The sequence below is a fragment of the Plectrocnemia conspersa genome, unplaced genomic scaffold (assembly GCF_051122295.1).
Source record: "Plectrocnemia conspersa isolate PC_06_02 unplaced genomic scaffold, ASM5112229v1 ptg000001l, whole genome shotgun sequence".
Taxonomy (NCBI): Eukaryota; Metazoa; Arthropoda; class Insecta; order Trichoptera; family Polycentropodidae; genus Plectrocnemia; species Plectrocnemia conspersa.
In genome coordinates this window covers 30797363-30941541 of record NW_028277165.1, presented here as the reverse complement: position 1 = coordinate 30941541, position 144179 = coordinate 30797363, and the positions used below count along the sequence as shown (strand labels likewise).

The following is a 144179-nucleotide window of genomic DNA, read 5'->3' as shown; positions in this document are numbered from 1 at the left end:
GCAAACATCTGCATCTGCGATGCACCAGAGCTGTCTATACGCTTTATTTGCAGTTTTCTGTATAAGTGGTGATTTATATATTTTTTATAAAATAAACTGCTACTAGCTTTTCTAGCGTCTATTTGGCTGCTGCCTCCAAACCCAAAAATTTCTTTACATCTATTTGTTTATATGTATAAACATTTAGCATTATGTTAAGTTGAACCCTTATATCTGCGACTATAGGATTATGATCTAATGAATTATATGCACATATGTATATAGTATGTATCATAATATCATTATAATACATGCTAATGAGCAATGTGCGGATCATTAGTGTCTATAGGGCTCGTTATTAATTTTTTCTTCTTAATAGCGAACTTTCCCACACACGCAATTATCATAACAATGACACCATCGCCTCTTGCGAAATTCGCGATAACTAGAGTCAACGTCTGGATTGTTTTGCACTTCGATTGCACTGCAACGACCTCGATTTTCTTGAATTTGTACGACCCATTGTAATAATACAACCCACGTTTGGCACCTCTAGCTGGACCATGTCATAATGTAAAGCGCAACATAAAAACTGCCCAGTTGTGATTACAATTTCAAACGATTCTATTCGATTTGGATCAGAGATAAATCTCAAATTGACAAGTCGCGCAAGCTTTGATTCCATTTAAGCTCATAGAAAAGATACAAATTATATTCTACCATATTGAATTATTATTAATAGCTTAATGTCAACAATATTAATAGCTTAAACGTCATAGAGTAAAAATCAATGCCTATTTCATCAACGCTCTTCTCAGTAATTTTAAGAAATTACTATGACATCTCAAAACTAAATAATTTACATTTACCATCGATAATGTAAAAATGTTCAATATAATACATTGAACATAAATATGTATTGTAGCATTTTTAATGAGTTCGACACTAATTGAGAACCGTTAAACCTTGTGTGATATACCCACGTGAGAAACACACTTGTCGGCGCATTATGATAATAAATTTCGCATTTCAACTATATAAAATAAATGATTTATATAAACGTTAAGTCATGTTTAAAGTGAAAGGATTTTAGCCGTTGTCAAGACCGTAAATAAAGGCATAAAAAAAAGTTCGCAACATACATAAGATTTTTTACTTCTTACAATTTAAATCGAAATACATTAGCAATTATTAGATAAATTGTATTTTTAATGTTAAAATAAAAATAGTTTTAATTATAGAATACACTACATAAATTACGTATACTGCGTGCAAATATCTAATTTGCCAATTTTGGAGCCGAGCGGAATCCTTGTTGGGATAATAAATCTATATAAAACATACTTTTTAAATTAGACACTTTAATGGCATACTACTACTTCGTTTTCGATATAAAAGTTATATTTATCGATCGTTTTGCACGTAGCCGTGGGGCGATTATGGCAAAATTGGTCAATGAATTTTTCCCCATTAAAGTCGATTAAATGAAACAAAGTTCAAAGTGCCCTTGAAAAATACGCAATTAGAAGCTTTCAGAGCAATTAAACAGTTAAAAGTGTGCCAAGTTAATTTGTCAGTTAACTGACACTTTGATAATTTATGGCTATGCTCGTGTCAAAATAAATAGTTTATTATTACGTTTTTTAAGCTGAGAAGTTTTAATATATACAATTAGCTTAATTTTGCGTAATATATACCATTATAAACATACGCTTTTAATTAAAAAGCAATAATTCATTACAAACACTATGGAAAACGTTATTCTCTGATACACTTTAAGTAAAACTTGAGAAACCAGCAAGTGACTAAATACAGGTTTCTGAAGATATAGACCTATCCTTTTTAAGAAACTGTCCCTGTGATTTGTTGATGTTCATTGAAAATGGATAACATATATTCATTAGTAGTAATAAGAAATTATATATTGCCCTATGTATAATACTTGATTTTAATATTTTATAATAAGATCAACTAACGATTTTTGGCAATATGGACGAGAAGGATTCTCCATATGTTTTTATGTATAAATTTAATACAATGAATATCGTAACAGAAAAGTGAAAGGCTTGTTTGAGGTCAAAAAGAAGTTGAATTTCTCCCTTAATATTAACAGATTATTAAAAATACATTATACGCTTATAACGTCAAAAACTCTTAATTCTATAATCTCACATCAAAGAGAAGACTATGTCTTATTTAAACTTAGCAAAACTAATATGTATTTATGTAGTATATCCGCTAGAATCCTTGTGATGTAACAACGAATGCAGAAGAACTGGTTGTCAAGTTCATCTAGTAGTAGCGAAGATCGTTGATCCTTATAAATAATTCAAGCAGCTGTGTCCATTGACGCCTCTGATTCCACAGTAGACGAAGGTCGTCCAATTCTGACTCATCATAAAGATCTCGTTCTCGCAACGGTATCTTCCCACGTGATATAAAAATACTCAGCCTCCCGTTAAGAGCAGTCCGATTGACGCACGCGTGTGACGCAATTTCAGGGTTGGCAAGTGTGTTTTTTTTTACAAGATTACATTTGTCAAACAGCAAAACTTGTTAAAAAAATTGCAACGACCTTCGAGGACTTGCTTTTTATTTGATACGTAGTATTCATATAAAAACAATATGTTAATTGAAATATTCAGGATTTTGAATTGAAATTTTCATAAGAATCCATAAAAGTGTAGTTTATTTTCGATTTTTATAAACTATATAAACATATGTATATATAACATATTGATTAGGTTCAGTGGCGTAGCTATGGAGGGGCGGAGGAGGTGGGCCGTCCCGGGCGGCACTTGCTTGGAGGTGGCATATTCGCGATGAAATCGTCTAGTGTGGTTCTAAACCCTGAATAAACTAAAATTTATGTATATCTACGAATAGCAAGAGCTTAGCAATAATCAATTTATTATTTTAAGAAATGCAGATTTTATGACCCTGCAAAAAAATTATTGGGGGGAGGGCAGCAATTTTAAAGATTGCCCTGGGCGGCACATACCCTAGCTACGCCACTGATTAGGTTTTGGATACTTTAAGGGTTGATATATTTAATTTTTTTCATATTAAATAGTTTATTTTTACATTAACAAAATATTATTGATTCTATTTTTGTGATTTGTTATAATAAACAATATCGTATAGTATATTTTAAATATATTTTTGCCTTAGTTTTGAGGGCTTTTAAATTAATTATTATTTTTTTTTAATAATATATTTTTATAAAAATCATTTTCGCTTAATAATTTTTTCACATTTATTTTCTCAGTATTTTTCACAAACGATGTATGTTTACTGTAGTATTAATACATATTAATATTTTTTCATCATTGAAAGTTTTATATATATATAATTTTAGTATAAAAATAAAATAAAAAATAAAGTTATAAAGTGAATAATAAAATACCATCAATAATATTTTGTAGTTAGAGCATATTTGTTGTTAATGTAAAATAAATCAAAGTTTACTTTTGAAAGATTTCATCATTTTTGTATATTATGTTGCAGGTTTATCCTGAAAAGGATAATTGGAGAATGTTGCATTTATTGATATATTTTATAAGAATATGTTATTACTAGAAAACTTGTTTTATATGTAATAGTTTTCTTCTTATACTTTGTCACCATTTATGAAACTATTTAAACATTTATTATTACCAACGATTCTCAGGATACACATACAAGTAACACATGATTAAAGGTGTGGATATGTATTGAAGTTGAACTAGTTATAAAACTCGACCTCGGCATATTTTGACCAGTTTTTTTACACAATAAGTAACTCAAAAGTGATTATTTACAATAATTTTCTATGTCAAACAAGATCGACCTAGAATATTATTATTTATTTTCCCTAAAATATATACATACACTTTGCGGTTTTACAATAAAATTCTAAGCAGAACAACCACAGAATAGTACATAATAATTCGTCTTAAATTCTTAACTGGGTCAATCGGTCTAGTGCAAGACATCAGTAAAGGCGTCCAACAGTAATATTGGTGCCTCAGGTAAAAGAATCCGGTTAGATTACATGCGACGGATATTTGGTAACACTTGTTAAAGAAATTGCGCAACCATCCCAGACAGATGACAGTGCCAGCCCTGCTATTCGAAATATTTCGCTCGATTGGTCGAGATAGACTACAAATGTCAACATCCAAGAATGGATGGCGCAACTTAGTGGAATCTGCCAGTAAAGATGTTCACCGTGAGATGGTTCAATGGCTCGGCCTTTTGGTGTATCGTTTGCAAGTTCAATGAGATCATAATGTATTGCATTATAGAAGTTCAAGTGCATTTTTGCTTTTAATTTATTAAATCATATTTTAAATATACTAAATTGGAATGAATTAATCTATATTATGGTAGTGTTAATCATAATCATCATAATTCCAGGTCCGTTTCCTTTTTCTACCTTGACTTAGATAATTTGTTTTTTATACCCTTAACTTTTTTTTATATATTCTTATATAAAATTAGTTATCTTTTTCATTGCTGCTCTTATACTCAAGTATCGTTATCTTTTGTTCTATATACTGTCTCTACATCTTTCTAGACATTCTGCTAGACATTTGATTCAATTAAAGAGTCGATTTGCTCAATCGATATCGAGATCTTCCGCTTCATTTGTATGCTTTCACATTTCCAGCGATAACCAGCCACTCTAAATTATTGATTTTTTATTACTAGAATTACAGTATTTAGTCGAGCATATTTTCGACAGTCTGTCCTCGATTTTAATCTCTTCGATCATTGTAATTGTCTGAAGTATTCGGACCATTCTTATCCAATATCCAATGTTTCTCCTTTTGAATATATTTTTGTATGTGTTGTTGTATTCATATAGATATAATGTTAACGGTATTTATAATTATAATTAAAACTGCTCTATAAAATCAATTCCAAAACAATTTCGAAACTTTCCCAGTGCTACATTGATACGTTGATTGATGCCTCGACAGTTTTGAATGAAAACTGGAACTCTGCTCAGTGGCTAATCGTAGTTTCGTGCTGTCAAAGACACGTTGCACCAGAGTTTTGACGAATTTGCATCGGAATGCAAAAAGCACAGGGTCCGTGTTATAATTTCACAAGAGCCTTGCACACCATTAACCCGATCTTTATGGTAATCGGTGTCCATGCGTGACCGACATGCTCTTTGATATCTAGCCGATAGTTATAGCCACAGCTTCTCGCTGAACATGTGTTATCTCTATTTATACGATTTTTTTCGGTAGCACCATTAGATTTCAACACGGCTGGGAAAAAATATATTTGTGTAGGTCATAAATTGCATTCGCTACGTGTAATGTTTGTCATTACGCGCCGACTGGTAAAATTGATCGTTATCGATTCTCAAGTATGTGTAAAATTAATCTATGAGGTTAAATAAATAATTCATAAATTTCGATCTTGGTCTACTAGGTGCAATGATATTTGCCTTAAAGGTGAGATTATGTTAATTAAATGAGTACAAACATATATGTCACTGTTCTTAATGTACATTAAAATTAAATTGTGTTAAATAAAAGTATCTTAAATTAAAACAAATAAATGGACCACTTGTATCTATGCGTATATTAATAATATGTTAAATGAAAAAGTACATATATAATATTATTGTTCATTTTATAAATAATATTTACTTAGAAAAAAATATGATCTATCATATTAAATTAAATTCTAAATCTTGTTCTTCATCCTTGATATTTTTATTGTTCTATTATTAATGGAGTAATAAATATATATAATATAATTTTATAAATATAACTACGGAATAATTAAATAAATATAGCAGTAATTCACTGAAACCACTGAATCATACAGTCGTATTATTCATGGTGCATCCTTACTTCCATCGCTAAAAAATATTTGTTATTAATTAAAATGAAGAAGAAAACTATATTGAATATACAGCAATTGATAATTTATTATGAACAAATATTTATGGTTCTGGGTGATAATGTAGTGTGCATTCCTAGAGACATTATTTCTTTATCTTAACATTACAATCTGTCTACTTTTTAAAACTATCTTTCACTCTTATAAAAAATATTTTAATAATATAAAATATCACTACTGAAAATTTATATGAATATAAGTAAAAATGCTACACACAAAAATAACAATCGAAAATTAGCAAAAAAAAAAATAGAAACGCAACGGTCACGACAAAGTTTTTATTTATTATTTGCGAACACGTTTATAAAAACTAAACTTTTTATGGCACCAAAACGGCAGCGTCAAATAATATCATACCTCATTAACACGCCCGTTAACCGCTCATCGTGACCAGAAAAACTACCATTTTGTGCATAAAGAATGCAATAGACAATGCGTCTTCCCATCGTAAAAACCGATCGATCCTGAAATTTTGTCAATATCTACTTTGCCAAGCTTTGCAGAGAAATAATGCATATACATGTACACCAAAACCAGCTTTCTTAATTTACGTCGCAATAGTTCAATCATACTTAACGTCGGCTGATAACATGTATGAATTTTATTACAAATAAAATCAAGGCTATGCTTAAATATAAAACGCTCTTATATAACGATATTATAGGATTAAATTTTTCTTTAAGTTTCGATTAGTACCATATGTAACAATAATAAACCAAAATGCCATTACTATTCACTTTGCGTACGATAATAGTCGATAATTTACAATGTAGTTATATCACGAACATAACAATCTATATAAGGCGCCGTTCAACAGCAGGAATTTGCCATAGTTTACATAAGCCACTGAACCATATGTTCTTTTAGTTAACCTTGCACCGATAAACATAGTTCTAACCAAACCAAAATGGGAAATTGAGGAAAGTTGAGGCGATAATGAGGACCTTTAATGGATATTTTCGCACCTTTTTGAACGTTTCCGACAGCAGGGGGCACTTCCGATATAGGAATTAAAGGCATCCGGCAAAGTTGCGAAATATCACAAACAAGGGCTTCATTAAGCCCACAATATGCGGTGAACGCCTAACCGAGATCCTACCGTTCACTAGCTCATGTGATGTAAGGTTAATTAATGGTGTAATTCAATTATAAGCGAACATGTTTAGCCTTAAACCGTGTAACAATTTATAATATCATAAAGTGCAAATGCGCTTTAATATTCAGACAGTCAAAACACTACATTGGAATACCATATTTATAGATAGTTTATGTCGGAATTTGTTGTTGTTGATGAAAATATTGCATTCATAGTTGACGCGAAAATTAAATCACGATTTAATCTGGGTCTAAACGTATCTATAATTTCAATACAGAAATGTATGAAATAGTATGAAAAAAGACATAATAAATATAAGATTAAATATATTTTAAATTATAGCTATGGTAATTCTTATATATGTTATAAATTGTATGTTGGTATTTTGCGGGTCGCTGATGAATGCTGCGATTGTGAAGATTTTAAGGAGTCTTATGCTTGCACTACACTCTCTGTAAGTTGTCCGAACCGAAGTTCAACTGAAGTCTGCCAAGGTCGCCGACTTCCAAGTAGCGGCCACACTGCCACAAATTTCATATGCCGTCCGGACGGCGGCCGTGAATGACGTCCGCACGGTGGCTGCTGTCACGTACAGCTGGCATATTTGCGCGCGATCGAAAAATGTGCCAATTGTGCCAAATTGCATTTTTTAAATTGTCTTAACAAAATCAATTAGGACTAATTATTTTTTAATTATTTAATTTTATATGAAAACAAAATATAATAACGATATCTGTTCGAAGAATATACTTTTAAAAATATAATTAATCCCTTTTGGTGCCCTAAAATATTCAGAGATGTCAGTAAGAGTCTGTTGAAGTCCCTGATAAGCATGTGGTATTATAACTTGAGCACGTGACCACGATGCAGCGCTCGCCATGCGTGTTGACTATAGGACGCCTACGCACATACTGAAATGGAACCGAGCTACTCGTTCTATCTCGGTTTGCGAAAAACCTTATTATTATCTCTCTCACTCTCGTCACTTAACGAAACACTACGTTTGCATTAATTTTTTATTCAAAATATGATTCATTATCTATAAATGTGAAAAATGATTAATATAAAATTAATTGATACAAAAAAAGATTTGTTTATCAATTTATTTAGCTAATATAGCTAATTGTTAATACACTAAGCATAGTGTGACCAAAAAGTAAGCTTTCTTTAGTATGTAACAAGTCTGTTATAGTTGTGTATATAAATTTAATAGGATATTGCCACAACAGATTAGAATTTTTTATGCATCATATAAAATTAGATTGAAACTTTATAAAATAAGTAGGAGTTTTATATAAAAAAGCGTCAAAATATAAAATAAAATAAAAACGGTACATAAATCCCATTAAGCAATATTTTCATAGAGGTTTCTCGTTGCCTTCTACACTATAAAATAATTCACAAATACAAATGCACTGATTATATAATCAACTGCGATTTTTCCCCCATAAAAATCGATCCATAGTAACGCATGGTTAATAATTGCAGTACTATGAATAAAACATTAATAATAATATCGTAGTTAACAGATAAGAGTTATTTAATTGATTTTTTGTTCCCATTTATTAAACATATTTATTTACTACATAAACTAATATATTATTATTTGTATTATTTGATTGAACAGCACTTACCAAATATAAATATTTGGTAGTTAATGATCCGTGTTATGACCATGAAATTTAACCGGTGAAATAATATCGCGGTTAGTATTATATATTAAAATGGCAAATTCGCATACAAATGTTGAATCGAAGCGAGTTTACGCATAATATTACCTTAATTGACATTGATATATAATATAGTTTTAGTCCCTTTGTCCCTTCAATCATTCGGTTTACTGATTTATTATAAATCGAGCATATCGCCGTTTAAATTTGATAAACGACATGATCTAACATTACGTTACGGAATATTGTCAACCGGTTAAAATTAACAGCGTCGATTCATAACTATGTTGCGTTGTCTACTTTTTTAATGTAATAAATAAATAAACTATAAACCTGTAAGCCGAATAGATAAATGAACGTTTTATCGTTTTATTTTTTTAATTAATATATTATAATAAACGTAAAAACACGACTGTTCATAAGATTATAATCACGAGACAAGTAGTTAGCCTTGAAACGTAAACTAGAGCGTTCCGAATCCTGCTTTCTGTATCGTGTAGCATATCCTATTTTGTCGTGTGTGCACACAAATCATGGATAGAATTTTAAGTAAAAATCATGCATTTTTATGTATGTTTTAATAAAATTGTATTTATTTATCGAATATCGCCGGAATTGAACCATCGATCAACGTCAACGATTGCCGTTCATTTACGGCGTCATAAACCGCGAAATAATCGTTAAAGGCGATAAATTGGATTAATTGCCTTTTAAATTACGAATGTATTCTATAATGAGTTAAAAATAATTCGCGAAAGGCAAAATAAATAATTCAGAAGAACCACTAAAGTGATGTAATGTCTAATGGATGAGCATTGTATAACAATTGTGTGAAGAATTTATTTATAAATATGAAAAAATAATTTATCATTGTGCGGTTCATAATTCATAATGCATACATTATTATAAAATTCTCGTGTAAAAAATATGTACTAAAACATAAACAAAAACTATAACAATGCAGAGCGTTGCTAAATTACTTTAGACAATATAATGTATTGTATAAAAAATTGATAAAATATTTTTTATATAGACCTTGAAATTAATTTAAACATTTTTTATTACACGTCATATAACGTAAAAACATTGTATGTACTATAAACAATTTATCAATTTAAATATTAAATATAAAAAATAGCAAATTAAGAGCAATGTGAGTAGCAAATTATCGTACGATATTTTCGTAAGGCGTTGCCATATAAATACATAGGCTAATAATTTATATGCGGGAGACGATAATCTTAGATTCGTGGCGTTTATCGGTTAAAAGCGGGAGATAAGGACGAAATATTTTTTTCCTGCGATGTTGAAATTTCGGGCATCTGCATCTGTCATAATATTTTTTACTATTTAAAGCAAGTCGAATAACATACATCTAGTGATAAAATGCCGCATTTTTATTATGATAAGGTTTTGAATTTATTGCTATTTTTTGCAAATTATTTTACGGCCAAAAGTAAATAATTTAAAATAAAATATCTACTAAAAAAATGTATATTAAATATTGACCCACAATATATTTATTTACAATTTTAATATTTTATAAGGTTCTAATTTTTTTATTACAGGTCAAAATAAATTTCTTACTAAATTTTCTTCGTATAAACAAAATAAATTTTAAGTTGACAATATCTGTTTTTCAATAACCTCACAAAATATAAAATAAAAAATTGATCCACGAATTTGATAGACAGTCAATTTATTTTTCAAATAATTGAATTATTGTTTTTTAAATAAAAGTTAAATAACTTTTTTGAGTAAAATTAATGGTTAATATTCTTTGTGTTTCTAATATATTTTTTTTAAATAATATAAATTTGGTGTACAAAAGCTAATGATTTATTTTATATATTTATTAAATTGCAACGTTTTTTATAATTCTAAAATATAGAAAAATAGGTTCAATTTTAAAAAAAATTACAAAATTAAAAATTAAATTACATCAATGGTTTCGTTTTAGGCTCTTTCTATTGATATATTTTACTTTTAAAAAAAAGCTCACGAACTTATTTCAAGAATAGTCTATCATTAAAACTTATTTTAGCTTTATTTATAAAAGAAGGATTCATAAAAACAGTTTATGGTTTTATACAATCTTAAGTGTAGATCATTTTTTCTACAACAATTAGAAATTGTGGCGGTCGACATGTGTCACATAGATAGAAAAAAAAATTGCAATGCTCCCAGTGTTAAGATAGGAATCAATAAAAATTATAAATGCCAGCAATAATAAATCAGAAATAATCCTCTCTCCGCCAAAAAAATATTTCTCCTGAATTATTATTACTATAATTGCTTTTTTGAGCTAATATCTTTCATAAATACGTTAATGCTAAAATATTTAATTTTAATAATCATTTTACAATCTCAAGGCATGCGCCGCATCTATCGCATGTATTGACCATACGCCACTGATATATATTTAATTATTTACGTATATAAGTAAAGAAATATTTTTTTAATTTAATCTAATGTAAATTATTTTTATAAAAAATAATAGCAATATATTCAAGAGTACCGAATAAATAAACATAACAAAAACATAAAAAAATATTAAGAGCCTTTTATTTAATATAAAAAATCCATAAAAACCGAATAATATGTAAAATAAATTTACGAAATTTAATACATATTAAAATAATAATAAATAAATAACAATAGAAATGTTGTAAAAATACGTAAAATTAACTAACATTCAGGCATATATGCACTAACAAATTTATAAATGTGTATAAATTAACTCACTACTTAAAGGGTTAATAACCATTATTTCATGTCAGATTTACTTTCAAGTTTGTGCAAAATATATAACAACGTATGTATTATTGTACAAGTAGTTAGAATATTAAATAAAAAAATTCAATGGCTTGCGTGGGTTGAGAATCTCAGTTTAAATATATACTATAATGTATATATCGATATTTTAAGTACAACTTAAAAATGTAACACATACTATAATAATAAATAAGTTTGACTTAAATAAATTTGTAATGCCTTAAGGAACTAGCTATATAATCAAATCAAACGCACAGTTATAAGGAACAGTCGTAAAGTTTTATTTTTTCTTGTGTAATTTTTATTTGAAAAACTATAAGTGACTCAAAATAATTGTTGACGTCATGTTCTTCACATCCGGAGATGAAATTTACAACATCATTGAACATTGATAGTTGCATAAATTATCATCATAGTCTATTTTATAAAATGATTAAATAAATTATCGATAAATACGTCCGCGGGTCACACTTGTGGGTTGATCCGAAAGCTTGCTCATTGTCGTGTTATAATTAAACCCACACTTCCTTCTTTCACGTCGCGAATCGAACGTGTTATTGCTCCAATTCGGACAGTTGTATAACCGTAGTGACCGTTGAATAATATAAGAGATTGTATAGAATTTGCAACGGTCGAAAAAATCAATAGTCTCGAGGCGAACGGGGATAAAAAGTGGCAGAGAAAGAAAGCAATGAGAAAAGACGGAGTGGACGGTTAAGGATCTCGGATTATACAACTGTCACTCTTTTGAAAAAATGTATTGCACAACGTATTACTATATATGTACTTGTATCGTTAAAAAATAATTAACCAATGTGAAAATATTGAAAAATAAATTAAGAAAAAAATGGCACGCAATCGAGACACGTAAAAATATTTTATATTAACTATAATAATAAAAATCATTAAAGCATCGCTCAAATGAATTTAAGTGAATGCTCTGATGATTTTTAAATATATTTTTAGTAATTGATGTTATTTATTAGCATCACATAGCAATATGATTAATAGCTTATGAATTAAATGAAAAACTTCATTATTTATTTTTTAATAACTTTCGTCATGTAATGACGATGAGTGATAATTATAGCACATTTAGCTCTTATTCAATACAATATTCATGAGCATAAAGATGAATACAACACATAAAAAAATCAGAACGTAATAAGCAGCGTTTAGACATAATACACTGAAAGAAATTTGGACCATCTTAAAACAAGAATAAATAAACATGTATCGAGATTTCTATTATACATTTACTATAGATCAAAGGCGCAAATAAATAAAACAGTGATGTAAGTCAATTACTTATACCAAAATCTTACATGAACCCTAATATTTTAAGTGATTATTATAAATATAATTTCAATCAATCATCATGCAAATAAGAAAGTATAAATTTATAATTATTCTTTTATTGGAAATTTTTATTTTAATAATCATACACTTTTAAAAAAAAAAAAAATTTATATAAACACTTTAACCCTTTAAATAGTGAGTTAATTTATACATATTTGTTAATTTATTGGTATACACATGGGAATGAGTTATTTTACGTATTTTTCCATAATTATTTCTGTTATTATTTTATATTGTATTTATAGTAAATTATGTGTATTATTATGTTTTATTAAAAAAATAAGAACTTTTCTAATATCAAATCTCGTTAATTTATTTTACATATTTATTAAATATATATTGGTTAAAATGGAATTTTCTTACATCAATTCAGAAGCTCTCAAATTTTTTTATAAAATTAATATAGGAAATATCATAATATATTTAATTTAATTATTTTCTATAAAAATCATTTAAATTAAATCAATTAGAAAAAAATAATATAAAAATATAATTATTTTTTAGTATCTAGATAACTATCTGGGGTACCTCAAAACAGTGAAAGATCGACCACCGTACATGTACGGCGATACCACTGAAAGGGTTAAAGTGTAATAGAAAATCTTTTTTTAATAATGATATTTATTACATTTAATTTAAATAAATATTTAAAAAATATATGTTTGAAATACAGTCTGTAGATTTCTACCGCTTAAAGGGTTTATACATAATACAAATATTTTCAATGCCGTGAATACGTCGAATAAGACAATAGTGATAGTCGACCTAGAACATTAACCATTGATGAAAATATGAAGATAATTAAGTGCTAGATTATCGACGAATTGTTAAAAAGAAGTTATATCTTATACGGCTTATGTTCATTTTAAGTAACAGTCAATATTGTTCCAAAACTGTTCTAAAACAGAATCGTAAAGAAATTGTTATTGAATAATTTTTTATTACAATTATAAATTTATTAAAATTTAATTACATAGTATGAAAAAAAATAATATTGAATATTAAAATTAAATGATCCGGAACAGCTTATTAAGATGCTAGATAGTGACAGGAAGGCGAGTCGACTAGTGCAGATCAGGGCTTCCAAAAAATCATCCATCCATCCGGAAAAAAATGGATTTCGGTTTTATTACAAAGCAAAAGCCAGTCAACTAATTACTATCATGAGAAAATTAAATACATTACATATATTTTTTTTTACTTTTAGAGTCGATTGAGCAGGGCGTTAAGTTTTGGCAACTTTTGTTATAATTGTGGTGACAGGAAATTATCGAACACTAAGCGCGCGCTCTTATGAGTGAATGCACAATATAGCAACTCATAAAAGGCCGAGAGAGCAGATTTTACATCAATGCACTCGCCGACTCGTCTTTAGTCTATACAATTGGAAAAGTAAATTATTTAATGAATCAGAATTTACAACATTTTAAAACAACCATCTGCATACATTTTGATCGCTTACGTATTCCTCGTCATTTGCAATTCTGCGATTATTATTTATATTTAATTTTATCGATATGCTTATGTTTTTAATCTCATCGAAGAGATATGTCTCTCTTTTGAGAATCTTTTTTGAGATAAAGTGGACATTGAAAGAACATCGTTTTGTTACCATTGAGAAAATAATGACAAAATCGCTTAGTGAGCTTGAAGATTACACTAAATTATGCATTCTAAAAATGTTTTGTTGATTGGCGTTGATGTATTTAATTCGTTGAGAACTACTTTAAAAAGGACAATAATAGTATTAAATAATATAAAAATAAATTAAAAATATAATTTGCAATACTTTTTTTTTGATTGTGGTAAATTTGAGTTTATTTCCCATTTTCAAACATGTTTATATTACAATTCATGGCAAAATACTGCAATTAATTAAAAATTTGCTTTTTGGACTCATGGCAATCATGAAATTGTAAAACCATAACTTACGTCCGCCGTGTCTTATCAGGGCGTTACCGTCACGTAAGCCGTATCGAAATTCGCAACAATTTCAAAGTCTTTTGTGCTCGCGTTTTTTTAGTTAAAAATATTGCGCAATAATTATCACAATATAGCCGGAAGCAGTGCGACCTCGATATAATTTAAAACATTGTCCGAAAATATTTATAAATCACGTATGCGTCGTAACAATGCGATTACAGGTGCTAAAAATTAATTTTGGATTTTTTGTCGAGTTTACGATGCGTTATCTGGAATCTCGTAATGCGGCAGTAGAGGTGAAATCTGACCAATGCTTAATTAGAAAAGTTTTCAGCACCAGCACGCATCGCGATTTGTAGTGTTGTATAATATGATATGATTATGAGGTGTAATGAAAATGTAATTGGAACGGTGAAATGATAAGGAAATGATTAATCGTACTTTATGTTAGAAATAAAATCAAATTTTTAATTTAACAAAGCTTATAAGAAAATATTTAATTACCTGTTTTAAAGTTAATCAACAGTGACACTGTACATAAATATTTTTATCAGATAACTTATTTATTGTAAAGAGTACTTATATTATCACACAGAAAAATATAATATGAACCTTAAATTAAAATATTAAAATAATATTAAAATAAATGACATACAATAGAATTTAATATATTTTACAATTTTAGATAAAATTAATAAAATATCAGGTAATAGAAAGCTTTCAATTTTTCTAAAGATGTTGATATAAGCAATTAATTTTATTTATATTTAATTGTGTTGAATTGAATATTAACTAACTCGATTAGGTTTTATCACATCATTAAAATCTTAATAGCATAATATCACACCCCGAAAATATTTCTTAAATTGTTTTCGAAAGAGAAAGCAATTATTCCAGTAGTGTTCAATTAAATTTTATATATGCAATCACTATAATTTGAATACAATTTCCATGTTTAAATGAACTCTGATTAGGCGTATATGAAACATTTAAGCCAAAACTGTACGTTAATAATATATATAGTATGTATATATATATATATATAACATAATAAAAAGTAATGCATTAATAAACGTACCAACTGTCGGTACCTCACTGTCGTGAGATACCGAAGCTAGCGAGTGTGCGAATACCGGACCCTCAACTTTTTGGGTTTTAAATATTATTTTTGCTTCGTTCTGATTTTTCAAAATATATTTTTAATTTAATGGTTGAAATTAGACATTAAACCCATTGTTTAGCTGTGCCATTTACAATATAAATAGGAAGAGAGCGTCCGAGAGTTATGCGGTTGATCCTTGTGCATTTTTTAGTGTTACTGCGTTACTGCTTAAATTTGCGCACTACATAGACAAATATTTAGGATTTTCAATGATAGTCAAAATAGTTTAATCTATAAAAAAATATTTTCAAGATTTTAGATTATGCTAAGAAACTAAACTTCAACATTTTAAATAATTAAGCCACGATTTCGTTAACTAAACTTTTTATACTTCTGATGAAAATTATATACTTTTATATCTTAGTTAAAAATCTAGAATATTATGTAACTTTTTTGGCTCTGTTTTTTTATTATTAAGATTACATTCCGATTTTTTATCTGATGTGGTTATATTTGCACATTAAAACTGTTTGTTTAGAATTATAATTTCAATTTCGTGGTTATACCATAAGATATAAATAAGTTTAAAATTGATATGTGTGGTTTTAAATATACATAATCGAACGTTAATTGTGACATTATATCAGTATGTTATGTAAATACTTTATATAAGTTATTTAATATAAGACTTTAAAACAATTATTTGTTCTGCTGAATATATGACCATTAACTAAAAACTTATGCAGTCAATGGCTTGCATATCTAATCAATTATAGGTCATATTAAAACTAACAACAAACGCTTGCAATTTATTGATGCAATAAATGCAACAGGTGCTCAGATATAATTTATTAACGAGCGCACAAAAACTGACCGAATAGAATCAAATTGAAACATTTTGCAACGAGTTTAATATGAATTTCTGATTAGCAAAAAGTTACAATTCAACCATTAAATTAGAAATTATGATAATATTTTTTATCGTTTAAATGCAACTTAATTTTAAATGACATAATTGAAGAAATTGCTCCTATATATTTGCATACCACTGGATATCTTGCTATTTACCTATAACGTACAATTTTCAGGATTGGTGTACACATTCTTGATTCGATTGTATTGCACAATTAAATTCCACATTGAAAACCTAGTTTGTTTAGATTGAATCGATTAGATCACGTACAAATGTTGCGATAATTCGCTCGCTACAATATGAATAGCCATCAACCCGCGAATGAGTGACCCTTTATGAACTTTACAATGAGCTTTTTGATCCAAGGACTTTGAAATAGAAAGCTAACGCGTTTAAAATATGTTTCTTTATGAAGAGATGTCAAGTAGAAATTTTCTCTTTGACCGCGAAACGTCACGATTTTTAGCACCCAATTTCGTTTTGTGTCAAGAGCATTGTTCGCCAGAGTATTGTCAAGTTTGGCCCACATTTTCAATCACGATTAGTGATTTTTATCGCCATTTGTTCTAATTAATACAACATATGTGACGACAGAATAACGAGCGAAATTTACGATCATCATTAAGGTATTTCGCCTTGAAAACAGGATACTAGAAGGCATGACTTGACAACACGTCCAAAGAACCCGGCAATATAGATTAATTGTCTCATAAACTATCAGTGTGAGATTTATACTATAAGGATATTGAAAATGAATATTCAAGGAATCGATTATACAGACAAATTACTTAGAGTTTAAATTTCTAAAAAATACTGCAATACAATGAGGAAACTATTATAATTACTGAAAAATATGTATGTGTGAAATTGAATCACAATACATATATATGTATTTATTAAATTATTTATAAATAAATGAATATCATAAGTTCAACAATATTTGATTTTTTTTTCTTATTGCATAGTTCCAGATGTTTGGACCACTACCTGAAAAAAAAATTCACTCAAAAATGCAATGACAAAAGAACGAATGTTTCACTCTATCCTTGTAAATAATATTTAGTTAATTCTTCACTATTGTAATTCACACAACCCCAATGGTTCTTAACATGTTTTTAATCGCACGGAATTTATTACTTTGATATATGAAATACTAAATATATTTATGTATGTACAATACAAGTACTTACATATTTATATACTTGATATTTAGTTATAGTTGTTAATCGTATGATATTTTTCGAAGCAGTTTTTTATATAAAGACATGATTTTAAAAAACGTTTTTATTTTTCTTTCACCAGTTTATTTTACATAATATAGGAATTTATAAGCCACGCCTAGTCCATATCGTGACGATTTTTTTTTGTCCTTTGATGCAAATACTATAATAATATTGCTCGTTTATTTATATGTTACAACTTCTCCCTTGCATGTTCTTTTATTGCTTGTGTTATACTTAATTGTCCTAGTTAAATATAATTTTTGGAAAATTATTAACAGCAAGTGATATACTTGAAAGGGTGATCCAAATCGGGTTATATATATTGGCAGCATTGTAAATCAGACAGCTGTCAATAATCACGCGTGTTCAATATGTCAAATGCAGGTACGTTGTTTGAACTTTTTCCGGAGGTAAAATATTTAAATATTTTTTATTAAAAAATATGCATGTTCAAGTTCAATCTACGTCAAAAGCATTAAAATAGTGCCGTCACCCTTGCAGTGGAAATATTTGCTTATCTAGCGTTCATACTACGACTTTTACAATAATGGTACAATAAACCGAACTTTGACCAATAGGAGAGCGTAAAAAACAATTATCAGTTCTCAGAAGTCAAAAATCCACGTCAAAAGCAATAAAATCGTACCGTCTCCGTCGCAGTGAGAACGTTCAGTTATCAAGCGTGCATAATACGACTTTTTAAAATAATATTAAAAATTGAATGTAGAACATATAAACCAAATTTTGACCAATTGGAGAGCGCAAAAAACAATTATCTCTTCTCAGAAGTCAAAAATCCACGCCAAAAGCAATAAAACCGTGCCGTCGCCGTTGCAGTGGGAACGCTCGTTACCGAGCGTTCCCACTGCAACGGCGCCGACACGATTTTATTGCTTTTGACGTGAATTTTTGACTTCTGAGAAGTGATAATTGTTTTTGCGCTCTCCTATTGACCAAAATTCGGTTTGAATATACTTTGATTAATATTCTTATATAATAAATCCGTATCTGTAATGATCCTATTTTTAAAACATAGTGCAATATCGAAGTGCAGACTAACTATAGAGCAATATGTGAGATGCATCTTTCTGTATTTTTTGAAATAAATTGTCTTAATTTGTAATGAAAGTTCTAAGACTTTCATAAGGATAGGTTTGGGTTTGAACAACAAATAAACGTTTCGCGACTTGATTTTCAAATCAAATTGAGTTTGATATACATTTTAGAGCAGCATATAATTATATATTAAATTATATTTTCGCTAGTATACATATAAATCTACTAGTGAAAATATAATTTCACTAAAAAATATACATTGACTGTAGAATTTATACATCGCATGTAAATACATAATGATAAGTATGTAAATGTATATATTAGTACGAATAAAAAGGTTAGAATCATATAAAATTACTAGCACTTGCCAGATAAATTATAATTTTACTACTAAAAATATGTATCTACCGCTGGATATGATATCACTGAAATGATATATTTAAAAAAATAAAAAACTGTTCTTTTTAGATTTTATTTAAGGGAGATAAATAAATCTGATATTTCAGCTTTTTACAGAGTGGAGGGGGGGGGGGAAAGTTGCCCTGTCAGTGTTCGTTTTTTTCAATATTTCGATTTCTTTCATATCATAGTATTTAATTAAATAAATAAATGACATGCATTTTTTGACAAATTCAAAAGAGGGAGAAGCATGGATTTTTTCAAAATGGCGGCAAATTTAAAAACTTAGTATCGTAATTTAGTGTGATAAAATCATACAAAAAAGTGTGTCACAAAAAATCAGAAGCTAAATATGCATTGAAATAAAATATAAAAAAATAGTTCTTAGAATCTCATAGGTTAAATATAATAAATTGTTGATCAACATATTTATTGGGGTGCCTCATTAGTATGGCAAAGCATGTATATCTTAGATATTGCATCATTCCAATAAATTTACATACTGCATGGGCATACTATATACTTTTTTCTCATTCAAAACACAAACAGGAAAATTCTAAATTACGTCCATTCATAATCAATTTGTCATTTTCAACACAGAACCAAGTATAAATCATGCGTGCGAAAGGCGCTAATAAAAAACTTCATATTTATTTATTTATTTATGCATGTCGACACCAGTACTGTTCGGCTTAATATTTATTATCAAATTGCACACTTCAATATGTCAATTTTTTGTTAATTTTTAATTGCTCCAACGGACACACAAGAATGTTTCCCAACGGTACCCGTAAATGGCTGTCATCTGGTCAATTGAACCTTTTCCAATCATAGACGGAAACTGGACCGAATGCGCCGCTTGAAAAGTGCATAAAGCACACGATAACGTATCAACAATGATGTTTTTAGTTACTTTACCTAAGTTTCGAAACATCGGTGATCTAGTTGGCCCAGATATGCGAATCTAATAGTACTCGCGTGTTAACTTATCGACAAGACTCACCAATAAATTGCAGTTGTGCGAAATGGCCATTAAAACGTCAACGATCACACGGATGTGCGTCTGTGTATTTGTGTCTCATTGGTTTATTATAAGCTTATAATGTTCATTCGATACGACAAGTACCCTATATGTCGTTAACGTAGGTTTAAGACATACTAAGTATGAGGTGTATCGTTAAAATCTCTTATCTCAGATATGGAAGTGAAGTTATTACGCCATTGTCAGCCAAGAACTTTCGATGTAATTTCGTTTTATGTATTAATATACATTTAAGTTTAAACAGTCATAATTATTGTATATGCACTTAAAAACATACAAATAAAAGCAGTCCTTCTTAAAAAGATTTTATTCATTATTAAGATATAAAAAATATGCTCTATATTTTCATATATACATTTATTAAGTGTTAAAAATACAAAACTAATAGTGCAAACTGATTTAATAATTGTAATAAAAAAATATGCGCATTAAACACATACACTGTCTTGACCGAATATCAAGACAGTTTATGTTTTTATGTTATTACAGCAATATATAGAGCAATATCATATATGTTTTTAATAATATCTTAAATATATTGCTAATGAGAAATTCATCTTGATGAATGAGCAAAGAGATTATTACTTTTCAACCTTGTGTTAGATGTAAAAGTAAATCGTATAATGAAGGCAAAAAATATAGACCAAATAAAAATAATTTATTCCTAAAAATCAACTTTAAAGAAGCTTCTTCTTGCAATAGCATTGTTTATGTTGACGCTAAAGTTGCAGCTTAATCCGAGTGGTAGAGGTAGGTCGACGGTTTCGTGCCGTCCTCTCAAGATTTAATATCGAGCTGTCTTGAGTCAACATTAAGGAGAGGCTATGTCCATCTTAGCATAGTGGTCTATGAGGAGAGGCTGGATTAGCTGACTGAGGTCGGCCGACGAGAGTTCACTTGCTGGCCAGTTGTGGATTCTGTATATGTCCAATTCAATAGTGAAGTGTAACTTGAGGTCCATGAGTTACACTTCACTTTCGGTTCCTTCCTTGACCTTCCGGTTCGAGAGCCCTTGGATTAGTAAATTTGTATGGGGAAATACAAGTCCATATATAGCGGGCGTTCGTTTATAATATAGCACAATATTATTTTTCTTTTCACAGTTTTAGTACCCAAGTAGGTAGGTTATTTATATTTTCAATTTAAAGTTTTATTATGTTTTTGTTTCCCTTGCAAGGTGTAATATTCTATTGAGAAAAAAATACCATTTACATTTTTGCGTGATATTGTTGGTTTGAGATTAGTTTGCTTATTTATAAATCCATGAAGATGGTAAATTTTTATTGCTTTGTTTGCGCGAATAAGCAAAGGGTTACTATATGAGAAAATGTCTTATCCTCTGGTTTTAAAATTTTTGTTGAATGTTGTTTTAAAACAGTGATTAGTGCCGCTCCAAAATTCATGGCTCTTTATTTTATTTCAAAATGCGAGACAATAAGACGCTTTTTATTAACATAAAATGCTTTTATGCCTTCAAAAATATCTGTGAATGAAATGTTTATCGGTTGTGTATACTATGACTGAAATACGCAGAATTCGTTCGTTGACTGAAATCACGTTGCTTTAAAATAGTGGTTGTCAATCGTTTGTTCCGACAATAGTATCGATTCTGTGATGATTAAATTTTGCAGGACGCAAATACAACTATACAGAAAACTTTATTAAAATAAAAAAATCACATTGAACATACATATGTATATGCACAAAAAAAATATTGACGTAACACGTCACTAAAGACAATATCAGAGCACATTATCTAAAGGTCAAAACTTAGGTTTTTAATCAAATATTTGATTATTAGAATTATTCGTCAAATTTTCAACTATATGAATATTCGAATACTTGATCATACATTCGTAAAATATTCGTTTCTACTATCTCTAATGAAATTTATAAAATCTTAGAATGAAACAATTTGTAACAACTTCAGCAACATAAGTATTCGTTTTTTCTCTTAATATACACAAGTGATTAGTGCCGCTCTAAAATTATATTTTATAAATAAAAGTTAATCGGTTGCGTATACTATGACGGAAATACGCAGAATTCATTTGTTAAACATATCGCGGTTAATTTATTTCTAGTAATTTAATTTATATAAAAAACAGTACAAAAAACGCTAAAATAGATCTGATCGTAATGTATATATTTTTTTTTAACAATTTAATAACATCATGTATTTAAAATGTTCCATTAATTTTGCGTGAATCAACTCAAACACTTTCTTTCTGGCGCCCTCACTGATTAGTAATTCGCTTAAGATTATAAAGGTAATTCATAATTAATAAAAATAATTAACCACATGGCCTTACTCTCACTAATAAGCTAGAGGGGTTCCTAAAAATCTATTGATTTTTCTGGAGGTCTTTTTATGGTATGAGTCGCTATTAAATAATTTAGATGAGCACACTATATCCGCTTATAATATAATTATATTATAATAATTTATTAATGAATTATACCCTTCATATCCCACCAAATGCATTCAATGATCTTATTGGGGTGTTATCCTGTTCTTAGAATTAGAATTGGGGGTTAATTGCCATTTAACCACTGCTTTTTATGTCACGTGTTAAAGTAAAGGAGCCACTAATTATCTTCAGTGACGATTCAACTAAAAAATAAAGCAGTAAATATTGGCACATTGACATTCGCTGCGCAAGTTTTTCCCCAGATATTATATGAAATACCCATATTCTGAAAATTAACACATTTACTATTTTTTTAAAACGTTTGTGAATTAATTTAGGTGACATGTTGAGCTTTTGCGCTAGTTTCTGTATAGTTAATCTCAATCCTGCTTTGATGTCAGCCCTAATATACTCACTAACATCCCTTAAGTAGATATTAAATGTCAAAATTCCCGGAACAAAATTCATCAAATCACATTTAACACTTTCTAAATTTAATTGCATCCTTGATCGTTGCATTGCAGATGTTTTTAACTGATATTATCGCATTATGACCGAGTTAAGACTCATATAAGAATAATATAGCTCAATTGAGCTTTTTTTATATTTACTGCCATTGTTGATTTAGGGTTTAAAATATCGATAGAAAAAATATATCGTTACTAAATAGCATTATATATACGACTACTGTAAAAAAACACTTATCGTTAATTTATTAATTATTAAAAAAAAAAGCAAGGACTAATGGGACAACCTGATATATAAATAATTTTTCTTGTTATTCAGGAAAATCTTTATGCAAATAATATTTGCTCTAATGCTTAACGTAAAAACCCACCGTTTGGTTATTTACGTTTTGAAAAAATTGTATATTGATATCATGCTGTAAATAACAAACATGATATTTTTTTGCGAATACTCTGATGTCGAGATTTCTAGAATCAGGCCATACACATATGGAGGCAGACACCGTACATGCAGAAATATAAAAAAAGTCATGATAACGACAACATCTAATTTAATAAATAATATTTCTTTTACACATAAGTAACCATTTAAGGTAGTTTAATGACTCACGGATGGTACAATACTGAGATTTAACTCAAGAAATCATTCGATAAAATTATTATTTTTTGATCCAAGAACTGATTCATATACTATTTTTTTAATCAAAAACTTATACAGTCAAAATGTTTTTAATATCTATTTTATTATTAGGTTTAATTTAATTAATATTAGATAAATTATGTTATTATATGGTAATACAATTAAAATGATATAAACGCGTTTTAAAAATTAATTTACAAGGATTAGTTGCTTTTAACTATAAGCTACAGCATTTTTCGTGACTTTGTATTTTAAATAAAATTAAGTAATACTTGTTGTGGAATGCGTGTATCACACTAGCAAAAGAAATGAGATAATCACATTGACATCTGGTTGTGTTGTAGCTCCAAAAGACCATACTCAAACCTGATTACAGTACATTTTCCTTTTATAATGAGTAATAACGATTCTCAAAAGGATGTGGAGCTACTATACAAAGATAATACAGCAGTTGAATAATCTCCATGACATAATCAAAGACAAAGGAAGTACTATAATCGCATCGCCGTTTCCTTTTCTCATAACCCACTTTGTCTCTAGGTATCACAAAGAGCTTTTCAGGTGGCATTTGCTGGTCAGTTCGCTCGTGATCAGCTGGTATTCAGGTACTGTGTATAATACAATTCGAGCACCTTCGCTTCTGAGGATCACGACTTGTTACACAAGATGTCCATGCAGATTGTCCTGCGAGCGTGCGGACCTCCACTTTGGTATCCAATCTCTAATGGATATCTCTAAATTGCCACCTGCGAAATTGAAACCATCACATACTTTGGCCTAAGCACCCACTTCCCGTTTGCTATACTATATTACCGCTTTTATGCTCATAATCGATAATGGCGGTTGAATAGTTTGCGAGCTTTTTTGCTTCGCAGTAAACTTTTCGCAAAAAAGCTCTCCGGCCCGAAACTGGTTTTGCGAAACGTGACGCAGTTTACAAATTTACATTTCGTGATATACGTGTATATAGTACGTTGCATTCACCCACTTTCGTTGATATAGCCACAACATAATGGAACCACTGTCGGTGATACACAATGGTCCTTCTGGCCGTGGAAAGTATCTACTTTTTGCGAAATCTTGAAAAAATGCGCTTACGCTCACTTGGGTACACCCATGAATATGCAAAAAAATATAAAAAGTGAATTCGAATGTACAAACAGTAACATGTCTAACATGTCACGCAATATCAACCTGTGGCTATGTGGCTCTTTTATATACAAAATTGAATATATCTATTAATTAAAATAATAGAAAACGGCGAGAATATAATACTGCAAACATATAAATAAAAGAGTATGATTTCGAGTGTGTCAATAGATTTTAAATAGATAAGATTTTAAGTAACTAGCGTTTCTGATAATAACAAAGACATACAACTACCAAAAATATTTAATTAAATCATAATTATATTTTTTAGGTTGTATAAAAAAATTGCCTATTGTGGAAGTTCAATGCTTTAATGTGGCACATTTTTTTATACGCAATTATTGTAAAAAAAAATATAAAAACATATTACTTTTGCGGCACACTAGTTAATATTTATTTTTAGTTTGTACAAAAAATGATACTTAGATAGTTTCTATTATTGCAGTAACAAAAGAGTAAAAAATAGTAATGTAAGCAGGGTATATTTAATTGCTTATAGTGCGTCCTTTCCTAACAAAAGGTATTTTTTTAGGGTATTAAACAGGCATACAGAGAGGTTTACAATTTTAAGTATTTTGACTTTACATTCTTGTTGCATAAAAATAAATATATCATATGTACAGAGAGTATTTTATCTATGAAAGCAGGCCTGTCGAGAGGGAGGAAGGAGAAAGGTAAAATTCCCAGGGCCCGTTTTCCATGAGAGGCAGACTCTGCAAAAAATAATAGCAATAATATATTCATAAAAAGAGTAAGAAGCGATCTTAAATAATGAATCTGAACTAAACTAGATTTGTTTGAGATGTATGTGCTGATATAGTTCAAGTATAAATTCTATATATAATCTCAATAATTGATATAAGATATACGTGAAAGATTGACAAGCATAGTTCATGATATATATATTTCAAGAAAAAAAATACATGCTTTACATTGGTTGACTTATTATAATATAAACGTAATGAAAATATCTTAATCAATCACATGATTTATGCTCGCCTGATTAGGTTCACCTAGTTGTTTAACTATGTTTTAAAGCCGATAAGATTACTTTAAATGAAAAATAAAGTATAAATTACTGCAATCAAGGCTTTTCCCTATAAAGTAAGCGGTGTTTTTAAATCGTAACAATGAACTTAAATTAAGCTGTGTTTTTCGGACCTTATACAGACCAAAAAAAGACCTTGCTCGCTTTTAACACTGGATTAATCAAGCCAAATCTAACGAAAAAAGCTTAGAGCTGTTTAACCCTTAGAGTATGTTAATCGTTACACTTTTACTTTCTCAGAAATTTTTACATACACACACAAGGCTGCTTAGACGACCTCGTGCATTACAGTAGCATAATTGTAATTAATGAAAAAATGTATATCAGTAACAAATGATTGGTTAAATTAAACTAAACTGGTTCTCAACTAAACGACTCAGTTTAATTATTGAAAATTATCGACTATGCAAATCAAATCTATAAACATGAATTTTTGTTCGCTGAAAATAATATTACGTATAAATTCGTTATATAAATTTGCGAAACGTTTCACGTAAGTGCTTTGAAAATGTGTGATAATACTAATTTAACATAATTATAATTAATATGTGTAATGCATGTTTAATTAAAATAAAATAATGTTTTATATCTTAAGTAATTGTTATTATATAATATAAAAATAAATATTTTGTGAAGCAATCTCTACGATAATCACAAAAGTATTAATGATCACGATTGTGCAATTTCAAATGTGCATTGATTTGTGCAAGTTTTTTTGCTTAGGAACAAAACGTGAAATTAATGATTTTTTTAATAAAACAACATACATTTATAGCTAAATAATTTATTACAAACTTTATATAAATTTATGATGCAATTATCAATAATTAAGCCTCCAGTTCCTAATTAGTTCCTGTTCGTAAATCATCGAAATTAAATTCCTTAACCATTATGTTAAAATTTATTAAAGAGACATCTATAGCTATGTAGCTGTACTAAAATAAAATAAATACAAGGTTTACAACTTTGCTAAAATATTTTCATTTTCACTATTATCAAGAGATAGCGTAGAATTTTAACATTTTGTACAATCATTTCTTGATTTTCTACGCATATTAAAAAGGCCATCGGTATTTTTTGAGTAATTAAATAAATGTCATTACAAACAGATAAAGTTTAATTGCATTTAAATTCTACAATATAATATTTATCCGACAGTTACATTTAAATATTGCTTACATTTATATATTGTAGCTCTTGATAATTAAAAGACCTTATATGAAAAAGTGCTAATGACATTTAATTGTATATTTTTTGATGTTTCGATTAAAAGTGTTTTTGTTAATTATACTATTTAAAAACAGATATAACTTCTAAAGATTCCAAACATTAAACATTATTGCTGTACGTAGTAAATAGATATTTTTTTCTATTTATTTTGTAAATTACGACCCTCTGAATAAACGAATCACTTCTGTAATGGGTCCATTACTCAAAAATATTTATCTAATCAAATATGGAAATCAAATTTAAATGAATGATTGTTATGAAATGGCTGTCAACTGCTTTTTGCATCAAGAAACTTTTATACATATCCAGAAATATTTATTTTCATATGTTGTTTGCAACAGATCTGCATTCATATAACTTTAAAATATTATATATTTTTACTTAGCAAGGTTAAAAAGGTAGAAAAAATACTTAACTGTAACACAACATAACTTCGTAACGTAATATTTATTAGGTACATTCATTAATTTATTTTTAATAACTATGTTATATTCCAAATTAAGTGTTCGATTAAATTGATCAAAATCTAAATATCGTCGCGGGCCGGTTTGCCCACCACTGCTATAGATGAATGAAAAATAATATTACAGAATTTACATAACTCTATTATATAAAAAGTTAATAATATAAAATATTTAGGAGTAATTGTAGATATGAAATTAAATTTTAAGGAACATTGTAAATACATAATAAAAAAAAAATAGTAAAAAATAAGTATATTATCCAGAATGAAAAATATGTAAAGTATAAACACAAAAAAAAAATTACAATTGTATCATATTATCCCATTTTACTTATTGTGCCAAAATATTAGATATATTTAATAAATTAGAAAAACGAATGTTACAAAATAGGAAAATGAAAGTAGTCTTAAATAAAAATAGATTTACTAGTTGTAAAAGTATGATTGATAGATTAGAATGCTTAAATTTACAAGAAATATTGAAGATGAATGTTTTAGTATTTATATATAAGTTAGAAAATAATATCTTACCAGAGTATTTTAATTAGTATTTATCAAGAAATAAATATGTACTCAGATTTAATACTAGAAATAGAGAAAATTTAAGGATAGTTAAGTATAAAAATTATGTACGGATATGTGAATTTGTATAATATTATTTCAGGAAAATCCGAAAAAATTAAACTGTAATGGGTTTCCTAAATGGAATAAAAAAACCGGTCCTGTCTCGATTTTGAATCACAAAGTTTTATTGTTATATCACAAAAATGCACTTTTGCTGACGTGAATGAGTAATAAAATAAAATCTAAGATAGCTATCTGTAAGTTTATAAAGATATACCAGTGTTCCTCTCCTTTCAGAACAAACGTAACTTAGTATTGATCTATTTTTCTTCATCTTTTCCATCCAACTGGACGCGGTATTTCTCCTGTAGAATAAGGATATTTATTTTTAGTTTCAACGTAGTATAGACCTCTTCTGTAAAATAAAAAAATTATATATATTTATATATATATATATATATATATATATATATATATATATATATATATATATATATATATATATATATATATATATATATATATATATATATATATATATATATATATATATATATATATATATATATATATATATATATATATATATATATATATATATATATATATATATATATATATATATATATATATATATATATATATATATATATATATATATATATATATATATATATATATATATATATATATATATATATATATATATATATATATATATATATATATATATATTATATTCGCATATCAATTTTTTCTCGTGATATTTCGGCTAGATCAAACCAGCCATCTTCAAACGAATTTACTGCGCCGATTTTGGGTTTGTAGTCACAAGAAGTACAAACCCAAAATCGACTGTGACTGTACAAATTATGTGCTTACGAGTTTTCTAATGACAACAAATTACTCTATATTTACGAGTTTTCTTATGACAACGGCGATTACCTGAGAATGTTCACATAATATTATAATATTTACAGTTTTATAATCTATAGGAATTATTATAATTATTTTGAACACATTTGCTGGTAACTATTAAAACATTACTTTCACATGCTAAAGCATACATATACAAATTGCGTCATCTAAAGAATATATCTTTAGCTTACATATGTTTATATTACGGTAAATGTGAAAATAACTTACTCATTTAGCTTGGCGCTTAGTCCACCCATTTGCAAATAATACGCTGGGTCTTTTTCTATACAAATCTGATTTTTAATGGTACTAAAATCATTAGTACATTTGGTACCTATGAAATTTACACCGCTATGTTGATAATTTAAGATTGATTCTGCAATGTACTCGTAGGCCCTTGAATGGCTGCATGTGAGGGATAATATACAGCCTGGTTGTTTTAATCCATAATTTACATAGAAGTCAACATGGCCTGAAGGTATTTCCTTTCCGAAACAATTCGTATTAGTATGGATGACCTCTACATATTTTGCATCGTCCTTATTGACATTATCTTTATTCCAACATTGTTTTGCAGGATCCATTACTTAAATGGGAAAATTTATTTAGATATAATATAAGTAAATGTTTAAATATATTTTCATACTTGTAAAATATTTAAACTGTATTGGGCTATTCTTAAAGTTTCGACCGACTAAGCCAACAATTTGTCCTCCCAGACTGTGACCAAAAAAGTGGAAATCCGAAACTGAAACTCCTTGCTTAGATAATCCTAAAATAAAATACCTAATTTGGAGAGCTACATCATAACACGATTTCACGGCAGTTGTATAATGTGAGTTCGATGCATAGCTCCAATCAACCACGATAACATTGACATCAGTTTTACTATTAGCATACAAATCTAGAAACGCTGAAAAAAACATAGTATTATTTTATGAAATTTGTATTCTTAACATAAATTAAACGCACCATCTTTAATAAACTGTGGCATATTATCCTTAACACTATTCCTCCAACCATGTACAATTATTTTAGTGGACGCATTTGCTATAAATTCTGTCAATGAAATTGGTTGGTCAATTTTCATTTCAGTTTTTTCAGATTTACTATGAACAAAGAAATGATTTAAATATATAATACCAGCTTCTATAGCAATATGTGTTTACGCTTTTAATGTTTTTACTTCAATTTAAATTTGTCAATTTATTCTTGTAAACCCTGATTCTGGAGATTAGTGAGTAAATATGATCTCGCGTAGTATTTTTAAAATGATTATGTCAATGTTCTTCAATTGTTGGTATTAGAAATATACTATTAAGATTTTTGAATGTTTGTATTAAAATTCTTATTGCTATGTCTTAAATGACTTGAAATTTATGATATCTTTTTGAAATTTGAAAATTTTAAGTGTTAATCTACACTTTTCAAGCGTTATTACTTGTCTAAATAGCTATTTATATAATAAAATTTACTTTTTTTATTGTGAATATATGTTCTAGGGTCGCAATGACAGCAAATCGCTCTCCGCTTAATACAATTTTCTTGTTCACTTCTTTGAGGTGAAGGTAAGAATTGTTTGTGTGTTGTAAAAATTATATTTCAATTACCCATTTATTACAATAATCATTTCAATTATGTAAAGATTTTTGAAACCTTATTGCGATTGATTCATGACAGTGTGGTTTTTGAGGGCTATTTAATTAAAACGACCTTTTTGGAGAGGTGGTGTTAGACCGTAGTCAAGGCGAGAGAGAGGGGAAGAATGTATATTTAGCCAGTTGTTAAAAAACCACCCGCTTCACAAGTTGAGCGGTGGTGTGGCAACACTGGGAACTGTCAGAACGCCGCCACAAGGGCCCGAGAAAACTACCATGTGGTACTTCAGCTCATTATTTATTAAAAGTACATATTTTAGCCATATTAGATATTTAAATAATTTATAAATTAGGCCAGGAGCCTAATTGCTGTCTATTTTAAACTGGTCTACGAGCTAAGATTAAATTTTTTGCATTTTCTCTATTTATGAAATTTTGAGTATGCACTATGCACTATAACGAAACCGCCAACTGGCATGTTAAGGAGTTGCGAGCTTACTGTACGTGAACCTCCCATTGCTTTGTTTTACTGTGACGCGTCGCAGTTATATATAATATTTCACAGGGTCTTCAATGCCCTGTCCTTCGTTCTAATTTTATTATCCGTTAATATTCATCATGTTATTGTGAAAGCCATAAAAAATACACTAATGGTGTTTGAATGTTGTGACTAAAGCTGAGTTAAGTGTTAGACTAACACAAATAACCTAGAAATCGTTGCGATACAAATTAAAATGAACAATAAAATAATAATGATTGCCACTGGTTTTAATTGTTCAGGAGCGATCTCGATGCTATGTTTGCTCCGATCCGCAGGGCAGATAAGAGATAAGTTCGCAATTTAATTACCGTATTTTTTGAAAATAATTAATGTGCGTTTCTAAAACTCTTATTTGTATAAATATTTATCTCCTGATGATACTCAAGGACATCTTTGGCGAAATATTAAAAGACAATAAAAAAACAATATGTCACATACATACTTTTGAAACAAATAAAATTTCGCACCATCTTGCAACAACAATAACTCTCGAGTAGGGTTTGAACGTTTTTGCAAATGACTTGGTAGCAATTCCTTGAAATTTTCCTCCGGACATGAACTATTGCACGGCTGAGTATCCGCAACGCAAAATGGACATGATTCGTCTTCATTGGTCTGAAATACAAGCGTCGAAGCTATATTCAAGACGCGCAGAAAGGCCAACAGCTTCATATTGATATTCACGAGAACTATCTGATATTTCAATTGAACCTTGCTACTTATAAACGTTAATAATCACAATTACATGTAAAAATAAAAAAATATAAACGTTTTTAAATTGCTAATAAATTACTTTATTTTCACCAAAATAAGTGATATCTTATCTTAGTAAAAACACAACTTAATATATATTAATATCTTTTTGTTTTATAAATAACCACCACATCATTACATTGTATCGTGTTATAAAGGCCACATACATATGTCATATAATAATGGTATCACAAATATTTTAAAATGGCTTCTTAAATATATTATCGTATAAAATTATATTAAAACATGTATTACGCACATATTCATAGTCATCTAACAAAAGTATTTATAAGTAAATTTAAAATAAAATCACTTTATGTTATTCAAAATAGTGCTATACAAATTTGTTAAATTTGCCTTTCGATGCTTACAGGAAATATATATAAAAACTAAAATTTTGCCTATAACTATTTTACCAAAATATAATCTAATAACGGTAAGCAAAATAATTCAAATGAGAGAAAAGCGATTAAAAATACTAAATTAAAATTCAGATAACAGCTACATAATTATGGAATCAGATCTGCCGATGATTTTACACATCACTCAAGCATTTTCTATGAAGTTTGGCTTAAATTATCTAATATATAATTGTTCTAAGACGTCGCTTTTGCTTCTGGACGCGCTCAATTTAAAATGAAACACTCTTCGTTCAATTTTCTACTCTGTAAATCGTATCGTTTTGTATGAACAGTGTATATAATAATACACGTAAATAAAGAAAATATATTTAACTATAATAATAAAAATTAAAATTGAGTTTGCTCGATTGACTTGCGAGCCACCGGTAATGCATTCTGTAGTTTCAATCAATGAAAAATAAGCATATAAAACAAGGTGGCCGACATCAATGTGACAACACTTTCATTAATTTTGTCATTCATTAGTTTGTCATGTGCCTTGTTCGATTTGACTGAATATAAATACTCGGATTGCAAATTAACTAAGTGTGTTTTAACTATGAAAATTAAATATATACATAATGTGTGTGAGGATTAAAATAGCACATTAATTAAACTATATAAACAATAATAAAACAATCTTTGTGTTGAAATCTTCAAATTTTGAGTTCTGAGGCCGAAAAGTGGGTTTTTTTAATGAACACATTCGTTAGATTTGACCGAATATAATTACTTGAATTGTAAAGAAACCAGGTACGTTTTAAACGTGAACATGTAATATATACTTAGTACGTATGAAGATTAATGTTAATGTAGATCAAACCATATAAATATTGATAAAACGTATTTTTTTATCTATTGTAATTTGGAGATGCTATCTTTCACGACGATCTCGTGACAATAATTGTGATGCAGTCGGCTATTTAGCCGAATAAGTTTGGTTATATTTTTGTCAACGAGGGAACGTCTCCTCGCGCGTTCGAGAGAAATACTTATTAAACTCTGATAAATATGTAATATTACAGGGGGTAGATCCCGCTCACCCAGCCGTCAAAAGCTGGGTGCCCGCTCATTGGGTTGGACTCGTAGGGTCCAAGTACTGGTAACTGCAGTGGTTCACGCATGGATGCCAAAGTAGTACAATCAGTCATTTTATTGCTCGCTTGTGGCCTTTAAAATATAATTATAAACAATAAAAACTATGTACAATAATTAAAATATCTATAAAAATTTGTATTTGTATAACCCACTCTTAGATATTTTAAGAAACCAAAGGTTATCAAATTATTTGCCAAAAATATTGGGTAAAATTTTATAAATAATAATATATTATTAGATTATATTTAAACTCTAATTAACATTAATATATTTTTATTAAAAGTTTAAAAAAAGTTGTGGAATCTTATTAAATACATATAACAGTAAAGTGTTGTGGGTTTTTCTTGACTTTAACACTATGCCACATCATATCAGCATTTTTATATATCTTGCATTATAACCCCGTTTACTTCGTATTATTAAAATTAACACAAATATATTATTGATTTTTCGAATATTAACAAAATTAATAGAACGAATCATTATTAATTTCACTGTTTAAAATATTTTAAGTAAAAATATAATATATTACTAATCGACGGTAATAAATTGATAAAAGCGGTATTTTTTTTGGTTTTCCAAATGTTAGGGAAACACTTAAATTATATGATAAGTGTGCTTTAAAAAACTTTATTTACTTAGATAAATTATGCATATATAATATTTGCTTTTTATTATTATTAAAAATGTTTTTATAAAAATGTTATTAAAAATTTTTGCCCTACATAAAATAAATATAGCAATATGTCTGAAATAAAAAAGAGATCCCCTTTAAACAATCATTATAATTGATTAAATATAATATACAAAATAATTTCAGGAAACCAAACAAACGAGATAAATTGATGTACGTAGTTATGCTATATGCTCAAAAAATGCATAATACTACGTATATGTTATAAAGTTCATATTTTCATTAATATGAGGTTTATCATTTTATTCTTATAATTGAGGTATAAAAGTATATTAGGAACTATAATAATAATTAATAGAGTTTTATCACATAAAAATATGTTTTATTCTGCAATTTATTATTTTATATAAAATTACATTTAAATTATTATATATTATAAATATTAACAACTTTTTGTGATACAATCTTCATGATAACACAAAAAAATTATCAATAAAGATTTTTAAAACCTGAATGTGCATTTGTTAGATATTTGACATAATAATAATTTTCATTTTTTACTAAAGAGCAAAATATGAAAATTATGTTTTTTTAATTAGGAACATTTATAAAATTAAAATGGTAATAAAAATAATTTATTCTCCTGTCATGACTTCAAGGAACTCTGTAATATAAAAAAAATATTATTTAAATTATGAAGCGATTAGGTATATTTTATTTAATTATAAATACCCTCAAAGTCAACAGTGCCTGATCCATCAGAATCAATTTCCTCTATCATCATGTCAAGATCTTCCACTGTTATTTTATCGTCCAGTTCTTTAAAAATTTCCTTGAGGACATCTGTGGTTATGTATCCGTTACCTAATAATAAATATTAAAAAAGCACATGATTCAAAACTTAGCTTGAATAAAAAACTTTCAACGAATTCCGCTAGATTGTATTATAATCAAATACCTTCTTTATCGTACATCCTGAAAGCTTCCCTCAATTCTGTGACCATGGCTTCTTGATCTTCTTCCTCTTCTGTTAAGAACTTAGCAGCTAATTGACAAAACTCAGGAAACTCCAACTCACCGGAACCTTGAATTCAGTATTGTATATAATATGTAAGATATACAACATATTCTATGATCAATATTTTATATTCACCATCTTCATCAACTTCAGCAATAATTTCCTTTAAACTCTCAGCATCTAATTGATGGCCCAACATCTCCAAAATTGTGCCAATCATATCTGTGCTGATAATACCCCTCTTTTCTTGATCAAAAGCATCAAAGGCGTTCTTCAAAACTATTAAAAAAATATTTTTATTAATAATATAAATTATATTTAACATATTTTTAATTCAATACTCACGCGTAAGTTGTTCTTTGTCTAATTCATCCTAGAATTCAATATAATATTAATAAAGTATTTTATGTTAGCACTGTTCTTAATTGATTGCTACATACCATATTAGATTTGGTTTCTTGTTTTCACACAAACACGAATAAGACTCGAAAACCTGCGACTATAGCTCACACTAAAGCTTGACAGTTGACTGTGCATCTAAACTTTGATAGTAAGCCTTTATAAGTGAGATATGATGGATTGCCAATGTCGATCTTCGCGAGTCTGGAATATTCGGATAATCCGAGGTGCATACCGAATTTCGCCAATTAAAGTCCAGTGCCGGCTTCAGACAATAAATATTTTAATAAAATTATTTTTTAAAATAGTAATATTATTATTTTATTGAATATTAGGTTTCAATAAAAATATTAAGTTCTTTAAAATTATATTAAAATATGTTAAGCTTTATAAAATGAATTATTTTAAAGAAAAAAGAAACTCTACTGCTTTTAATACCAAAAGCTTAATACACTAATAAATAAGATTATTTATAAAAAAAATTAATTGATCCAATGTTGTATGATTTTAGGGATTATATTACGTTTTAATAATTTGAAAATAAATTTAAGCTTTCTTAATTTTATACAGTAGAATAAAATATTTTTTTAGGTTTTTTGCTAGTTGTGGAGTACCGCAGGGCAATTCGAGTATACTGCTTTTTAATTTTTTATTAATAAAATGTAATCTTGATAATTGCAACAAAGTCATCAACGCTCTAAAACGATTTACTTACATGAGTAATATAGCTTTCCAGACACAAAAATATTTCAGCGATAGCTACGAAGTGTTCGTACAATTTATTTGGAATTGTGAATTTTATAACTCTGCAAAGTGAAAATGTTTCTTTGTAGCAGAGTATTGGCTTTTAATTAAAAAATCGCTGTTGAGAGGCAAAAAGTTGTTATGATGGAATACTGTTATAATATAATATTATAATCTTTAACTCCAATTGTCTAGAGATGACTTCGATGTGTGTTTACTTGTTGCGGTAGATCGTTGCATATGCGCCTCTTGCTTAGTTACGGTTTTTGGTTGGTAAAAGCTATTGTATTAAAACATGAGTTCCTAAACCAGCTCTTCCGATTTAAAAAAATAAGTAAAATGGAAATTAAATATTTATAAATCTTATTTAATATATAAAATATAAATCTCGACCTAATACTTTTATCCTATATATAAAATTAAAATTGAAACTGTTCTCATGTACATAAAGCTCTACAATATCTTAATTTGATCTCATTTCCTTGTAAATGATATTATCGTGTCGTGAAATAAATATTTATTGTGATAAATAGATTGATGTATTTTAATTGTATATCTTAATTGGCTATAGACGTTGATTTATAATACACAATTAGTAGTTCGACTCTGACTTGGCTGTCGATCATTTCGATCGCAATGTCAATGTCGGTATCGCATGAATCTGATTTCGATAATCAGCGTCATCGATGATCAATATATAAATCGACAATCGACAGTATTTTTCTAGCTGTTTGGGATCTTGTAAATAGTAATAAATAACATATGTGTATATTAAAAAACACGAGCGACTTTTATCTTAATATGTGAAAAATGCATCAGTAAAATAAAGTATAAAAAAATCTTAATTTATGTTTTTAATTGATTTGAAAAAATATTCCTATTGTCTCTTCTTTTCGATGCGATTAATAGCTCTTTCGCTTTTCCAACTTGTTTACAATAAATTATTTGCGTTTTTTGCGTCACCACCTGCCAATGAATTGGTCGAGCTCGTTACAAGGTAAAAGTGCAATAAATATAGAATTCTGGTGTAATCTTATAGCAGTTTTCATCGAGCTTACAATAGGCGTCGTTCATGATTAAATTCTATATTCCTAGCAGAGGAAGTCAGAAATATTATATTTATACGTAGCCCGACGGCTATGTTCAAACTTTGCCAAGTTAACTTTGCGATTGATAAACGCAATAAGATTAGTTAATTTATACATATAATTCGGGACATTTAAATCTAGTTAATTTTTGTATTATTGATCAAATCGATTTAGGGATTAGAATTATGAGTTAAAAATTTTAAATGATGAGTCATTTTTTCAGCTAATTTTATCTAAATCATTCTTACAACTAACATAAAAATATAACTCTCATTTAAAAATTAAAATTTGTATTTAACAACACTAAAATAATAAATGGTATTAAATTAAACTATCATGTTTGTGTACTATAATTTGTCAGTGAGAATATGTGTTAGTGATTGAGAGATGTTGTGTTTCGTTTTTAGGTTTTGTTTAGATTAATGTATAAGAAAAATACGCAAGTAACATAATAAAAATCGCTACAACAATAAATAAAATAGTATTGATATATTCTTTTAATCATTAAATAAAATCGTATGTTTAACGAAAATATTTATTAATAATAAATACATAGATTTTTGTGTATTAAGAATTTTAATATTGTATAGAAAATTTACGCTTACATTTATTCTTAAAATAATTTATTTTTAACATATGTATGTATATAACGTAATGTTATTAATATTGATTACAGTTTAATAACAAAAAATGTATTTCATTGAGATTATTATCGAATATATATTGTTATGGTTATTGTCACTAAAAAATTATAATCAGTAGTATATTAAAAATACTATTTCTATGTCATCACTGCCTAAACTTCATGAATATATTAAATTAATATTTATTCTCATATATAATTTTGTTTCAATGTATTTTTATGGTTAATTAAAATTCATTATTTTTGTATTTAAATTTGTTTTAAATATAAATACCTAAATTATTTTGCGTTATTTTAACTTAAAAAATTTAAGAAATAGTATTTTTTTATATAATATATGTATATTTAATATAAATATAAAAATAGGAATTAAAATGTTGATCATATTATTTTTATTTGAAGTAAAAAAAAAAAATAATCACTTTAAGTTATGAACATATAAACGATGCAAAATTACTCAATTACGATGCATTATATTATTTAATTCATTAGTTATATTGTTACTTTTCCTAATTTGGTCGCGTAAAACTTCGTATGAGTGAACTTGTTGTCTCAAGTGATCAAGGCGGACTTGATGTGAACTCGATCCCAGCCATTGATTCAGAACTTTATTTATTTATTATATTTTTCCGCAACTAAGGCAAATAATAATAAATAACTACATGCAGTACTTAATGCATTGTACATTTTATAATGTTATATAGTAATTATTAAGATAAGTCACAAATACTTCATTGTATAATTGAGATAACAATCATGACTAGCACATTTAAATGAGAGAATTTGTTTATTTCCAGAATCCTAATACCTAATATATACACCTATTGACTTAGCATTTAGCTTTAAGTGATTTTAATTCTTAGTTCACATTGCCTACACAATGACAATAAGTAAGTTACAAGGGCAGTCACGGAATTTACTTAAGAATAATGCTTTTCTGTTAGTAGTATTAGAAGCGGATCGAAAAATTATTTATATATAAAAAAATATTGATTTTAATTTTATTTTCATTATTTTTAAACATGAATATAATACATACATTTTCGGGCAATTATTATTGTTTTTAATGATACGTTAACTGTCAAAGTTTTAATTATATCGACATGAAATAAGTTTTCGAAATAGAAGTTTAAATAACTTGGTTAAATTTGTGCAATTTTATTTAAAAAAAAATATAATTCAAAACAAATCCCAGAAAAAAATTATAAGGATTAAAAATTAACATAATTATTGTATAAAGTAATTAACACAATTATTATAGTTTTAATCTTATCGCCATAAAACTTTTGTTAAAAATATACTTCAAAAAAATTTTATGTTTAAAATTAACAATAAATAAAAAAATATACATTTTAATTTACAGAATTGAAAGGTCAAAAATATTTAATAATAAAAACAAGAATTAAAAGATTATTTTCAGACAAGAGTCATTTTTTGAGTACACGATAATTGTCGTGGTTTTAATCCTATTGCCATAAAACTTTTGTAGAAAGTAAACAAAAATAAAAATAAAAACTGTAACTCCATAAAAAATACTAAAACAAAAACTAAAAAGTAATAAAAACATTAAATTTTTAATATAAATATTAAAAGCTGTTTTTAACGGTTTTTGAGTATACGATAATTTTAATCCTATCGCCGTAAAACTCTTGTTAAAAATGCATTAAATATTTTTTTTATCTATTTATTTACAATCTTTCTATACATAAGCAATTAGTTTTTTTTTAAATAAGGTGTTAGCATGTTAAAAAAATATTTCATTTGCTGTCTTTAAATATGTTTTATTACAAAATCTAATTTATTTTATATAATTCTGAATAAATTTATTTTATATAATACAAAAAAACAAAAAATCTTTTGAAATAAAAATTACGTAAAAATAAAAAACTTGAATAAATATGAAATTTAAAAAGCAATGAATAAATTAATATACATTTTTAGCACAAGTTTAAATACTATATATATGTTTAAAATATTCTAATGAAAATTGTAATACACATTTGCAGCTTTGCAGCATGCCCTCTATTGAGATTCACTGTATTTATATAACATTAAAAATATTTCTTAGTAGATTAATTTTATTGTTGTTTACTAAAAAAAATACGAAAAATATTTTCTTGCATCATTTAATTAAAATATTGTATATTACTGGGTGTTTATAAGTTGTTATCAATATTAGATACAAAGTATTTATTTATAAAATAATAAAGTATTGTTTATTAAAAAAATGTTTTAACATTTGCTTCTTTATATAATTTTATAATAATTAAAAATTAGAATTATTACATCATTTATTAATTTACAATTTTTATAAAGGTAAAAAATAATACGTATTAAATTTACAATACATCTACCAAAATTTTTTTTTCGTATGTTTATGCCAATTTTATTGTTTACTAAAAAATCAGTTGTATATTTAAAAATACGTTTGTTATGTCACTATTGTCATAATGTACAAAGAAATATTTACACTTCATATATGATAATGTTTACATTTATTTTTATAGTCGATTATAAAATATTTTATATTTAATCTAAAAATATTTTATAACCAAATTTCTATTGTTTGACAGTTTTATATGTTTTTATAAGCTTAGCATATATTTAAAAAAACAATAAACTGTTCCGAGTTAAAATTGTGACCGCTTAACCTAATTAACGCACGTGTTCATTAATCTCATGCCAACTCTTCTCATTCCGATATAAACTTTTAATAAAACTTTAATCTAACATCTCACAACTAAAAAAATAAAATAAAACACACTTTAACGTTTCAAATTGGATGGAGTTTTTTTATTAACGTGAATTATCTATAACATCTACGCACAATAATAAAAATGTATTATGCATATCACATATAAATAATTGTATAATAATAATACAAAATAAATGTATATTTATTTAATAATTTAATATCACCGCACCATCGCATCATAAACGTCATCTTCTGATGATGAATCTCAGAAGAAGTGTTTCGCGATGATTTCGAGTTTTGATTGAGTTATTCAAAGTTGAAATTTAATCATCTCCGCCAGTCATGACTTCCATGAATTCTGTAAAATAAATAATACAATTAAATATTATAAATAAAGGTATATAAATATTTTAAATATATTTAAAATTACCATCGAAATCAACGGTTCCTGAACCATCAGAATCAATTTCTTCAATCATCATGTCAAGATCTTCAGCGGTGATTTTGTCGTCTAATTCTTTAAGAATTTCCCTAAGCACAGCGGTGGTGATGTATCCGTTACCTAAGATACATATACAAGAAAATCAGAGGAGTGATTCTATGAAAGATCTACTATGTATTCAATGGTACAATACCTTCTTTGTCGTACAATCTGAAGGCTTCCTTGAGTTCTGCTTGCATAGCTTCAGCATCTTCTTCAACCATGAACCTAGCAGCTAGAGTTACGAATTCATCAAACTCCAACTCACCGGATCCTGTTGTTATATAAAAATATTAATAATACTGTCATAGTAAATATTATAGATTAAAATGTTTTTAACTGTATTACTAACCATCTTCGTCAACTTCGGCTATGATATCAGCTAACATGCCTTCTGTTAAAGAGATACCCAACATTCCCAAGATGGTTCCAACCATCACGGTGCCAATGCATCCCTTCTTTTCCTGATCGAAGGCATCGAAGGCGTTCTTCAAGACTGCCAAGCAAGATTTGAATCATTTAATTTCAATTTCACAAAAAATAAACGTTTTAACTTTATCGATTATGATAGCACTCACGAGCGATTTGATCCTTGTCGAGTTCTTCCATTGCTGCTGATTTGGTTTAGAAAAACTGTGCGAACAGATACAGTAGTATTCCGAGGAAAGATAAAAACACAAGTACGTTCGCGGGAACGTTTTGCGTTATGAGAGCGAATCTCTCAGTTATGTGTGCCAGGGCACCTTTGTCACAACCAAACGGCGGTACTCTGATGTTGGACCACCGACTTGCCTAGTTCTTATAACCCAATCGTAGCCAGACTGTCCCCGAGGAACTCCGGTTGGGAGGAGGTGGTCAGGAGGCGAGGGGAGGGGGCCGTCTACCCCGTTGGGTTATTTGCTATGCAAGGTGTATTTCCGCCAAAGTCCGATTCCCGGGCTGGGAAGCTGCCATTACGCGCTTTTGTGGGACAAGATCGGCGGCAAGGTCCTCGGGCGGATGCCAAGGGATCTCTCGATGGGACTTAATTAGTGTCAAACAGTTTATATATTTAATTAACATTTTTTACCCACTATATTCCAGAACTATATTTAATGATTATCAATTAAGTCGCATATCAATTTCAATCAAAATATAAATTAGTAAAATACTTTTTAATTACTAAAATTAGTTTTTTGGTAAATAATTTGAGACGAAGTAAGTGCAATTAATACCAAAATAATGCAATGTGGGTAGATTTTTTGTTATGTTGCGATTTCAAATTTTATTTTAATTTTATATACCTAAATTCATTTATTTTTAATATTTTATTTTTTAATATATCTTCCGTTGTAGCCTGACAGACGTAAGCCCAATGGGTTACAACGGGGTAAGTCTGTACCAACTGGTCAAGTTAATCGGATGTAATATGATGTTATGTTTTATGAGAATTGTACACTTTGATAAATATCTAATTATGTTTAAAAAAAATCTTTTTAACATTTTCTTCAAATTATTTTTGCACAATAAACGTTTAAGTTTGAATAAAATTACTTTGGAATGTACAAAATTATCCTTCTTATTTAGGCAATTATTTATAGTGACCGGCGCACTGTGGGGTATTTGCCCGATCTGGGTGACCAAAATTATTTCTCCACTTTAGTTGATTCCATGAGTGCTCTTAGTCAAATATATAATATTATAAGTGTTTAAAAATACATTAGAAAAAGAAACTTTTTTAAAAAAAAAAAACTTTTTTTTTATTTTTCGCCGCGTTTTTTGTTATTTCGCCGCATAAAGTGTTAAACATAAAAAATAAATTGTGTATTTCACAAAGTTTGATATTTGCTGTTTTTTAACAAGAAAAAGTATTTGACTAGTATTTTATCATACGGTATCGCTTTAATTTTTAAATATGTGTATATTTGGTGATTCTAAATAATTTTTTATTTTATTTTTTTAGTACGCGATCTACAATTTGAGGTTTACTGGTTTTACCATGGTGATCATATTATTAAAAAATAACAATCATTATAAAACTGTATTTTAAATTTGACGTTAACACTAATTAAAAAGTTATAATAGTTTAAAACGTTTAGGTCCTAGCTTTCGCGACTAAGCCCCGTCCCATTTTTAAGAATAATGGTATGCAATGTGGTAAAAACCGCAAAAATCCGCAACCAATTTTACATGTATCATAAAGAGAAAGACCTAAGCTTCATATTGTATATAAAATCTACATTAAAAAGTGGTGGGAAATATAACTAATGAACTCAAAATTAGAAAAAAAAATAGGAAAAAGTACTAACAAATGGTACTTATTCAAAACAATATTGTGTGTTTAATATGACAGAAACTGCAACAAAGCTATGAAACGTAGAAACACTTACCTGTTTTATCACAATCAATGGTTTGGATTTTTAACTGTACTCAAATAAAATATTAATAATTGTCCAATGTACGAGTATGCAATCGACGCCGAGAAAACGATACGTGCACTCGAAGGGATGACTGACTTCCGACCGATAGTGGGGGCGCTAGCGTTATGCAAGGAGTGGAGGAATTGTTGATTATTATGCGCAAAATTATCAGCTTTACAGAGCAACTTTTTTTTACCTGCGCTTAAATTTTCATAATCGACTTTTGGCCGCCCAGATCGAGCAAATACCCCACCGTGCGGCGGCTAGATTTTCATCCTAAATTTGTCCCGACAGCCAAAAGATTTTCCCACCCCTGCTCTAAAGCAATATGGGCTTTGGCATTTTGTGCTTGTACTTAAATTTAATGTTGTTATTATCGTAGTCATTGATTTGGTTTTGCAAGATGCATTTTTATATTTTCTGGTATGAAAATGAGTGTTTTTTAATTGTTGGTATTTGAGAGTTAATATGCATTTTTTAAGATTAGTATATAAATGTGTATTGTATGCTATTTTTATAGCTTTATTGTGAATGACTTGTAATTTAGAAAAAATTGAAAAAACTCTACTAAAGTCTGAGGGCCGCAATGGCGGCAAACTCTTTAGAGCGAAGTACCAAAATATGTTTATTAAATTTAGGCTTGGCGTTCATGTGTAAGCTCAGGTATTTAACCCTTGTTTTCCATTTGACGTTATTGCCCCCTTTATTCAGGAGATATGGTGGTAAAGTTTGTCTACGGGTTGTGAAAGTAATTGCCTCTGATTAAATTTGATTTATTTTAATCTTCCACCTTTCAAAATATTTATTTAAGGTTTCGAAATTCACGGCTGGAGCAAATTTATCTGAGAAATTCCAGTTGGAATTTTACGCGGGATTAATTGTTCATTATTTTGTGAAATAATATATATTGCTTTTAGTTTTCAGATATGAGCGTATTAAACCTAGGAAATAGACCGGGGTTTTGTGTAGGGTGTCCCAAAATTAACGATAGAAATTAAATTCAACGAACTCTCTTCGCTGTGCATGGTCATTAGGCATTAGGCTTCAGTTGTTGTGTTAATTGAATTTTGTAAGCATTGAGACACAGATACGCTGTAAAGAGCTTCTTGAAATTTGCAATTCTTGTCCACGACGCTGAATTGATGTTCCAGAATTTTCACCAACACTCTCACGCACTGCTTCGATATTGACATTTGAACGGCTTTGAATTTTTACCAACCCTAAACTCTTGCCAACATTTACTGCACAAATGACGGCAAATTCAAATCTTGCGTTAATTTTAAAACACCCTTTATTTATATCATTTATGTATCAAACCGTCATGTCATACTGTTTCAAAAGCTTTTTCTATATCTAACATTAAAAGAGCTGTACTTTATTCATTTTTGTTGTTGTTTTTAATCCTGCATGCTACTTTCCAGTAAACACTATTGTTTTTATTATTGAATTTCATTTTTATTTACACAAATTTATATTATTAAAATACATAAGATTATTAGTTATAAAGGTCCCGTAATTTATTTACACGCCAGACTAGACGACAAATGACAGTAATGCTTTCTTTACTCCTATTCAGAAATTGACTGTTGTACTTTTTATACTCTGCTACAACTTTTCATTATTAATTTTTATTTAAAAGAAGGTATATATTTTTATTACTATTTTTATACATATATTATTTTCAGTTTTTTAAAAAAATATTTATAAACAATTATATAATTATTTAAATATTATGTAATATAAATTTAAATTAAAAAAATAAATTGTGTTCAATAATCATCCATAAATGAATTCATTTAAAATTGTCGGTCAAGGTCAACTATCAAATTATATGTCAAAAGTGAGGTTAATCGACTACAGCTGCTTTAACACTTGATTGACGACACAGGTACATGTGTTAATTATTTTTGATTGCGTGAATCACACAACAATATAATTATTATACACAAAAAAATATTTTAAACTTGTAATCAGCTATAAGAGCCGCTACAATATTAATCTCTTAAAAATGCTCTAGAGACGAAAGAGGATTATTTCTAAACAGCAAGAACAATTGATCGATTGGAACGCATAAATCTTAGAAGACCTCGCATTGTCTAGTTTTTTTTCTCTCTCTCTCTCTCTCTCTGTCGTAGGTATTTTAGGAATGATCGTTAATTGTGTGTTGAATTCATTATGCTTCAGAGACACGTGTTTTATGTATTTATAATTTTGCAAAACGATCGTTTGTAGTGGTGAGATCGTTTTGGCAAAGATTTGTTGCTTATAGCTTTTCAGCAGATGCATAATGTGATTAATTATAAACGCTTGGAATGGTTGCAGTTGTTGTAAAAATAAGTTCTATCTCTGGTTTCCCACTTCTTTTGCCACGACGAGCGGATTATTTAAATTGATTTATGTTTCGCCGAGAGATCATAACTCCATTTATCCTCTGTATTATTTATTACTTATTATTATATCACAACATCTGTATATATTTGTATACATGATTTAAGTGTAAGAAAGGTTGTTTAAAAGCTTATTATTGATTAATTCACAAAATATGCATAGACAGACATTGTTAATTATATTTCCACTAAAATAATGTAACGTGCTCTTGCAAAAAAATAAATTGTTGCCTTGGGATCATTTCTTGTTTCTGTATATAGTATTGGATTTATTCTATAGAGTAGTAGCTTTTCAAACATTTTTGATAAAATAGGCAAAATACTAATTGGGCTGTAAGATTTTACTTCTCCTGGGTTCTTTTCTGGTTTTCGAATAAGGATTATCTTATTCGAAATTAATTTATCTTTTACAATGTAATGAATAAATAAGAGTAAAGAAGTAGATGAAACAAAATGGCTCTTGTACACAGTCGTTCTAATGATTTTTATTGGTACTCGTAAATAACACAAGATCAGCGTATGAAGTATTTTTAGAAGAACCTGAATGTAAAGAAGATTGTTTAAATGCTTCTTATTGTTTGAAACCCGAAATATTTATAAATAGTAAATCAGATCATAAATGTCAGTAACTGAAGTAAATATTTGACCTGCTTGTTAATTATCTTATAAAAAACAACACGAATACGACAATAGTTACTACATATTTATTCAATATCCTTAAAGACAACAATTGCCGGGGTGTTTAAATGCTTTGGTTTTGCCAATGAATAAACATAGTGAAACATTGTAGAATTTGGATTATTTATTTTATTCGAAATTAATTAAAATAATAATATAACTTTCAATACCGGTAAAACTACCAATATTATTGCAATCCCTACTTGGAACGTTCAAGCAGGGATGGATATTTTCAAAGTTTGCGATAAAGCGTCGAAGATGCTCGGCTTCGTAATGTGGAGCGCGTCCTGTACGATACGCTAGTTCGTAGCGTCCTGTAATATGGCTCCATTGTATTAAATCCCAGAGAAGCCTACTCCTTGTTGTTGATTTTTTCAACATTATTATATATGTATGTATATTTACGTATATATTTTTAAATTCAAGTGTGCAAAGTTTATTTTAATAAAATATATTTAGCTTTTTTTTAATATTGTATAGATAAATACATTTTTATGATTTGTTATTGAAGTATGATACCCAACACTCAATGTACGGCGACACCGACAAGCGCCTGTCAAACGTCGTTCTATTTTCCATCAAATACAACTGCTTTTCATTTTTCCGCGGGGTGTAACAGTTAGCAAAGTAAATATAAATGTCAGATAAAAATCTCGATACCCACAACGTGACGCCTATTAGCGTCAGCAGTGGAGCGTACTGGCGTCAGTTTACGCCCGTGGCCATATGGCGTCATCGTCTAAGTGTTAAGCCATCTTTTCGACTTTGAGGATGTTTTTCCAACTAGAAAATAAATTGACCGCGATCCTTAAGTCTCTGAAATTAGCTTTACGAGTATTGTTCTTTAGCGGCCTAGGAACGGACGAAAATAGACGACAACGTGGCGCGAGAAGTGTGACGCGCGAACAATGCGACTAATTCTGTTGTCCTATTGTCCGAGAATTCGGCTTGCGACTTTATATTAGCTTTCCCGGTTTTTCACGCTCGTACAACTTTGCCTGTCAATCGTGGTTTCGAATGGTTCGGATGGTGCGGAACGCAAGCAATGGTAGGGTAAACCTGGGAGTACCCACACAAATATCAATCAATTTTAATTTTTTTTTTGTAATATTTTATTTGTAAATAAAAAAAAAACGTTTTTTTTTAAATAAGTATAAACATGTGTATTGTATAATATTTTTAGTAAATAACTTATTAAATTAGTGTCACTGATGTTACTCCACACCAAGCAAGCATATGTGGAGCGAGGTTTAATATTTTGTGGTAAGCGTGCCCTTTATATTAAATATCGAGTACCGCAATGATAGAAAGCTTTTAGAGCAAAGTTTTAAAATATGTTTATTTAATTATACATTTGTGTGTAGGGACAGCTATTTAACGCTAGATTTTAGTATAGCATATTATTTAAAGGTCTAGTATTTTTAAATTTATAAATTTAACTGTTATACATAAGCATTTTAAACCATTTATTATATTTAATAATATAGGTCCATGTTTTTATATATTAAAATTAATGCACTGTTAAATTTTTAAATAGATGTATTTTCAAGTAATTTTTGCACAAGCTAAACTATTGGTTATTAATTTCACTACAATAATTTAACCAAGAGTTTTATTAAATAACAATGAGAAAGTCTTAAATTATAAGCATAGATGTTTGTTAAGAAATATATGTAAATTCTTGAAAAATGTAATCTGTTGACTTTGTAAGTATTTATTAAAACTTTTATTTTGCTTATTAGTCTAGTTACTCTTAACGTTTAAAATATTTAGTGCCATTCAATAAGTTTATCCAATGTATAAAAAGCACTAGTTAGCATCATTGTATTTACTCGGTCTGTATAAGCTATGAAATTTATATTTTTATGGTGGATTTATTTTTTAACTATTTAGTTATTTCCCATAATAAAGTATCTAGTTTTTATAGCCATATTGATTATATCTTAATAAAACAAAGTTGATAAAATTTGTTTTATTAAGATATAATCAATATACAACAGTATAGTTTTATTTAACCATTTGAGTGCCACACTTTTTTTTTCATATTGTAACTAAAAAGAGGTATATAAAAAAAATCCACAATTTTTTTAAATGAGAAGCAATCGTATTTTTTTATACATTATATTAAAAACATATCAGTTGTTAAACGTATATACATGACAAAACCTTAAATTAAGTATTTAGTACATAAAAAAAAATTATTTGTCTTTTAATAATAAAAAATCCAAGTAAAATATAATTTTTTTAAATTAAAATTCAATCAAGTTTTGGTCCTATTAAAAATATTGTAAGAGCCTCGATAATTAACAAGTACAATAGATTAGTAGTATAAGTTTATGAATAATAAATTTGTCACTGCGATTTTTACAGGTCTACGAAACATATCGATATTATCAATGAGCAATTACAAATGTGCTTATAAATCTTATTGTGCAAAAAAAAAGCTTCTTATTTGTTTAGGTTAGAATATTAATTTGGTTGAGTGTCCATTTTATCCAGGTTCACCCTTCTTATTATCGTGCTCTTGTCTTCCGCTCTAACAATATCTGCGGCGACGCCCTTATAACGCGTTTCTAAAACGCGCCTGCCAGACGATTGTAACGCGCTGTAATTTCTACTACGTAATATCTAGTGGAGGAAAAAAATAATAAATAAACGTCTCCGTTTGTCGTTCACCCTTGGCATTGTTCCTCGATGACATCTCGGTCAATGTGCCAAGTTTGAGCACGCTGCATCTCTCGAATGCGGCGTGAAAGGAGGAAAATAATGGCAATCGGTAGTAGTTAATCGGTTACAACTATTTGGCTATAACTCATACTATAATTTTGCTCTTGAAATAATAGTAATATATCTTCATTTTAATAACCATATTTATCTTAATTAGATAAATAAAATATACGTATATAATAAATGATAGAGTAAAGAATATTTTATTTTATTTGAAATTAAGTATGGTGATGAAATTACTGATAATTTAAATTATGCCATTAAAGCATGATTTGTTTCGGCATTCTATAAACAATTATAAAATCCGGAAACACATTATATTAAAAAAAATTAAAATTTGGTATTGTCATAGTCATTGATTTATACGCATAATATTTTGTAGTATTTTTTGGTTTGATTTTGGCAATTATCTTGCCTTTTTTCTTGACAACCCCCCCCCCCCCCCTTGACAAAATCTTGGCTACGCCACTGTGTGGAATACAAAAAAATTGTTTTAATAGCAATTATAACATTTTTGAGCTATTTACTATTTTCTCTTGGATTTTTTATACAGTAATTAAAATTTTATTTTCAGATATAATTTATTTTTTGTTGTTAATGTTTTTATTTTTTTCTTATAATTTTTTAACAGTAATATGAATTTTGATTTTGATGGTATGTCGTCATTGAAAACAAGCTAACAAACTTAGTTGAGATATTCACAAAAAATATTTTTATAATATTTGTAATGAGACATTTTTACATATCATAAATAACGAAAATGTTAACATTTTTTTATAATTTTAATTACTGACAAAAAAACTATTGTATTTAAATTTCTATTATTAAACAGTTTTACCTTTTTTAGTTACGATTTTCCTATTATTTAAAATAGCTTCTACTTTGAAACAAGATGGCGAATCAATCTGTTGAATAAATTAAGCCAAAATTTTAACAAAATTGATTGTGAAAATATGATAATACAAAAAATATTTATATTTTAATTTATATTTATTTAACAGTGAATATTTTATTTGTTTTTTTTTAATAGCCGCGATTTTTAAACAATATGGCGAATTAGTCTGAGACGCAAAAAAAGTGATTAGCGGCTGATTCCCTCTTCACGTCAACTGATCTAGCTATCCAGAATTCAGAGTTCAACATAATAATAATTATTTATTAAAAATTAACTATGCATTAAGTAAAAATCACTATTCTTACACGCTTGACTGTATTGGTAAATTAATACCACTCAATTTTACAGCAGAAAATTATTTTTAGTCTCAAATAATATTTAAATATGTAAGTGTATTGCAAATTAATTACTAGTACATTTGCTTTTTATTTAAAATATTTCAAAATAAATTTACATTATTAAATGATATGTACACTATGTATACATCACAGAGATAAAGTAATTGTAAATACATTTATACGCGAATTTTTATAATTTTGTGAATATATCTTGTACGTATTTTTGTGATTTTAAATATATTTTTCTCAAAAATAAAGTACATACTTATGGTGTAGTCTGCAGTAAAATGTGAAGTATTGATATATTGTATAGTGTCATATTTTATTGAAAAATCAAATATCATCATAAAAACTTTCGCAGCTGTTTAGCTACAAATTTTAAAGTAGTAATCAATTTATTCTTAATAGCTAGTAAAATGTTTTAATTGTGTAAATAAAATTGTAGTATTATTTTTACTAACTAATTAAATGACCATGATTATTCATCATTTAAAAATACTATTTTACTTATAGAAATTGCTGCAAGTAATTTGATTACGCGGTGAGAGTTCTTAAAATTATTTTCATAACAGCAAGATTATATAGGATGTTTCTAAAAATCAAATATATATTAGTGAATAGCTTTAAGTTTTAAAATATTTAAAAATATACAAATATCAAAAATTTTAGTTATGTAATTAAATGTTTATCTGTGAGTCTTTTATAATATTATATTTTTAATCAAAGATTGTCATAAACAATTAAAACAAAACATTATCTTATACAATTTCTGTAACACTGAACTCTCCTGCGCAATCTAAAAAGTCTGTTTATATTACATTATTACTTAATATGTATTTTATTAATCATTTATCAATCAAAAATTAATCGTTATTAAAATGTAATTATTCTAGCAATTCATTAGCAAATGTATTTTATATTAAATTAAATAAAAAGCAAGAACTTTGTAATAATATAATAAACGTGCCGTGTGATAGATGTCATATGCATGACTAAATGGCAAACACTTGGGCGTTGACAGATTTAATAAAAAATAAAGATAAATTACAATTTTTTTACAAGCATCGAATGCTGAAAAAGAAAGTATTATTTTCTTATTTTGAATTCACTATAAATATTTTCAATTATGTGTGCTTCAGGCGTTAAAATTTATTAGATGTCAACTAATAGAATGGCGATGTTGAATGGAACTTTTAAAATTCTTTGTTATATTTAGATAGGTGACGTTGGGGGAAAAAAATAGATGTTATGAATAATAATATAATTTAATAAATAATATACATATGTTACATAAAAAAATAACAATTTGGTAATAAATATACATATATAAAAGTCAAACTTCAGTAATGCATGAAATACTCTCATAGTCATTTCCTAAATCTGGCGATGTCGGTCTAGCAGCTACGGGTGGTATTCTATTATCCATTCTACCCCTTAATCTTTCTAATCTCCAAGTGAGCAATTGTATACTAGTTGGTTCAGAAGGAGATATGTAACTTCCCGAGACAATGCTAGTCTCAGAAACGCTTCTTCTAAAAAAAGGTCTTCTATAAGAGCTTCTAATAGAAGAAAACTTTGTAAACATACTCGGATACTCCTCATATTTGGCCTCTGACTTTTCAGAAAATTTTGGGGGCATAACGATTGCATCAGTGTTCCTTTGCTTTACTATCACAATTCTCTTACTGCCGCGAAGTAGGGACGGATTTTTTCTGACCAATAAAAAAATACCGATACCTCCAAAAACCCAGAAACATAAAAAGCCAACACCAGCAATGACGCTCACTATTAACACATCGCCGTTAGTGAGCCAAGCTTGTTTGTTCCAACTGTCTTCCACCACGTAAGCTTTGCAATTCAGTGGAGATATCTTATTCTCACCTATTTCCACGAAACAAAACACATAGACTTCGTCATGCTGCAGATTATCGATTACTGTGTATGGTTTGAAATCTTCTTTACATTGTATATCTTTAATTCTATCTTCAGCAAAATCTTTGTGAAACCATATCAAAAAATGATTTTTTTGTGTTTTTCTAGCTTTTGTCATGACTTCAATACTTACGCTTCCAGGTCCGTTACTTTTTATAAAGAAATCAATTGATTGCTTAGCAATCGAATTATCTTTTGGAGAATTTGATCCTTCGCATGTAATAAATATGCGATCGATTGGCTCTTCTGGTTCATCGGTGCTTGTAGAAATGTTCGTAGATGTTTCTGGTGCACCGGTGCTTGTAAAAGTATTCGTAGACGTCTCTGGTGCATTGGTGCTTGTAGGAGTGTTTGTAGATGTTTCTGGTTCATCGGTGCTTGTAGAAGTGTTCGTAGATGTCTCTGGTGCAATGGTGCTTGTAGGAGTGTTCGTAGATGTTTCTGGTGCATTGGTGCTTGTAGGAGTTTTCGTAGATGTTTCTGGTGTACCGGTGCTTATAGAGGTATTCGTAGATGTTTCTGGTGCATCGGTGCTTGTAGAAGTGGTCGTAGATGTTTCTGGTGAATCAGTGATTGCTGTAGAAGTTTCTGTAGTTAATTTTGCAGTTGTTGTTTCAGAAGATTCTTGTGTAGAAGCTGTAGTCGTTTCTTCCGTAGATTCTGTCGTTGCTTGTGTGGTTGTTCCTGAGGTTGATTCTGTGCTTGGATCTGTAACTACTTCTGTAGTTGTTGTTGACGACGTTGTGGTCTCAGGTGGTTCATAACATATCCATTCGTCAAAAACCGACATACCTTTTTTTTCAACAGGTTCTGAACAAGTTGGCCAGTCATTAATTTTAATGGCATACTTACACAACCATTGTAAACTATAATCACATTTCCACGGATTTTCCGCTAGATTAAATTTTAGTTTACTGTTTTTCGGGAATATATCTTCAGTTATGGTTGATAAATTGTTTTTGTTCAAATGAATCAATTCCAAAGAAGACATTAGACTAAAAGCATTCGGTGCTATTGTATTAATATTGCTAAGTACCATGGAAAGCGCTTTGCATTTGGTCAGTGATGAAAAAGATTTAGAATTAACCAAAAGCTGCCGATTAAAGCTAAAATCGACAGTTTCCAAAGCAGACATTTCACCGGATCCAGTAAAATTTTCAGGATCAAATTCTTCAATTGCTCTGTTAATCTGAAAGATCACCAGGGATCGTTGGACTGGTTGAAGTGAATATCTTTCGATGGAGATAACTCTACAATTGTCCATGCTGAGACTCGAAAGGTATACTTTATCTTCCATTAGACCACGTTGAAAATTAATTATGGTAACGCTGATGAGATTTAATGATTCCAAGTGTGTAAAAGAATAACCGCTGAATGCTCCCGATTCGATATCTTCGATGAATTCTCCGGATAATGTCAGATGCTTGACTTTAAACTTGGTAGAGTTCAACCAACCGGGCGACAATATGCCACCATTGACCCAAAGGTTTGTCACTTTAAGAATGTTAATGACTTTACATATATCGGAGTTCAATTTCTGCAATAAAAAGACATAGAATTAGTAATATAGTAAAAGTTATATGATCACAAAGTGTTATTTTTAATTAAAATGTAAATGTTTATAGATTAAAAATGGTGAAAATAGCACAAATAGGTTTTAAAATAAAATTTCGTATATTTTCACAACCGATTTCCAATCTTTGATGAGAAATATATAAAATTAAGTCTACGATTGATAGTGACTGATATTTGATAAAATTAAAATTGATCAGGAACAAAAATACCACTATCCTTATAGACTTTTATATAGACGTGCAACTCAATATTTCAGTGCTGATTTAATTGGCAATAAAACGTTTTGCTATTTGTTTTCATTGTATTTATGATAAATACGTTTTTTTATAAAACAATGAAAAATAGATTTAGTACAACCTCAATTAAAAAATATCATGATAACGATGGATTGCATTTAAAGTCATATTGAAAGATTAACAATATTTTTTATGCTATTAGCTGCCGATACAAAACAAACAATTGATTCCAATAAGTACTGCTTACAATTAATAAAACTGAAATTGTTTGGTTGGAAGTTGGTTGAAAATTTGGTCAATGTTTTTACAAAAATAAATCATTCAGCTAATCTAAGTATTCAGAATATAGCACATTGTAAGTTAGATTTTAACTTAACTTCAATAAAAGTATAGGTTTATTTATATATTTAATAAATGTTAAAAATATACATACCCCAAATTCTTTTTCAACACTTTTCGTCAATGAATTAGCATCCATATTAATACATTCGATTTCACAATTTGAGTTACTTGTAACACCACATGATTTTGCATAGTTATATGAAGTAGCAGCAGTTTCAAGTTCCATATCTTTTGCTCGAGGATTCGTCATGGAATACGCGTCGAAGAGCATTATGATAAAAATTATAGAAAATCCAGCAACACAAACCACGCCCGATAATATCTGGTTGAACTGCCCTGACTTTTGCTTGGGCAAGTTTTTGCTGCGTTAAGATAAAATTTGCATAAATATACAGCTTTCGATTGAATATTTTTAATAAAATCCTGCCTCACCATATTTTATTGTTCTCGCAATTGTTAACTTTTAACTTGTTCTGTTTTTTCAACATCACTTCAAAATATACTATATATACAGTATTTGTATTACTTTGATGATTTCTTTCAAACCACAATTTTCATAGACTATTTTCATTTTTGAGTCGTTTTACAAAAACGTTCGACCACCACAATTTTCGTTTGCGAAATGAAACGACTTGTTCGATTGTAATTTGTGATTTGCAGATATGCGAATCTCAAAGAGTTAAACCATTAATCGCCATATGTTCCGGATCAATACGTAATTGCGATATTTGGTTTAACAGTGCGCGATCAGATTAAATTTATTTCTAGGTAATCATTTTTGCCATGGTAACCAATGGATTCACAGAAATTTTAATTAACGAGTTAATATAATACTAAAATTAATTTATGGTAAACCAATAAACACACATTATATAAGTATTATAACATATTGTATAAATAAACTTTTAAATTCTAAAATGTATATACATATATACATATAATTTATATTTTAATAATTGCTTATAATTATAATTTTTAAACGGAATTTACGTACACAAATAATTTGTAAAAATTTGAACAGCTCGAGATTTGGCAATAATATTGCAGGGCATTTACAGTATTCCTTTGTATTAACGTAAGTCCTGACTGTCCTTTTTCTGGAGACAATTTAAAATATCTCCAAATCTCAAACCATTACTTTTGTCGGCGTAACAAATACACTTGTTTGGTAAGTCACAAATATTAATCTTAATTTTTTGCTTTTTTTTTTCACGGGAAAATGAGTGGCACACTAAAGGGTATAATTTCAGGTATAAAAAAAAATATTTTTAATCCTGATGCCATTTTAATTTATCTTAAACACGTATAAGTAAATTTGAATTCAAATGATCATATTTTTATTAATATATTAAAATTTGGTTGAACAATTATATTTTCATTTTAAATTGCTTGTCTAAAACTAATATGTTAATAGTCAGTATAGTGTTGTATTATTAATGATTAAAAACAACTGCTTATAATAATAAATATGTGCATAGAAAAAAATACTTTAAAAAATCGCTCGCATTAATTCGTAATATGTATATATCATATATATAAATATATTAAGTTTTGGTATTTTTAACTTGGTGTATTTAATTATAAAATATGTTATTTAGGATATCTGTCTTCTGGAAGTCATGTATTTATAAAGAGCGGTATATTTATATTTTCAGAACATGCTAATTAAATTTTAATATATTCACGTAAATAGAAGTTACGTTACATTAAAAATATCATTCAATAATAAATTTACTTTCTTTTCCAAAAATATAACATAGCAAATCAAGTTAGATCAATTTTATCTTATCTAGTATACTTTCGCAATACTTGTAAAAATATTTAACAATTTATCGTATACTATATATTCATATTTACATGTGTATATATAATAAATATAATGAGATATGTTTTATCGCCCAAATAGTAAGTGCGAATTATATCATTTCCATTGTTGTAATAAGTTATGAAAATGAAAGATAATATTTAAGGCTTTTGTATTTTTTTTTATTATTATCTGAATAAAACTTACATCGATTTACATTAAACATATACATGTATAGAGATAATTTATATATTAAAGAATAGACGAGAATTTCTTACAATAACAACAACTAGAATATTTAATATTTCATTATATGAACAACATGTATGCACTTTCAAATATGTATTATATTGTGGGTAATCAGTAAATTTCATATATAAATATTTATGCTGGGTATTATTTAATTAATGCACATGTAGATACATATATAGTTTAAAAGCAAAATTAGTAATACGTCCAAAATGGATAACATGATAAAATAATAAAAAATTACAATTATACGACTATCACTATTTAATACATCAAATGTTTCAACGCCGAAAAAATGTCGAAATAAAATAAAATAACTGTATATAAGGCTTTAATATATAATTTACGACTATATATTGCCTATTTATTATAAAATGCAATAATTTCTTGATTTGAAATATTGCATAATGATATGTATGGAGACGGCGGGTGCGCCTCGTTAGATATGTATAGACTGGTTCAAAAGCTCTTACACATGATTCAGAGCTTGTTAAAAATTCCAAAAAAATTCAAAACACACGTACGACACTTTAATGCGTTTTTAAAATAAAATCAAGCGTAATATTACATTCGATTATACATCAATGAAAGCTTTGCTGAAATTTAAAATATTTAGAGACATCTCTTGGCGGCGGCGAAAACATATTTTTAACAATAATTAACAACTCTAATGCATATAGACACAGAACCGTAATTTTTCGTAATATCTTAATATTATGTACGACATGAGTTTCATTTAAAACACACATAATTTGATCCATAGAAAGGAAAAATTTATCACTACTCGTGCTTTTACTTATAATAATTAAACATGCATTGAACAATATTGAGGTGCGATTTTTTTTTATTAAAACACTACAACGTTAAATTAACGACATCTATTTTAATATTGACAAAAAATGGTTTGTTGCTATAATGCGTTCACACTACACTGGCTGTAAGCATCTATATTGAGAAAAACGTCGTTTTTATTTTAAAATTTAATTTTTATAATTTTATAAATGTAAATTTAATTTACACTTACACATATATTTACCCGCTAATGATATGACTGTGATATGCACCACTAACATATTATGTATGTATATATAAATATATATATATATATATATATATATATATATATATATATATATATATATATATATATATATATATATATATATATATAATACTAAAATAGGGGTTGGTATACAGATTAAATATATACGCTTAATAATAATATTTCATAATAACGTATGTATATTTCCTTCACAAATGACACTGAATATACATATAAAATATATAGAGAGTATAATAATTATTTAAGCTAATGAATAATATCAGACATACATGTGATATGTATCGAGACCCCCCCTTTGATTTTATTTGATCGAAGGGTTTTTTGCTTGAAACACCCTGATTTTTTAAGTTGTATTCATCCAAATTATGTACATACGATATTTGATCACTTAACCTCTTTAGGCTCGTGCATAGGCAATGAAGGGATTTTTAATTACACTTTGATAATAACAACATGATTGAACACTATTTTAGAATAGATGCGCATAAACATTCCAAAATATTCATATTATAATGATTTGGATTCTTTCGTTCTGTGATTTGAGAAAATTCACGCGAGCCAAGCGAAAAAATCACGAAGTTGTTTGTCATTACGTTAATTTTTGTATATACGTTATCAAATGAAAAATATTTATAAAAATACACGACATTCAATATGTGACATTAAAAATATTTTAGAAACGCAGCGAAATCTTCGCCCCTGACACTCGAGCGAAAATATTCACCGGCATCGAAAATATCTTCAATATGGCATATTGATTTCCTTTATTATCAATAAAATATATCATCGTATGATGATATCCACTTTGCTCCCGTAAATGATAATGCATAAGTGTTAAATTAACAGCTAACTGACATCCGACCGTTTTCAAGTTAACCTACAAATTAGCGACGAGTTAAAATTAACCATTATTATATGATTTATAACCGTGAACGGAACAACTTTTTTTTAACAAATGTATATATTTTACAAATCCAGCTCACACTAGGCATATGGCAAGGCACATGGCCATCATAGGAGTCGTAATGGATATCCTGGAGGACTTTCCTCTAGAGGACGCCCTTCCTGCTCTGCTCTTGCCCACGCAGGCCATTTTCTCCAACGGCATGTTTTGCACGCTGTACTCTCTGTGCTCGTTAGGCATAGTACAAAGGGTCCTTTTCTTTTGCATCATCTCGTCGTCGCGGTCTCTGAGGCCGCTCAACCAATCGCTGTACCAGCGCAGTTCGCAGTCGCAGATCAAGGGATTATCTGAAAAGTATTTTTTATTGACGTATTAGAAGTTGTCTACATAGTGTTTTATAAGTTTAACGGGACGCGGGCTTGCAACGGCGCGCGCGCGAACGCGCCGGAGGTTTCCAGTGGAAAGAAAAATCCATAACCTCAAAAATTTTTTTTGGGTACTCTCAATAATGTCAGATAATAAAAAGCATTAATATTGAGTTCTTAAATTATTAAAAAAAATATTTTTCATATTTATTAAGCAAAAAAAATCAAGTTTGATTTAAAACACCTGTTAAAATATTTTAATTTTAATTACATAATTTAGTACAACCTATATTTAGCTGGTATCAGAAAAAACATTGCATCACAATTTTACAGATTTACTTATTGTTAATATTTAACACTAATGTTTAATGCAGCATATTCCGTGGACTATTTGGGTAAAAATATGTCTGAATAGAGATAAAAATTTACAGATAATAGAAAGATATTTGTGTAGGCAATACCTGCCTTTGTTTTAACTTTGCCAGCCATCCCTATCAAAAAATTAGTCAATGCGGTCTTTTCTCTGTTACATAACATAATGACTAAGAATTGCTAGGTACCGTTAGATTTGCCTGAGATAAGGCAAATATAGTATTCGAATGAATTAAATGGGCTTAAAATGAAAAAATATAAATAGTTGTACTTTACCTAATAATATGTTAAGGTACTATGTGTACATATTTTTACATGACAATAATCCTATTATTAGAAATATAATTTCATATAAAATAATAATAAAACAATCCTAATATTGATATATTTCATACCCAATACTATAAATGAATATGTATACTATTTTTACTTTTGATAACTTTAATCCATTTATTATTATTCTCCAAAAACTGTACTTATGCAGCTTGATACAACTTTTTAAAATTTATTTTTAATTATATTAAAATCAAAAATATCATTAGTATTATATAATAATTTATTTTTTTAGATGTCAAAACGATCATAAAATTAATTGAAATGTCCGTCAAGTTCCTAAAGAAGTAAAAAATTAAATGGCTTTCAATTGCAACTGAAATGCCATCGTCACCCCAAATTGTAAGAGTTGAGATAGGAGATATTTTTATTTGCCGTAGTAGCTCTATGTCCACAAGCAGATATAAAAAAATTAGGTAAACATATTTAAGTAGCTCACAAAAAGATTCAGAAATAATGGACTCATTGAAACGGGTGCCTATAACCAGAGAAATATAATTTTTTTTACGAATCACCTGTAAGAACTAAAAAAAATTAAGAATTAGCTGTATTAATATTGATGTTATATAATTTATGCCTCTAAATAAATTAAGGTGGTTATCTAGGTATCTTGCATTAAATACACTACTCTGAAAATAAGTTATGTTGTTTTAATAAAATACTGTAAGTAACAAGTAGTATAATTTATTGATCCAATAAAAAAATATTGCTTGAAATATCTCGAAAATTCAGGCTTCGCTCGGGATAGATTATACTCATTTTTTCCATTTTTAATAGTTGAAATAATCTAGAACAGATGAAACAGAAATGGCAGCCAGAATGACGTATGCAAATGTCACGTTGCTACTGTTAACCGTTTAGAAGTATTTTTGATAAACAGAATAAATAGTATCAATTGAAAGATATTTTTTATATTATAGTAATACACAAATATATAATTTATATTTGCTATTCAAAGAGTTTCAGTTTTTATTATAAAAAAAAAATGAAAAAATTTGTATTGGTTTCAAAAAACTATATCAAAAATATAAATTGGAAAATTGCTTTTTTTATCTATGAAAAATATCAGTGTCATACAAATGGATAATTTAAACCCGAATTTCGCTCTACAAAATTTAATTGAATGACGCAAAATTGAAATTCGTGGAACGAAATCCGCTTTATTATAATTATTCATTTGTGTGGCACTGATCGTTTTCATAGATAAATTGAAATTGCTATCAATATTTTTTTATAAATAAAAGTGCCTAAAAAATATCTGCACATAAATTAGGATAGGATAAAATTGCACTGATTTTTAAAATAAGTACAGATTATTTGAGCTTTTAAAAGTAAGAAAATATCGTACAGTTTAATTAAATTTGAATGTATTATTTGCATTACTGATTAGTTTTCCTAGCATAAATTATATTTGATAACATACATTTATAATAATTAAACAGCGTTTAATTACAACACATTGTTTTTATCAAACATATCCTAGTGAACCACATAGCTCTTAGTCACGTAATGTAGTTGGATATAATTACTTGATTGTACAGCGTCAATAAACATTAATTAATACGATGCTCGTATAAACACAAATATGGTAAAATTTTATGTATGTATGATTTATTCGTTCGTTTGCAATTAGAGAGCAATGTGTTTCCATTGAACTGAGCGATCAGTAAAAATGGCCAATTAATTACACAAAGCAAACACTAAAAAAAACGGCTGGAAACATTGAAACCGAATGATTAGGAATACATTTTATTACGGGTTACGTGACTGGGTTGAAAGGGTGTAGGAGCGATAATGCCTCCAAGTTAGATTATGGACATAAAATAGGCCTAAGTGCTTCTGTGAACTGGTAAAGTTTTTTTATGTCACGTAATAAAGGATGAATTTGATACTGTCAATATTACCTAAAAGGTCGCTGTAATACAATATTTCGTCATTATATGACGTGTATTTCTCGTTTATTAAGTTGTAAAAGGATACTACAGGACGAGATGCGAAACGAGGCGTTACAAACGAAAGATGAATTTTACGAAGGTGTATAACTTTATTTTGATGTAAATGTTTAATGGTTTAATATTGGTCTACTTGTGTGTTGTTTGCCAAAAATAATATATTATTCACCCCTGAGATTTGTATCGGAAAATAAATAACTTCGAAACACTTTCAACTAATTGGCATTCAATTTATTATGAAATAATAAAACCGTTACGTTATTTCTTTTCTAAGAATATTTTTGTGTTGTTAGTAATACGCTAACTTAAGAAAATAATCAAACAGCTGCCTTTTTACTGTAAAGACATCACATTTAACAAGTCAATTTCAGTATAAATATTTGAGAATAGCGAATCTTCAGATCAATCAATGTACTTTTTGCAGATGTATTTTTATTGATGTGTCTTATTTTATAAAACACATTTAAATTCAATAAACACAATAAATGTACGAAACAAGTAATATTGATTTATATGCTATTTAAAATTAAAAGTACTTCGCTATTTTATATATTAAAATTCGCTATTTTACGTAAATTTTTAATGATATTACAAAAAGTGTGTCTCGCTAATTACAAGTTATACTTGCAAAAAATGAGACACCAGACTAAAAGCAGTCTGAAAATCAGTGATATATTTTAATGATTGTTGCTATTATTCAATATAAAACCGTTTATTTTAAAAGTGGGGTAAGTCAATTTTGTTGATAAAAAAATGAGTTAGAGCTAATTTTCATTAGAAAAAAATAAAATTAAACAATATAAAATAAGTTTAATATTACTTACTAATATTTTAAAATCAGTTCAAACGCAAACCATTAATTATCGAACAATAACATAATATGGACTTGTTCCACTTTCAAAATCAACGGCCCATATGTCACTAAGCTCGATTTCATTTTTAAATGTGTAATTTGGAAAATCTAGAAAAACTGAATATGTGCTCATAAAAATGTATACTTATAGGTGGTGGTGGTATTACTAAGTAAAGAGTTACATATTCTAACAAATTATTATAACAGCTTAAAATTAATATATGTTACAAGGGATTGTTTTAAGCAAAACAATTGCCGGAACTTAACGTTTTATTAAAAAAAAATATATTAAAATATCATTCATATTTAATTTAAAGCAGCTTTTCCTATGCAACGAAGGGCATAAGAAATTAAACAAAATCTATATGAGAGATTTATTTATTTAACAATTTATTGCTATGAGAGTATTGATCAAAGTGTATTCAAACCGAATTTTGGTCAATAGTAGAGCGCAAAAAGCAATTATCATTTCTCGGAAGTCAAAAATTCACGACAAAAGCAATAAAATCGTGTCGGCGCCGTCGCAGTGGGAACGCTCGGTAACGAGCGTTCCCACTGCGACGGCGACGGCACGATTTTATTGCTTTTGACGTGAATTTTTGACTTCTGAGAAGTGATAATTGTTTTTTGCGCTCTCCTATTGATCAAAATTTGGTTTATATGTTCTTTATCTGATTCTTACTAATTTAAAATCGTAATATTGTAAAAAACCGTAAATTTTATTGTAGCTTTCTATATTTTGTATCCAAACTTTACAGATCAAAATTTCCATATTTTCTGTCATCGTTTCCGTTTTGTTCTTTTTTTAGTGGAACCGACGATTGAGAAGTAACCGAAATTTTCATTTATTTTTAAGCTTGGAGTTAAACTTTTTACACTTAAAAATAATCATATTTACGTAAAAATTAAGAAATTAAATGTTACGCAGATTGTCAATGTTTTTTAAATATTAAAAATACCGTAAAAAAGGTGCCAGAACGCTGTTCCACCGCGTTTTAAAACAAAAAAAGTCTTGTATGTTACTATTATTCATTAAGAAATTTATCATTGAGATTTGGAAAATCTAGGAAAACCTAATATATAATCACAAAATTTATATTTATTAATCGTATTATAGAAAAAAAGAATAAGCAATTAAGACAATTAATAGGGAAAAAAACTTATATTAAATGTCACAAATATTTTTTTTCAAACTGCTGAAAATTATTAATTTAATTAATTAACCCAACGCGTAACAACGAGGTAAACACAATCAACAACTACTGAGTAAGTAATGCGACACCGGACTAAAATTAATTTGTAAGACAGTGCTCAATTTTATTTAATATTTCAGCTTATAAAAAATATGTTACTATGCTCAATTTATTATATATTTATTCTTGAGATTTAGAAAAAAATTTCAAAATATTGTATAAAAAAAATTTCATAGTAGCTTTTTGCTATTGATACAATTTTATATATTTTGCGAGCAAAATAATATTTTTACATAATTAAATAAATTAATTTGTGAAAACGGTTTCTCATTTAAGCACTTTTATGAAACTCTTGAATATTCTGATCATTATCATTTTGATAACGATACTCTTGAAATGTATTAAACTAAGGGGCTGCTAAATTGATGGTTTAATAGAAATTTTAAATTAAATTTATTAGATACATGCAGAGAACCGTTTTAAATATAAGCCTAACTGACTTAAATTATCTTATTTTTTTATTAATGACATATACTGACATATTATAAATTAATTTGATAATGACACATATGTTATACTAACCCATAATATCCACAACACGAAGAGTATCCACAATCGGCTCCATAATTTCTTCCGGTATGTGGGTCAACTTATTATTTTGCAAGTTGATAGTTTCGAGCGAATTCAGGTTTTCGAAACCCATAGCAGGCAAAACTTTAATGCTGAAACAAAAAAAACGTAATAGTTTAAAGCAAAAAGTCGAAAATATTGTTTTACAAGCTCTGAAGAGAAATAAATATTTAATATAAATATAATCCAAGGGTTTTCAAAGGACGTCATTAACATTCAAAAAAGGTTCATGTATAACTTAGCACAACTCATTTAAATTTAACTGATAATATTTTTAAAGTTTTAATTTAAAAATACGTTTTCAGCTACCCAATTATAATACCGTAATTTATAACACTAGGTAATTTTTGTTGAAGTAATAAATGTAAATTTACTAATGAAAGTAACAAGGTCGGTTGACCCATGCGGGTTAATAAATTACCATTTATTTATTGTCATAAATGGATAATGCGAAAACCTTACTAGAATGTTAGTTAAGTTTCCAAGGTAGACGGTAAAAGTTATATAGACCGGTAATAATCGAAATCGATCGTGACCACTATTGTACCGCGTAATTAAATTACATCACAAGAGCAAAGGTCAAATACAACATATTGCTAATTATTTGTAACTTTATATTAAGGTTATCGAGTTATTAAAGGTTATTTTGTAATGTTAAAATTTTATTTATTCATGTAAGGTTATAAAAAAATATTTTTTTAGAGAAAGTAAATAAGAAATAAAATTTTATTTTTATTTATTACGTTTATGATATTTAATTAAATTTATTAAAAAATAATAATCTGTATATTAACTCAAAAATGTAGCTTTGAAGTTTAAGCTTTCTCGTTAATTATATATCAATTTGAAATACTTCCGTTGCAATACACCACTTTAAGTTTACGAAATATAAACTGGCAAAGAAAATATGCTCTTTGAGGTACTTTAGATTTATCGTCCGAATTTTAGACTCGAAAGTTAAATTTTAATGAGAAGTACACAAATGTTTGAATTTGTAATATAATATTATAATATAGGAACAGTATTTTAAATTATGTAAAACTTCACTTAATTATTTGTGAAGCAACTAAATATATACATTTACAATAAAAACATATTTTTTAATCTATTAAGAGTGATATAAATAAATTTAATTATGTGTGTTTAATAAATTCTAAGTTATATAATATGCTTAAATACTTTAAAAATGCCTTAATCACAATATTAAAATTCATACCTCTAAACATTTTTCTTATAGAATCTTACATTTAAGCTCATGATACTATTTTCGACAAGAATTTTCTCGAAGGAATGTTATACTTTTGTAAAAAGTGTAGCATACTCAATATCTTCCTTGATTAAAAAAATATATATGATTAAAAAAAATCCCACTTTCTTGCCAAATTAATATTGACATATTTAGTATCAAATATTTTTCTAAGATTTGTGCCGCACATTTAAGAAAAGCTTACATTTTACGACTTAAAAAGTTATTAGTCTACTTAATAGAACTTAAAAACAAATATAGTCGAGAATTTCAAAGTTTATTTGTATTTATAAGAAGCTTGAAAATTTAAAGATAAAACTTACCGTTTAAATCGTGATTTTTAATCTAATTTGGAATTTAAAAAATTAGTTCAAAGCTAAAGGTCTAAGTAATATGATTATAAAATGAATGATCATTTTACTCTACGATTTAATTTAAGTACAGTGCTTAAGTAGCCTTTTTTAATGATTTTAACTTTGTCAAATTAAAAAATCGATAATACAGTGTAACTTTATTAAAACAGGTTCTCAATATTAAAAAAACTTTTGGTTCTATCTTTTTTATGCTCATCTGGCTATTCTACTTTTAAACATTGAATAATGTATTTATTGTTAATTTTTTTCACTGGTATTAAGAAGTATCCTGAAATAGTAAATCGTTGTTATTGTCACATGAATAGAGGTTCCTTATGTTCAATTATCTGTATTGAATTAAAAATCCAACTTGTTTTAGTCCTAAAGAATCTCATTACTACAGCAATATTTTTCTCTATCTCATCCTTTTTTTAAAAAAAAAATCAGCAGCTTTATTTGTTTTGTAGTTAGTTGCACTTCATCGAACGCTTACTCAAAATCTATGAAGCAAATGTAATCGTATTTTTTTTGCGTGTTAAAGAGTATTGTATATGGAGCGAAGTACAGTATTGTACAATTAAATAATTCATCGTACATGGCTTAACTATATAAAAACCATAGATACACTAACGATTAATCAAGAAAACATATATGGTGTCGATATAAACGATTCGTTTAGTCGTAACGGAAAAAAATACAATAGAGTTCAATCGAAAATCCTGTCGTTAATTCTAGCTGAATCACGGCCAACAAAAGGTTCGGCTGTAAGGGCTGGAAATTCCATAAAGGGAGTAGGAAAACTTATTTAATTAAATCAGACGTATACGTACACAAAATGGATATTGTCGAGTGTGCTCCGCGAGGATCGTGAGACCTTTTCGGAATGAGCTTGTTCAACCAACCGCTCGATGGGTGTCGAAAGGAAAATGTAAAAAAGGAAATTACTTATTCTTTTGAATGTTCAAGAACGTGATGGTGTCTCCGTAGCCAGCGAAAGCGTCTTCAGATATGATAGTAATGTTGTTCGAGCGCAGGTCCAAGTGCCGGAGTCTGTGAAGAGGCCTCAAAGCGTCCGACGGTATTATGTGGAGGCGATTATCGCCCAATCGAAGATATTGAAGATTTTCTAAAAAATAAAAAAAAAACATTACGATTAACAATCAACAATAAAAAGAGGAACATAGTATAAAGGCCCGGCGCGGCGTTAGGGCAAGGCGAGCGAAGCAACCGCCTTGGACCCCGCGCCTTAAACCTCGCGCGAATTGTTTTTTATTTTCACAAATATTTTTTTTATTTTAAAAATAAAACGCGTCAAGAAACTTTCTAGACAAAAAATATAATATTTGTTTATTTTATTTAGTTATTTAAAACAAAAAATCAACATTATCATGAAATCATTGCTTTTGAAAGTGAGATAAGTTCATTGGGCCCTAAAAAATACATGTTTTTTTTGTTTAAATATCACGAAAAAAGAAAGGAAACAATAAAAAAGAAGTCTATTATTGCTTACTAATATTTTTATATCAGATCAAATCAGATCAAATCAGATCAGATCAAATGCAAACCATTAATTTTACAATGATATAATATGGACTTGCCTCACTTTCAAAATCAACTGCTCATATAACTGCGTCTTAAATATTTTTTATTTGCAATTTAATAACAATTATAAATTTAAAAATCTTAAAAGTGTAAGAACATTTATATTTAATTATAAATAATATATTTTTGACAAATTAATATTCTTAAATATAATATTACTTTCATCGTGTTCCTTTTTTAATATATTAAATCATCGTGTTCCTTTAAAAATATTAGCAGATAAGTAAAGTATACTATTTATATAACACGATACTTTCAAACGTCTGTGATCAATCTAAAGCTCTTGAAGAGTGGCATATGATTATTTATGCTGTCCAAAGTATTTGGAGTTTCTCAAACACCACATTTCAAAGAGTCGATTCCTTGTCGTGTCTATATTTAATGAGATATCAAAGATCGCACCACAAAGCTTTGTCGATTCTCTGATTTCTCCATATATTCAATATCTTTCTTATCCGGATACATTTTTATTTCAGACTAAAATCGACAATAAAGTTGATTCAAGATCTCTAAATCCCTAAGACAATTTGTCTGTTTTATTCATACAAACACAAGTTAATTCAGGCACTAGAGTGTAAAATGGTAAAAGCTCGTGTTTCACACGCTCGTCGCATATTTTATATGATGAAGTTATTTAAGACGAATTTCGAGTAATAACTGTCAAGATAAATAAATTACCAACGAAAATGACAAATTACCCGAGTAACTATAGCATTGTTTATATTTAATATGAAATTAACATTTTATTTATTCAACGCATGTACAAAGCTGCTGAATAATTAATTTACTTATATTTACAATAAAAGCTTTTCCAACGTCACGTCCTTTGTTGGCAGCAAAACGAATAACAAAATAATTTCGTATAGGTAGTTACTCGAAATCCTCGAGAGTAATAATAGCGTATAATATAAATTTATGTATTTTTCCGCATTCGAAAATATACGTATACATACTATATACTATTGGTGTTTTTAGTTTATTATAAAATTTTGATTAATTTAACAAGCATTATTTTTTCCTTAATGTCACGGCATATTTTTTTAATAAAGAAAAGTCACGCGAGGGTTTCAATTAAAAATATAGCATTATACTCGGCAAGTTAACGGAGCGATGCGTTTACGTTTTAACGTGACTGAAATTTGAAATTCGGAAAATTATGTGACCATTGCTCCCGACAAAAGTGTGAACAGAGGTGCGAACAAAAAGTTTCTAGACTAATTGAATTTTACACGCTAGAGACGAGAAAATAGTAAGGGTTTTAATTAAAATATAATAAGATTTTTTTTTTCACCATTTTTATTACCAAAAATTTGTGTTCTATATTTTTTCTTATTTGCAGTCAGACTAGATTTTTATATTTTTTGCGCTATTATGCAATAAAATAATGACAAAAGATGTGTATCCTGATTTGTACAAGTTCAAACTGAAACACAATACGATTTAGTGAAGGTACTGTTAGTCAGAGATCTAGAAATGATGTATTGGCAATATTAACATTGAAATGAGCTCAATAAAAACCTTCATATTTTGTTGATAAATACATATTAATGAACACTTTGAAAGGTAAAACTATTTTAAATATTTAAAAATCAATATTTTTTAATAAATGGCCATTTGAAATATTTTAAGATATTATATAAAATATTAAAATATTTTTTTTCAAATAGGTAGTATATTTTATTTATTTATAATTAATTACTCTTAAAACAAATATTACATTTAATAAATATTAATAAAAAAATAAAACTTTAATAATAATAATTTATTATCGTGTTTTTTGCGATTAAAGAAATACCTATAAGTGTGACGATATGTCAAAATTTTGCAAGTCTAGCAACTTTTCGCTCGCGCCATTTACATTAGAGTGCGCTCGTTTACGCGGCTGAGACGTAAATTGAATTTGGCTGTCGACAAATTCGGACTTATTCGCAGGTCCCGGTTGTCAGTCTCGTCCTGCAAAACAGCTAAGGACTTAATTGAATAGCCCAGGGCGTCTACCCCGAAAACCCTTTGTGTTTGCACCCTTCGCAACTATAATAACGCCTTCATTCGGCCCAATCCACAGGCCCGAAATAACATGCTTGATTGACGTGCGGAAAAATTGTGTATGAATTTGTTTATGCGACGTGAAATAATTCAGTATTTCCAAGTGTGTCACATAATATGGATTAAACACTGTTATTGAAATTTTGATTTATTGTTTATTTTATAAGATAATTAAAGAGACCAGATCTTCATCCATTTTTCAAAAAAATCAAAATTTGATTTTCCACTTTATGTCGTACTTGCTTGAATTCTCTACTAGTGGAGCTTACGTCAAATTAACGCAGACGTTCCAGGACGAGCATGAACGTTTAGATCGAAACAAAAAAGCCTTTGATCGTCAATTTAGACAGATTAAAAACAACTTAATGATTTCACGTCATAAAATCAGAGCATAGATACTGTAACGTAAATATAGTCAATGCGAAAAATATTTTTTTACGTAATCAAAACAATGTAATCCAGACTTGCTTAGTTTCCTTCCTTTAATATTGTGTACTATGAGATAAGACGGAACTATTTGCGTTTTATTTAGGTTACACTGTTATTTTTATATTAAAGAAGTCTGCATGTATAACATATTATATGTATATATAGCATTAAACAAAACTCATATGAATCTCACACCTTATGACAAGAAAAATGTCATTTTTAGCTTTATGTGGTGGATAAAACTAAAATATTTAGTGTTCCTTATAAGACTTTATATTACAATATGAGATTCGAAAGAAGCATATATAAACTTAATTTTGACTAATAGGAAAGGGAAAAAAATATCATTTCTCAGAAGTCAAAAATCCACGTCAAAAGAAAAAAAATCGTACCGTAGTGGAAACGCTCGTTACCGAGCGTTCCATCGAGGTGCTGGATGGCGCGTACTAAAGGAGCGTTCTCAAGCGCTGATGTCCGTGCCGCGAGGTTAAGAAAATGGGACGCGATTTCTACTCCCTAGGGCACTTGGATTGCCGAAACTGTTCCTTATCAACTTTAAAAAACGCTTAATAGCGTAGACGTTACGACGAGAATGTAACAAACTGTATCCCTACGTTCCCTTAAAAAATACTCAAAGATACAAATACGTTAAATTTTTTTTTTATGCATAAAATATTTTTGTATATACATAAAATTAAATTCTATTACTTTTATTTATCAGCAATCTTGATACTGATATAATTGCTAGTTAACATATGATCCAATACAAAGAATGCTTCTAAATGTAACTGACAATTAATGTTAAATTTATATTATGCAATATTCTTAAGTTTTTAATTTAATATAAAAAAAATCATAAAATAATATGAAAATGCAATAAATTACACTTCTTAATATAAGTAAGATAAAATAAATTATAGTAATTTTTAATTGAGTTTGAGAACTCTATGCTTTGTTTTTAAAATCCATGAGTGATGCTGTATAAAAAAAGCTTTATATCTTGCTTTTATGTAAGTATTAAATAACGCATACACTTTTCCATATGCGCTAATGTAAAGCTCAAAGCTTGAAGTGTAAAGCCTCGACATTAATACAGAACATTAGGCTTTATCTCCACTTTATATTTTACTGGCTTTCATGACTTTGGGTTAATTGAGTCATATCCGAATATCAGTGTGTTCTCAAAATATTTCTTACTTTTCTTGTTTCTACTGCTTCATATGATAGAAGCATAAGCAAGTTTTATTTAAATTTTAAATAAATATATTAGATTGCTAGGACATGTTATGACTTTCATATTTCAATAATTTATTCTCAGCTTATCAAAATAAGCACCATGAGATTTAAAACATGAAATGAAATTTCGAATAACGTTTAAAAAACCTCGAAATGCATCATCTCCTTTGCAAAATAAAAAAGTTAAGGTACTGAGAATAAAGCAATATTTCATACCTCAACTGGTTCAACTTTTGGAAGGTTAATCGTATGATGTGCTGTCGTGCATTTTCGTGCAAAAAAATTAAACCTTTTCAAATGATTAGGATATGTACAATTGTTGATTTAACAGAATTTTGGTCTAATTTATATTTCAAGCAATGCTTAAGAGCTTAAATTATTCTCAGTTGTGCATTTTTAGGACTTTATAAAAAACATTATGCAAAACGCTTTTTATTGTCTTAAAAGTTCAACTTTGTCACACTCGACTATACAATTAAAAAATAAATTGGTTCTGTCGCGTTAAGCCTATAATGAACATCTAATTAAACTTTTAGGATTTTGCCTCTAGAATGAAATTTTTGGAAACTTTTTTTAACGATTCACACTTAGAAAGTATTATTTAGTTTACGAAAATTTTTTGCTGCTGTCTAAGCTGTATTAAACTCTTACAAAAATTGCTGTTTATTGCTAATGTTTTATGTTTAGTTCATTAGCAAAATTTTCAACCAAACCAGATTTAATGATAGCAAAATATTAATTTAATAACATAAACACATAAACACGATAAAACAAATTAGCAATAATGTAAAACTATAACTAAAATAATATATATTTCAATATATTTATGTAAACATTATTGTTTGTTTATTTAAAACCGACATAATTTCAATTGAAAATTTTCCTACATTTCCTATTCCCACGAACGAATGTAAATACACGTGGGCACTAATTAAAATCACAATGAGTCTAAATATTCTAATCTGAATGACCGTTTTTACCAATTCGCTTTTTTAATATTTGCCCTAATATTTGTCAATGTTTGTAGTAAAATATTTAGATTAACTCTTAAAACAAATTAAAGTATTATTTCTAATTTTTTTTTGTGTATCAAAACAACGTAGGTAGTCATGTTTATTTATTTGTGCCGCTGCATTACATTTAGCCTATTTGTGTCTTTTTGTTTTGCAAAATTGATATAGATAAATATATTGTTCTGAATAATAACAGCCATGATCATGAAAAAAAAAGAAAATGAAATTATGTATATATTCGTGTTACTATTTTTCAGACTTTGCAGTAGGCTTTCTTAATAGCAGGATTTTGGAATCAAAATAAATGGTCTGAATATTTTTTATTTTATTTTTTAACATACAAATATGTATAAATATCTTTCTTTATAACATTACGAATATATTTGATATTCAAATAGTTAAAAATAACGAATATTTAGAAACTTTAATAGTGACGTGTTTTGTATTTAAACTTTAATAATTTTTATAATTAAAAATATATGGCACTAATTTACAGTCTGTGATCAGATCGGTCTGGTGTTTAACTACTTACTTAGTAGTTGTTAATTTTATTTTCTATGGTATACATAGATAAGGTTGCATGAGAAATAGCTAAATTATTTTTATAAAACATTTAGAAGTTCTGGAAGTAATATAAAATGGGAAAAAAAGTTTTAAATACATAGGCTTTTACTTGCACTCCAAGCCTAAATTTATTAAACATATTTTGTATCTTTGCTCTAAAGGACTTGCCACTATTGTGACTTTAAGACCGATATTCAATAAAAAAAAGCGGTTTATCTATTCAAAATAAAATCCTAATCTATAAACTAACAATTAGACACATTTAAGCAACTCATTTTTCCAACCTTAAGTAGTAATTCATTCAAAAGAAAGCTATAAAATAATATAGTCTCAAAAAATTACATACTAGCCTTCAAATAACAACAATTACAAAAAAAAAAAATAATATAGGATGTAACGTTATTGGTTATAATTTAGAGCAAAAAGTTAAAATCCTCTTACAATTCATAACGAAAAAAATTAACACAAATATAGTAGAAAAACATTTAATAAATCAATAATTTAAAATTGTAGTTAAATTATATTTTTGCTAGAAGAAACATAACTAGTATTAAAAATGTATTTGGACTTACATTGTAAAAATAAAGCTTTACTGAAAAATATACCCGCATATAGTTAAATAGTGATAAGAATGTTAATGTTTAGTTAAAATGTTAAAATTAGTTTTCTGATATGATTTTACTGAAATAACTTATTTTTTTAAATATTTTAGGGATAGATCCTTAGATTTTTTTTAAGAGCAATCCGAGCGTTTATGGTTTAAAATCAAGGCAATCTAACGATCACTGTCCAGTCCGTAATCGTTTTAATTAATATTTTGATTTAATAAAAAAATCATAGAATTTCATGCATTTTTTGGCAATATTCAAGAGGAGGGGGTAAATGATGGTCTTGATTTTAGACCCTATTATAAATGTGCTGCAGCTGTGTACATTTCTCATCACAATCTATAAACAAACATTTTGTTCCACATTGAAAAAATCAATTAAAAAATGATGCTAAATAGCAAAAATGTTGAGTTTGCACTTTTGCTTGCGTATTTGAACAAAATATTGGCCTAAAGATATTAACGTTTAGTTGAAATTTAAAAAAAAAGGAATTTAGAAACATGTTAGTCAAACTACCACTAAAGGAAAAAAATGATTCATGGGAAAAAAATAAATAAATTAATAATTTAAATATTTTTCACTTAAGATTTAGTACCACTGATGAATTGGTACTCCGTGAGTACCAAAGTTTATTGCAAGTGCTTCACGATATAATGAAAGTTGAAATTGAATACTAGCTCTTGCCAAGAACATACGAGAATCGCTTCATTATTCTTGCAGCGTTCTCGTTCTCGCTCTCGTTTTTTTTCGGATACAATGGGATCTCTCGCTCTACTACTGATTGCTTTTTGGAATTCCCCATACATCTGCTCTTGCTTCATATTTTAATTGACTTTAAAAAAGTATACATGCATATTAGGCATTAACCCAACTTCACTTATGCAGATTTCAAAAATATTCGTACAAATTTAATTTTATTTAATAAAAAATGCTTAATGATATTTTTTAAGATCTCAGGAATTTTCTCGAGAAATGAGAATTCTTGATTTAAGATTTTTCTCGAGAAATTGTCAAGAAATAATTTTTGAAAAGAAACACTAATTGGACCATATCTATATTATTTATTTCAGTGATAATTTTTACACTGTTATGTCTTTCCCGTCATTTAATTATACTAGTAAAAATATAGCGTGAACTTTTATGTAGCTGTTAAGTTAAACTATCCGAAACGACTTTTACGCGTTTAGTCGCGTAATAAAATTATGATTAAAGTTGCTAGCTATAAAAGCAAGTTGTACGGCCGTTAATCGCCCTGGGGATGCGTCGTCTGAGATTTTCCAATATGACGTCGAAAAGTTTTTAAGGCCGACAACTTTTCTAGGCACCGTGTGTGCAACGTGCCTCCAGGGAGTTTCCAAGATTGCACGTGTACATAGGTACACGTGTAGTGGGACGCAATAACCTGTGGGCATGTCTACGCCATTTGCAATTCAAATGCCCCGCGTTGTCTGGGTCGGCTTAATAATTTACAATAGTTGCCGCTCCTCTTAAATCCCGACCTAACACATACATCTATACGTAGGCCAAGCAATTTGCATAAACAAGCCGCCCATTTTGCCCCTGTTGGGGGGGCGACCGGGTTAAATGGAAATTGACAGCAACACGTGAAACGGTCCAACCTGTTGGATAATTTGGGAGAAAAATGTAAGCTGCGTACGTTTTTACATTTCGTTTGATCTAGATTGATCTGACTGAACGCGTGTAAAAAAAACTTTGACAAATGTTTTACCATTTTAAAAAAAAGTGATAAAATCTCCAAAAATAAATTGAAATTTGAGATATTTGTTCATCAAGGATCCAACATGGCCGTTCCGATTTTATTGTTAATAATTATTAATACATATATGACAGTTACAATTACCAATTTTATTTTTTAAGCTAATGATTAATAATTGTTAAGATGCATATAAACTTTTTTCAACGTAGTGATTTAAATTATATATGCCAGTGGTCGGCTATCTAGAGTAAAATAACCCAAATAGGGTAAAAATTATTTTTAAGTCTGTCCTGGACCAATCTGGCAAAGATTGGTCCAGGACGGCTATTTAAAAGAGTCGGTGTCGTTTAAAGAAGATCCTGTACGAATTTAAATATTATATGATTTTCTAACTTTCAAATAAATGGGTTAACGTCGGTGTAAATAATCTATTTGAACTTCCACTAAAGATCTCGGAATCACTTTTGAGAGCAAGGGAGGTTCATTCATATAAACGATGTCTGTTAAAAAAATTGAGTCCCTATTTACTCCTCCTTATTTTGAATAAGCCAAGACAACTCTTGTAAACCGAGCTTTATTTCTGATGTTCCGGAATCAAAAGAGCCCTCATCTTCCTAGTCTCCGTTTTTATTTTTTATTTTATTATTACTTATAAAAGTCGATAATTGGGGCCATGGATTATGTAAGCAAAATAATATTTTTCAGTGCTTTGCGGTAGACGTTCTATATTTTAAACAAAGATTCGTTTTTCACGAGTTCGTTTCAGAAAATATTCAGAATTTTACGGTAATCCTACATCGATCTTGTCTACGTTTCGTATTCATACATTATTACCACACATATCAGCGAAAATTCGCAATCGTTATGTTAAAGACATTTTCCATAAACATAAAACGTTTTTCAAGTTATCGAAGGCTTTTCTTTGCGTTTCCATTTTTTTTCTTATATCAATTTCCGAACCAACTTTGGCATTACTACGAACCAAGTTTTATATTGCATAACCTGTTTAAATCATCAGTCAATTTCATATAATTTTATTTCTTTTAAGGACAACCCTCATTTCAAACACTCTTTTCAAACGCATTCATTAAAAATTGCAGATCTTCGATCCTTTCAGTTACTATAATGCCAAGCTTTTTAACTGAACCATTTCTCTATGTATAATAAAACAGATTTTTTAAAATTCTATTCACGTAATTCTTTATGAGTAAGAAATAACTCAATCTTCCGGAAGAATTTGTTACATTAAAATTATAAATATAATAGGTATACATTAAAAAGAATATAACAAGGACACTTAAAATAATAAATTTAGAACCAATAATAAGCAAAGTAAAAGGTACATAATGTTAACCATTATATAATGACACGATAGATGTTTTATTTATTAAATTGATTTAATTTATTAAAATATTTTTAATTTTTTTTTTCAATATTCTTAGTTAATTTTAGTGAATCATTAACGGTTTTAAATGCAATATATTTGCAAAAAATTGTGGCATACTTCATAAAAAAATAACGTATATCATCATAAAAAAAGCAAGTTCGACTCGCGATAAAGCGTTTCAACCGTTAAAGAAAAAATAGGGTTCATTGTTTAAAATGAAACACAGTGGGAGACAACTTAATGAAATATGGTACGCGCCATAAATCACAATTTAAATATTTTCAACTGTAAGACTAAACAGCGCGCGCAACCGTTTCTGATCTATCTTATCGGCCAATAGAAATTTATTTAAAATAAATTCGCCACTTTCCTATAATTGATAGTGTCACCAAAAAGAGTGGACCTACAAAATCCACCATAAATATTAGTACCTTGGCAACTAGGAATCACTTTCATTCAGACATATATTCTGAGGACTTCTCCTTCGATACTTTATCTATTAAACTGATTAATCTATTATCATCAAAACTAGTCGGTTGGTTTTTCTTTGGTATTTTGCCAGTCTCGTATATTTGATTATAATCAAACGTCTATATTGTAATTTTAATTAAATTATTCTAATATTTTTTTCTTTACAGATACATTATTAGTTTATTTATATTAAATAATAAATTAAAATCGTATGAAACACCTCTTTCATATTAATTTAAAATATTTATATAAATCTACATATATTTAAGAAAATAAAACTATTTATACAAGCACGATAGATTAGTAGTATAATTAGTGAGTAATACACTAAAGAGCTGGGCTCAAATCCTAAATCAACCTTTATGTTTCACAATTTTAATCGTGTTCAAGGGATCAAAATGAGTGGTTTTTATATATAAATATAATTGCGGTCGATCTTGATTTTTATTATCTTACGAAGCAGTGTTCTGTTTCTAGATCGTATCTATTATGTATACAAACATTTTTAATAATCTAATTAGCTCATTTTGCACATTTTAAATATGACAAATGCATAGATAGATTTTAAAATATGTATAAAATTTAAAAACAACAATAGAAAATTATCAAATATGTGTAGAGAGTATCATAAACAATTTTGTACTAGAAACCGTCATTTGAAAAAGAGCACTTTATGAATCAAACCTCAAGACAAACATTTATATAAGAACCTCCAGAAGAAGAAATCGACACAGAATTTTGAAATTGTAAACAAAGAACTTTTTAAAAACATTTCAGACAGATATATCGACGTATAAATGCAGGCCTTTAAATATAGTTAAGTAGAACAGTGTTTTAAATTAGCTTTTTCTAAGACTATGCTGTATTGTATATATTAGAGTTAATTTTGAAAAGTCTTCGATGTCACTTATTAACATATTTTTATCAACTCTAAACATTTTTGACTCAACTTGACACGAAACACAAACTTTACATTTTTTAAATGTACGTATTTTACTACTCATTCGCACAGTATAAAATTCCTCTGACGTTCAAAATTTATGCTGCACTCCTCTTGAGCGCTTTTTGATTTACGGCACAATATTAGCAACATAAAAATCGATTATTTACAAATGCCGTGCTTCACGTGTGTTAAAACAACGTATTGTTCGGGTAATTGAGATAAGAGCGTGCCCGTGAGAGAGGTAATTTCAAGCATGTAAATTTTACGATGCACGTGGGAAATATGTATGTTGAGAGCATATTTTTATGGGGAAAAAACTCATATACCTAGTTATACCGTCGATGAAATTACACGCTTTCGATACATTGATAGAATGAGATTCAATCTGGAGTAGGAGACTGGGTGCTTGATTGCTGCACAAACAAATCCAATTGCACGTTCCCGTACAAACACCGGAGAGAAATGGAAATTCATAGTATCGCATCCAACGAACGGTTCGTTAATCAATCCATTTCAGTTAAATTTATTCACGTGCCGTATTATTATAGACTTGCGGAAAGTTTCCGATTTTTCCCGATAACCAAATCATCGTTAGCGTTCTTACAAATTCTGGCGTGTGCACATGGAATGAGCTGTAATTAATTGGTTCGACTACTTTACGAGCACGCTATCCTTAATACAATATTGTGACGCCATTATGTCTGAAAAGTATAATATATAAGATATATGGTATTGTAATAAAATGTTGCTTCTTAAGATATTTGTATATGAAGGAATATGGATATTTGGCAATTAAATATCCAAGGAAGATTATCTTAGAAGCATTTGGATGTAATTTATTTAACAAGTTCCTTCGATACTGTTTCATTGCATTCCATTGCCCTTCTCTAGTTATTAGTCCTATACTTTTATTGATATTATGATACATTAAAATTATAAATATAATATGTATAAATTTAGAAAAATATGAGCCGTTGATTTTGAAAATGGGGCAAGTCAATTTTGTTAAAAAAAGAGTTAAAGCTAATTTTCATTCGAAATTATCTTGATTATATTTATAAATAACAGTGTAAATATTTTACTAGTAATTTATTTTGCTCAATGAAATTAATTAATTGTTGATTTTGAAAGTAAGCCAAGTCCACTCAAAATAAAATTATTAAATAAAAATTTAAAAACCGTGCTATTGTATGTTAGTTAGATTTTATAATTTTAGTCTTACAGACTAATGACTTCACACAAAAATGCGACCGAAAAATTTCAGGGGAACGCAAATGTATTTTAGTAAGACTAAATATATTTTAGATAGCAAGGTAGAAAAAATTTGAGTATGCAAACGATTTTTTTGATAAAATTCAGCTTTTTTATCACGTTCGTTCGCTAAGATTTCACACGTGGTTTTTACTTATCATTTTGAAATTTCATTTATTATCTTTCATTTGTATAACTAGATATATTATATATTGACCAGAATTAATCGATAGAGAAAAAATTGCTAAAATTTAAAGAATTATGGACTAGTGATATAATGCTAAAATTTCCTTTTCGGCGCAATTAATGCATATTGTTAGCCTAACTTTATTTTTTGAATAAATAGTTCTATGCCTATACTTCGTATAAGAGAATGGTAAAAATATAACAATTCATGCGCATTCTTAGCTGAAGATCTTATTCTAAGAATTTTTTTGCTATTTCTATTTTAAATCTTACTCACGATAAGCCCTATCAGTTCTTTGTCAATCGTTACGTTTGATTTGGAAAGTGATCTCTTTGTTGCAATTAATAATTTAGTTGTACGAATATTTATCTTCAGATAGTGCTCTATTTTTTTACTAGCGTTTGAAGATTGCTTAAACGTTTACCAGTCTTCCTATATTGATTCGGAGTACATGTTTAATAGCAAAAATAAAGGCAAAAAACAACGTGTTACGCAAAAAATATTAAAAATAAAATTTGACAATCTCATAGTATAAGGAGAAAAAAAATTGAGACACTGCCTCTAAGCCTCTTAAGGTTATATAAGCACGAACAGCGTACGCACGACACTTCCTTTAAGAATTCACTTCCATATGAAACTTTCATCAGTTATTTCTGACTAAGAACACACGAGAGTTTAGCTAAATTTGTAACACGCAAAGGTACGCCAAATACCGACCGTAACGATGACATCAAACCTGGCCCAGATACAATCTTAACAGATGATTTGGAGACTACATAAGACAACGAAAACAATACGTTTTTAATATTTTGCAAACATTTCACGTGATTTTATAACTATTTTACAAAATCTTACGTGAAAAAAATTAACGAGATATGCACAGTAATATGCAATAAAAATATATTGTGTTGAGTTCACCCTAAATATTTTACATAATACAATATTTAGTATATCTAAGAGTTATTTTATTATTATTAAAATTAATAGTTAAAATAATTTCTTGAGAAAAAAAAATAAATAAAAAATTATTTAATATTTATAGGTCACACAATTTTTTTTAAAATTAATTGTAGGTGCATATAAGTAGTAAAAAATAAACAGTACATGACTAAGCACCTACGAAAAGCTTAAGGTTATTTTGCTTTACTTTAAGAACTTAAGATATTAAATAATAAATTATTTCAATAGTAATTTTAACTATCATATTTTTTTTCTAATACTCTACTAATAAAAACATGTTTTTTAATTTATCCTAATAAATTATGACGCTTTAAAATTATTTTTAAATAAACCGTACCATGCATGTGAATTGAATAAACGTTACAGAGAGATCTACTATCAATGTATTAAAAATTAAATTTATTAACATATTTATATGTTATTATTTATATTAAATTTATTATTTTACTCGTGACTTATGTATTACTCACAGATTTAATTAACTGGTATTTTGTCTGTAGATTATCAGGATGTGTATACTAGTTAAACATAAAATATTATTGCTTACCTTCTAAACCGTAAAAGGCTTCTTCGTCGATATGCGTTATTCCATTTCCTTCCAGCTCGAGTGAATTCAATAGGTTCAAATGCGAAAACACTTTTGCCGGTATCTCTTTGATGTGATTGTGCGCCAAACCCAGCGAATCCAAATTCTTCAATCCTTTAAACATAAAGCATATAATACGCATGAATTATAATAAAAATTCACGCCAAGTCACGCGTTTTCCATATTTAGTTCCGCTCCGCGATGATTAATGATTCATTTAATATTCGCCGGAAAAATGAAAGCTTGATAAATCCCCTTAATGTACAGTTCATATTTTTTTTAATATGGCTCAAGTCGCATGAAAGAATTTTCCCGATGTCTTTCGAATAGAAAGGCAAACATAATGAAATTTAACGTGTGCAATAAAGCACACTAGTAATCCTCAAGAATTTAACCCAGATATTATTTAACCTAATTTGTATACAAATTTAATCATATAAATGAAAACAAAGCGTCTCACATAATGTTTTTGCAAATTAATTCCACGATAACAACGAATATGGGTGGAAAATCTTAAGACATCTGCAGGAGAAAGCTTTAGGATAAACGCTATAAATCAAAGGCTCACCGGCAAAATCTCCTTCAGTGATCGTTGCTATCTTGTTCTCTTGCATCTCTAACCTCTTGAGATTTTCTAGTAGCGATAAAGCCCTTTGTGGTATGGTGTTTAAATCGTTTCCACCCAAGTTCAATCTTCTCAGTTTCCTAAACAAAAACATAAGAAAACATGTATTATTATATTCCGTTAACCGTCGAAATTAAAATAAACATGTTTTATAACATTAAAGCTAAAAATCCGCTTAGTTATAAATTCAGCATAAATAGATAATATTTTACAAAAAATATATATAATAAACGACTTTTATAAATGCATTTTTTAATAATTTTAAATACGTTTATCTTGCAATAAACAAAAAATATTACAAAATAAATAAGATTTAATTTTGTTATATATCACTAGGCTACCAATTAAATTCTCGATATGAGTATCATTTAAATACATTTAGGCTAATTTACGATTGGAGAGGTGGGAGGGGGGGGGTTTATAATCAAATTTATAATAAAATCGAAAACACAAAAATTTTGGCGTTTTGACAATTAATAATTAAACAACAAATTATTATTAATAATGGAAGCCGTATAAGAACAAAATTCCTATAAATATCAATCAAAATAATGATTATAAGCGATATGAAAATTCAATCGCGAGAGCGTGTTACACATACACTCACACAACCACTAGGCCACAGCGGGTAAAGCAAACTGACTAAAAATAAAAAAAAGCTAAAAATAAAATTTCTTTTGCATTATTGTCAAATAAATATTTACATATTTTAAAAAACAATAAAAATATGCTTTAATTAAAATTTTTATTGATAACAACGACTGTAAATATTTGTATACGTTATTTGATCTTTAATTTTTTTTTTGTCAAAAATTAAGAATAGTAAAAATACCTATTTATTTATTTATTTTTATTAAATTTTTTGTTGTAACCTGGCAGGCATAAGCCCAACGCGTTACAACAAGAAAAATCTGTACCAACTGAGTAAGTCAAACAAATAAAACGAATGCCTACAAGTAAGTATTAATCACCAGACTGAAAGTCTGAGAATCGGTGACATCTATATTAATAATTATAAATTATTATGTGTATTATAATTTATTACCAATTGTTGTATCTGAAACTAGAGCCGGCTATTTAATGAAAGCGCATTTTTTTATAAATAAAAATTCCAGTACTGCTGCCGGGGCTCGAACCCGCACCCTCAAAGTTAGTAGTCTGAGACGTTACGAACTACGCAATTCCGTCCTTCATATGTGAGTTTTATTGATTGCAATTATCATCCGTACAATATTTTATTTTTCTTATGAAAATTATTAAAAATACATGTTTAATAGTAAAAGTCGATAAAAAAAACAAGCACGTCATGTAACATAATTATTACGGGCTTTAAAATTTCTGTCCTGTGATTGGTCAGTCGCCCGAAGTGTAAGAACACAGGACAGTTTTAGCTGGTTATTAAGATTTTTACCTTATTGCCTCTTTCACTATTGTTTTAGTGTATTTTTATTAATGTTTTAATTAAGCCCTAATCTCTGCGTATATTTGTATTTATAAATGTCTAATGCGTGTGAAATGGAATTAATTGCTTTTAAGGCCAAATTTTAGATTATTTTCAGCGGAATACTAACACAAATGTAAGTCAAACCCATGATATAAGCTGTGATAATAAATGTATTATATAATAAAATATATATTAACTTGTTCAATAAAAAGTATATATTTTTTTTAGCAATCTATTTATAATATGTGAACAATAAAATAAATATTTGTCATAAAATAACAGTAAATACTACAATATCAGTTTTTTTATTGAATTAATTCTAATATATTTTCGTGAAAAAAATTGGATAGAATAAAAAAAAAATTATCGCGTATTATTGTTTTCTCTTATCTTCACAAATCTGTTATTATTTTTACGACCAAACAATAAATCTTATACCCTTATGTACACAAAATTAATAACAAAATATTTTATGATCAAATGTATAGAATCGATAGTTTATTAATATTCTCATTTAAGCAATTGCTTCAGGCGAGTGACGAAATATATATTTTGACAAGGTAGCCGACGTCTTTTTTTGACTCAACCCTTTCACATGCAAAAATATAAAACATAATCAAATTATAAAACAATGCTTTTCGGCAACAATGAAACCGGAAAGCAATAAAGGACGAGGATCTAAAACAAAGTGTCGCATATTATATATATTTTTGCATATAAATGAACGAAGATGGGTTAATAACGTTGAAAAATACGCATACTTACTTTTCGAGACCTTTGAAAGCTTCGGGTTCGATGTTAGAGATCTTGTTCTCGTACAAAGTTAAAATTTCTAGCGTGTCCAATCCTTCGAAAGCCCTTCCGTGCAGTACTGAAACTTTGTTGTGGTTCATGTTGAGTATGAGAAGGTGGTGGAGGCTCCTAAGGGCTGCAGAAGGTACCACGCTCAGAGAATTTTGCGAAACGTCTAACTGGGTCAGCCCTTTACCTGTAAAAACAAATTATATAGATGTTGTAATAACAAGAGAAGAAATTTATAAAATATTTTAATAAAATAAAAACACTTAGAGAACCACTGCTTTGATTTTTTCAAAACTTTACGGCTCTTTGCAAATCTATTTTACGATAAAGCAGCACAAACTATATGTATCTCATAAGCTAACTACAGTACTAAGGTCATTTGAAATGATACATAATCTGTCCCGTAACTGTCAACTATGCTAACACAATAAACAACTACTAAATAAGTAGTGAGACTTATTAAGTTTTTTATTATAAACCATGAGTACAGCATACAACCAATAGATGTGAGATTATTAACATAAATATTTTTCTTTAAGAAAATGTTTTTTGGCATTATCAAAATATTTGAACAGATCATAAATTAATATCCACTTTTTATATTAAATATTTGGTTATAGTATTTATAAATAAATTTTCATTGAATTATATTGTTATATATAGTTAAAAAATGAAATCATAAGATTAATCTAAAAAAGTAATTACCTTGCTGTTTTTTTTTCTTAAATTATTTTATCGGATTAGCATACTTTGGAAAATTAAATGATTAATAACGAGACTTGTTTTAATTAAAGCAGGGGTCCGCATTTGGCACATAGGAACCCTTAGGGATTCATAAAAGGGTTTCAGAGGGTCCTGATTAAAAATGTAATGTCGACTTTTTACATAACATCTAAATGTACAAGTTTAAAACTAACTAGCATAACTGCGTTTGTATAATTTACATTAAGCTTCGGTTTGACCTTTTCATATTATACAACGTGGCCTAATAAACTTATTTTAATAAAAACATTTATTTTTAAAGTCTAGTAACATATATATCGAAAAAAGTACTACTGATTTTTAATCTTAATATTATTATTTAAATTTAATTTAAATTTATGAATAGCTTTATTTAAACTATAAAGATTATTTTAAATATTGAGAAAAGACACTTATTTATAAATCACTTTGATCCCGGCCCGACCAATGGTATATGTCGGTGACTAATACCTGCAAGTCCTGGGTTCGAATCACATATGAACCATAGTGTTATTTCAAATTTTGATCGTGTTTTTATTAATTAATTATAATTTTTATTAATTATTACAAAGCATGATTTAATAAATTTTGATAGTGCCAATAATTAATTTTAAGTAATTTTAATAGATTAAACGTATAATGAAAAGTGTATTATGATTATTTTAATTTAACTTTTAAGTTCACCTTGCCTTCGCAAAGACAATAATCTTGAAAGACCAAAGGCTACTATAAAAAAATTAGTTTATTAAAAATTTAAACTATTAACATTTTCGAGTTTTTACAAGACGGACGGTAATCTCTTGCAAATGTATATGAAATTAAGAGATCTAAAGCACAAACAAATATTTTTATTTAGAAAATATAGAATTGTTTTTTGAATCAAGTACTTAGGAAAAGCGATCACTCATATTATTTTACTCCATTGAAAAGAAGTGACATATTTTTGTATTTTAATTATTTATTTTTCACTAATTTGCTTGTTTAAAATGAACAAGATTCTCTAATGGGTCATGATTCATATATTTAATATAATATATTATGCTTAAAAGTACACTTATATATACATATGTACAATTATAATTATTTTTTAAATCTTTGGAACATATTTGTATCTGGCAAGTTCTCTGAGAAGTTAAAGGCTCTTGTAAGTGGAGTGTTTTTAAGCGATGTCTTCCTGGACATACCCGCTAGAATAAGGGACGCGATTGCGATTCTATAGGGCACTATAAAATTCGCAGCTAAAGATCAGCGAGTATTGACGGATTGTCAACACCGCCCCCCAAGTACTTTATTGAATATACGTTACGTGCGCTCCGCATAACGAATCTAAGCATCTTCAACGCATTATCGCACACTTTGATCGGAAGAAATTTTTTTCTTGGTATCGAAACGTATGTTTATGGATGGAGATACTTCTTCACAATAGGTCTTAAGTAGTCAATAAACAGATGACAGTTTTTTTGTTATTCATGATAATTTAGGCGCAAACGCTTTAAGCATAATCGAGCATTAATAACTAATGACAAAAATCACGCTTCACCGACGTTTTTGTAAAGAATCACGAACCACCGGCAACAAGTCTGCAACAGGTTGGCGTTGGTTGGTGTAAAAAAATATGATTAATGACTCTCACCGATGGAACTCAACGAGGACTCTTCGACGACTGCCAAGCTGCTGTTGTGTATGGTCAGGTGGCGTATGTCCAGCCCTAAGAAGATGAAGCCCTGCAGCTTAGGTAAGTTGTTGTGCCTGAGCTTCAGGTAGAAAATGATGGCCGAGCGGCCTTTAAGCGCCGCCATCGCCTTGTTGATGTGCAACGGGTCGGTGAATTCGCACAGCAGGTCCAAGCCGTTCTTTTTGACGCTGCAAGTGCACGGCGATATGTCTCCGTGCGGCGGACATTGCTGCGCGGTTTGGGCGCCGATGGGCGCCGCCAGAGCCAGCAGCGCTGCTAGCGCCGCCAGGCGACGCCACATGCCGCTACCACTACCAGGAGACAAGCATGACACCGTCTTCACTCTGAAAACAGAAAAAGAGTATAATTAAAAACATGTTTTGAAATAATAAAAAAAACAAATGGATACTTGACTGGTCTCCCCAATGCGTCATAAACACATAAACACAGCATTTTGTGCGAGGCAGAAAATAGATGCCATTTACAAGAAATATTGTTTCATACGCAATGGAACTGTATTTCCCATATTTACTTTATTTCATACTAAAATAATACAAATTTAAAAAATATTTTAAAAAAAGGTATAAATTATTAAAACTATTTTGTGACTTTTGCCCCATTACCTTAAAGATATTCTCTATTAGCTGAAGTAGCTCATTATAAGATAATGTTAAATATGTAATATGAACGACTTCTCTGATCCTCGATCGGAATTATAATCATATAATTAATAGCAGTTTTGTCAAGATTTGGATTGATTGCAAAAATCGTTATAAAATGATATAGCTCTGAATTAAACATCTGATTTTTAAAAATTTTTGAAAATAATGTTAGTCATAGCAGAATATTTTGTGTCAAAGTCTGAATTTTTTTATAAGCGAGGGTTCGAAAATTTGCCTCACGATAAAAAAGGTCACATTTATTGTCAGATAAATAACATAAAAACAGAGAGCACATAAAATAATTAAATTTTATTCTTGCACCAGTGAATTAATTTTATTCTTAATACATTACAAAATTCACCTTAAAAATGTGTAAACCCTTATATAAATATTGTTGTATTTTAAAAACACAGATTCTTAATATTCTGAGCAATCATATCGCTGTGGTAAATAAAATAAATTATACATACACGGATCTACTATCAATATGCGAATAATTTATTATCTACATATACGTTTAATATATTATTTTGTGGACCGTTTTAAAATACTTTATTTATTTATTTATATTCTTTAAACCTGCGTTCACGTGTTATACTTTAATCAGACTCAGATTATATTAACATATTAAAAAGCATATAAGCACTTAAGGGATCATGATTCTAGTATAAGTACTTCCTTATTCTCATAAATTATGGAACTCATGTTTATTGTATAATGTTGCTAATACTTTTCGAATATCAAAATTATTTTACAAGCTACTGATAGTTTTATAGTCTTTATTTTTGTTATTAAAAATTGAGGTAAATTTAGATCAAAGAAAAAAACTGATTTTATTTATTTTTATTATAATATGTCTTAACTTTAATATTAAAATTAGCATTCCTATTGATGCTATATATTTTTCTAGAAAAATGCGACATAATAATTAATAATTTTTATATTTAAAATTAAATTTCTGCAAATATTTTTTACTTGTTAAGAACCGCTTCACTTTTAAAAATAAAAATGTTTTTTATATCCGCTAAATTACAGCTGCGTTAATAGCAGGTGGTACAAAAAGAGACAAATATTTCCACTTAACACTCTGAAAATATTGTTTAACAATATTTTCATGACTGATATGTAAACATTTTGTTATGACTAATGTGACATTTTATATTAAACAAATTAGCACTTTATTAGAAAATTTATTTATCCGTGAGATTTGGATAATCTAGGAAAACATAATTTGTGATTATTCGGCAAATTTATAATTATATAATAATCAATAAATTAGATCTCTTAGACACAATAAAAATTGATTCAACAGTATGGTTTAAGACAAAGAGCGGATTTAATCTACTAAATTCATACTGCATTCAAAGCAAGTATGACAAAAAATAACAGATATTTTAGAATAATATTCCGAAAAATTGACAAAAGTTTCTGTTTCGACTTTTTTAAACATTTGCTTAAATAAATGTATTACTATTCTTCGCATTTTTTTTTATATGTTTTAATTATTACCTTTATTATGATTCACACCTTAATTGTACCAAATATAATTGGTAAAAAAAATACGGTGTACAAAAATATATACTGGAATAATATAAATATATACTTTATATTACATATTTACAATAAACATATGTTTAAATTTTTCGTGAATTCTGAAAAAATTAGGATAAACCTTATTTCTAGAGAAATTTAAACTAATAAATATAAAAACACTTATAATACTTATGTTGAAATAACCAAAGAATTAAATTAGATACCTTTTAAGCATTATATTGATGTTTAATATTCTTCAAATGCTATCACAATGTATAGCGTTCCGTTCACAGTGAAAACAAGAAGTATTATGACAAAATATATCGATAAAAATATTATATAAATAACCTTTGACATTTAACATAAGGTTAAAATAACACGAATCACACAAATTCTTAAACGTGATAGATATTGTTATTTAAAAAGAATATTCTTTAAATTACGCGTTAAAAATAATGTTTTTTTTGTTGTAAAATAACAGTTTTATTCTTAAACTATCAAATATTTATGTTTTGTTCTAAGATTTCCATATAAGCTTAGCGACATACAACTTTCTGAGAAAACTCAGGGAATCATATCGTAACGCCTCTAAAAGAAAGCGATGGGATATAATAATTAATAATAAGCAAATATTCTCATAAAAAAATATTTGGAGATCCTTTTCAGATTAGTGTAGATGTTTTAAAAAAAGGCTAAAATAGAGAACCTTAATTGTTAAGCATCATCATCGTTAAAAAAAATTAGATGCTGTATTTGCCAATAATGAATAATAAGGATAGCAGAGAGCTCAGGTTAGACCCTTGAGAAAATCCCAAAGGGAGTAATAAATCCCGATGGGAATAATATACTTAGATCATCTGAGCAACCCAAGTCTGATATCTTTTTTAACTTATAGCCTGACAAACTTTATCAAAGGCATTTCATTTTCAAAAACAGTATGTACAACTTTTACTTGTAATTTCATCAAGAGATTTTGTCACAATTTTAATAGTGAATTTATTTTTATATAGTTACACATATTACAGTAAGCAATAAAATAATGTATGCTTCACTTTTGAGTTGGAATTTATATCAATACATAAATTAATATATGTTTTATAAGATTTACGTATGAGCACAATGTAGCGAATTTTTATTTTCAATAAGCAAATAATTTATTTTAACTGATAAAAAGTGCTTCACGTTAATACAAATTAAATTAAAATATATACTGATATTATAATTTTTATTAATGAGATTCACAAGAAGTTTTGGAATATTATTATTCTGTCCTTATCATCCGAAAAAAAGTTTTCTTAGCGTATTTGAAAAACATACAAACGCTATTATATCATATTATTATTACAATAATATTTATATTTATATTTTGTATCCTGATTCAAGCTACAGTATTTCTAATTTGTTATTTAATTCGGTTTTTATTCCTCTCAGAACAATGTACAATTTTAAAATTTTTCTTAAGTTACGATTCCAAGTTTCCAGATAAAAAATACTGTAAACTTTTAAATTTAGACTGTATGTTTCAAAATCGCATAAAATGCATGGTTTATTTTCTGCAAGGAAACAGAGTAGAATTTTAAATTCGATATCTTATACTGAACCAAGCCACACGAAGATAAATTCACCGTTTTTACTTCACCTGCACCGTGAAATATAGCAATGTTTCCGAATTCTACAGGTGCTGAGCTTAGATAAATGCTTCGGTCGGAAATGGGTCAGTTCCCTTGGCGAATCCGAGTGGTAATACTATCTAGTCCTTCGCACTTATCAGGTTTTCAAAAGCACGAACAAAGGGCTTAATCTCACTATCTCTAGGATTTGTAATGGAACTGCTAGGGAAGCCTCTAATTATCATAAAGCCAACCGACGTCTTAAGCGATACATTTCATACAAATACATTTCCTCGGAAAAGCAACGTCAACTTGAAAGCTCGCTCTTATTTTAAATAATTTATCAAGTATTTGTTTCGTAATAGCGTTAGCGGCTGAGCGAAACCCTTTAGTAAACCATTCTCATAAAAATGCATGAAATTTCGCATCTCGTTAAAAGGGTGCTTCGAAAATCCAGGTGAGTCCGATGGATGAAATTAAATTTTGGTGGTACTCGGGATCCTTTTCATAATACAAGGCTATATTATTTTTAATAAGGGCGGTCGTCCTACCGCAATTAAGTTAATTCGCTTGCCTTTAAAATTTCGCCTGGGGCTATAAATCATCATATAAAACATAGCGAAACGTCGTAAATTCGAATTTAAAATTAATTTTTAATATTAAGATTTATTAAGATCCTTAAATTTACATTTCTATGTACATAATACGCATTTAATGAATATTTTTACAAAGACATAAAGCAAGACTTCTAGATATTAACTAGTAAATATTATAATATTATTTATTTTACTGTTTTTTAGTCAATATACCTAAAAATATTTCTTAGTAACATTTTAATAATTAATTATTATATATGTGGCAAAAATATTGTTGTTGTGTTATGTAAAACATACATATAAAAAATTAACCTATTAAGAAAATCGTAAATATATGACACAATTATTTAAAAAAGTTTTTGTAACCGAAACAGTTAATGTTATGGTGAAAAATTTGTTCATCTTCAATATAAACTTTGAAATATATAATTTGCAATTATTATTTAAACAATTATATATATAAGATTTTTCATGGCGTCTATGTATATGTAAAAAATACCATAACTCATGTTAAACTATTGTATTTTTACGTATTATATTATATCTAATTTAAAGTATATAAATATTATTTTTAATTCTAATGTATTTTTGTATTTTATTTTTTTATTTTAAATTAATATTATATAGTAATATTTTTAAACAATGTTGTTCTGATTAATTTAAAACATGTCAAGTAAAACTTTTATTAGGTCCAAGATGCTTGTACCACAAAAAATTACACACACAATGACACAACTCAGTAACAAATTATATCATGACGTTAACTACGATCAATGTTAGCTTAGATTTTTTTAGACTAATTTGTATAGCGGCCAAAGAATTAAACATACATAAAACTGTTTCGCTGGTCCTTCGTAGCCCAATCAATACAGTATTTTAGTTATATCGCACGATAATAAAAGGTAGGCTAACTTATTAGTTTTCCTACTATTTAGAAGTTTTATCTAATGTGTTTGCTTAATTTGTACTATAAGATATAGAATTTTAAAATGATTGTATTAAATCATATTGTTAAAATATATAGTAGAAATGATTCTGTCTGGCTGCCGCCCAACACTTGGTTACAGAAAGAAGAGGCCCTACAGTCATAACACGAGTAATTGCAGATCCCAGCTGCCACACTGAAATCACAGCCGGCAATAATACAACTCGACACGCCAGTGGGTACTATCAAGACCTGCCATTTTAACTTGACCGCTTGATAGCAGCATCTACATTTCTTTATATATGTGTGTGATAATTATATAAATTTATAACATAAACTTTTACTAGCTTTTCTAGTATATATTGGCTAAAAATCACACTTAAAAAATCAAAAGGGTGGACCTTGAAGTGATTTAAAATCCAAAATATTTAAAAAAAAAATTATATACCTATAGAATAATATAATTTGTACTAAATTCACTTTTTATTAATTCAATGTGTAATTTTATGATGCAAGTCATAAAAGCATACAATTAAGAGTTGTACTTCTTAAACTCTCAAAGCTTTGCAAAGCAATTCTTAAATTTATTCAAGTGTATAAGACATTCTGAGTGTCAATTAAATTCCTGATTTTACACTGTAGTACTATCCTTTCGTAACTAATATACATACATCAAGTTAGTTAAACTTAGATTGTGCGAAGTCGTATATAAATATAATGAGAAAATCGCATACGTGAGGTTTAAACTAAGCCAACTTATATATATTGAGCAAGTATTACCTTAGGATAAAAAGACACTGGCTCTAAGAACTCATGATCACATTTTAAACATGGCAAACTTTAAACCTTAAAGTTTTAAAAACATTCTCTAGAGTCTAGAACAAAGTTTGACTCTTAGAGATAGACTGACGTTAAAATAATTTATATCCAATACCTATCGCTCCTAATAACAAAAGCAAATCCTTGAAAAAGTTTCTAGTATCGATTTTATCCAGTTATGGCTCACATTCTGGAATCAGATTCATTATTCCCCTCCACTCCTCACTAACAAGGTTTTCAACGATTTCTTCACGTGCCGGTTAGATTGTGGGTTTATTTGATTAGCTCCTACGTGACCTACGTGGATTCACGTGGTCAGAGCAAATTATTTGTGCATTATGCACACCTGCTTCGAACCCGTTTCACGTAAATTTAAATGACTGCACGTAATATTACGTAAGAGGACACGTCACGTATTACTTTGTACTCCTGTTTTATATTTATACAGGTAGTTTCATAAATATTTTTAACTGAGAGAATCATATTCAAAAATTTACCAGTGACGCTTTATTATATTGAAATTTTAAATAATATTATACAACCGATGCAAATTATTTTTGTATACTTCCAAATAATATGATAAATGATTTATAAATCATCCTGTATGTATACATAAACCCGTTGAAAAATAGTGTTTAGAACACTTTACTGTCTCGTACGTGTAAAAGGAACTTGGACCATCCAGTTTATGAAGATTATCAAAAGGAAAAAATGTATACAATGTAGAGAGTTTTGTGACACTGTTACTCCCTAGGCGCGTTTTTGAACCAATTTTCGTGGGTGCGTATGTCGTTTTTTTCCAGGAAAAACATATACATACATGTATGTTCGTACCACGAGTAATCCCTAGATGGTTTTAGGGTCGAGGGAAAATATGATAAAACTATTTTTAATAATTTACGGAACAATATCTGCGGTGTATCATTAAAAATACATCATGGCACGCGATCTCTTTAATTCAATTCCATAACAATAGTGCATTGTTAAGAGACGTAATAAATACGTTGTTTTTTTCAGGTTCAGATAATTCATTGTGCAAATCAAGCTTTTAATTATAATTATACAGGGTGAAAATAATTACAATATAGAAAAAATGTGTAATAGATTATTTAAATATTGTGATAATAATATAGTATATTGTAAATATCGTGTGAATTTTTAAATATGTTTGCCTTTTTTTGCATAAGTAAGTATTTATATGTTTATTTTTATAATATTTTTACTGACAAAATATTTTAAAACAATCCTGATTTATAAATTATGATAAATGTTTTTTACACTTTTTTAGTTTTGACTATAATTCTAAATTTTTTAAGCAGAAAAGTAATATCATACTTTATTTTATGTCCAGTCAGTCTTTCGTTGCATAATGTTTTTATCTAATGCAATAAAACGGAATAAACCCAATCTACAACTACTAAGTAAGTAATGGGGCACTAGACTGAAATCAGTAACTGTATTTTATTAATTAGTGAGAATAAAAATATATCAATATAAAATATTAATTATATGAAAACAGCTTAACACACACATATTTGTATGTTATAAAAAAATTAAAACTATAAAGAGCATTTACTTAAGCATTAACTATTTATCATTTTTATCCCAAAAATATAATTTAGATAAACATTATTCTTACTGATTTGAAACTAATAAAAAAGCACAGAAAGTCCACAGCTGCAGAATATAAATTTATACTTATAGCATAATTTTTTTTTATTTTTTTAATTATTTTGTTTATCAGATATCAAATGACAATTTGATTTTTCAAAACAAAAAAAGCAGCGATCTTTCGAAAAACATACATAACTACTTGTGATGTTTTTATACACAAATATTTAAAAAATAATACTAAATACTGTTCAATCCGACATTTTTACAACTTAAAATCCATAAATTTTCAGGGTCCATATGCAGGACTTATGTAGCTAAATTTTATTTAAATTATTTATCAATAATTTTAAAAAAAGTATAGAAAAAACTAATCAATAGTGATCGGTCGAAATTTTACTAATCTATTTAATTATTAAAACTAATATTAATTATCCCGTAATTACAAACATATTTCATTGAACGTATTGCAGTAGCACGTAATCGGTTGTCAGTACGTTGCTGTTCAGTTTTTTCAGTGGTTTTATTGCCATGTAATAAAATAGCACAGTTAACTTAGAAATAACAGATAGAATGAAACGTGCAAATGCCACGTCGCTACTATTCACTGTTTGGAAGGAGTTTTTGTGATGGACAGACACATATGTATTTTCAGTTTTATAATATACAATAATAATTTAGATCTTTCAAACAACTATAACAAAATTAAAAAACATATATTTGACTATTTTAGTTTTAACTATTATTTACCCCATATTTTTGCTTGGTTTTTAAGTAATTAAAAATCAGGTTCAAAATCTGTTTTTTCTGATAAATTTCTAAAATTAGTAAGCTTTGAATACTAACATTATAATATGGTCGATATAATTAAATAAATATACATAATGTGGCATATTCTCAATTTATTTGGAAACAATATTTAATTAAAATCTGCTAAAGTTCAACAAAAATATTAAAAGTAAAAATCATTATTTAAAACATTAATTTGTTTCGGTATCTCGTCGATTCAATATTTTGCATAATTCATAAATTTTATGTAGCAAAACTTGCGATGTTATCAAACTATTATTTATTATGAATGGAAAGTTACTTTAGAAAACTATATTTCTATTACAATTGTGCAAAGCTAACTGATTCATATTTAAAACAGCGTTTAAGATATTCGAAAAATGTTCAACTTAAAATTGTTAATTAAGAAACATTTTATTTTCAATAAAAATAAATTAGAAATCCAAAAGTACAGTCTTTAAATCTATGGCTTTTAACAGTTGTTTAAAATGTTTATTGGATATGTAGATCATTATAAATCCATTTTCATTATCTCTGGGGTCCAGACAAGAATTTAAAATTTCAATATTAATTTTAGAAAATAATAAAATCACTCTTTTACGACTCTTATAATAATTAAATAAATCAAATGTACTTCATTCTCTAATTTAAAACTATAGTTTCACAGAAGAATAATACAAAAAAATACCTTATCTGTAAAAAACAGAAAAATAATTTTATTAATTTTGTAGCAAGATAAATCTGTATAATGGCCATTTTATGTTATATGTATATATATTGTGTAATGATTTTAGATAATTAGGTTTATTTTATTTTGTTATATACTTATATATACATAACTAATAAACAGCATAAAAATGTTTATCATAGAAATAAATACACAAACTAATAAGTCTAATTGAAAATAAAAAAAAAGTCATTTTTTAAACTAAGATAATCAGACTATATTATAAAGTTTGTGTTAAAAATATGTTCTTTATCTAAGCATCTAAGCGTAAATAAATATCATCAAAGTTTTTAGTTGAAAAAATATAAAACAAAAAGCGCTTTATAGACAATTCTATGATATTCCATCGTCTTGGCAATAAATACCATATGTCAGTCTAGCGTAGTTTGTCATGAAAGTTTATGTTATTTCAACTCGAGTAACACTCTAATTAATTGTTAACGATATTTTACTTGCCTTAAGAATTCTCTCAAGGATAAACGTACGTCGTATATCAAACCTAGTAATATAATTATTACACGTATATATTTTTAGAAAATAAAGTTTCGGTACGAAATTGTAATTGCGTTCTCTTTTGGTTAGTGCTGCATTTTCAGGTGAAAAAGTAACCGCATCTGCCATTAACCCTAATGAGAGAGAGACACTTCCCAGCCTCTCAAACCAAGCGCTATAGAGGGCAAAAAACACTTTGGCGTCCATGGAAAACCTTAATTTTACTTCTCGTTTTACACGGGTGTAATTTAAGGTGAAGAAAGAAAAACTTGTACTAACGATCGATGATTATGACCTTTTTAATTATTATTTTAATATATATGGCTTTAAGATCAAATAAATAATGATATCATATAATACTAAAAAACCTAATTTATGATATTATGATATAAGAAGCATTTTATAGTACAAAGCGTTCAATATTTTAACATATTTACAGTATTAAAAAAAAACGTTATTTATATTGAAGATGAAATAATTAAAAATTATATAATATATAATACGGTAATTCATAAAAAAAATATATCATGAGCTTTTTCTGGCATTAGCAATTTTTTAAGATATCATATAAATGCAAAACTTTTATAGTAGCAATTTAAAAATATTATCGCTCTGTTGAGTAATGAAACCGTATTAAAAAAACACAGTGTAATCATAAAATCATTAATCTCAAATTATTTAAATTTTATACATGTATTTAATTAAGATAAGCGTAAAAATACAGCACGATTCTGTAAAGTAATCCACAGGGAAACATTTCAGGAAATATACGTAGCTTTGAGAGACTTTTAAAACCAATTTTTCGGATCGCAGTTTATTTTATTTAGTGGTTTAAAATTGTCGGATTAGTCTAGCGAAAATAATATAATACATGTGTGTATAAATATTTTTTTTAAGAAAAATATCGATTAAGTATTTAGATTGCTTATGGAAATATGCCATATAAACTTACTTAGGTAAATAGTTAACTAATAAATTACCGGCAAACTATCGAAACAGTTCAAGAGCTATTGTAAATTTAGCTAAAGCTTTTGTGTTAAGTTTGTTTGCACTAAAGCAACATTTCAAACAATGTTATAATCAGGTATCGATCGATGTATAATAAGTTACAAATTAATTTAAGCGTAGCACAATAAAAAGTTTTTAAATTCGACTTGTGTGACATTTTCCTGATTTATTTATGAGCGTTAAAAACTTTGCGAATATTTTTGTCGTAGAGACGTTTAGATGCAATGAAACTTCTTCGAATTATACTTTTAGGTCGTGAGCTTAAACAGACGCCCCGAGATGATCATTAAAGCTCGAATAGAGTGCTCGAAAAAAGAGCTTTCTAAAAGTGGAGCACGAGATTTTTTGCGATTCCTTTAATCCTGAACCGTTAGTGATCTAATCTAGTGTATAATTTAGAGTATGTATTATGTATATAAACCAACGTTTAACTAATATTCTAAGAGAAAAATATTATTAACAACGTCGTTTTACATATTAAAAAATATATAGCTCGACTTAAAAGTAAAGCTCGAGCGAATGGGAATTGGGTTTTACAAAACGTAATGAAAAAGTCTAAAATAAAATTATGAGTCGACGAAGAGAATCGAAAACATTTTGCAAAGGGTTTATGTCTGTATAAAAGAGAATTTAAACGTAGGTAAATATAAAATACGGATTTTTTAACGAAACCCATTATAGAAAACGTTTTTATCAAATGTACTCAGACAGAAAATATCGCTATTTTTATTACAATAATATTTGTAATAATATGCTACATTTTTTTTAATCTTATCAGGCAGATCTCTGATTTTAACTTAAATAATATAATAACCGACTCTTAAAGCATTCCATTGACAAATCAGCGGAATGAAGGCGGTTCTTTATCTGATTTTACCCACAAAAATACAAATTAACATAAATATATCAAGATCAATATTATCAGGTTACTTTTATTTTTATATAATATAAGGTAATATTTTAGAATGTTTATTACATATTATACAAATATTGATATTATAATAGTTAGTTGTGTATTAAGTTATTTTTACAACGTGCGCATAAGCTTTAATAAAAACACAGTTTGATGTGGGATGTCAACAAATATTGGTGGTGTGTTTATTTCTAGCATAAAAGGCTATTTTAATACACTAGGTCTGAATTATATTTTCCCATTGTTTTAACAATAATAGTATTGCTAAATATCAACAGAAAACTTCAAGTTAAAACGTTAAAATAAAAAAGACTTTATCGGTATTTCTACATTTTGAAAATTTTACAATATTATTATTTATTATTAGTAATATAAATTTATTCTTTGCATTACAAAAATGTATTATATTTACAATTATTTTTATGAAATAATATGAACCATCTAAGACTTAAAAGGATCTAGCATACAAATTATATAACTTCAAGCAACAATATAATTGTAAGCTCAATGATGTTATTAACTTTACAGAATAGATAATGTCAATAAAATTAATTTATTTTGCAACTTGAAATGGCTAATAATTGACAAAAATACTCACTAAAATATAAATATTTTTTGCACCAATTGCGTTTATTACTCCCACGCGAAACAATTTTGGAACGAGCTTTAACGTCCGATATAATCGAAAGCTCGTTTCCAGTGCCCACGTGTGCTCAATTAAAAATCGCATAAATCCTTTGACTGTTTCATTATCAATTTTTGACTCTTCCGCCACAATACCCAAAGGCATCGTTAAAATATTTCTACCTGTTTTCCGACAACCAATTTTAATATTCATGAAAGTTTTTCGGCTTGTGTATGTGTGTAGAATTTAATGTCAAAGCAATCAGTGGCAAAAGCCATAGGGTATTTTTCGATTAAAATGGAATATAGAAGTCAATATCAATTTGATACACGTCTTATATACTGCCGTTCAGCATTGTGTATTTACAAAGGGCGAAGAAATCCAATACAATGTCCCTTTGGGGTAGAATTCATTTTAAAAGCATTCCTTCACAATTGAGCCTTAGCTCTCTGATCTTTATTGAATGCATGTATTTTTATGTACTGTATATTAAGTTCAACACGCGATAAGTAAAAAAATGCTATGAATATTTTAAAAAATAAAAACTTTTCATAAAACATTTCAATTTGTTTAACGACTTTATTGTTTTATACATGTGGTATATTTATTTGTGTTGAAAAGTTTCTGAAAGTAGGCGAACAGTATTAAAGTTTTGTCATTATGTGGGTAAAGAAATATGGCCGCAGAAATAGCAATCACGGAAAGTTCCGTAAATAACCTGTTATCATAATCAATAATCGCTCGGTGAGAGAATGTTTATTTTTATTTTGTTTAACTGCGATTTTTGTATATAAAGTGTATTATTTTATATTTTTAATGACATGTCTACATAATAAATTGTAGATTCGATATGAAAACGTGACTAAAGCACTAAAATTATAATTTAAAAGCATCTATTTTGTAGCAAATAAATCACACTAAATTTGCATTCAAAAGTGATTCGTGCAAATTATACTTTTAAATTAGCATACACAAGGAGGGTCCGTAAAGAAAGAAAAATTATGTAAAAGACACAACTATAAATTAAAAATTCATAAGAATATTTTATACTGACATATTTATAAAACACAACACATGAGCCGATGACTTTGAAAGTGGGGCAAGTCCTTTTTGTTAAAAAAAAAGTTTAAAAAATACCTTTTTTTTTCACTTTGACACAACTAAAAATTGTTATTTTAACTTTAATAAAAGTATATGCTAAGCATAAAAATTATATATGTTATATAATTCTGTGAATGCTATTTACAACATTGAAGCTTGTTTTATATAACATTCTTACGTACGCACATATAATACAACAAAAGAAAAAGCTTTGTCGTGTCATGAAAATATATCTTTTTTGTAATAACATCGTTATCATAAATAATACGTGTTATGATATTTTTTTAAAAACGCGAGTGACAAAGCTGTTAGTTTTTTTACACACTAAAACATTTTTTATGCAGCTTTTACGACTTAGAGAGTATAGACAATATTGTCATTCGAACGAGTTATAATCTTATTTTTTCATTTCATTTATTAGGTTATAAGGGTCGTTGTATTCTCCTCCATGTTTGCCGGCCTCGGGCCCTGGTTAAATTTTCGCCAACGGTAACATTCGTACCAGGAAATAAATTACTACGTTTTCTGTTCGACTTATCGCGTATTGGAGCTTATCAATCTTTTTCTACTTCTGTAACCCTTCAAAGCTAGCGACCTATGTGTGTTAAAAGACTGAATAAATTACGCCAATGTCTACTGTGCTATAGAATTACACACGGCTTACTGGTGACAACCCCGGGGCAATTAATTATTTGCGGCGCTCTCATAGATCTTACAGGGTTAAATATTCCAGAACGGTCTATTGTGATAGGAAAAGCTCGGATACTCTATGTGTGTGAAATTAATAGTATTATGTATGAATGCGTTCATTAGTAACGTTACCTGTCGAAAGCTTTTGTGGATTTTATTAATTTATTTATTGTATACAATATGAATACTTTAGGCAGAGATGTTCATTAAATGGGCGATAATAACAAAGTAAAGGTACTAAAGTTTTAAATTTAATTAAGCACATTGATGCCATTTATATATCATCAAAATTAATAAAATAATTTAGATATATTAATATTAGATATTTTTAAACCCATAAGCTTTATTCTGCTTGTAAAATATAACTATTATTTTTTTAAATATTGTTTTCAAACTATTTTGATAATATGATTTAATTAATTTTGCTATATTAATATGCATTAAAAGTTAATGTTAAATTACATATGTATTAAAAGTATCGGTAGCTATGTTTTTACAATTTTTTAGCAAAATTTTTGCTGTAACGAAACAATAATATATCATTGCAAATTAAATTTTAATCAAATTTTATTTTATATTAAAAAAATAGTTTTAGTTATACTATGGGGTTTTAAGCACCTGCAAAAATTTCGTATAATTTAAAGAATATTTAAGCAAACGAAAAAAAAAACAAAAGGATCGAATGGCCACACATAATAGAAGAGAAACCTCGTGACTAAGAAACTACGTTAATAGTACACGAACCACCTATTAGCACATTCGTCCCGAAACCTAACACATAAAAAAATACTCTTTGTTTGGAATGAATGCGCGATAGACAATACGTTTTACCCATATCATAATACTATTGTAATTCTAGCTTATGCTAACCAATCGCCGGTATGGCAATCTAGGCCGTTTCTGTTTTAAGGCGTAAATAAATTGTATGACTTTGTTCAAAAACGATGCAATTGGCCCGCAAATAACCTTATCTGTGATTCGCCAGAGCTGTCTCGAATCAGCACAATAAAAGATATGCCTCTTTGTAATAGGCAGGAAAGAAGTGACTGAGCTACAACCAGAGACGCCAAGAGCAAATCCGGGCTCTGGGAAATTCCGGGCCTAATGACAAAAATAGCATTTTATGTATATTTTACTGTCGTAATGTAGTTTCTTAAATAAATAATATTAGATACAAGTTATAAATAATCATAGTTTATGCGAAATATTTTAATTAGGCATAAAAATGATTAAAAATATATTGGCATAATATTTATCTGAAAATAGTCTTTGCTGCTCAGTGTTACCAGTACAAGTCAAAAGCAATAAAATCGTGCCATCGCGGTAAAAATTTTCGATTATCAAACGTTTATATTATGACATTTTATAATAATATTACAAGTGAGAATCGAATAAAGTACGTCTAAAGCGAATTATGCCCAAAAGGAGAGTGCATAAAACAATTATCACTTCTCAGAAGGCAAAAATTCACGTCAAAAGCAATAAAATCGTGCCGTCGCTGTCGCAATTTTAATGCTTTTGACGTGAATTTTTGCCTTCTAAGAAGTGAAAATGGTTTTTGCGCTCTCCTATTGACCAAAATTTAGTTTGAAAATACTTTGATCAGCCCTCTTATATTAGAAGTCCATAGTAATATCGGTAAAGATAGCTAGCATAGAGTAACATCGAAATGCAGATAAATTATGGAGCAATATGTGAGATACGATGTCTGTCGGTACTTATTCTTCCGCTTATTTTCCACTGAGAAATAAGTTGCCTTAGTTTTTATTTTAGACCTGACGTAATGAAAGTTCTAAAACTATAATTATGTTTGGGTTTGAACAGCAAATGAACGTTTCGCAACTGTTTCGCAATTGAGCTTCATTGCTAGTTGAAATATATGTATATCTACTGGTGGAAATATATTTGGACTTTACTAGTGAAAATATAACTTCACCTAAAAATACACATTCACTGTAAGATTTATACATCACATGTGCATAAATAAACAAGTATGTAAATACATATACTACTACATATAGAAAAATTGAAATCATATAATTGTATAATACTAGCACCTTCCATATAATTTATACATTCACTGCTAAAAATATATATTTACTAGTGAAAATGTATTTCGATATTATTTTACTGAAATGACATATTTAAAAAATATTTAAGTCGGTTTTCATGCTATGATTTTTTTCCAGAACGGGCCCCGGAAATTTGTCCCATCCCCCCCTGCCTTTCGGCAAACCTGGTTACAACAGCAGAGACACTACATTGCCATGTGACACATCAGCGTCCCAAAAAATCACAGCCGACATTAATACAACTTGACATGCCAGCGACTTAAATTGAATTTAAATATGTTTTTAAATTAACTTTTACCGGCTGTAACTGTAAAGTTACACGCCCTTCGACTACAAAACCATAAAATATAATTATTTGAAGCCTAGTATTTTAAAATATTATAAAAAATTTAATTTAAACACTTTTGCATTATTAAAATATAAAAAAATATAAATAATTGTATTACATTGCAAATAATTGCAATTATTATTAAAATAATATTTATATAATTATTATTCATTTTGTGAGGATAAGTATTTTATGAAGAACTAATATTAGTTGCATATATTGGCATAGTTATAGACTTTTGATTTTTTTTTTAAATCAGTAGAAAAATCATTATGTAGCAAATTATTAATTCTAAAATATTTTTTTATGAATGTTAACGTTTACTATCAAGATGTTGGTTTAGAATTTTCAATAAATATTTTTTGCGAAATTATAATATATATTGTATTTGATAACTCTATATAAGCTAAATATAATTTAGGAATAACGAGCTAAATCAACACTTCAAAACTTATACAAGTTTACACGTGAATAACATACATATGTAACGTTAAAACTGCATTCCATATTTGCAGACATGCATTTTGCCCTTTTAACCGAGCAAAACGCTTCGCCTCGTCAAATTTAATAATATACATTTTCGAATTTTCTAACGTAAAGGAAAATCCATTTCTAAATTGTCATGGCCTCGAGCGAACGACTATACTCGCATAAATATACATTTGTATCACTTTACTACAACTATATGCGTATAAGAGGAAGACGACCCGTAGTCTGGAAATCTACATAACTTGTAAATGTACATACGTTACTTTTTTTATATATTGTAATCAGATCGCATAAATAAATACTTTATGTATTTTAACGTTATCGAATTTGCTATATTTATTAATACAATGTAGTAACTAAATATAAAAAAAGCTTTCAAAGAAAAACATTTTAGGGTGAAATATTTATTAATATAAAATCAAAATAGCAATGCTTGGATTTTAATATAAAATAAATATTCGGTAATAGTATTTCATTTCACGTGTTATTTTACCTTGAAGGTTAATATTAAAATAATACTTGGAAAGCAATTTAATTTATAAATATCAGATTTAATAGTTAAATATATCTAGTAATAACAAAAATCTAGTGTATGAAATAATTTGGTGTTTCACATAGATTTTCAATGTCAGAGATCCTTAAATCAAATTTTATATTAATAACAGAGTGAAAATACTTTAATCTCATTAAGATGTGATTTATTAGAAATGAGTAAAATTAATAACTAATACAATATTTTAATATGCACTTTACGGATACTTCAATTTATAATAAATATTTATGTACTCTTTTTATATAAGGTTGTTCATCAAATATTGTGAGAGTTGTTTTTGCTATTTCCAAGTCCCAATTGTATACATGTGATGTGTTTTTTTCTCTCAAGGTTGACTTTTTCATCGGTGAAACCCAAAAAATATGCTTTTTGCTCGTTACATCTTAGCCACAAAGATATATTTGATAGACAAAAAATACATACCAGCCGTTTCGTCTTTCTTATTTATTTTACAAATTGTAAAAGTAAAGTATACGCTATCGATCCTATGACTCGGCACGGTTAGTATTTACAGGCAATTTGTCATTATAGCGTCATTAACTTTTCCCCTTGGTCACATCCATTGAAATTTGTCAGTTGTGATTCATATCACAACTGACTGTTGATTAATAATGAACAAATTGTACTACAACCTTGAGTTTCGTTTATTCGGTTATTTGCATACTTTATACACGAACATACGTGAATGAATTAGTATATTGTGATATATTTAATACATTATTTAAATCAACGATGGTATCAGTAAAAGGCGAAGGTTTAGAACCACCAAAAAAATATTACATACCACACACACCAAATTATTTTAATAATATCGCACCCACTAAAAAATAAATTAGTATATTATTAATTAATAAACAGTGTAATTATTTCATTGAATAAATTGAAAAATATTTTTATAGGCAGTTAATTAGAAATAATATTTAATTATTTTTACATTCCTGATATGTGGGCATTAAACTATAAACACTAATTTTATGTGTTTATTAAATATAACAGACGTTAGTGTAAGACATTATTATCGTATTCAACAATACTTAACTAAACAATGTATGTTCTATACAATGTATATGTTTTTTTAAATAATTGTGTACAGTGTACATATATGTATATTTTTTTTTAACAATTATGTACAATATATATGTTTTTTTAAATTATTGTGTACAATGTATATGTTTTTTTTAAATATTTGTATTTTAATAATTATTTCTCCTGCCGTTTTGATTACTATTGTACATTAAATAAATGTATGAATGCATCTGTTTTATAAAAATTATTTGCAAGCAATTCAGAGGTACTATAATTTATAATTACTGTAAATTTCTGTTCCTATGTATACATGATGACACGACTCTAGATATTCATAATGCAATATCAACATTTTTTAGCGCATGATATTTAATTTTTATTAGTATTCGTAATATTTAATGTACATGTATATAAAAAAATCTAATTATCTTTAGCATAAGAAATTTAATTGCTCTGTTTGGTTACTCAATGAATAGTAAATATTTATATGATCAATTTTTCTTTTGCATAATAATTAATCATTAAATTAAATTTTATTCATAACCCAATTTTCTAATAAATCTACTTTAAAATAACTGCAATATAATATTTAATTTGCAATATAAACGACTAAACGTAAATAATAGATTCTCTAGTTACGTAACTTTCACTGTAAAATGTCTAGCCATTATTTATTTCTGTTTTAATGCATACAAAAAAGGACGATATAAATAATGGCAATATCAAAAATATCGCATACATATATTGTATATCAATTACATAAATATAGCACCACTGTCTTACCCTACATCTATTCCTCATGCTTAGTATTTTGCTATTTTTAGAATAAATTTACTGTAAAATATATAAATATTAGATATGTGACACTAAAAACAAATCTTCACAGAAAAAATATAGTTAAAAAAACAACAATTGATTGTATATATTAGAAAATATATTATATAAATCACATCTTTCTAGTATCCTGCTGATTTAATTAAGAATTTCGTTTTTTTTTGTGGCGGCCAACATGTGTCACACAAACATTTTTAATGGAATCTTAATAGCTGAAAAAATTGATTAGACTTATGCAGCAATTGTTATTTTGATTAATCATATAAACTGCTAATATTTTTTCTGAACTCTCCACTATGAGAAACAAGCCAAAACGGGCAGTATATGCTTGCAAAAGTCACAATTAAAACACTCTTGAGGTAGGATGTAAAAGTCGGGTTTTGCGCCGGGGCTCTGCCCTTGGCCGGTTCAAGTGATCAGGCTTCGGCAACACTCGTTATTTTGATCAGTCATATAAACTTCTAATATTTTTTTAAACACTTCACTATGAGAAACAAGCATAAACGGACAGTATGTGCCTGCAAAAGTCGCAACTAAAACACGCGTGAAGGAGGATGTAAAAATCGGCTTTTCCACCGGGGCTCTGCCCTTGCCAGTTAAACCCTAAAAACCGCATTTAATCGGTCAAAACTGTAGCAACAGGGACTGCGCCGCTAGATGGGCATGCCTACTAAAGTCCTTTTCAATTCCTAAATTCTTTAGATGTATTTATAAATACTAAAATAATCTTATTAATTATAAAACTGTTCACATTGTACAGTCATTTTTATTTATTTTCAATTACATGTTTTTATTGATTATCATTTTAAACATGCAAAACATACAAAAAGTAATAAATAGTTTCACGATATATTTGAGACTTTGTGCTTTTACAACTTTCTGATAGGCTTTGTAGACAATAAATTGAATGTCGCTTTAAATAAAAATTAATTAAGGATTAATGCACAATACTAAAAAGCTATACGGCATTTTATTAGCTGCTAAAGGTATATCTTTAGGAGATTCGCGTTTTCTCTAGTCTAATAATAACTTTTGTAGTAATCATAAACTTGCATAGTATCATCAGAAAAGAGAAGCCACAAAAAATACTAAAATGCTGAACCAAAATATGAGAGCCTCTCAGTATTTTATATTGACTTTTTTCTTCACCCTTATATAAGAAGTAATCATATTTTATATCTAATAATAACTTATACACATTTCATATGAAAAATAATATAATTAATGAAAAGTCAAAATACTGATATTAAAAATATTATAAAGTATACACACTTCTAATTTAGTATTAGTTTTCTTGAAAACATATATATATATATATATATATATATATATATATATATATATATATATATATATATATATATATATATATATATATATATATATATATATATATATATATATATATATATATATATATATATATATATATATATATATATATATATATATATATATATATATATATATATATATATATATATATATATATATATATATATATATATATATATATATATATATATATATATATATATATATATATATATATATATATATATATATATATATATATATATATATATATATATATATATAATATTGGTTTTATGAAAAGTTTACTCTACAAGTTAAAATCGATAATACTTATATTTAACCCTTGTGTTTTCATTTTAATAATAGGCCATTTGGGTGTTTTCTAATTAATTACAATATTTTATTATTATTTTACAACAATTTTGCGTAAGCTATTGTAAATAATATTTTACATTTTTTTTTTATATAAATATATACAATAAAATATATAGCTTCATATACTTATCATTTTATGTTTATTGAACTCTTTGATATTTGATATTTTGACAACTTTCAATATATAAACTCCTAATTAATTTTCTATTATATTTAAAAATGGAAAACTCTCTGATAATAATATTAATTTAGATCACTTAACTTAACGCAATTTAGTATTATTTTAATACAAATAACACATTATATTACAAACAAATAAAATATTAACATTTTCATTAGATAAATTTTAAACGGTTAACCGAATTTGACCCTGTTCAGTATAACAAATTGAAAAAAATTCTAATATATAATAGAACCCAAAACACACCTGAGCTTTTCCATCTGTGCTAGATCGAACCACCTTTGCCCTTAAGCTCGCGAAGCGATCGGGTCGTGTAAGGGTGTGGGTTCGAACCCCGATACGGCTTAAAAAAAATCAATTTACTGAAAATGTATTTCTACGTCATCTCTCAAATGCCTAACATGCCCAAGTGCAGAGTTGAATAAACGGCTAATCAAATGTAATCCTGCTGGGGCCCAGCCTCGGCCGAATGTCACACTCATAAACCGATTGAAGCAGATCACTTCCTTTCAATTGTGTTGCCACACCAATTGAAGAAGGAAAGACGCCGATCGTCCAACATCGAGGTTACCACTGCGACACCAAGTATGCCGTACGTGGCGAATCTCACTTGCAACTAATACCATTGTGTGAAAATACATATTAGGCCGCGCAGCAATAATTTTCTCCAATTTATGCTTTAATAATTGAATTTTTGAAAGATAAAATTAATATAAATTAACAACTGTTTTGTACTTTTTTGCCACAATTTTTTTATTATTGAGTTTGGTAGCATTTAGATTTTCAATATGAGATCTCGTATTTTGTCTTTGAATTCTATTTTTATAATATAATACAATACGCAGTATATATTTGATTTATTTATAAATTAGTTTGCGCTTGATTTTTAATATGGAAAATAATCATTAATAATACAGTAGTGAGTTAAATATGCTTAGGTAATTAATTTTGTTTTTTTTTACCAAAAAGACATATAATTCAAAAATTTCCAATATTTTTTCAACACTGATAGCAATAGTTGTATTAAATAATTCATAATACAATCTACTCGTTCCCACATAACAAAAATAAACTATCTATTATGAGAAATCAGAACATATTTTTATATATAACCAAGTTTATTTTTAGCGCAATAATTTATTTAGGAACTTAAGCTTTGCTGTATATAATGGTAAGAAATTAGTGTTCATAATTCAACTTTACAACATCAATATTTACTAATAGTAAAGCAAAACTATACCAATATTAAATAATAAATATTGTACACAAATTTTAATTATGTACTTCAAGTATTGATACATTTAACGTTGAGTTCAAAATTTAGTCTTTTATTAAAGATATTTACTTTAAAATAAAAAATAAAAATATAGTGAAAAATGATACTAATTCTTTATTTTCAATTATATTTTATGCATTACTTTTGATGGTTTTTTGAAGGAAAAAGATATTCGCAAAAGTTCAGTTTTTATTTCATGATAATTTTTACTGTAAATATTTTAAAAAATTTAGTATTTTTTTTCCTCATACATATATTTATAAAATATGTAATTTAATATAAAACCAAAAACTATGTTTGATAAAAACAAACGTTTTAATTTTATGTTGGAATAAAACACTTTATTAAAATGAATCCCATTAAAATCTCTGATAAATTCGTTAGCTAATCTAATCTGCCATATTATTTAAAAATAGCAGCTATGCGAAAAATCTAAAAAAAAATAACTGTGCTACAAAATTAAGAAGGTAAAACATGCTTAAAATTAGAGACTTTTTTTCTGGAGTTTGATGATATAATCATGAAACTTATAATAAAAATATTTTATATAATTTGGTTACTAAATCTGGTTTTGCTATTTTTTTAATGACGACTGTTTAAAACATAAAAATGTTTTAGGGGGAAAATCAAACTTAAATGAAAAATTTAAAAGTATGTTTAACTGCCATAGTTTTGCTGTATTTTTACAACAACATTTACATCATTTAACTTGTTTTTATAATAGCTTTTGTAAATATATCGACAAGCTCGTTAATCTAACTAAACCGCTGTCTTATTTTAAAATATCGTTAAAAAAGTATTTAAAAATTAAAATGAAATAATATATAATAAACTTGAAATAAGAAAAAAACAGAAATGTACCTAATTCTTACGAATTTGACAAGACGGAAATTTAGATTCAAATTTAATTTATTTGCTTTAAGAAATCTGGATTTTTAGTAATTGTTATGGGACTATGCTTATTTATATAATAATGTTTAGTTTAATATTGTAAATATTTAGATAAATTTAAAATATTGTTTATGAGAGGAAAAGTTTTTTTTTCATTAAGTTTCAATAATTTTTTAAACGCTTCAATACTTTATACTTATAATGCCCTGTATTTATGATTTAAAAATAATTAAAAAACAGACTTAGATTTTCATTTAATTTTAAATAGTTAGGTTTTAGTCAGTTAACTAAACTTTACAATATATTTTTTAAATTTAGTTGACTGACTAAACAAAACTAAATTAAAATTTGTATAGTTTTGTTGCAAATAAAGTTGATAATATAACGCAATAAAAATATATACTAAAATTGTTAGTTTAAAGTTAGGCTACATTCAATCAATCTTTATGTTTTACAAAAATAAATATAAATTAATAAATATTCCTTTTTATTGTTATATTTGTTAATGAATATATCTTTGGATATAAATTGTTAATTTACAATAAAATATACTTGTTTTAATAATAAAAGGATAAAATAGAGTTAGATCTAAACTTTTATTTCATATCTCAGTATTTTGTCAGTTCTATTATTTCATCTATCGATTTTCTGTGTTTATTGCCATTTTCTATCAATAATAAGTAATAAATGTTATGAAACATATTATATAACAACGAAAAACATAATTTAGTTAAGAATTTGAATTTTCAGTTCAAGTTCAATTTAGGCAAAAATATTCCAAAATTAATAGAAGACTTAAATTTCAAGTTAAATTAGGCTAACTGCTTTCTAACAAAATTGTTCCATTTAATGTTTTTTGTACAATTTTGAAAGTAAATTTAATATATTAATTTAATATTTTTTATAAAATTATAAATAGCAATAATAAAGATATACAATTTTGAGCGGTATCGCCGTACATGTACGGCGGTTGATATTTCACTGTGTTGATATATAGTAATAATATGTTATAATTTGATACAAAAATATTAAAATCCTCTGAATTGATATAAAAAAATTTACAAAAGCCGAAAAATATGAGATATAAATTAACGAAATTGAATATTAGCAAAATGTTAAAATAAATTATTAAAACACAGTTATACAATAATAATAAATACGGATATGTTTTCCTTAATATTCTATAAATGCAATTTAAATAATATTAAATCAATAACAACAAAAATAAATAAAACGTAAAATTAATTCACTTCCAGATGTATATTAACAAATTAACAAATATGTTTAAATTAACTCACTTCTCAAAGGGTTAATATTACTACATTTATAAATAACTAAAAATCGTATCTTCTGACTTTGAGCAGTTAATCTTTAAAGCCTCTAAAATATTTCAAGAAAAACTTAATTAACTTTGGTCTTTCAAAAAAATTTCAGTTGAAAATGGATTATCTACTAGTCTGAATTTTGTATAAAATATCATAGATTATGAATAGTAAGCTGATTTATTTTGCATATAGCAATTATAATAAATTAGTTCCATCAACCGTTAAATTTGGATTTGCATACAGATTAATGATCTGATTGTATCGTAGCATAATAAATGTAATAAATAAATCATATTAAAATTGTTTCGCGATGCTATCGATAAATTTGAGTAAATAGTTTTTCAGTTATTAATATTGAAAATAATCATATATGAACGACACATATTTATCTCGAATATCAAAGACTAATACATACCACCAAAACCACCACAACTTCTCCGACGCACTATGTTTAATACTTATTTTTATAATCCTATTATCTTCAAAGTCATTTTCATTATCATCGCCGGTTTATATACGTTCATTAACTTTTGATTGTGAGCGCGTAACGCCAAAGTTAACCTCTTTTTGAAGCACTAATTCACTATTATATTACACTATTTTTTTAACGTGTCCAATTGAATGGATATGCGACGTGTCTGTTAATTCGCATTACTTGCGATGGTCCCTTGGGATCAATGTGGACCTCAACGCGACTCCGGATCAACTATTGCGTCGATTTCGGACCTCACGCGCGCCTCCCACTTCTTCTCTGAACATACTAGTAGTTCCTGTGAGGTGAAAAGATACGCGCCTAAACTTATTACGCGGTTACAGCTCTTGAAGTCTTCTGTCAAACAGCAAAATAATGCGAGCATATTTTTTGTGGTGGCGTCGTGAATAAGTAATGCGTAGGAGAAGAAAAGTGGAAAATTATGGTCGGGAAATAAAAAATAGCATACGCAAGATATTGAATTATGAATATGAGAGACATTTTTTAATATTATTATATATTTAAAGGAAGATCTTAAATTAAAATCTTAACTGACTGTTATTATGTCAACGTATCAAATCACCATATTAAATTTTATATTACATCAATATTGCTTATTATATTCGATTATCGGTAAAGTTATAATTGGCAATTATAAGGAGAGGTTTCGTTTGATATTTTAACGGTTATTATGCTATTCATGTATATTATAAAAAAACTTTATCTTTAATTAATTTTTGCTATTCCAAGCAAATATTGTTATTAGAATACTTTTTTATTGATATTTAATTAATTTAAAGACGAGTTTATTAGTAACATGCAATTATGTTTCTCCTAAAAAACAGCTTGTCAGTATACTTTTGTTCCATTTTAAGACAATAAATAATCTATTAGGAAACATTCCATATTGTGCAAAAACACTTTGTATTGTTTGCTTTAATTGAATATTTTGCTTTTGAAACCATATAAGCTTTCGGTTACTGTGAAACGATATTTATACTTTAGCTTTATTCAAAAAATCTAACAGCATTACAAAACACATCCTTTAGAATTCTTGTCAGTCGCGTATTAAATTATGCTATACGAAAACAAGCATACATTATAATGCGAAAAATGCGATGACTCATCCGTTTGAGCTTTCCATTCTCATCAATCATCCACGAATTTGTTTGATAATATTATATACCAAATTTGATACATAATATACAGCAAATACGTCTTTATAACACAGAAATATATATATGAAACATTATAAATACAACTTCATAATATTATATATTATATTATACATATATCTAATGTCATGATGACATGATTTTGCGCGACTGTCCTTCATGAATTATTATCCGCGAATCGAGAGTGAAACACGGCAAGCAAATAAACTTTTCGCAATGTCAAAGTTTAAATCAATCTCTAGGGAGTCGTTGTAAATTACGACAAAAAGACAAATTTCAAGTCTAAATTTGCGTAGATTCGGACGCCGAGAAAGCTTATTTGTTCGACGTCCAAAGAGCCATAACTAAATACGTCCCGTACCAATTTCATTTCGACTCAATGCAAATTTAACAATGGTTCCTAACTTTTATTTAGAGATTGAGAAAGTACAAAAAAAGTCTTAATTAGACCATGCAAAACGTTTATTTGTTACACATCTAAAAACATGACTGCATCATTACTTAAACAAATTAAATAAAAAGCATTAAAAAAATAAGGATGCAGCCGCTTCTCATTTCACGTCAAACTTGGCCCAACTACGTTACGTAATCATTACACACATTATATCTCATTAAAACATTGCACATATATGATTTATTTATATTTAAATAACGAATCTCATGTAATTAGAAACATCTGTAATGAGCAATGAGAATTAAAATTATATGATAAACACTAATTCTGATCTCTTGGACACGATAAAATAAAACATTAACTCTATAAAAGATTCAAACACTGTTTTTTTTAGGTAATAGTACTGGTAACATGGGTTGTATTTATTTTAATATATAAAAAGATATGTACTATTCAAAATATAATCTAATGGTTGAATTGTAACTATAATTTTTCCTGAGCTATGCATCATTTGCAGATATTTTTTTTATTTTCTTAGTAAGTAGTTTTGATTGCAAAGTTTTATTTATTTTTTATTACGAAAATATGTTTCTGTTAAAACCGCATTTTAAGCGTTAAACTTAAATATGTAAAAAATACTATTTCAAAACGTGCTGGATATTTACGACCTGCAGAACAAGATTATTTGTCACGTCGACGTTATGCAATACAAGCCCTTGTATACATATTTAAAGGGATCAATACAAGTGCTGACAAAGTGTTGATGCAGATTTTAGGTGCTTGGTGCCTTGTAACAGCATTGCTAAATAATCGTTCCAGAAAAAAGTCAGACAACAACATATTCTGTTTTCGTCCCAAATTGTTATATCAAGGATCGAGAATAAAAAATGGCCAAGCACCTCCCTTGTAAACAAAAAAGTATATAAGCGAAGCTTCTAAAACTTAAGACCTATCCTATGTACTGATTTAGCTAGACTTTCACAAAGCGGAGCTACGCCGAGTAACAACCAAGACTGAGAAGTCCGAGGAAGCAGTCCTTTTCTACTTTTTTTTACATTTTACGACTACGTGATATAGATAATCCTACGCCATATTTTACAAGTTGACTTACAAATAAATGCGACTTTTTATGCGACGTATATCAATAGTTGAACTTGTCCTGGTCAGTTCAGAAAAAGCGGCAATAATTGGGTAAATGTGTTTTTTTATGTCTTTTATATGCAATACTTTTAACTGATTAATTATTTAAATTATCTGATTTATATAAAAATTTTAATTAATATTTTAAACATTTGTTAATTTTTTTGCTAATTAATTTTAAACAGATTTCAAACTTTTTTCTCTTGGATTTTTTTTAGCAAAGATTTTTTTTATCACTTTTATTTTAAAACAAGATAACGGATTAGGTTTACTAAAAAACTTAAACATATATAATATATTAAAATAATTTATGCATTTTTCAATATTTTAAGTGATACTATGGTAATTATATTTTTCCCAAATTCCGTTATATCCAGTAATTTTAACAATAATTTATTCTTTGTTTTTTTAGGATTTTTTTCAACAATGTTGCGATATTTTTTATTGTTTTAAATAGCCGATATTTTAAAGCATAATGCCGAATCAACTTGGCTTACGAGCTTAGCCGAGATATTTACAAGATCGTTTAAGTTAGTTAGCTAGGCTGATCCGCCATCTTGTTTTAAAATGCCAGCTAAGCAAAACATTTAAAAATGCATAGCTTTAAGCATTTAATGTTGATATAAGTAAACTTATATCAGTATTAAATATGTTTAATATGTTCCCATAATTCCATTATATTTAGCAATTACAAAAAAAAAATTAAAAGAAAATTTTTTAATTTAATTTTTCTCTAGGTTTTTTTTTTAACAACGATACAATTTTTTTAATGTTTTGAATAGCCGCCATTTTAAAACATATATTTACAGAATGAGTATTGTTCGTTAGTTAGGCATTTTAATTCAAAATGGCGACTTGGTAAAAAATTGAAAAATTCATAGCTTTTTTAAAAGTAGTCAAAATAAAAATGTGTAATTTTAGAAATTAAATTGAAATAAAAATTATAATTATTACCTAGAGCAAAGAAATAAATTTTAAAATATACAATATGTATATTCTATCATAACCAAAGATAAACATGACTGTGTGTTTCAACATAGCACTTAAATATTATCTAATAAATGATAAAGATTAAATATCAGCGTTGTACATACAAACATACATAAATTATTATTTTTATTAAAATTAAAATACTACAATTTTACTATATTTAAAAATTAAAAACTGTTGATAAATATAACATGGTAATAAAATAAGTAAGTATTTTAATAAGTAAAATAGTTTTAAGATGCTTTGTTAAAAAATAGTAAAAATGTACCAGACCAATATTGTTAGGAATATGTATTATCGATATAATAAATAATACAATATATAAAAATGTAAAAATATATGGTAAAATTATAGTTATAGAGGTAGTAATAAAAAAGGGTCGATAACCTAAATATTTAATTAAATAAGGGGAAGAATAATGTACTGTAACTCAATAAAAATAATTCACGCCCTTCCATCGAAATATGGCTAAGTATAATTGCATGAATATTGTATTATTATATGTCGATTATTTTATTTTTAAGAATTGAGTCATTCTTTACATTTATGAAAAAAAAATCCATCGCCTCAATTATATTTTTTTATCATAAAAAATATATTACATGATAAGTTTCAACCCAACATTATTGCGAAATGTTTGTGATTATTCCCAAGATAAGCTAATGTTTTTTTTATTTATTTATTCAGAACTTATGATTGTGAAATCACTGACCATACTCAGAACTTTATCAACAACTTTCTAATTCTAATGCATCAGCGAGTCAGGCAAGCTAATCAGGCCGAAAGTTGGGTCAATCGATTTTCGGCGAATCCATTGAAAAAGGGTTCGCCGCTTACCTGCCTATCCTAAAATATGAAAACAGTTTCGGGTATATAAGCCGGTACGTTTGTGACGACTTCACAGTTCATTTGCATTCGAGGACGTGCGAACATCGATCGTTATTCAAAAGTTTCGGTATCGGCTACCAACATGCTCGGACAAAAGGTAACAATTAAAATTTCTAATTTAACCGTTGGTTCGATTTTAACTGCGTCTGTTATTTTTAAGGTTTATTTATTGCTCGTAATTGGCTTTGGAATTGGATTTTGTACGGCAGCTAGCGCTAAATATTACACTGATAATTGGTACTCAAATCCAGACATTAACACGGAGAAACGACCAGATTACAATTTGCAAATTGGCAGAATTAACGATCAGCGACGGGGGAGCTTCGATTTCGTGATGCCTGACAATCCACTTTTGCACTTTTTCGGATTTTTAACTGAAAAAGACATAGAAGCGATGAGGGAGATGGACCTACAAAGAAGATACCGAGAGTTTTTGCTTCACAAGATTTCAAGGAAACCAAAGTACGCGAAGAAGGGTCATCTAAATAAAAAGCATATTTTTCAATACGCTTTAACGATTTAATGTTATGTATGTTTGGAAAATAAAGTATTTATTCAGATAATTTATCTTTTCTTGTATCCATCTTTCACGAAGACATACTGTCGTTTATATAAGATGAATGGCACAGTTTGACATGTGTGTAATATAAGCATATCATCACGATTAGCTTGTCTTGTATCGTGATGACATAAGATGAGTTGACAGGAAGTCGGTTACGTACTCTCAAGTGTATGTTGTTAGAGTATAAAAATAAATACATCACACAACGAAATGTCCATGCCAGATGATACAAGGCGATATTACAATTTACATATTTTTGATAAATTAAAATCACATAGTAACCATAATATTGAAAAATATTAAAATTCAATAATAAACATTATGAACCTAAAACAATAGCATGGCAATTATTTTAAGCATGAATTTTGATACAGACTAGATCCTGAAATATATAGATTTATAGTTATATCGTCATAAATAGAAGCATATTAAAATTCAAATTCATAAAAAGAGTTCCAAATGTTTTGAAATAAACGTTGAACCAAATTTAAAACATATGCTGATGACATATTCTCAAAAAAAAATATTTTTTAAAATAGATGTAAAGTAAATGTACTTTCTCAGAATATAATCAAATCACCAAAACAATATAACGTTATACATTTTATAAATGTAATATCATATATATGTATAAGTATACTCTAAAGGAGAGGGAAAACAATTTAGTGACGTATGAGATTACGTCTCGAAACGTCTCATGCTTTATTCAAAAGGATTCATGCAAATCAAGTGGAAAATCTTTGTAAAATTCACATTTTTTTCTGCTCTATACAATTCGTTACACACATACGCGTAGATGTTTTTCTCATGCGTTTATAAAAAATCAATAAACATTTTTCTACCGGAATAAATCCCGGAATCGGGCTTATTAATTATGTAACAGGTGGAAGGCCCTCTGCGGATTAGGCTCGCATTGGAGATTACGCAAGATTACCCGATGAGATATAACGCCAGATTGATTTTTGGTCGGAAAGGTGTAATTTTTTTACACGAACCTCCGTTATTCACGTTTAAGGGATGTGAAAGCAAAAGCAGCTAGCTTTAAAAATATTTTCAAATAAAATCTTTAATATTCAAACTAACTAGAATTGAGTAAAATCTTATTGTTATCTATGTATATGATATCATTAAAAATATTTAGAATAAATATGCAATATATATAAAGATCTATTTAAATGCATAATTTAAATATATATTAAGATTTTCTTTTTTAAAACTTTAAAAAAAAATTTTTGATTGTTTTAATTAATTTTTTTATATCTATACATTAAAGAAAAAATTCTAAAAACTGTTTAATAATAATTATTATGACAGATTGCGATTTTTTATAACCAGCACGATAGACAAGATATTTAATCGGTGACAAATAACAGAAATAATTAACTTTTAATCTCAAATTAAAAAATGTTTTGCAATTTGTATTGTATCAGGGAGATCAAAATTAATGATTGTTATATAATATTATTATCCGATCAATAATCAAAAAAATATTTTATTCAGATTTTTCTATTTTTACGTATGAATACCGTAACATAAAATATGTTAATTGATAATTGTAATAATTAGCAATTTTTAACAATAAAAAATATGTCATCGATATTAAGATTAATTTCAATATTTATAACAAAAATTATATAAAGTAAAAATAAATTATTTTATACATTATATTATTTTATACTTAAAAATATAGGAAATTCAAAAAATGTGTGAGTGTTAGCAAAAGATTTTAAAAAACTGTTCTAAATAAAATCAACAATATCAGTAAATTTTATCAAAATAAAATACAGATTTAAGACAAACATGTTATTTTTAATATAATTTTTTTTGTGGCAAAAATCATGTTGTAGGTGTTCTTATAATTTTTTACTAAATTTAAAAAAATAGCTTAAAAATAAATTAATACAAATTTTAAAATACAAAATGTTAAAATAATATTAATTTCCTTAAATTTTTACATAAATTATTATTATTTTTAACATTTTTTAAACACTGATTTATTAAAGTATAGTGCAATTAATCCATTAATTCATTTTTAGCTTATATTTAATTTATTTAGACTAGCGATGTATGCAATGATTAATATCCGAAGGACTTGGGTTCGAATCCAATATAAACTTTTATGTTCTAAATTTCTATTGTATCTGGGAGATTATCATTAATAATTATTATATAAATATAATTTCGGTCGATCAACATAGATTAAGTTCACTTAAATTTTCTCAATTATGGGATGAAATAAATTTAAATCGAGCTAGATAGTACATATTAAGTAACGATGTTTTTTATTAAGCTGCTTCAGCTCATATAGAATATCTTATAAATATGAAAAGCAATAAAGCATGTTTTTTATTTTTTTACATCTGAAAAACGTCAGTGGTTTTGCGGGGGATATTTATTTATTTACTATGACCAAAACTAGCGCGAGGGCGACGAATGGCAGCACTCTCTTTGACGGACCGCAACGGAAGTTTAACGACCGGTGGTACCTCGTCCGTCGATTACTCATTTATATCATCCATTAAACATGTAAGTAAATTGTTAATATTAAATAAATAGTACTGAAGCGGCCCAATTTGTGTGTAATTGCCATTCATCACCATCAAAAACATTGGAGATAGACAAGCACTCTTTTTCTACATAATATTATTTTAACTATCATTTGTAAATATTGAACGTGTCGCGAAAGTGGAGGCTGTAAAAGTCACTCCAATCCAGAAATAAAATATTTTTATGTGAGTTCAAAGCAAATGGTTGATTCACAGAAACTGAAACTTAACAATAATTTTTTTGTAATGTTAAAGAGCATACATTCAAAAAAATCGAACCAAGGACATGACTACCAAAAAAGTTAGGTGTTAATATTTAATTAGTTTTGGACTTAAAAATGCTTGACAAATAGGAGTCGCGCGGAATGAATTAATACCAAAAACCACTCTTATTGAAATATATTCTGTGCTTTTTTACGCCACATAAACAATTTAGTTTTTGATTGTATTGTAATGTGCAATAAAAAGTATGAAATTTGCGACAAAAAAAAGCTACCTGCGTAAGATTTTTGCCAAAAATGAAGCCCCTAAAGCATTTCGCGTAACAAAGCATAGGTAATTGTTTGCGCTTAGTATAATTCACTACAATTTTTATCTTGGTATAGCTATTACAGTTCAGAGTTATTGTTAAGCAATCGATAAAATGCATCAAGAAATACGATGTCTGGTCTCTGCACTAATAAATTAAAAAGGTCTAATTCTCTTGCGACTACAAGACTACTGACCCTCTAAAAGTTAAATGAGTTGGGCTATGAAATAATCATTTATTGACCATACTCACTAGACATTTATCCAACAGATTATCACTTATTTGCGCAATTCGATAAGAAAAAGTTTTTAACCACTTAGCTGCTTCGAGAGTTAACAGTCAAAAAGCAAAATTATATTTTTAGCAACCCAATTCAAATGAACATAACTCACAAGATTTTCCCTACGCTTCAGAAATTTGTATATGCTTTCTATACGGGTCATAAGTTTTGGTATATGGGTATAAAATGTTGAGTTTCTGGATCGTACATTAGGGTTGGAAAGCACCCGCGGGACAGTCGAAACGGTGACCTAATGGACGCTAATGACCCAAATACATTTCGCAGGTTTGGATGCCGTTACCTGGTTGAGTGGGACGGGAAGGGGTCAACACAGTCGCTCGCTAATTGTGAATCATTGGGTTTTCGATAGTGGTCTAAAACGATAACACCGTCGGGTTTATTGTTAAATATTACCTTTCAACGCTTTCTATATTTGTCAGATAATAATGGATATTAGATAAAACGTAATGCATCGGAACATCCCTAGCATACATAATAATGTGGAGATGAAACAGCCTTTCGTAGAATACCATCCAGGTATAGTTTACATTATATCTCATTATCTGTACAGAATATCTGAAACGCAATTCCTTCCGGTACTTGAAACATAACGTAAATACATTTTTTATGCAAATTTTACGAACCGACACAATGAAAGCTCATGTGAGCGCAATGAACGTTTTGCCATTTTTCGCCCTGATCCTTCCGCTTTATTCCTCCCTAATGTGAAATTCACCAATATTAATCGTTGGCGAGGATGTGATGCTAAGGGTGGGTGGAACAAAAGCGGTGGTTTAATCCTGGAAAGGTTGTATTGTGACGAAAACCTTCATAGCAATATCATGTTCGGAAATATAGCGATCGTGCAACGATTGTAAATGTAGCTTCAAAAACAATACTTCCAATAACGTCTACATATAATACTTTTATGGAATATCGCTTTATGTTATGTTATATAAATAAGTAATTTTTTATACTACTGTTTAGTATAACGCGTGAATTGTAACATTAAGATTACATTTATTTACGTTCTCGTTCTAAAGCACACAATATTTAGGTCAAATGCTAAAACTGCACCATAAATTCCAAGCAGTATTAATTAGGGGGAGTTAAACCGCGAATGTTTGATGAAGGATTACATATTATGAATTGCATACCTAATATATGCGATTATACAGCGTGATGTTAAAATATATTAATATATTTTAACCGTATATTGATGCTAATATAAAAATAATATTTTTATATTTGATAAGTGTCTATTATTTTTTCGTTGAAATCGCAATCTACTTAGATATTCTTCGATTTATTGTTTTTAGTGCTTTCTAAGAATATTTTGTTTTGATAGCGATGTTTAGGTTATATTAAAGCTTTGATAATATACTATGTTAACAATATTTCAAAATACGTTAAACAAATGTAAACAAAATAAACTTGGACCTACAATAACAAGTAACAAATTGCGATATAAAAAAATAAAAGTTATTAATCAGTTTTAAATATTAAACGACTTAAATACACAGTTCTCGTACTAAATTATTCCATTATGACTTATAAAAACTCCCCTAATATATAAATAAACTAAGGAACTCATATTTCAATGTCTTTAATCTAATAATTAATTTGTTTAAGACGTATTTTACTCCATTCTGAAAGATATAAATATATATGTATTATTTAAAACTCGGTATTCATCGCTGTGATGCTCAAATCATGGTCACGAATTCTCTGTAATTTTTAGGAGTAACAGATAAATCGTGACTATGGCTAGAGCATCACAGCCGAAATATAGAAATAAAGTAAGTAAAAAACGCGATGAATCCTGAGGTTTCCAATAATACTAACTCGCGAACCTCTGAAAATCTATGTATATATTATGTATATATGTATTTTTAAATTTATAAAACATATATGCATGACATAGTTTAATTTTAAATTTTCATCACGATATTTATTCGTGAGATTTGGATAATCTAGGAAAACCTAAGTGATATTCCATTAAACATATAATTATATTACAATAAATAATTCAAAGGATCCGATACTTCCGATCTTATTTTTGATGGTCTCATATTTTTTATTAAAGGTTTCTAGAGAACCCTCATTTATTCATTTTTGTAAAATAAATGTATACAAATGGTTTACTATCACCGAATTTTTTAGTACAAATAGCGATTTTAAATTCACAGCTGCATTAAAGCAGGTGTAACAAAAATTGGCAAATATTTTCGATTAACATTTTTTAACAAAAGTTTTATGACAGAATCTAGGAAATGCGATTAGTTATAAATAGTTATTTAGAAACAAACATACAAACATCATATAGCCATTCGTTCAGGCCAAAGTTAATTTTGTGTTCTTTGTATTAAAATTAATGCTTTTATTAAACTAGTAACTGTGTTGATGTTTAAAGCCTGTCCCAAAAATATTTATTAAATTAATATATATTTTATTTTAAAAAAAGTATATCGTAGCATAATTTTGAAAATAAAATAAATATATATCTACAAAAATTTTAACATATTTTTTTTATTATAATTTATTTTATTGTTCTAAATGTAAAAGTACACATGTTATAATTTTATTGCCTACCAATAGAATATTTTAAAGTCGACCCTGAATATGTAAATATTTATTTAATTGGCGGTATTCCTTTAGTATTATTTTTGTATTTATTTTATGTGTATTATGAGCAAAACCAAGTCTTACACTAGAATCGAATAATCATACTTATAGTGAAAAATCTTAATTATTATTAATCGGGAATTGCAAAGATGTAACTAATATAATCAATGTTGTTTCTTTAAATAATGAACACTTGATATTCTCATTACTTTGTATTGAAAGTATCTGAATTTCCAATTATAAAATATTTATTAAAATGTATTGAGATTTATATTAATAAAAAAAATAATTAAAGCTTCAATATTTGTCGCCGCATAATAAAAGTTCACTAAGCCTAATCCCCACATTATTTATTATTTCCATACTAAAATATTCCTAAAAAAATACAACAAAGATAGAGGTGTCGACTATAAAATTTTATTTAGCGAATAAAAACGGTGGCACTGTCTGTATATTCGTTGTTTATCCAGGTAATGCTGCGTTCATCCCTCAACCCTTTTACATTTGTCCCCCCAGCCATTACGCGTCTGGAAAACACCAGCGGGACTTGCGCCTGCCGTCACTTTATGAAATTCTCCTCTGGGAAAATTATGAAACAGCTTTTCCTCCCTCTGTGCTCATAAGGCTTCCAAAGGGGGATTTTCTTTGAAAATTCACACGTCCGTCCGGCCGAGCGGACCTTTTGTGAAAGGCCGGACACGTGGCTTTTCTTATCTGGCGCGAAGTGATATTTACTATGAAATTTATGGCAAAATACGATGATATAAAAATATTTCTTTACCAAACCCGAATGTGGGTCGAGTCTGACCTAGGATCATCAATAATTTTAGGATAAGTATTAAAAGAAATGTATCACAATACTTTAAGCTATATGTTTTTATATATGTATTTTGAAAAACGGTATATAAATATGCATTTGATAATAGAATTGAAAAGTAATAACGATTTTATTAGTTATCCCGAAAATTTTTCGTTGATACCTAAGTTCGTACTTTGTTATATCTGTATACTCCAATGATTAAATAAAATTGAGCCTCAAACTTTACAACGTTAGAATTTTTATTAAGTAAACAATTTATTTAAAATGGTATGTCACGTAGTTTTCTTGAGAAAAAATTGAAAATTACGGCGACAAAAACCATTTGTCCAAAGAAAGGTGATTTATTAGATATTTGTGAATATCATAGATAGTTTAAAAAAATTGAAATCAAGAATAATTCTAAATGTGGGAGTAAAAAATGTATAAATAATCATCTTCGTTTTCAGAATATGCACTAACAAATGGGGTTTATGTGTTTTATTACAGGTTCTGGCTTAGTGTTCGAGTCCCGTTGCTTAACGTACTTCTCATACATAGCTAGACCACCCTTATATATCTTCTATGCGTGTCTGCATAAGATACATAACCACCAAGATAAACGGACGTCGTTGTCTTACTTCGTGCTTCATTTTCCAGGATCGGAGCGCTCACAAAGCGCCTTTTGTTGCTATTATGTTTGGCAAGAAAAGAAAAGTTCAAAAAGAAAAACGAGTGTACCAAAACCAATGGGAATCATTCTATTTGATGAAACAATAAAAATATAATTCAGTGCCTTGTTTGCATGCAAATTATAGCAGTGCCTATAGAATAAAACGTGAAACAACACTTTATTGTATTATACGGTAAAAATTTCATATTTATAACTGAGATGCAAAAAGTGCAATTATTGCAGAATACAAAAAGAAACTAATGCAGTAAACTACATTTTGAAATAAAGTTACCACTACAGAAAGATACAGCCTTGCTGCTTATAGGACCTCGAATTAGCTGAAAAGTTTGAAACTGTGGCATTATCTCATCAGAAGGTTGCAAGACTTCTAAAAAGTTATGTCACGATATATCATAATGCGAATAATTTTCGTTTTGCCTCGATAAAAGACCTGATCAAACCGATTTCAGTCAATATTTAATTTTAGTTCAACTTTACAAAAGGATACTATTAATGAAGAACTTCACAGTCTTATATCATTAAATGGAACTACTAAAAACATTGATTTTTTTAAGGAGTGTAAAACTTTGCTATTAGGTTTCAAGGACTTAACAAAGAAGCATGCATCGTAACTAGACATTCTGATTTTTCAATGATTTTTATTTTCGAGAAATTTTGATGAATTTAAAAATACATGTAATGCAGAAAAGTATTGCAGATAAAATAACCCTTTAAAAAAACACATGAGATCCAAAGTAGATCTCATTTTTTAATCACATCTAACATTTATTACAAAAATTAGTAACCATCTAAGCGGGCTGAATTAAAAATTGCAAGACAAGCGACACAATATTTTCAATTATTTTGGTCATTTTATAAGAGTTAAAAACAAATTAAGGCTTTTTATATCAACTTTAGCTAATGATGTTTTAACATTTTGTCTTAGTTGCGAAGAACATTTCGAAGAAAAAATAAAAATTGTAAAGTTCATTGAAGAAATAAATTAGAATTTTTACCACCGATATAAATATTAAAAAAAAATTGAAGAAGATATTACTATGTTTGCCTAACCCTAGACTATCCTTTATTAATTGTTAAAAACACATTTTCAACAATTGATTTCTTAAAATCTGTACTGCCTGCTCCTCAGACCGTGTAATTTAACACTTAAAAATAAATTTAGAATTTATTTTTAGGTGTTAAAAATGTAAAATGTCTAAAACTGCAGCAGTGATCGTGTCTGAAACAAATAATTGACAAAAATGTAAAAAAAACTTTTTTTTAATTTTATTTTGCTTTTATTTTTAATATAAAACATTTTTACTCTCTTTACATTTTTCTCGTTAATTTTTTGATTAGCCACCATTTTGAAACAAAATGGTGAATATAACTGGCTAAAATATATATCTGAGATATTTACAATGTCTATTTTTTGGGGAAAAAATTATGTTGATACAATAAAAGCAGCGGAAGTTGTCCTTAATTTTGAGTAAACTCTATATATAAACCTATTATTTTCAAGCAAAATGTGTTTTTATAAGGAATTAAGTTAGGTCACCGGGGCGGTGCAACGTGTGCAAGCTACTTAGGCTGCATATTATAAGGGGGTCCAATTTTTTATTTTTAAATTTTTTAACCTTTTTTTAAAATTAATTATTTTTATTGTTTTTTTTTAAATTGCATTTTTTTATACTATTAAACATTTTATTGTTTTTGTAAAATATCTTAATGGCACTAAAAAAAATAATTCAAAATATTAATTTTTATAAAAAATTAAAAAAAAAAAATTTTTCAAAAAATTGGACCCCCTCATAATATGCAGCCTGGGTACCTTGCACCCGTTGCACCGCCCTAGTGATCGCCTCTATGTGTACCTGAAGGTATAAAATTGAAAACACGTGTATATAAATTTATATTTTCGTTGAAACAAAAATCTTTTGAGTTAGGCTATGTTAGGGTATGCTACGATAGTGAGGTTATGCTACGATAAATCGTAGCATAACCTAACTCAACCTAACTTAATTCCTTATAAAAACACATTTTGCCTGAAAATAATAAGTTTATTGATGAAATTTACTCAAAATTAGGGACACGATAACTTCCGCTGCTTTTAATATATTATCATAATTTTTTTTGCCAAAAAATAGACCTTGTAAACATCTATGATATATATTTTAGCCAGTTATATTCACTTTATTGTTTCAAAATGGTGGCTATTCAAAAAATTAAAAAAATCGTATCTTCGTTAATAAATATTTGCGAAAAAAAGTAAAGAAAGTAAAAATGTTTTATTTTAAAAATAAAAGCAAAATTGCCATTTAAAAAATGATTTTTTCACATTTTTGTCAAAATTTGTTTTTAAGACGATCACTGCAGCAGTCTTAAACATTTTAATTTTTTTAAGTACACGTTGATCGCTGACCTAAGAGATTTGCTGTAAAGCAATAAAAACACACAACCTATAAATTAAGTTTAAGATGCTCAATGTATCTTAAATTCGTGGCATATTGACATCATGCACATTCATCATTACATAGATCAAACCAGTGTAAAATATTTATAAATACGGTGTAATAAATTGAATGAAACACAGAACCATTTAGCTAGTCGGGCGATGCTAAGCTCTGATTTTGAAAGAATATTATATGAAATAATAGATTTTTTGATATTCGCATATATCCCAAAATATAAACTAATAATAATTAAATATGAACAATAATATCACAGCAAATCGATAGTGTATTTAAAATTTAAGTTATTTTTATGACATACATTGGTTAAATCAGCAACATATGATATAAAAAAACATAAGTGTCGTACATTTTATCTAAGTTAGAATCTCATGTTTTTACTTAAGACTAACTACAATAATTTCAATTGAACTGCCACTATTAAATTCGTTTTTTTTATTATTTCATAATATTATTTCTACAAAGTTTTGACTATCTTAATTATATCTATACTATAAAACAGAAAAGTCATGTATATGCCTGTTTATACTTGCAAATGTTATTCTGGCTGCCATTTCTATGATAACTGTCATATTTTCACCTTTTAAATTAAAAGTTGAGCTAAACAGCGACGTGCTAACGATCGATGAATGTGCTACTGTGATACGTTAAGACAAGAGATGAAATATTGTATGGTATATTACAATAGATTTGTATTAGAAAGATGAATAAAATTAATTATAATAAATAAATAATGAGTATAAATTTACTTCGGATAAAACTATTTTAATTATAAAACAAAGCAGAAGCACACAATAAAAGCTCACAAGGGTTATATTTCATAATTAGCAAAATTTAAAAGCAACCCTTGCAGGGTGACAATATTATCTTTTCGGCGATCTAAAGCACTAGCTGAATACCTAAATAGTCATCAGAAAATTGATTGCACAAAAAAATGTGCCACGACTGATATAATATTAAAATTAATTTTCACCTCGCATGCGCGCTAGTTAAATTAGATTTCCTATTATGCAAATTCAAAGTTAGTACACACAGTAAATGCGATATACAAACTGAAATATTAATTAAGCACGCTTCATAATTGATACATGATAATTGGTGGTTTACCGACCTCGAACCTCAAACGTGCAGTTTTAATGTCACTGTTTCAAAATATCGCTATAAATGTGTTGGTATTTAAAAGCAAACGATCTAATGAACCGTCGTTGTTTGTTAAATTTGCATGTAGCGCAATAAATGCACTATGAAATAAGGTTAGTAGTTAAATGGGAATTGGTATAATGAACCAGAAGCTGAAACTGGATAATCGAATCGAGTTATTCTGATATAGTTTTAATGTATATTGTTTGCTTATGGTATATTATAAAAGCATAATTTAATTATAAAGCTATTCAGAAAAAATCATTGTAAAATTAAAATATATAAATATATATATATATACAAACATTAAATATTTCAAAGTAATTCAAAAACATTGCACTTAAACTAAACACGTTGCAATATTTGTAGAAAATTTTAATATAGCCAGTATTTATAACATGTGCAGGATATAAAAGCTTACCGTCAATGCTTTGTTAATTTTAATAGTTAAAATTTTTTTGTACATATTTATTAAATTATATCACAGTTTTTATGTAAAAATTGATAAAAATATATTGATATCTAAGTCAATTTTATAATTTAATTGGCATAAACTGATAAAGGCTTTAATTCAAAATATTCCGAGAGCCTCTTTTAACATATTCTGATTTTTTTAATTTAGGAAATATTGCATCGATCATAAAAAATGGTAGTTGGAAGGACAACAGTCTTGACAAAAGTCTCTCTACATGTATGCCAAAACTAATCTTATAATATTTCCGTGCCAGCGTTGATTGACTGGTCGATTGTCGACTAAATATAACAACTTGTCGATAGTTTGACAAGTTTAACCATATATCAAATATTACAGAGTAATCACACGTCATTATCGATCTTATCAAATATTTAGATTCTAATATAATTTCCATATAAATCAATAACAAAATCGCATCGATTTAATACAACACAAAGCTCTCAAAAGCTCGCAGCGTTGCCAACAAAAAATAACGACAAACACAAAAGTTTTGCATAAACACATATACGAAAAAGGAAAAAATCGTCGTGAGCTCCCAAAGGTTCCATAACCATATTTTATTCCATTTATCCCCATAGTCACACTTTTCCATTTGTAAGGCTTATTGCTAACACAGATTATTCAAATGGCGCCGAAAGGCTCACGAAGCATTAATTTCATCAATTCATTTCAGTGCGAATGTATGTGTAGGATATAATAGGATTGAATAAGTTACGTACTATATATACAATAAATACGTATTGAATAACTTAGTATTTTAAAGTTTAATGTTAAAGGTATATAACACATTCAATATATTAACATATTTTTAGGAGATAAAATATTCATTATATTCTACAATATCTTAAAATATGTAAAATATATAATTTGATATATTAATATCAAAATTTAATATGTTAAAATATTTTTAAGGATAAAGAATATTTATTACATTTTACAATATCTTTATATATGTAAAATATATAATTTGATTCAATAATATCAAAATTTTATTTATAAACTAATTAAAAATTTAGAATTGATATCTTCATATCTATCTATTTTAAAGAAAACATTAAAAAAACACTGTTTAATTTTAAGTAATATAACGATATGGATATTTTATTTAAATACAGCAAAAAACTGATTTAAGATATTTCGTCACTTACAATATAACATATTTCATATAATATTCTTAAAAAATTGCAAAATCTAAGTGATTTAAATATTTTTACAAATTAATAATAATTAGATATTTAAAATTGCTATTTGTAGTTAAAATTAGTTACTAACTATTTTCCTATATGTTTTGTTGTAATATTTGAAAAATATATAATAATAATACATTGTTACAAATACATGATATTTTTATATATTTGTCACGTGTACATAAAAATATTTTTTATAAAAACTAATGAAAATCTAAAAATAATTTTAATTAAAATACGTTTTGAATGAAAATAAATTTTTATTTTATACTAAAAATAGTTTTTCTAAAAACAATGAAAATCTCAAAATAATATTAATTAAAATACGTTTTCAATGAAAATAAATGTCGTAATATTTTAATGGTATTTTCATTTAACTCTAAAAATATATCTATTTTGATATAAAAAGAGTTAAAGAAATAATTCATTTTTAAATATATAATATTTATATATTAATACAAATACATGATATTTTTATATATTTGTCACGTGTACATAAAAATATTTTTTATGAAAACTAATGAAAAGCTAAAAATAATTATAATTAAAATACGTTTTGAATGCAAATAACGTCGTAATACTTCAATGGTATTTTTATTTAATACTAAAAATAGTTTTCGAAAACAATGAAAATCTCAAAATAATATTAATTAAAATACGTTTTCAATGAAAATAAACGTCGTAATATTTTATTGGTATTTTTATTTAACTCTAAAAATATATTTTTTTTTATTTAAAAATAATTACATTTTAAATATATAATATTAATATATTAATACAAATACATGATATTTTTATATATTTGTCACGTGTACATAAAAATATTTTTTATAAAAACTAATGAAAATCTAAAAATAATTATATTTAAAATACGTTTTGAATGAAAATAAACGTCGTAATGTTTTAATGGTATTTTTATTTGATACTAAAAATAGTTTTGCTAAAAACAATGAAAATCTCAAAATAATTTTAATTAAAATACGTTTTGAATGAAAATAAACGTCGTAATATTTTAATGGTATTTTCATTTAACTCTAAAAATATATTTTTTTTGTATAAAAATAATTAATTTTTATATGTACAATATTAATATATTAATACAAATACATGATATTTTTATATGTTTGTCACGTGTACGTAAAAAATATTTTTAGTGAAAAATAATGAAAAGCTTAAAATAGTTTTGAATGAAAATAAACGTCGTAATATTTTAATGATATTTTCATTTAACTCTAAAAATATATATTTTTTGATAAAAGAATGATTAATTTTTATTCTAAATAACATCACTTGAAAGTATTCACTATTCATATTTTATTTTAGGGTACATATTAAATTGTAATAGTGTATTTTTAACACTTTGATCGTAAACACAGAATTAGCTATTTTCATTACATAAAATATAAATGTCAAACGTCTACGACATTTTACATTAAAGTAGAAGGACAATAACTCAAATAGGGTGAAATTAAAACATCTATATTTATATTATATTCACTGATATATCAAAGGCCAATATAATTCGTCTATTTTAATCATCTCACACCTGCTCTGACGCCAGTGCCACTTTAATTGACTTTTCACAAAACACAATTTTGCTCTGTCTGCCTGTCCCCTCTGCGATGCAATGTCTTTTGTACGTGACCAGTCTTTAAATTCGCTCTCAACTTTCATACAGACACACATATGTAGTGTATATTATATTTATCCATGTGTGTATGTATTTTTAGAAAAAAATAAAACCCACTCCCACTCTCTTAAGCCTTGAGCTTCCACGATACTGGTAAAGGGATGTACGATTATGATATAAAAACACACATGACGTCACTAATGTGCGTATATAGTAATGCTATGACGACGACCTTTAATATAAGTCTTTCAAAGTTACCTCTGGTGATGCGTGCCAGAAAATATAGCACCCGATTAACGTTCATCCGCAGATAAATGGGTAAGCCGTGGGTATTTTGGCAATTCAATCTATGTCGAATTTATCTGGAAAACGTAATTTATTGGGATAAACACGTGGTATTTCCAGTTAAAGATTCTTGCCACAGTAATAAAGTAACTCAATATATGAGATATAATAGAAAAAAACGACACATTTCGTTTTTTAATATTGATTTTGTCTCCTTCGTATAATACACGTAAGCCAACGTTTCTTTCAGTGTGAAAAACATTTGTGGAATACATTATTTGCTATACTTTTTTCCCACATAACCGCATTAAAAAAATCTAGTTTTTACCATTTAAATCTTTGATGAAAAAACGGTGTAAAATAAAATGTTGGCATAATAATTTTTTTTTTAATACTAATAATAGTAAAGTTAATCAACATCCTACATAACTATAGAAACCCCACATAAAATACTCGTTTATTCCCCAAGAATCTCGACCGTAATTTTATTACCGAGTTAGTGGCGTTTTACTCTAACGACCCTGGCTTTATTGCGAAAATTGACTTTTTTCTACGTACACAACCTGAGAGCGTCGCTTGTTTACGCTGTTTGGTCTAAAAATGAAGAAGAAAAGTTTTTCTTGTTGTTTATGAAATAACACTGCAATAGCTTGTTTTTTTATTTCAAAAGTTTCTGCTCTCCTGCTGGGTTTTATAAAAAAAAATTCAACGATAAAAAAAATTGAAACTATAAAAGAGCAATCTCGAACTCATATGTGCGCTATACAATTAAATTGATTGTAATGTTTTTAGTTTATCTATACCTATACATTAAAAATATCTATTAATTTATTTTTTATAAAATTTAATTTTTCAAACATTTCAGCTTTTTTTCATCGCAAAATTTCGATGTGTTTCATATTACACTAACCACATGTTTCCAAGGTAAGATTCTAAGATTCTGGAATTAACACATTGAATACTGGGCATTATTCCTAAAAATGGAGCCGTGCGGCGGGGATTATTTGCGAAAATTAGGATACAAACTTATTTAAAACATCGTAACTCTTTAATTAGTCAACGTTTTAACGTCAAATTTTAAAAACAGATTTATGATGATCGTTTTTTTGTATTCGCAATGATAAAATCAGTAAACGTCAAACTGTGGATCGCGTACCAATAAAATAAAATATAATTTTTAGTTTAGAATAACCAAATATATATTTTTTTGAATAAAAACAATAAAGATAATAATAAAATGATGATAAAATACTGTTGTATATAATAAAAACCGAAAATATCTAATTTTGTGACCTATACAAGCAATTCAAAATTTTTAACACTTGACGGTCAAGTTACGCTGCGATATTTGCACGACACCCAACTGTCCAATTTCGAACAAACGTAACGTTTGCCTATGGCTAAATGTAATCTTTTATTGTTTATGTATTATTATTTTATATTTCTGTTATAATTTATGTATTATTTTTTTATATAGTATATTTAATATAATTAAAAATTATCAGTGATTCTAAACATTTTATTGCTTTAATATTATATATTTACCACTTTTTGTATTTTTACCACACGGTACGCAATGTATTAAAATAATGAAAAACACGCACTTACTGTATACTTCGCATCCAATAAAGACTCGAACCACCAATATGCTTGGATAGTTACACAAATTAAAGTCCTAATTTTTGCAAATAATCCCCGCCGCACGCTCCATTTTTAGGAATAATGCCCGGTATTCAATGTGTTGGTAATTGAAAACATGTTGAGAACAGTTTATTTAATTTGAACAGATCGGGATCATTTCAGGTCTAAATATTATAAAATATCACATTTAGGATTGATGAATCTGCATTTAAATGCCCACGATACCTCTACATACATATATATATAACAGAAAATAATGATAAATAAAAAACATTTTATTTTATATTATAAAAATATGAATTTGATTTACTGTAATTTATTTCTTAGAAAATAGTATCAATAAATGAAGGAGTACGAAATAAATAAGCATTACAAAAATATATTGTAAACCTAACAAAATATAATAATGCAAAAAGTTGTAAAATAAATTAACGCAATTAAAAGTTGAGAATCACTGATTATTTTGTTATAATGCTTCGGGTTGATATGTACTTAGATATTAGGTCTAGCTCAACATTTCTTTTTTTATGCGGTTACCTTTGAATATTTTGGGTTTTTTGTAATTTTGTAGATAAGAATTTCAAGAAACATATCTCTAAAAAAATTACCATCTTTACCTGAATCAAACCGATAAGGTGGGGTTTTTCGTTAACATTTTTATAACAGCGTGCGCTTAGCCTAACGGAAAAGTTACATTTGTTCGAAATTGGACGGTTGGGTGTCTTGCGAATATCGCCGCGTAAATCGACCGTTAAGTGTTAAAAATTATTTAAATATATTTATATATTATTGATACGTGATTCGCAATTTGGTATTGAGTGATTTCACTATTTCTAATAAATAATATGTGAGATAATTCCACAGAAAAAAATTGTATATATATATGTAAACATACATCTTGAAACGAATTTATTTTACCCGAGTTTTGAGCCTCTGGAATTTAGAATTTCTACTTTTTTGAACTATTTTTAGTTAATATGATATTAGTAACATCTGTAGGTAAATCCCTAAATAAATACGTTACAGTAAATACGCAGTTTACGTGGGTTTTTTTCGTATGAAGTTAAAATGACGAAACGCACAAATTTGTGCACACCGACGCAACGGAAGGTTTCTGAAACGCACAAATTTGTGCACAGCGTACGCAATGAGTTAAATATAAATTAAAGAGCTTAAAGTGTGTGTTTTATTTTTTCCTTCAAAGTCTCAACATCAAACTGAACAAATAATACAACTAATTTTCTAGTATTTTTAATTAATACATAAAGTTGCAAACATGAGGTACATTTTATATAAGTAGAAAAGCTGTTTTACTATCTATTATAGAACATTTTTAATGTTCTTACTGAATATTTATAAATAATATATAATATAATAAGTATTATTTTTTAATAACCGCCATTAATAAGCAAGGCTAACTAACTAATAGTTTGTAATGATAATGAGCTAAAATATCGGTATATCCGATTTTTTATTATCTTTTTTCTCTAAAATATTTATAACGAAATATGATTTTGAAACAGGGTAGCTAACCAATTTAGCTAAGATGTTGACAAAAGCTAATTTTAAGACAAGTGTTTCATATCGATATGATTAAAATTACGACAGTTATCGAGTCATCTAGTTTCGTCATACACCACTTTTATAAAAATATTCTATAAATTAAAGTAAAAACATGTTTTTAACGGTATTTATTTTTTTCAATAGCTGTCATTTTGAAACAAAATACGGGATTAGGTTAGCTATCAAACTAAGCCGAGATATTTAGCCGAGCTATTTTCATAATTAGTTTTATGTGGATATGAATAAAACTACGGTGAGTTATCGTGTCCTCAACTTTCGTTATATCACACATAAATAAGAAAATTGTTCTTAATTTTAATTTAAATTTATTTTTTATTAAAGATTTTTTAACAGGGTTACAAATATTTTTATTGTTGGAATAGAAGCCATTAAAAAAATAAGATAGATGTCGTTAAATGACACAATAAGTTTCATCTCGATATAATAAAAATTACGATAGTTATCGTGCCCTCAAAATTCATTATACCCAAAAAAAAAACTTAAAAAAATATTTTTAAATGCTGTTCATTTTTTTTTAATTCGTTAAGTGAACGAAACAAAATGTTGAAAAAGACCACTTTAACATTAAACGCAGGTGTGCGTCACAAAGATTATATCTCAACCAGTTCAATAATTAAATTTCTGTTAATTGATTTATAATTATTTATATCAAATTCGTTCCAAACATTATTAGCTATTGTAAATACAATTATGTATTTATAATGTTCCAAAAAATTTTCTGAATTAATTTAATTGCAGCTTATATCAATTATAGTTATTTGAAGAAACTGAAATTACGACGTAATAATAAATAAAGTACTTTTCTTTTAACGCCCTCACTAATAAGAAGTTTGCACAGCATTATGTTAAGCATATTTTATAAAATTCAAAAGGTGAATGAAATATGAAAATAATTAATAATTAATTATTTTTTAATAAATAATATTTCACAGCCAATTTATAGATTTTTTGCACTAATTGATTAAATAAATTATTACCGGTAAAAACAGAGAATAAAATACGAATATTTTCGAATAGTTGAAAGCTACTTTTTGCAGCTGAAGCAAAATCTTCAAAGTTCAATCCGCCTTTGTTTTATCATTAATTGAAATATTCAGCTCTTGCTCTAAAATTATGCAGTTCATGAGCTTATTAATTCAGGTAAGACTATTTCGCCACATACGCATGTGCAGCTTGAACAATCGAATTAAAAACATTTTTACTGGCGACGTCACAGGAATTCATTCGTAAGCTTCGTCATATTTTTATTCACCCAAACGAAAATTTCGTTCGGTCATTTTTTATCATTCATCCAGGCGTGATTTTAAAATTCTTTGAATGTATCCAACAGTCGCATTCGAGTACGTCATGGTCCGTTCGCTCGGCCAGGAACAGCCCGCACCACCTGAAGCGGAAGCGAGCCTCGAGTGGAGAAGTGGGCGGGTGGGTGAATTAGGGGTTAGCCTAGGGTTTGGTGGACAATAGGAGGTCATATGTTATTTTTAGTCGACACCAGGTGTCGCTGCCGCCAGACGGACAAAAGGCTATATTCCAGTCACCCCTGCCAATAGCTTCTTCACTTCTAGGCAATTGCTCTTTCGAATACGAATCGAGACGATTTGAGAGCAATCAGCATCTGTGAATGCATTCAAAGCAGACGGGGCGATCTATTATTCACACAGGGTGCACGGTAAACGCTCGCCTGGCTATGTTTACGCATACATTATTTATTATGCAAAATAACATCATATATTGTACCTAAAGCTACTCTTACTTATTTATTTATTTTATAAAAAATACTTTGAAATCATTATTTATTCAATATGATTGATTTTATTGATCCTGTTATTACAAATTTATTTCATTGACGTATTTTAGTAGCACGTAATCAGTCGTTGTTCAGTTCCTTTAGCGGTTTAATTGCCATGTGTTAAAGTAGCATGTAATCGTCTTTGATAAAAATGTTGAAAGTTTAAAATAACACAAATGACCTAGAAATGGCAGACACATACAAATTTCGCGTCTTGTTACAGACACATACAAAAAAAATGTTTATCTGTATTATAGTATGTTTTATTAATACATACTTATTCACATCGCAACTATACATTTGGCATTGTCTGTATTTATGGTAAATTAAATATTGTATTTAAATCAAAGGTTTAGGTCGGGACTGACTTTTAACGAAACAAATAATTTCTGAAATATTTATTATATTTAAACCCTTTAGGCTAATCTATGACAGGGTATAGGGATAAAAATTAGTTCATAGTAAAATCTGAAACGCTATGAATTATTTAACGAAATTTGCTTTTTCTAATGTTGACCCTTTTGTCAAGTCTGTCGTTAGTTAAATGAAAAGTTTTTAATTTCATTTATTTTGCCAAATTTACAACATCAGAAGACTAATTTTATAATGTTATAAGGAATCTTCAGTGAATTTATTTTTTAATCTCAACCAATTTTCCTTTTTATCATTTTAAGATAATAAAATACTGCCTTACGCAAATATGTAGATCCAAAACAGCAATTTAAATATTTAAAGCATTTCTTATACTTAAAATATTCATTACAGTAAACATACTTGTAAAAATATGGCTTTCAATGAAATGTCACATCATAAAGTTTAATTGTATTTTCAATGGCTAAATTTTTAAAATGATATAAATAATTATATCATTATCAAATGGATTATTTATAAATTGTACCACTCAAAGTCATTAAATATATCTTCAAAATCTTGTGGATCTTTCTGAATTAAGAACATTTTTCTAGCATATTCAAAGTATTTTACGTTAATTTTTTTTTGTAAATAGTACCTGATGTTTTGCAATCTTTTCAGATCATGAACCCTAACTAACCCTTGTTTTATCAATAAATAAATATTACTAATTACATATGTGATTAAATTATTAATTTTTTTTTATATAAAAAAAAATTGAAATGCGTCAATTATTCTTCTAGGTATTAGTTCAAAATGTAAGAGCAATCTTCGCGATGTCTCGTAAAATATGTTTTGCAAAGGAAAAAAATCAGCTTTGAATAAATTCAACACGTACGTTATGTACGTATGTGTACACGTACGAATGTGTCTTTATATACGAGTTGTGATAAAAAATAACGACACTTTTTCTATTTCACGCGATTTGTATTCATCTTTTTTCTTCGCATTGGTACGACTGTCTGTGATGCGCGTGTCAATTATCAATCATTTTGCACCTGTAGTCTGCTCGTGACGTCGAAGATGAAAAAAGTGATAAGAGATTTAACACAATGTCAACTGAAAAATTGACAAAATTGCTATAAAAAGTTGTACCTCGTATGTTTTATGAAAATAAATTTTGATTAGCATTGAGACATAAATCAAGAAACAGATTAATCGCTTTAATGCGTCATAGTAGGTGACAAATTATTAGTGCAAGTATCCCAAAGAACAGTGAGCAAAAAAATCTTGATTGATACATTAGAGTTCCTTACGGCACTTTCAAAACGCAGTCTGAAAAAATCAATTTTGCACCAGGATTAGGTACAAAGGCATCCTGTGACATTTTTCTGTTATCGCAGATAAAGAATATATTAAAAGAAAAAGTTTTTGCAAGCATAAAGGTGTTAAATGCTAAATATAACATTTTTTCTGCAGATTAAAAAAGAGTCGGAATAAGTTTATTATAAGATCTTAAGTAAAAAATAACAATATTTAAAAAAAATTCTATCAAATAAAAAAATTAACGCTACTTATATTGTATCGATTGAACCACATAAACACAAATTAAAAGTCACCATGACAACCACTTGAACAACGAAAAAAGAAATCTCCTGCACTACACAGAATCAACCCGTTGCGAATAAAAATCTCACACATCACACAATGTAATAAATATTTCAGTATCACAAAAGGCCAGCGTCAAACATTTTATGAAAAAAAAGCACACTATAAACAATACGTCTGACCCTGCGTCTACTACAATTTTAGCTGTTTGACTACCAAAACGTTAAAGACCAATTATTAACGCTAATAAAAACAACCCTTTGTATGAAAAGACGCGCGCCAGAGAAAAAAATTCAGTTACTGCCTAGTTACTCCGGACTACATAAAACCGGGTACCCGGGTACCAACACGTTTTAGAAAAAATCAAAAACTTTCTTATTTTTAACGGATATACGGTCATTTGAATTTAATATAATATTTAATTTCTCCATATAAAATATCACTTAATTTTTTAGAAAAAATTCTCCGGATATTCTTATTAAAACCATTAGGAGAAAACGGGAAACCTTCCCCGCAACGATATTCAGCGTCTCAAAAAAGTCTGCTAAATTCACAGCTACATTCAGACCAGGTAGTAAGAGCGGAATATTTTCTCAGTAACGACGGCATGATTTTATTGCTTTTGATGTGAATTTTTGACTTCTGAGAAGTTTGTTTTTTGCTCTCTCCTATTGGGAAAAATTCGGTTTAGATGTGCTTTATTCGATTCTCACTCGTAATACTGTACCGCGATGGCACGATTTTATTGCTTTTGACCTGGATTGGAAATTTAAAACATGGCAACACTGAGCAGCAAAGAAAACACGACTAATTATCAGATAAATATTATGAGTAAATTTTTTTAAAGCCTAATTAAAATATTTTGCATAAAATATGTCGCAACAGTGGCTAATTTTTATATTTCCTATTATTATTTATTCAAGAAATTATATTACGATATTAAAAAATATATAATGTGCTATTTTTATTGTGAGGTCCGGAAGCATTGTTTTCCCAGGGCCTCAGCGACCTTGACTTATCGCATGATATTTATTACATAATTAGATATAATTTTTTTAATATCAAACTTTGCTGAGAATACTTTAAAAAATCGAGAAATAAAAATGCCTGTAAATAACACATTAAAATGATGTTAATTAGCAATGAAGAGTAATAATGTAATTCATTAATTGTGTATTCGAATCTCACACTAAACCATTTTTTTTATTTTCTTTGTCTGAAATATTTACCATAATTCAGGAATGCAGATATGTATAATAAAAAATATATTAACAAAAATATATTTGATAAAAACAGAGATAGGAGTTTTATAGTGTGCCTTAAAATATTAAAAGATTTTATATAAGCGTTTCAACCACTTTGCTTCCACTGGCGATACGACCGGACTGACTTTAATATTTAATTTTCCAAATTTAGGTACGCAGAAAATTCCTCGTCTCAGACACATGGAACGTATATACATAAAAAGAAAGCGGGTTTTACATACAGCACACGTGAACAAGAGAGCGGTTTTCAGGTCGCCGGCAATTGTGCTGGAAAATTCCAACAAAAGAAAATCTCAACCCGCTAGAATTATGTATTTGCGCGCGGAAAACTTTGGTGAAAAGCCGCAGAATTAAAACTGGAAATGCAGCGATAGTTTAACCGTTCGAGAGTGGCTCATTAAGTTTTCCCTTTGTTTTCCCGTTTCGGATATGTCAGATTTTCGTTTTAGTATCGCCGAGCTGAAATTAGCTTTTGAAGATCGATAGAGTAATGTTATACTGAGAACATATTATGCTGTGTATGAAATCCGAATATGGAGATCGGCTTCAAACCCAGGCATTGGTATTCTAGTAAGATTTCACTGAAAGAGGCATGAATATCGTTCCGAGCAGCGCAGTTCTGAAAAATTCATAACATATAAAACTCGCAGTAAAATAACTGAAATAAAAACCAAACATTAACCGTTTCTCGGCGTCAAAGAAATACTTAAATCAAATTTATTATTATTATATTTAGCTTAATAAATCATTTGTTTAATAGTAAATTAATAACAGCTTCATTTTTTGAGCGCAAAAAAATACTTTGAATCGATTTAATATACGAATGATATTGATATTAAAATATTACAATTATCGAAAAGAAATTCTTTTGAAAAAATGACTATATATAATATAATTATAATACAATATTTTTATAAGTTATAAATTATCAGTACTAAAAAGAAATTTTGTTGCTTAGATAACATGATATAATTTATATTAATTACAATATGTTTCAGAACTTAACACTATAATAATAAACTAATTGAAAAATTATATTATTTGCATTTTTATGATCGACAGATATAACTCGTAATATTAAACGCTGTTTTTATATTAAGCTAGCATTCGTTTTATGTAATTTAATTCTAAAACATGTAATCGATTTTATTTTTTTACTGCTCAATTTGAAGCATTGTAATATTTCGCTACAAAGCTTTTGCACAAATTGCATATAATTCGTATTTTTATATCTTATTACACAAAATGCTGTTAAATTTAATATATAACCAACGAATTATTAAATAAATGTAACATCATAACGCAATGGATTTTATTAGTGATTGAGTGTTACAAATAAATATTGTTTCGTTAATTTTTTAGAAAATATTCACAAAATATTTTATTAATAACAAAAAAAAATAAAACCACTAATAGAAACTTGAAGATATCTTTTATAAATATAAACATTATATTATTTCAAAACTTAGTATTTTATGCTACTTTTGTATTTTTTTTAATAAATATAAACATGTATTTATTTATATTATAATTATTTTGGCACATACACAAAATATGTGTATTAAAACATAGTTTATAATTTCTGTAAGCTCATTAATTTATGAAAATGTTTACTGCCACACATAAGCAACCGGTAAAAGCAATTATTGCAATCAACATAACGCTAAATAATGACTAATATAAAAGGTAAATGAGTACAGACGAATCAGAATAGCGTAGTACGTAAAGTCTAGACTTGTAACCCAAAAGCCACGGGTTCAATCCCCGGCAGCAAAAACAAATTAATTTTTATAAAAATGTGCTTTTAATAAAAACCATTCTTAGCTTTAAATTAAGCATAATGATACACATAATAATTAATATTTAATTATTATATATAATATTTAATTTACCAACCAAAAATTAATTTTTATTTTTTACCGTTGTAACGCATTGGGCTTACGCCTGGTATGCTACAACGTTAAATAGGAAAAAAATGATATGTATAAAATAATAAAATTATAATAATTGTCGCGGGGTATAACTCTCTGAGAGACGGCTTGCTGCAATACGATTTTGATACCGTGTTTGGAATTGGTAGCTCTGTAGTATTAACAGAATGTTTTAATACCAGACATTATACTTATTTTGGTACGAATTGATCCAATAGAACGCTATTTAGATACCTGTTCAATATAGACACGATCGCAAACTATGAATACATTGTCAAATTTGTAATGTTATTTCTGAGATTATTTTGGATTACGAAAAATCTTACTGAAAAGGGTTTAAAATCGCTTATGTTTCACGTAGCAGATAAATTCTACGCACTAAATAAAAGACGATGACATTAATAATTTCACAATCAAAAATATCAAAAACATACATAAAATAAAATGTACCTACCAAATATTTTTATAAATAAAATAACAAAAAAATGGACTGCAAATAAAAAAATTAATGTATAAACTACGATATTATTATTAGTCATACTTTTAATATTAGTTATACTTTTAAAAATAAAAACTCTAATATATAAAAATTAAAACCAATAAAAGGAATGATGAAATCCTAGCTAGTGCTTTTTCGACGTCTTATACGTTGTCGCAAAATTATGCCCACACAATTGATACTAAATATAATAATAATTGAAAGCAAAGGAGTAGAGTAAAATATTTTTATAAAAATCTTAATGTGTGTCAATATGTTTTTAAAAAGTAAACCAAAAAGTTAAGCGTCACATTTTTAACTAACTTGTTTTGAACTATGAATCTTTAAAATTACTATACTTGCTTATGCACTGTACATAAAATCTTTAGAAGTTTTATTATTACAAAAACTTTAATATAGAAAATATAATGTTGCGAAAAATTAATGATATAATAAAACATTTTAATAAATGACCTTTGTACATAAATCCAGAAGGTCAACAAATACTAAAAGCACACAGCGTGCATGCACAGCTAACAATTTAGAACTTAATCTTAGCACTGTTGCCATCGCAGAGCTCATATAAAGTTTCTTGTTTACCCGTTGAACCGCGAAATAACGTCAAAAGTAAAGAAATACCCCCGTGAGAAACACACATCTTTTATACGCGTCCATATATTTACTTTATCTGACGTTTAAATATTATATAAACACGTAAAAGTATACACAAGTTAGCCAGATGGAAACGTAAATTATATTAAATATATTTTCACAAAAAAATAATGAATTTGAAGGCCGACTCGTCTTAAATATATGCAATTTTTCTGTACGCCACGTAAACGTTAAAAAGTTTCAGGATAACCGGCAAAATACATAGCTCGCTTATCATAATCGATCAGGCGGAGGCGGAATAAAATTTCAACCATTTACATAAATGTATTTTAAAAACTTTTTCCAACCTGGCAAACCAAGTACAAATACACAAATCGAAAAAATTGGCTTTTAGCCCATATGATAACATACGTGAACTTTTTATTCATTCATTAAAAATACACTTAATATGTATAAATATGTGTTTGTTTATATTTAATTTACACCTAACTTTTATTTAAAAATAAATATCTTTTGCTTTGAACAAATTTTACTTAACGAGCGAATGGGTTTTGCTGGGAAACGCTTCGAAAAGAGCCAGTTGCATTTAACCGAAAAAATAATTGAAATATTCACAATTTTACAATTTGCAATTAAATTTCTCGTCTCACAAAATATAACCAATCAATTTTTATTTATATATGTATATGTAGAGAAACATATTTTTTATGTTTCGTTTAATTTAAAATAAATAGACAATTTGAGGTATCTAAAATCATTATTTAATATCTCTTAACAGGAACTGCCATAAGAATCAGAAGAAATGCAGATAAAATATTGAAATGTTTTAAGTCTTAATACAAAATGTATAAAATCTGTACTATTAAACAAAAATTTGTCTGTCTTAAGAACTTCTTCTAAACGGTGAACAGTAGCAACGTGACATTTGCACATGTCATTTCTTGGTTAACTGTGCTATTTGACACTTAAATTGAAAGTAATATTCTGACTACCGATTTCGTACTACAATAGTACGTGAAGAATACGTAAATTTATAAAGTCAAGTATTAAAATATATACATTTGTAATAACAGAATGAATAAAATTAATTATAATGAATAAAGAACGAGTTTGGGTCATAAAGTTATACAAAAACCTTTTTTATTAAGTAAATTAGGAACAATATTGTTTATTTGAAATATAAATGTCAATGCCATAACTTGTCAATAAAGAGACTTTAATTTATTATATTAATCATAAATCAAACATTATTGATTTTAGACGTAGAAAAAAAATTGAAAACATAACTATATTGTTGATGTTAAATATTTAAAGCGATATTAAGATTGATGTAAATGTAATAATGAATAAATATATAG

General features: G+C 27.7%; 5 protein-coding genes across 6 annotated transcripts; all 5 read right to left on the bottom strand.

Annotated features, from left to right (window-relative positions):
* Positions 1-28576: 28576 nt before the first annotated feature.
* LOC148239590 (lipase member I-like) lies at positions 28577-32165 on the bottom strand. The gene is made up of 5 exons (XM_088189268.1): positions 31913-32165; positions 30304-30440; positions 29978-30244; positions 29560-29917; positions 28577-28828 (listed from the first exon to the last, which is right to left on the bottom strand). Exons 1-5 carry the CDS (start codon positions 32140-32142, stop codon positions 28744-28746), a joined length of 1077 nt encoding a protein of 358 aa, XP_088045394.1. The 5' UTR covers positions 32143-32165; the 3' UTR covers positions 28577-28743.
* Positions 32166-34877: 2712 nt separating this feature from the next.
* LOC148239589 (troponin C, isoallergen Bla g 6.0101-like) lies at positions 34878-35948 on the bottom strand. Its single transcript, XM_088186409.1, has 6 exons — positions 35815-35948; positions 35720-35747; positions 35510-35653; positions 35315-35440; positions 35089-35220; positions 34878-35020 (listed from the first exon to the last, which is right to left on the bottom strand). Exons 1-6 carry the CDS (start codon positions 35815-35817, stop codon positions 34992-34994), a joined length of 462 nt encoding a protein of 153 aa, XP_088042535.1. The 5' UTR covers positions 35818-35948; the 3' UTR covers positions 34878-34991.
* Positions 35949-41012: 5064 nt separating this feature from the next.
* LOC148239588 (troponin C, isoallergen Bla g 6.0201-like) lies at positions 41013-42248 on the bottom strand. The gene is made up of 5 exons (XM_088186397.1): positions 42003-42248; positions 41777-41920; positions 41579-41698; positions 41374-41505; positions 41013-41301 (listed from the first exon to the last, which is right to left on the bottom strand). Exons 1-5 carry the CDS (start codon positions 42031-42033, stop codon positions 41267-41269), a joined length of 462 nt encoding a protein of 153 aa, XP_088042523.1. The 5' UTR covers positions 42034-42248; the 3' UTR covers positions 41013-41266.
* Positions 42249-51631: 9383 nt separating this feature from the next.
* LOC148239587 (uncharacterized) lies at positions 51632-55421 on the bottom strand. The gene is made up of 3 exons (XM_088182663.1): positions 55366-55421; positions 55025-55295; positions 51632-54317 (listed from the first exon to the last, which is right to left on the bottom strand). The coding sequence occupies exons 1-3, from the start codon at positions 55419-55421 to the stop codon at positions 52182-52184; spliced, it is 2463 nt and encodes an 820-aa protein (XP_088038789.1). The 3' UTR covers positions 51632-52181.
* Positions 55422-59013: 3592 nt separating this feature from the next.
* LOC148239586 (uncharacterized) lies at positions 59014-112066 on the bottom strand. Of its 2 annotated transcripts, none has more exons than XM_088190428.1 (8): positions 111720-112066; positions 86495-86880; positions 84085-84307; positions 81819-81955; positions 81212-81364; positions 67196-67376; positions 64604-64743; positions 59014-59300 (listed from the first exon to the last, which is right to left on the bottom strand). In XM_088190428.1, the coding sequence occupies exons 2-8, from the start codon at positions 86835-86837 to the stop codon at positions 59029-59031; spliced, it is 1449 nt and encodes a 482-aa protein (XP_088046554.1). In that variant the 5' UTR covers positions 86838-86880; positions 111720-112066; the 3' UTR covers positions 59014-59028. The 2 variants fall into 2 exon arrangements, with proteins under 2 accessions (XP_088046554.1, XP_088046461.1); XM_088190335.1 differs by lacking the exon at positions 111720-112066 and adding an exon at positions 88956-89083.
* Positions 112067-144179: the final 32113 nt, after the last annotated feature.

Coding starts and splice junctions, on each gene's coding strand:
- LOC148239590 (XM_088189268.1), bottom strand. CDS start 32,142: ATGAAGCTGTTGGCCTTTCTGCGCGTCTTGAATATAGCTTCGACGCTT. Junction 30,245..30,303: donor GCCACAGTTTATTAAAGATG/GTGCGTTTAATT, acceptor TGTTTTTTTCAG/CGTTTCTAGATTTGTATGCT. Junction 28,829..29,559: donor CTAAGCGCCAAGCTAAATGA/GTAAGTTATTTT, acceptor TTTATTTTACAG/AAGAGGTCTATACTACGTTG.
- LOC148239589 (XM_088186409.1), bottom strand. Junction 35,654..35,719: donor AGACAAAGAACAACTTACGC/GTGAGTATTGAA, acceptor TTTTTTTAATAG/TTTTGAAGAACGCCTTTGAT. Junction 35,441..35,509: donor TGCTGAAGTTGATGAAGATG/GTGAATATAAAA, acceptor ACTGAATTCAAG/GTTCCGGTGAGTTGGAGTTT.
- LOC148239588 (XM_088186397.1), bottom strand. CDS start 42,033: ATGGAAGAACTCGACAAGGATCAAATCGCTC. Junction 41,921..42,002: donor CGACAAGGATCAAATCGCTC/GTGAGTGCTATC, acceptor CTTGCTTGGCAG/TCTTGAAGAACGCCTTCGAT. Junction 41,699..41,776: donor AGCCGAAGTTGACGAAGATG/GTTAGTAATACA, acceptor ATATAACAACAG/GATCCGGTGAGTTGGAGTTT.
- LOC148239587 (XM_088182663.1), bottom strand. CDS start 55,421: ATGTTGAAAAAACAGAACAAGTTAAAAGTTAACAATTGCGAGAACAAT. Junction 55,296..55,365: donor TGCGAGAACAATAAAATATG/GTGAGGCAGGAT, acceptor ATCTTAACGCAG/CAAAAACTTGCCCAAGCAAA. Junction 54,318..55,024: donor GTGTTGAAAAAGAATTTGGG/GTATGTATATTT, acceptor TTTTTATTGCAG/AAATTGAACTCCGATATATG.
- LOC148239586 (XM_088190335.1), bottom strand. Junction 67,377..81,211: donor AGCCTTTTACGGTTTAGAAG/GTAAGCAATAAT, acceptor TTTATTTTTTAG/AAAATCTTCAATATCTTCGA. Junction 59,301..64,603: donor TCGTGTTGTGGATATTATGG/GTTAGTATAACA, acceptor AATACTTTTCAG/ATAATCCCTTGATCTGCGAC.